Genomic DNA, 116,726 nt, shown 5'->3' on the forward strand with positions numbered 1-116,726 from the left:
AATTTTTCACCCAATTGTTGAACCAGAATATCAAGATATATTTATTATTTCGCATATGATGGTGAAAAATAAAAAAGTTAAAGTTAAAAGTAAAGGTAAAGGTAAGGTAAAAAAACACCACCATGTTATATGTATAATAAATATTTTTGAGTATAGCCCTTCTAGATTATTTTATCCCTTGAGGTAGCCCTCACACACACAAAAAGGTTGGAGACCCCTGGTATATAGTAACTAAATGTTTTATAATTACAAGTTTGTGTAATTAGGGTTTCTGTAGCCAGTGACATTTCATTATTTGTATTTTATTTTCAATGCAGATATAATGGCATTGTACATTTTTTTGTTTCTTATTTGAAGACTGAGGCTTCATTAATAAACAAAACCCCAATTGTCTATCATTGTTTTTGAGATATTACTTGCTGTGAATACCTTGTCTGATATAGGTTACAGTATTGTGGCATAGTATCAGGACATCCTAGTGGCTAGGGGCGAATGGCTGGATGATGGGGCCTATTTGGGAGAAAGTCCAGGGCTGTTTTTTAGCCCCAGTCCGTCCTCTGGTCACGTGTGTATACCCTCTCGCAACTTCTGTTTCATGCTGCCTTTAATATACTGTGTGCAGATTAAAATAGCTTCGCGCAAAAAAACTGGTTTGCTTCGCGCCTCATGTAGGTATTAGAGTACACTTAGAGATATGCTGTGTTTATGTGCCCTCCATCACTGCAAATACTCCTCCATTAGTGTGTGTGTGTGATCAGAGAGAATCAGAGAGCCTTATCACAGGACAGAAAAGACTGGAAAACCAGTAAATAGAAGATAATAGCTGATGGAGTATGAAGGTGGATGGTGACCCTGTAAAATGTGTTGAAAGGAACGTGTGTGTGTGAAAGAAAGTAATTAAACTGTTCTTGTGTTGCAGTGTGTGTGAAACACTTGTCCGCCTGTCTGTTGTTCTTAGTGAGACTATAATTAAACGTGTGTGTGTGTTTGTGTGCTCTGTTGCAGGGAGATTGAGACTATTCAAGCTATTCAGCCATGAAGTACACACACACACACACACACACTCTCACTCTCTCTCTCTCTCTCTCTACTCTCTCTCTCATCTCTCTCCTCTCTCTCTCTCTCTCTCCTCTCTCTCTCTCTCTCTCTCTCTCTCTCTCTCTCTTCTCTCTTCTCTCTTCTCTCTCTCTCTCTCTCTCTTCTTTCTCTTCTCTTCTCTTTCTCTTTCTCTTTCTCTTTCTCTCTTCTCTTTCTCTCCTCTCTCTTCTCTCTCCTCTCTCTTCTCTCTCTCTCTCTCTCTCTCTCTCTCTCTCTCTCTCTCTCTCTCTCGACTCTCTCTCTCTCTCTCTCTCTCTCTCTCTCTCTCTCTCTCTCTCTCTCGCACACGCACCACCGCACACGCACACGCACACACACACAGAGAAAGAGAGCCAGGGAAATGGGCTAAATGAATAGAACTCGGCACACACACAAACTAGACATTTTTTTACTAGAAAATGTAAGTGTCACAAACTCACTGCCTTAAACTCTAAGGTGTTGCTATGTGGTTCCTAAGGTGTTCTGAGTGGTTACTAGGATGTTTTGTGGGATTGTTAGGGGGTTGCTAGGGTGTTTTGGGTGTTTTTTAGAATGTTATGAGTGGCTTCAAGTGCATTGATTAGGTCATTTCTGCAGTTGCCATGGGGGTTGTTAGGGTCCCTCTGGGTGGTTTCTATGATGTTTTAAATGTTTTTAGCACATTGCTAGGGTGTTCTGGGTGGTTACTAGGATGTTGCTATAGGGTGGTTGTTATGGCATAGCTGTAGGGTTTATAGGATTTGTAGTTAATAAAGTATTGCTATGCAGTTGATGGTGTTTCTAAAGTGTTAGTGGTTGCTAGGGTTTTCTGGTGGTAGTTAGGATTTCACTTCTTTCATTACAGGATGAATCAGCCTTTTTGAATGAATCTCTTGAATGAATGATTCAATGACAAATTATTTTTTTTAAGCGCTAAGTTACTTTCAAAAGGTGATTTGCTCTATTTTGATCGCTACCGTAGACATCAGTGTTTATATCCGAACTATAAACTTTTATACCAATACTTCTGTGATAATGTAAATTATTGTAACACGGAAATAATGATTCTGTGTGGTTGAAAAGACTGTTTGTGAATCTATTTCATACCTATACATTAAACTGCTCTCTCTGGATCAGCGCCAGCGCAAACACAGATAGACTCATTTAATTTAATAGACTCAGGCGAATCGTTGTCGTTAGGAACGAGATCGCGTGGGAGTTTGAATCGAGATCGCAATTTTTTTAACGATTGATCATGTAGCTCTAGTTGCTATTGTTTTCTAAGTGGTTACTATTTTCTACGGTGTTCTGGGTTGATAGCGCGTTTGGAGCATTTTTTATCATTCATGTCCACAAAATTACAATTAACCTACATCCTCCATCACAGCAGTGCTAAATTGCCTTCACTAAATTATTATCTGTCACTCTCTTTCTCTGTCTTGTGTATCTGTTGTTGCTGAGACATCATTGTCATGAATATAATCTAAGCTGAAGCCATTTGTGTGCTTGGGAATTGAGAGCCCAGTGCAGTAGTACAGGTTTATCACTGTCACTGTTTTCTCTCCTAATCGAGCGTGTGTATGTGTGTGTTCTCTTGCAGGCGGAGATCGTGAAGCGACTCAGTGCTATCTGTGCTCAAATCATCCCTTTCCTCTCTCAGGAGGTACGCTGACAGTGATTGACAACTCATCAGGGTTCTGGGGTCTTCTCCCAGAGGCACACACACACACACACACACACACACTTTCTCTCCCCGTCAGACTGATTCACCCTCAGTACAGCAGACAGCTTCTAGATTTTAACGACCCCGTCTCACATCTCCAACCAAAAAAGGATTGCTGATATCCTGTTTTTTTTTAACGAAGCAGCAAACTCCTGCCGTGTCCGGTTACCGAGAGTCATCTGTGATGGTTTGATGAGCTCAGTTTGCAAATTCAGCTTGAGTCCAGCATCTCTGTTTGCTTTATTAGCAGCTCTACTTCTAGTGATACCAGCAGGTAGTCCCGTTCCAAACCCATGCTATTGGTTGAACCGAAAGTCAATGACTCGCTTCACATTAATGAGCCAAAACATCCAATTCTAGTCATTCGTGCTAAAAAATCGAAGAGTTCTTGGGGACCGGCGTACAGTCACATGTTGCTTGTTTCTTTCAGTTCGTATGAAGGGTAGAAGGAGAAGCTCTTGAGATTCGGCTGTTGCTTTTCTAGCTGTACTTTGTTGCGAATGGCTAAGGCTGGAATGGTTTGTTTTGTGTCCCATCATACTCAAAGCTCCAGTTCCGTTGTCGTGGAGCCATAGGTCCGTTATTATCTTCAAAGCTTTGGAGCTGGAGTCCTCTCAAGTCCACGGTGGGTTGTATGAATGCACACTATGAAATTAAAGCGACTCTCCTTTAGAGTTCAAAACTGTACTGGGAAATGAGAGAGGATTGATTTCTCACAAAACTTATCAAAGATTTAGATTCATTAAGATGATTTGCCTATTAAATGACTAAATCCTTCAGGACGATTTCAGTGACATCACCTGCACACAGCTGATATCTCAACCAATCAGATGCTTCATTTATTGTAGTTCACGTAAGACTTCTGTAAATAACATATCTGTTTACTGATCATTATTCATATAGTCTGTTTGTGAATATGACCTTTAATATAATGTATACTGATACAGCTCCCTTTCATGTGAGGATACCTGTGTTCAGAATATAACGCCTGGAATGGATCTTCATTTCAAATGAGTGGATTTATTTGGGCAGATGAGCAATAAAAGATCAGGCGGCCCTGTATTGATCAGGAGGTCACCTTTAGCATTAGCTTGAGTTAGTGTCTGCTGACGGGGAAGGACAGAGTGATATGTCTGTCAATACTTGACTGTGTGTGTGTGTGTGTGTGTGTGTGACTGGCAAAGGGATGTAGAGAGAGAGAGAGTGTGTGAGGATAAATAGTTTAGCTGTGAGATGTTTACTTAAATTCACTTTTTTTGAGTGTGTTTGAGTTTGTGTGTCTACAAATGTGTATTTTGTGTCTCTTTCTTAACATTTATCTGTGTGTGTGTGTGTGTGTGTGTGTGTGTGTGTGTGTCAGCATCAACAGCAGGTCGTTCAGGCGGTGGAACGTGCCAAACAGGTCACCATGGCAGAACTCAACGCCATCATAGGGGTGAGTGACCTCTGACCTTTCTGACTTCTCATACAGATAGATAGATAGATAGATAGATAGATACTGTAGATAGATAGATAGATAGACAGAATATTTGATATATTATATATCTGTCCATCCATCCATCTCAGTTTATCTCCATGACTTGTGATGTATCTTTTTGTGTATGTGTGCCTGACTGTTGTCTTTCTCTCCTTCTCTCTGTTTGTGTGTCTGTCTCTCAGCAGCAGCAGCTCCAGCACCTGTCTCACCACACCCCAGGTATCCCTCTCACTCCTCACCCTTCAGGCCTGTCTCTGAGCGGCACATCCGGGCTGCTGGCCCTCACCGGGGCCCTGGGAGTCTCCGCTCACCTGGCCAACAAGGACGACCGCAACCACCTGGACCCCGAGCACCTGCGAGGTGAGTGTCTGTCTGACCTGTCTTACTCTTTAATCTCACAGGTGCATGGGGTTATTAAATTAATTTAAATTAAAGAAGTAATTGTATAAATAAAAATATTTACATTTAATTTACAATATATAATAATTATATTTAATTTAAAATAAATATATTCAATAAAAATGATTGTTTAAAATAAATGTATTTAAGGATAGTTCACCCAAAAATTAAATGAGTCCATGATTTACTCACCCTCAAGTTATCCTAGGTGTATATGACTTTCTTCTTTCAGACGAATACAATCAGAGTTATATTAATAAACACCCTGACGCGTCCGAGGTTTATAATGGCAGTGAATGGCTGTTAAGTCCATAAAAGTGCATCTATCCATGATAAAAGTGCTCCACACGGCTCCGGGGGGTTCATAAAGGCCTTCTGAAGCGAAGCGATGTGTTTGTATAAGAAAAATATCCATATATAAAACTTTATAAAGTAAAATAACTAGCTTCCGGCGTAATAAACTGCTTTAGGCATAATAAATTGCGTATGGCCGTTTGGCCAGAAGCTAGAATTTTATTTTTTAACGTTTTAAATATGAATATTTTTCTTACACAAACGCATCGCTTCAGAAGGCTTTATTAACCCCCCGGAGCCGTGTGGAACACTTTTATCATGGATGAATGCACTTTTTTGGGCTTCAAAACAGAAACGGCAATTCACTGCCATTATAAAGCTTGGAAGAGCCAGGAAATGTTTTAATATAACTCCGATTGTATTCGTCTGAAAGAAAAATGTCATATACACCTAGGACGACTTAAGGGTGAGTAAATCATGGGCTAATTTTCACTTTTGGGTGAACTATCCCTTTAAATTGGAACGCATAAATGAATATGAATAAATATAAATTAATTTATTATTAATATAAATGCATTCGGCAGTTTCTCTCTTTTTCACTTTTAAAAAAAGAAAAAGTTTTTTTTGAGCTGACTAAACCAAATTAAAACCTAATTTGTGAGCATTAGGTATGGATCTTTATCTGTGTATTTTATCATTTTCATGTTGCTTATGGATATTAAGCTAGCTTTATCGCAATTCTTCATCAACAGTGCACAAAATGCATGCAGTGTTCACAAATATTAACAATTTATGTGACCAATACCAATTAACTTCCGCTATGATTTATTTGTTGACACACCCCCAACTAGTTTGTTGATAAACTTTCATGACGGCACCGTCCGTGTGCACTTATGATTCTTCCGACATTAAAGGGATCATTACACCCTGATGGAGCAAAAATTGGCCCAAGAAAAACAAAGCGGAAGACTAGCGAGAAGGAGGGTGTGTTGAGCTGCTACAGTAGATTGGATATACTTCTGAGAAGCCTTGAAGCTCTGATAGACTGAAGGCCAGAAGGGCGACTTGTTCAGGGAGCTCAATACAATGGATGTATTTTTATTGCACCCTGACTGGATTTTTCAGCATGACCTTGGCTTGCTATGGAATTGTTGTTATTATTATCTAGACTGACGTCAATCCCCAACCCCTCCTTCTCTTTCTGTCTCTCTCTCTCCTCCGCTCCCAGAGGGTGCGCCCAGCAGGGTGAGTATCAAACTTGTGTGTTTGTTTGTGTATATGTGTCTCCACCCCACCAACTTTGATAAATGATTCCAAAAACAGAGTCGTTTAAAGAGAAGTACGGATTATGAAATCCGACCAGCACACTCTAAACTAAGACGCTTTAGTTCCTGCTCTCTGCCATTAGCACTAAGGAAAAGCGTTCATTTTGTACTTTTAATATAACAAACCATAATTCTCTGTCATTTGGTTGCATCACAGTTAGCCTTAAAGAAACAGTCCACCCCAAAATGAAACTTGCTTGCTGGTTCTTACCATCATACCGTTCCAAACTCTTGTGATGTCTGTGAGCTGCGGAGATTAACATTTTCAGTGAAAAATTATTTAAAAGCTAAGAAAATTTGGAAGACTTGGAATATAGTGAAAATTTAATTTTTTTTGTTCCAAGTACAAAAATCAAAGCATTTAATATTGGGATGTACTGTCCCTTTAAAAGTTTTGTTTTTCCTTGAAAAGGGATAGGGGATTATCACGCTTCCGGGTTTCATGGGCGGGATTTGTCAACTTTGTGCATGTCCACTTCCGACGCAATTCAACAATGGCTGAAACGAAGGCTAGATGTCACTGCTCTGTTCCACTTTGTAAATCTAACCAACAACGCTAACCCTACTTAAGTTCTCATGGATTCCCGACTGAATTGAGTATAAGGAAGAAGTGGATTAAAGCGGTTCGCCGGGATTAAGGTCCAAACTTTAAAATAAAACAAGGTAGCACGTTTGTTTGTAGCCGGCACTTTAGTGAATCAGACTAATTTACCAGAGATGCCGAAAAATAAACTTAGTATAGTCCGTCATCAGTTCGCCAGAGTGATCGGTGATTCAACGGAAGTGGCAGTGCACAAAGATCACTGAATGCGGAAGTACTACGTATCAGCGTGATAATCCCCTATTGTTCCCCCCAAAAATGACTGCAAGGTCATCATTTACTCACCCTCATGTCATACCAAATCAATATGACTTGTATGAGCTGCAGAGGGCAAACTTTTCAGTGAATAATAAGTCTGGCATCTGGTGACTTTTAATATAGCGTGGGAGTCATTTAAACTACTTTTATGGTATTTTATGGAAAATAGATGTTTAAGGTACTTTCAAATAGTTTTTTTGTGTGTGTTCCAAGAAAAAAACCCAGCAAATTTGTTCAGAACGACATGAAGGCGAGTAAATAATGATAGAATTAAAAAATTTTGGGTGCACTGTCCCTTTAAGAGTTTGATTTGAAAAAAAAAATGTTGAGAACTCAGAGGAGAATGATTCACAACAGTCAAATTCTTTGAGATGATTTCTTGTTGCTGACTATAAAGGAAGAAAATGAGGGAGTCAAGGAAAGGTCTAAGCGAGGGGGAGTGAAAAGAGAGAGAGATTTAGGAGAAAACGGGTTTGTTTGAGAGAACTGGGCTTCTTTGTGCACTTTTTCTCATCTCAGTCCAATGCACTTCCTGTTTGGCTCATAAAACTGCACCGTTGCAGAAAACGCAGTTGTTTGAAGTCACTGATCTGAGACCGGTTTTGCTTTACTCCTCATAATGATAAAAGTTGAGAGACGGGACAGTTGACACTGGATGGTGACTAAATGTTTTGGGATAATTCAACTGTCATCATTTAATCACATCTTCTCCATACAATGACCTTTCTTAGTGGCCAAATACCAAAATTTACCTTTAAAATCCCTTCCACTGTAGTTCTCAAGTCAAATATGACGCAGGTTTGACGACATGACGTTTGCTTAAGAGACACTCGAGAAACAGTGACATTTGTTGTTATTGACTTCCAACTCAAAGCGATCATCATCATCAAATGGCATCAGAACAAAGAACTATTATGTGAACTTTGCACAAGTTTAGCATTTAGTTGGGAATGAGACCGTGTGTGTGTTTATGCTGTGTTTTCTGTGTCTATAGAGTAAATCAGTGTCGTCGACTGACAGTCAGGCGGCAGAGGATCGGCAGGGTCCGTCAGGGGTGTATCCCTCACAGGCCAGCAGCGATGCCAAACGCAGACGGTGTGATGACAAAGATGTCCTCCCGTCTCACTACGTATGTCACATGATGATGACATCATTCTTGTCTTTCCCCCAATTAACTAAATGAGTGTGTTACACTGACAGTCCTAGTTTATCTATCTATCTATCTATCTATCTATCTATCTATCTATCTATCTATCTATCTATCTATCTATCTATCTATCTATCTATCTATCTATCTATCTATCTATCTATCTGTCTGTCTGTCTGTCTGTCTGTCTATCTGTCTATCTGTCTATCTGTCTATCTGTCTGTCTGTCTGTCTGTCTGTCTGTCTGTCTGTCTGTCTGTCTGTCTGTCTGTCTATCTGTCTATCTGTCTATCTGTCTATCTGTCTATCTGTCTGTCTGTCTGTCTGTCTGTCTGTCTGTCTGTCTGTCTGTATATATATATATATAGAGAGAGAGATTTTATTTAAATATATTTTACTGATTTCCAGTGAAATCAAATTTTATTCTTAAATGAAATTCAACTTCATAATTGTTTCAGTCCCTGACTGTAAAAGTATGTTCTGGATAGTTATGAGCACAACATCTATTGTCAAATTTCTAATATAGAACATGATTGAATTTTGTGAATTTTTATTGACATTTTATTTCATTGCAGCTTCTATTGTGTTTACTGGACGCTTGTGCTACTGGACAATGTTTTGGGTTCAGTACAGGCTTGCTTGATATGGTTTTATGGAAAATAATGTTTAAAATTGTATAAATTAAATTGTTATATAAAAATATAGAATTATTTCATTAATTATAAATAATTTATATGTAATATGTATATTATATAATATGAATATTATAATTAATAAATATAATTTTTAAAATAATTAAAATATAATTTTACAACTATATTTTAATATGAAAAATACACAATTATATTATGTTACATTATAATAAAAACGTATGCCTAATGTATAGGTTAAATCTTTTTTATTCTATAATTTTTTTATATAGGTCATTATGCTCAATGCATTTACCAAATGCATACATGTAGGATGTGACCATCCGGGCGGGTGTAATTAGGGGGATGATGTCACTATAGGGTGATGGTAATGGGAACATCAGGCCATGATCACATCAAAGCCCTGTTGCCATGGTAACTAAGTGCGTTGACAATCCCTGGTTCCCAGAGATGGGCGAAAGAGAAGAGTGAGATGAGTGTGAGCTGTGTGAGAGCGATGGACAAGGTGGTGGGAGAGTCTCCCCTGCTGTGATTGGTGAAATTAGACACAAAGGGAGGGGCACGGAAGGAGCAGAAAAAGGACACTGCAATATTGTACATGTACCTGATAAATATCCCATAGGGGTATATATTTTTGGCCTGTGTGTGTGTGTCATCTAACACCATCCTTCTCCTGCCTGTTTTCTTTTAGGACAGTGACGGAGACAAGAGCGAGGACAATCTTGTGGTAGATGTCTCAAATGAGGTCAGTTCACACGCACTGCTAAATTAACATCAGTGAAAATCTGTACTTACAGTAGTTCTGTCAATCGATTTAACATCTTAATTAAATTAATTAGATGATATGCTGATTAATTAATAAAAAAAAATTGGAAAAAGGATTTCTTGTCAATTTAGAGCGCAACGATGTTTTCTAGTTCACATGATTTTGTATTTTTTATCACAAAGAAATTTTTATTTTGTTTTAAATTAAAAAAAATGTTTTTATTGATTTTATTTTTGTTTTGTTCTGGTTTGCTTTGTTGTTGTTGTTGGTTTTTTTTTTTTTTTTGCGTTTTAATTTGATTTGGTCTGATTTTTGTTTGGTTTTGTTAAACAAAAATCTAACCAAAGCAAACCACAACAAAACAACAAAGCAAACCCAAAAAAAATCATTAAAATGAAATAAAACAAAATAAAACTTTCACGGTGATAAAATACAAAAAAAAAAAAAAATTAAACTAAGGCTGTCAATTTAACACATTAATTTGTTTTGTTTTAATTTGTGTTTTCTTATTCCACATCAAAACTGACCCGATTTACTTTCTTAAATCATGCTCCTGGTCTTATTTTGCACAATTCATCGGTTCATTCATTCAGTATATTGTTGCCCAAAAAAAAGTTAGACTTCATAAAAATAATAACTTTCTCTGCCTGTGAATATCAAACCAAGCCATTACTGGAGACTATAATATCATAAAGACTTGGGCCAGACCACAACAGCAACCACCCAAAAACACCCTATAGCATTGTAGTCTTTCACTGACTTTAATCTTAATGATGTGTATTTGTGTTTAATTGTAGAGCAGCACCAACAAATGCAATTCATCCTGAAAAACTCGTTCTTTATTATTATTTCTATGCAATTATCATCCATTTCAAGGTAAAACATTACAGCTCTGTTTCTCAATTACTGGATAAATATTGGACATCACTCATTTTTATTAAACTGCATTCATTCAGTAATTGCTGATAATATCGCACAGGCGAATCAGGATTGTTTTCAGCTGCAGAGCGGCTGGAGTCAGCGCTATGCTTTTATAATCATTATGTGACCCCGCTGCATAATTAACGCGTTTAAAAAACATGATCCGAATTCCTGCAATATTCCACATCAAGGATTAAACTAGGACCTCTCAGCACTGTTTTGTCATTTACAGTTGAGTAAACACATTTGAGTGAACGGTTGAGACCTTGATTTGTTGAACTCCAGGTTAACAAAGTTTAATGAAGGCAAGCATCCATGTTATTTTGAACAACCCTATTAACTCATGCCTCAACATCTAGAACGTAAAAAGAAAAATCACATATCCAAACTAAAGCATAATGCACTCAGGCTCTTGACTCTCCTTAACTCCTTCACTGTTTCCAGGAGGCTTCCTCTCCCATAGGCAGTGGCCCTCTGTCTCCTCATGGGAATGGATTGGACCGTGCCCCAAACCTGAGGAAAGAGCTCCCAGGATCCCCAAGTCCCCCACCGGCCTCCCCACCACACAGCCCACCCCCTGGCAAAAACAAGGACACCTCACAAGTACGAACGCTTTTCTTAGATACCTAATATGCCAGAGTTCTACTCATACTAAATATTATGTGAACTGTTTTACTTTGTACTCCTACTTTCTAATTATTGTAAAAACTAGATTTGCAGATTTGGCCTAAAGCTATAGGGTATAGCTAGTTTGGGACAAGAAAATATGTTGGTTTGTAGTTACTGATAAATATATTTTCTAGAATTTTTTACTTATTTATTTATAGCGGTTTTTAATATAATACATTCCATATCAGTGTTACTATGGGGTCATTATGACAAATAATAGCATCTGTCTCTTTGTTCTATTGGCAGACAGAAAAATCTCAGTCGCCCTCCTCTAAATCAGGCAATTCCTCTCCCTCTCACCATGACCCTCTCACCCCGGGTCCACCGGGGCCCAGCACTTCCTGTTTACGCCTGGTCAACAAAGCTGCGTCCTCGGCAGACCCTCTGGGTAAGACGTTGTCTGTTTGCGTTTATCGCAAACACAATTCAATGAAAATAATTTGTTTAATTGTGTGTTCTGTAGCTCTACGGAGTCCCTTGACTATGACGCCTGGTTCTTACCCGGCTCACTTTGGGGTGGTGTCCCACGCCGGGCTTAACGGAGAGCTGGCCAGCCCAGGGGGGTTCGGAGGCTCGCTCACCCTCTCGCCCCAAATCAGTGCTGCAGCCAGTGCCTACACACGCAGCCCTATGGTAACTGTGTTTCTAAAGCTCTTACAGTTGACTAAAGTCTACCGAAAAGCACTTTAACCCTGAATACTCTACTTTACAGGTAGCGTATGAATCACGTTCACATCTTAGGCCCTCAGGGCTGTCCTCCTCGCTGCCTGGCTCCACCGGTGGCAAGCCGTGAGTTTCTCCTCTTTCTTTTACCTCCCTCTGTTTTGAGATGGAGTTGCACAGCGATGACCAGTGTATTAGTCCAAAATAGTGCTGCTTTTGTTTGCTGTGCTTGTATTAAAATCCCCTCTGGAGCCCCCCACTGTCAGCTACAGCGAGAAAAACACTTGAATTCAGGCAAACATCCTTCAGGCAGCAAATTATTGCTGCACCCACTGAATGACACACATACAAACATGCAAACTTCTCATAATTATGTTGTCAAACTTAAGTACTTACGGATTGAATCAGCTCCTATTCTTATTTAAATTTTTTGTTCCTTGAAGTCCACTTATAATGTTAGTTGCACTTTATTGGACCAAAAACAGCCGTAATTTAGTTTTTATGACCATTTTCCACCATCTGACTGACCTCTCAACTTGAACATAGCATTTTTTGTCCATACAGTGGAGGTCAATGGGGTCCAAAGTTTGGATCTTATTGACTTTTGTTGTATGGACAAAATCATCTTTCAAAATATCCTTTTTTGTTTTCTGCAGAAAAAGAGAAGTCAAACTTTAATTTTTTAGAGTTAACTACCACTTTAATGTCCACTTATGTCCCCAGTGCTTACTCGTTCCACGTAAGCGCAGATGGTCAAATGCAGCCGGTACCCTTCCCTCCTGACGCCCTCCTCGGCCCTGGCATCCCGCGGCACGCCCGTCAGATCCACACCCTCAGTCATGGAGAGGTGGTGTGCGCTGTCACCATCAGCACCTCCACGCGTCACGTCTACACCGGCGGGAAAGGCTGCGTCAAAGTCTGGGACATCAGCCAACCTGGCAGCAAGAGCCCGATGGCCCAACTGGACTGTTTGGTGAGATCTGCGTCATGTGAAACTCTCCTTCTAGTTGGTATTTGCCATCCAAGTTGGACAAAATAATGTCTACCCTTTCGTCCAATCAGAATCGAGACAACTACATCCGATCGTGTAAGATTCTCCCAGATGGGCGGACCTTGATAGTTGGAGGTGAAGCCAGCACCCTGTCCATCTGGGACTTGGCCACGCCGACTCCACGGATCAAGGCCGAATTGACGTCCTCGGCTCCGGCCTGCTACGCTCTGGCCATCAGTCCTGACAACAAGGTCTGCTTCTCCTGCTGCAGTGATGGAAACATCGTGGTCTGGGACCTGCACAACCAGACGCTCGTCAGGTATCTAAAGACTCCTGCTGGTGAGATAGACGACCTTCTTCTTCCTGAGGTCATGTGATGTTCTTGTGTCGCCCTCCGCAGGCAGTTCCAAGGCCACACAGACGGAGCCAGCTGTATAGATATTTCCAACGACGGGACCAAACTGTGGACGGGGGGTCTGGACAACACAGTGCGCTGCTGGGACCTGAGAGAGGGCCGGCAGCTGCAGCAGCATGACTTCACCTCACAGGTACTGCAGCTCAGTGGGAACATAGGAATTGGAGTTTTGGGTATATATTTTTCAAAGAACATGAAACCTCTGTCTCAGAACACACTAGCAACCACACAGCAACACCCTAGCAACCAGCTAGCAATGTTCTAGCAACCATTCAAAACACCTTAGCAACCACATAGAAAGAACCTAGCAATCCCCTAATGCCAAAGCAACCGTTTAGCAATGTCAACTTACAATGTCCCAGTAACCACCCTGCCTGAACACCCTAGTAACCCCATAGCAATACCCTAAAATCCCCTGACAATCACCTCAGAACATCCTATAAAACCACATAACAACACCCCAGCAATGCCCTGGCAACCACTTAAAACATCCTGAAAACCACATAGCAATGCCATTGCAACCAGTTAGCAATGTCAACTTACAATGTCAGGGGATTTTTAGGGTTTTTGCTGTGGTTGCTAGTGTGTTCAATGTGGTTACTGGGACAGTCACCTCAGAACATCCTTTAAAACCACATAGCAATGCCCTGGCAAACACTTAGAACATCCTGAAAACCACATAGCAACGCCATAGCAACCAGTTATCAATGTCAACTTACAATATCCCAGTAACCACCCTGAACAATCTAGTAACCACATAGCAAAAACCCTAAAAATCCCCTGACAATCACCCAGAACATCCTATAAAACCACATAGCAACACCCTAGCAATCACTTAGAACAGCCTATAAAACCACATAGCAACACCCTAGTAACCAGCTAACAATGTCAACTAACATTGTCCAAGTAACCACCTTAAACACCCTAGAAACCACATAGCAACACCGTAGCAACCAACCACCAGTGCCCTAGCAACCACCCAGAGTGATGAATGGCTTGCTGTTGCATCATACATAATTAGTCAGAACCAATTTATTAGTAGAGTAAATTCTTTTATATTTATATTCCAGTTTTAGAACTTTATATTCCAGTTTTTAGAACTACTTGCTGTCTATTTTCATTTAGTTTTTATTGAAGTGTTTTTATGTGCACACGTAGATCTTTTCTCTGGGTTACTGTCCTACGGGCGAGTGGCTCGCAGTGGGGATGGAGAGCAGTAATGTGGAAGTGCTGCACGTCTCCAAACCAGACAAATACCAGCTGCACCTTCACGAAAGCTGCGTTCTCTCACTCAAGTTCGCCTACTGCGGTACGAGAGTCACTATAAACTTGTGGTTTCTAAACTGCTCTTGCAATCATACGATCCTTTATTATTTATGCCCCATATAAAATAAATGCTATTTCATAATCTAAGATGGAGAGGACATGATTTGTTTCTCTTTCAGGGAAGTGGTTTGTAAGCACAGGAAAGGACAATCTGCTCAATGCATGGAGGACGCCATATGGAGCCAGTATTTTCCAGGTTCGTTCCAAACCCATATGACTTTCTTTCTTCCTTGGAACGCAAATGGAGATGTTTTGAATGTCCTAAACCTTTAAATGCTGCTATACGGAATAAGAGTGCAGCTGTGCGCAGACAGAGAGCTTGTATTTAAAGCAAGACGGTTCTCGGTTTAGATTCAAAAATGATTTTACTCCTCTCTCTCTCTCGCTCTCTCTCTCTTTTATAGTCAAAGGAGTCCTCGTCTGTCCTGAGCTGTGACGTGTCCCCAGACGACAAGTATATTGTAACTGGTTCTGGGGATAAGAAAGCCACGGTGTATGAGGTGGTGTACTGAAAGCAGACAAAGACTGAAGGATGGATGAACAAAGAGCGCCAAGCATGACACAATCATGGCCGCGTGACAGGCAACCATGGCTCTTCTATACGCGGCCCTTTCACTCCATCCAGTAACCATAACTTACGAGATAAAGGCTTTGCTTGCAATGGCATACTAACATACTACTCATACTATTTACGCAGTATGTATCCTGTGCACAGTACGAATATTTAAAAAAATTCCTTCAAAAGTTGTGCGATTTCGAAGGAACGACTTCCTTCCTTCAAAATTTCCCGTCAAAACACTATGTGAGATACTGTATCCCATGGCAATGTGCTCAACTTGACCTTCCAGTTTAAAGTCGGCATGAAATGGAAACTCACCCTATTTTCTAAATAATCTTATTGTGAACGATTCATCCATGCATGTTTCATTTGTTTTATATTTTTTGACCTTTTTTTTTAAAATGCAACAATGTAGCATACTACTATTTATCTTTCCAATTTTCTGTTATCATTGCAATAAACAGTATATACTGAAGTATGTAGTACGCTAGTATTCCATTACGAACGTAGCACGTGAGAGTGGAGCCGTTAATTAGAACAGTCTCCAAGCTAAAAGAGGAAGCCCTACAGACAGCTGGTACTTAGGGAGCCGCTTCTTACAGCAACACCAAAACCAGACAATCATTTCATTAGTTGCAAACTCCCTCCATAAAGAGTGTGCAACATCATCCCCCCCCCCACCCACCCAATGAGAAAATGCTCACGTTGGAGCATTTCTGGATGAACACGAAATGGGCGTACAAACAATTCTCCACTCGCCTATCCAACCCAATTAGACATTCATGTGGCAAATCCCAGTCGAATTCTCCAACCTGCATTTAATTTCCATCTTCCACAAGTCAGTGTCTAATGAGGAGCAAGGGTAAATCATGCAGGATTCGTGTGGCAAATATTCACAACCACGACCGTTATTTGTTTTAATTCCTGTGGATTATCATACAGATGTTGCGCTCATTTGTGGTTTAATGCTTATTTTCATGTCATTTAATTATCTTTTAGGAAACCTTTTCATGATTGCTCTTCTTTAGTGAGATGAAGCAATGCATCAGGACCTATAATGCAAATACCTAAAACTAATATGTGATATATATATACCATCAAAAAATGTCATTAAAGATAAATCAATAAATTATAAAAATGTGACTAAAATATATAATTAATCAACAGCATGGAAGAGAATCCAATAGTATCTTTTTGAAGATACAATTATTTAAATTTGAGGGCTGCAAATATTGATATAGCCGTTTAATTGCAGTCAATAAATAGGGATATCATGTAATGAATTGAAATGTATTTTTTAATCAAATGACATCCCTAAATGTAACCTCTTCTCAAGTTAGATAGAGAAAAATATTTGAAAATCTGAGCAGTCCTAAAACAGAGCCCTGATGCACACCATTAATAAGAAGAGCTGTGGTTGCCAACCTGACCAGGAATGTTCAAGGAGAAACTAGAGAACTCATCTACTACATGAACCAAACATCCTGCTGGGAACAGATTTTTTTTTAAATTACAGTTTTTTGTTCATTCTTCTTTTGATCTACAAAGCTTTTCTCAGCACTTAGAAAACAGTCGGATGAGTCAAACCGTTTTTTTCTTGTGAACTGAAGGGATTGTATCATTAAGTTATTTCTCTTTTTTATGGCAATAGTAAGCAGTGATACTACAGTGTTTTGATCAGTCTGTTTATTATCCAGAAAGTGCGGTGTGTCTATTTTTCAAAGGTAGACCGTCTCTACTGCACGATCTGTCTTTGACATAATGCTATAGAAATATCTGTATCTATCTACCCTTATATAATGCATTATGTTTGTATACTGAACAATGTTCACCATCAAGATTTCATTAAAGACACTCTCTCGAAAGCCAAGGAACTTTTTTCGAAGGCATTGCTGTGATATCCCTGTAGCACTTCCCATGTGATGTAAAAGACATGTATACATTGACAAATTAAACTTGTGGTCATCTTTTGAAGTTGTTGCATTCTTGAGTGGTTCAATATCAAATAATAATTTTTAAAAAACTAAAGAAATTATCCAGACCAACTCATGTATATGCCAATTTTATTTACTTATTTACAATAACAAATTGTATTGTATTAAAATTCATTCATCTAATTTATTTTAAAACATGAACACTAACTTGGTTACAATTAATGACTTGAATACATTCACATATGCAATTCTATTTACAATTTTTACAATAAAAAATTTAAAAGTATGAGTTTTGGGGTCTGCATATTTCTTAAGCTTGTATTTCCTTTTTTTTTAATTAGCCTTCAAAATGGGTAAACAAGCTTGGATACCAGAAAGCATTTTAACATTTAAATGTAATTATTGGATTTACTCACTATCTACAACATTCTCTTTATTCATTAGAAATTAGATTTTAAACTACAAATAAATGCAAGTGTCTTTTGGCTTTTAAAGAGCTTTATTTACAGTTCATACATACCAAGTTTGCGACCAAACAGTCAAAATAATTTTCAACATGCTCCAACATACAGTATTCACGTGATAGGACATTAACTGAGTGTCTTTATAGCCATTTCCCTGAAGTCAATGAAACACTAAAATCCTTGTTGTCCTACATCATAGAGTCCATCGTCTTTTACATCATCCATACAATCATAACACAGTGCCGAGATCAGGTCAGCTTTAAGAAAACGATCAATGAAGAAGTCTTAGGCCAGTCCCATCGTAATTCATTCATCCACTGCGGCTCCATAATTGTCCATTTCCGTGAAAATTCCGAAGGCTAAAAAAATAAGATTTCTTTTACTACTATATTCACTACAGAGGTTTCATCTTGTTTTAAAAAAAAGAAAGAGAAGAAAAGAGGAGGTCTTTGGAGAAATTCCATGTTTTTGAAGCTAGACTACCAGCTTTCCTCACAGCATTAAAAAAACAACAAGGTCAGTTCTGAGGATCCACCATCAGATCCTGGAGCTGAAAAGTACAGCCGTCCTGCTGTCTCAGAGTCCATATTCATGTCCATGTCACACCTTTTGTCTCCCAACTCGGAGACAAAATGACGATGAATCTGGTCTCCTCAATCCAATCAGTTTTCGTTTTATGAGCGACATTCTGAACACATTCAGTTTAGTAAATGACTTCATACACAGTAGCCTTCTTATCTCCTGAGCCAGTGACAATGAATTGGTCATCAGGCGAGATGTCACAGCTGAGGACGGATGACGATTCCTTAGACTGGGGACAAAAACGATTAGTTAGAGAGTTCGTTCAGGTGTTAGATAGCATTTCTAATCAGTGTTTGTCTTCTGTATCCTGATAAATAGGACACAGAACGTCTATCCAACAATAAACTGACATCATCCTAATGTGTCAGAAATTAATAAGTCCCAATGATACTGAAAAAAATATAATTTAATTACATTATAGTTGTAACACAATATAACCGATAATTCCCAACAATCCTGGGGAAGCTCATTTGAGTAGCTTGTAGTTTGGAAAGCAAAAATGGAAAGAAATTCAAGCTACTCTTTAAAAAGTAGTTAGCTAAACTACAAACTTGAATAGATTCCAATTAAGCAAAAAATAGTGAGTAACGGTATGAATATTACTACTCAAAACATTTAAAGGTGCTCTATGTAACTTTTCTACTAAAATGAATCCTTTTTTATTGCCTGTGTGTGAAGAGGTTGTAATCACACATTAAAATGATCCACTTGTCGAGTTTTGCTATTACCTCTGAAGGCCAGTATTCCTATTTCTATGTGAAGTCTCCGGGTCGGATTTACCGCGAAATCCAACGGATGTGACGTGCATGCGCGCTCCCGAGCCTCTCTCCTACAGTCTATTGTAGACGGTCAGGGAGTTAAGTCCGGTTAAAGGCGCACGTTTTTCGGCTTATATCTCAGTCAATCTTTGATCAATATTCCCAAGACTCTAATCGTTCGTAGTGCTGGACGGGGCCTTTCGAACAAGCCCACCCCCGAGGTCCAACTCGCCCGGCTCCCCGAGTTATAGCCGTTCGAAATCGGGGGTCCCAGCGAACGGCGATCCGGTAGGGGGCATCCCCGAGGCCCGCCACTTCGGGCAAGGGTTCCCCTGGGACCTCCTCCCCCGAATTTGAGCTCTCTGGGTCTTTGCGTTCCAGAGATACGAGCGATTTTCTTCTGAGATCGTGACGTCAGCGGCGTCCGCAATTTTGCAGCGCGCCCGATGGTTTTCTGCTAATATCTCCGCGAAAACACCACCAAAAACTATGGAACTTATATGGTTCTTTTCAGCTCGACTAGATGGTCCCAACGAGCTCGGTGCTCGCCGAATCCGTCTAGTATTCGCCGAGATATTTGCGTAATAGACGGTATTGTCTATGAGTTCGAGCACGAGCGCTCTTGTAAAATTTGGTTGCAATCTGAAACATCACCACTAGAGGCCGCTAAAAGTTACATAGAGCACCTTTAAAATGCTAAAAGTAGTAGTTTGTTAGTGGAAAAGCTGCACCATTTTGAAACTTGCTTACAATGTAGTTAGTAGCATCACCACTTTTAGTTATTTACTCCCCAACACGGCAGTATTTATAATCAACAGACACCATTTTCAAACCAAACAGCACAATACCTGGAATATGCTTGATCCATATGGAGTTCGCCATGCATTCAGTAGATTATCTTTGCCTGTGCTAACAAACCATTTACCTGCAAAAGTGGAAAAGTATGGTGTTATGCATAATCTTTACGTTTTTCCATAATGCTCAACCTCAAATGATCATTTTCTGAATTTCTTAAGTAAAAAACAAGACGTTTTTAAGAGAACGAAAAATCCGCCAAACATACCACAGTAGGCGAACTTGAGTGAGAGAACGCAGCTTTCGTGAAGGTGCAGCTGGTATTTGTCTGGTTTGGAGACGTGCAGCACTTCCACATTACTGCTCTCCATCCCCACTGCGAGCCACTCGCCCGTAGGACAGTAACCCAGAGAAAAGATCTGCGTGCACAAATAAACACATTGTTTAATGCTAAAAACGATCACAATTTTGAACAACAACGGAACCTCCCGATCCGGCCTGGATATATTTCAAAACGGTACTTCGTTTAAAAACTCTCTGTCCACACTAGCGTTTTTGAGCATTTTCCAAAAGTTGCTCATCCACAGTAAGCAAAAAAACACAATGTGAAAGAGCAATGTGTCTGAATTCACAGCATTCATAAAACAGTTGGCAAAACGTTCCAAGCATGATCTACTTCCGACAAGATTCTCAAGTGCGCATCCAATGGACACTTTACTATCAATGTCCATACGTAAAAATACTTCACACATTCATACTATGTACAATGAACTCTTTTAACAGTCAAAAGACGACTTTGAACGCAGCCCATTTGGTCTGTTTTGCCAAAGGACAGCATTTATTCTTTTTAGGAATGTAATATGAAGATTGTACAAAGATTTATCTTTAGCAACACTATGAAAGTGAATAGCAGCCACAACTTTGGTACAACCAAAGATATCCGGTATATAATGCATCACATGATGACTAAACGTGCATCATCGTTTTTAAACACCTCTGTTTTCATAATCCACACTACAACGTAAAAATGGCATTCAAATGTATAGGTTTGTACTGGACAAAGACCCAGTCTAAGTGTGAACGAAAGGACAAAATGTACAGAAAAAGAAGCGTTTTCAAATTTTTCCTGAATAATGTTAAGAGTTGCATGAAAACTCTTCAAATGCTCAGTACCTGTGAGGTGAAGTCATGCTGCTGCAGCTGCCGGCCCTCTCTCAGGTCCCAGCAGCGCACTGTGTTGTCCAGACCCCCCGTCCACAGTTTGGTCCCGTCGTTGGAAATATCTATACAGCTGGCTCCGTCTGTGTGGCCTTGGAACTGCCTGCGGAGGGCGACACAAGAACATCACATGACCTCAGGAAGAAGAAGGTCGTCTATCTCACCAGCAGGAGTCTTTAGATACCTGACGAGCGTCTGGTTGTGCAGGTCCCAGACCACGATGTTTCCATCACTGCAGCAGGAGAAGCAGACCTTGTTGTCAGGACTGATGGCCAGAGCGTAGCAGGCCGGAGCCGAGGACGTCAATTCGGCCTTGATCCGTGGAGTCGGCGTGGCCAAGTCCCAGATGGACAGTGTGCTGGCTTCACCTCCAACTATCAAGGTCCGCCCATCTGGGAGGAGCTTGCATGAGCGGATGTAGTTGTCTCGATTCTGATTGGACGAAAGGGTAAACATTATTTAGTCCAACTTGGATGGCAAATACCAACTAGTAGGAGAGGTTCACATGACGCAGATCTCACCAAACAGTCCAGTTGGGCCATTGGGCTCTTGCTGCCAGGTTGGCTGATGTCCCAGACTTTGACGCAGCCTTTCCCGCCGGTGTAGACGTGACGCGTGGAGGTGCTGATGGTGACAGCGCACACCACCTCTCCATGACTGAGGGTGTGGATCTGACGGGCGTGCCGCGGGATGCCAGGGCCGAGGAGGGCGTCAGGAGGGAAGGGTACCGGCTGCATTTGACCATCTGCGCTCACGTGGAACGAGTAAGCACTGGGGGCGGGAAAGACAAACAACTTCATTCAAGACAGATTAGACTAAGAGCGTTCACACTGGAGAATTGGTGCATTTGACATCAGAAGTCAATATGGGAACTGGCATTGGAAACCTACGGTTTTCCAGAAGCTGCTGACTGCAGGCTACCAGGTAACCCTGGTACTCTCATATGAGGGTGAGGAGACTCGTAGCCCACCTTGGGAAGCAAGTAGGGCAATGAGATTAAATCGTAAAAGCCACAAGGAAAATCGAGGGGTTAACTGCTTTTTCCCCCTCACCACAGGTGAACGTCCATATCCAGCCGCGGCAGCAGCGACAGCAGCAGCAGAGCCATTCATCTGAGGGGACACGAGGTGGAGACCGGCACCGTATCCCGCGGCTCCCGCCAACTCCCCATTAACTCCCGGAGGAAGCCCAAATGCACCAGGGGGGTACGCGCCCTGCACAGCCAATGGGTTCCTCAGACCTAAAGCTAAGAATCCAAAAATGGGGGAAACTTGAGTTATGGAGGTTTGTTTCTCAGTGTTGAAGCATTTAATTAAGTAATAATTAATAAATACTTGATTTAATTAAGCAAGTAATAATTTAATAATTGTCAAAAAGCAACAAATAGATTTCAGAATGCAGAGTTGACACCAAATTTTCTTTAACAAATATCATGAGTTAGTTTATAAATGTACATTTACAGAGTTGCGCCATGCCATTTCTTAAGATAAAATTATGGAAAACTACTAAAGATTTTTTTTCTTTTAGAGAAATAATAATAAAAGATTGTCGAACTAAAGTTTTTTTCTTCAGAAATAATAAAAAAGGGTTTCAAGCTCTCATCAAATTGCATTCTTTTGAGGCTTTTTCTTCCTTATGATATAAAGACAGTAGGACTTTATGCCCTCAAAAATAATGAATTTTAATTCAGTAATTAAAACCATGTTCATCACAGAAGAGGTGCATTCAAGTAATTGTAAGTATGAATAGTATTTTAAATGCATTTTTCAATAAAAAGATCCTGACAAAAAAAAAAAGACCCTTTAATATCACTCTCAGGAATGCTAAAATTAAAGGAGCTCAGCACCAGGATACACAATTAAAACAAGACGTCCTCTCAGAAACAGGAAGACCACTACTGCCCTCTCCTGGCTGACAACCCTCAAAAAAGACATTCAAACCTGGTGGAGCTAAACACTCTACAAATACAGTCACTAAAGACTTGGACTACCGGGATAAAACAGAATCGTACCAAGAGGGTCAACGCCTGGCTTCCCAGGAACGGGACGAAACTGCGGAGGAACGCTGGGGCCTGGGGTGGACGACTCCTGGGACATGGGCGTGCCAGGCTTCATCCCTGGAGTGCTGGACTTCTCTCTCTATAAGGTTAGGGAACACATTTACACACATTAATTATTCAGGAAAGGTATACAGTCAATGAAAAAAAGATGCAGCAATAAGTCAAACTCGAGCGGGAACTGTCTGTTTTTGCATTTTTAGGAGCAAGGGATGAGATATGCAGGAGGAAGAAACGGTATTGTGCACTGCGAGACAACTTCGTTTGAGGGAGGGAAAGGAACTTGTTCGCTAAATGAGTTATGCATTTGTTTAACATCGAATAAACATGTTTGTTTTCGAGTAATTTATATGTACCGGTGGAGGCTCCTTGCTGCGTGAAGGAGAAGCAGCACTGCTGGAGGAAGCCAGCGAGGTCGGACTGGCCTGGGGCAGAGGCTCCTTGCGGGAAGGAGGGCGTTTATCTAATCCGTTCTCTCTGGAGGAGTACGACTGCACGCTTCTTGGAGAAGAAGGGTCCTGAGGGAACGAAATGCACATGACGATTTAATCAGGGGAAAATATGGCCAGCCTTGTTTTCATTCTTTAACACAAACCGACCTCGTCAACAACCAAATTGTCGTCGCTCTTCTCCGCGTCGCTGCCCTGAAAGACAAAACGCCTTAAGAGTTGAGCGTGAGCGCTTAAAAATCAAATAAAGATCATGTTTATGATTCATGAAAGCAGAGGACGATGTGAATTTAACACTTACGTAGTCTGTCATAAACTCCTTCTCGTCTGCTTTTCTCTTTTTTCCATTGCTGAGGTAGTCTGAAGGCCTGCCTTTGTCTCCATTTGAGAGTGAACTCTGGGAGAGGAAGAGAAAGATGAGGAAATGAGAGTGGAAAGAGAGAATGGCGGAGGAGACAGAGGATGTGCGTGTAAGTGTGTGTGTGAGCGAGAAGAAAGAGATAATGATGTAGGAGACGAGGGATAAATCAAATCAGCTCTATAACTGCTGGACCCACAGGCAATAGAGACGCCTAATGCATGACAGTCTGCACTGAGAGGAACTCAACTAGAATGAGACGGAGAGGGAGAAAGAAAATGGAAGGATACTACAGATACTCACTGGTCCAGGTTCACGGTCTGTGTGGATCATGGGAAGGGCAGGTAAACGTCCCCGATGCCAGTCAAAACAAACCAAAAAACAAACAATGTGACTATGACAGTTAGACAAAACTCACCCTCCAACAGACAAAACAAGGCTTTGAATTACCCCACAGCTAAAAACAACAAAAGCAGATTCCTTCAGTTCCCACACTTTCATGTTTCATTGATGAAATGCATCAGCTGACAGATTTTAAAGATGAACTGGTCAACGTTTCAGGGTAGATTAAGGGCATTGCTATGTGGTTGTTATAATAATCTTAAAAAAAAATTATTCCAATTTGAATTTTTTCCCACCAAATCCGTGCAGCCCTAACGAGTAATGTTTAGTTTAATTCGTGTTCAGATGATTTAGTACATACAGAGTGAGATCTTATGCCGGGTTCAGACTACACAATATTGCTGTCTGTTACGATATTCGCTGTGTCACGCCGTGGACAAGAAACACGTCAGACTACACACTGCTTTCCGACCAATCATCGCTTGCCATCTTTGACGACACATGTGATGTCATCAAAAAGGCGGAACTAGCAACTGTTTTCTGGAAACAAGAGCGTAAACAAACAATGGCTACCAAAGAGACGTGTTAGCTTAATGCTAATTCCAGTTCTCACCGGTTCACTGACGCGCCTTCGCTATCGTTCGCCAGCCCAGCATTTATCTTTTTTCACTTTTTGGTAGTAGTTCCTCAAGAAAACATCATAAAAGGCTAGAGTATTATTGACATACCTCAAAGAACCTTTCCTCTATTGCATAATTTCACCAAACAGCACCAATAAAATCATCTCCCTTTCGTTTCGGCATGTTTGAAAGCTGTGTTACGGATGAGCTTCTGTGCTCCTATTGGTCAACGTCATAGATGTGAATGAACCCGTCGAAGAGAAACAAGCTAGTCTTCCTGTCGGGACGCTGTGAAGCGTCGCAGGCGTGGCGTCGGTTGTCATCCACTATATCACACTATACAAGATGAAACGATCGATTCTTGCGTCCCGACGTCCATTGTCGTTTACGACTACCCACGACACCCTACGTCAAACAGATCGTGACAAAATCGGCCTAATATCGTGTAGTCTGAACCCAGCATTAAACAATAAGTTTAATTATATATTTTATAACTTTGTTTTAGTCCAACTGAAATTGAACTTTTAATCCATCCTTTTAAAACACTTTATTTGAAACCATGCCATTAGGGTTTTTGCAAAGTCAAACTAACAGTTGTAGCAATTGTAGCTCGACTTATACACTCGTTAATTGGACAACAATTGGCGCTTGCCCTGAAAGATCAATTCGTTTACGTAGTTGTGACGTCCCATCGATTACTCGACAAAGCTCCATTATAACTGCCTTTGAAAATGCATTTATTTTGTAATTTCCTGTTGTTAATAAACTTGTCAAGTGATATGTCAGGATGATTTTATTTGTTATACCTCTGTGGTGCTCGGCTGCGGCGGCTGCCGCCACTGCCTCTAAATGTGCTCGCTCGTCTTTAGAGGCCAGCTGGGCACTAAGGGCCCCGGACAGGGCCAGCAGCCCAGAGCCGCCTCCCAGAGCCAGTCCCGGGTGAGGCAGGCCGGAGGGGTGAGGGGCCATGGGCAGCCCCTGGGCAGCATGCTGGGAAAGGTGCTGGGCCTGCAGCTGTTGCTAGAGGGAACGAGAGGAAGAGGACGATGGAGCGATGAAGGAAGGGCGGGGGTCAGAGAGAGGGGGAAAATAGATGAAGGGAGTGTGGGAGATAAAAGAGAGCGACATAGAGGCCGAGATGGAAGTGGAGTGAAGAAACAGATAGCCAGAGGAAATGAAAAGAGCAAGAGGAGGAGGAGAGAGATGAGAGGAAAGGGAGAGAGAGAGAGAGAGAAAAAAAAAACAACACAGTTAAGACTTGGATCTGCACCACAGACGAAGAGGCCGTTACACAAAGGGAATGCATTCATGATCCCTTCCCAGTGTCCAGGGAGTGAGGGAGCCTATCGAAATGGTGTTGACCTGCTCTAACGGATGGGTCGGGGGAACAGCACTGCTGCAGCTTTCGCTAATGAGCACCCCAAAATAAAATTAAATAAAATTTTAATCGCTTGAGCTGAAGCTGATGACGGCCATGTGAGAAATCAAAACGGAAAAGTGAATAAAAATACGGGAAATGAGGTGAAAAATCGTAAATGGGGACTAAAACGCACACACATTCTTAAACTAGTCGACTAGTTGTTTAGCCAAATTCGAAAATATGGAGTTTTGCATATCCCTAGCCTAGTTATGAAAGTGCTACTTCGCACTTTTTCAAACATACAACTAAACCATAAAAAAGAAAAGCGCAATGACAACTCAAGAGGAAAGTGTTAAATAAAAAGGATGAAAAGATGGAAGTACACACTGTGGAAGGCAGAGGGGGGAGTCCACGTACCCCTATCGACGCATTCAACTCCCCCATAGTCACCTGTTTGGCGCGCTCCATGGCCTGGACCACCTGCTGCTGGTGCTGTGGACGGAGGTCGAAAAATGGCCGTCAATGATAAACAAACAAGCAACAAAACAAGGCAGATGGCCACCCTAGTGTGTCTTTGTGTACTGTGTGATTTTCATTTTCTGGTGTGTGCGCTTACATTTTGTATGAATACACACTTAAAACAGGAGGGGGAAGTTGTTTTTTTCTGTCAGGAAAAGCTTTGGGCAAACCGTAAGCGTTTTTGTGGAAGTGGGTTTAAAAGAACAACAATAGGCTTCCCAGAGGCATCAGAATGAGAGACTATGTGAAAACGTGAGGAAATATGAGAGGAAGAAAAAAAAAAAAAGTGTGATTGCATGTATGTGAGAAACAGAAAGAGCGATGTTGTGTGTGTGTGTGTGAGTGTGTGAGAGCACAAGTGAGTGATTATCAATCACAGAACGTCTGAATGCAATGTGGGATGTGTGAGTGTCATGATGTGTAGCTGTGGGACTAAGTGTGTGTTGGTCTCATCTCACCTCCTGCGACAGGAATGGAATGAGCTGGGCACAAATCACATTCAGCCGTTTGGCGATCTCCGTCTGCAGAGATATGGAGAGCGAGTAGGATTTAGAAGCAGAAAGAAAGCAAATAAAAACTGATTTCATTTTGCACAATTCCATTTTTTTTTTCATTTTAAAAGTTAAATTACCATTTCCTACCCTAGTTTGGCTATGTTATGATAATGAAGACACTACAACTATTACTGATAATAATAAATTGATATTTTATCCATCTAAATTATAACTACTACTATTATACTACTAATAATTAATAATAGTAGTTATACATAAGATACTACTACTACTAAAATAGTAGTAGTAGTCATAGTACTACAGTAGTAGTAGTAGTATTAGTAGTAGTCATAGTACTACAGAAGTAGTAGTAGTATAGTAGTAGTAGAGTAGTGGTGTTGTAGTAGTAGTACAGTAGTAGTAGTACAGTAGTAGTAGTAGTACAGTAGTAGTAGTAGTAGTACAGTAGTAGTATTAGTAGTAGTAGTACAGTAGTAGTATTAGTAGTAGTACAGTAGTAGTAGTAGTAGTACAGTAGTAGTACAGTAGTAGTACAGTAGTAGTAGTAGTAGTACAGTAGTAGTACAGTAGTAGTATTAGTAGTAGTACAGTAGTAGTAGTAGTAGTACAGTAGTAGTACAGTAGTAGTATTAGTATTAGTAGTAGTCATAGTACTACAGAAGTAGTAGTAGTCCAGTAGTAGTAGTAGTAGTACAGTACTAGTAGTAGTGGTGTAGTAGTAGTACAGTAGTAGTAGTAGTAGTAGTAGTAGTAGTACAGTAGTAATAGTAGTAGAATAGTAGTACTACTACTACAGTTGTTGTAGTAGTAGTAGTACAGTAGTAGTAGTAGAGTAGTAGTAGTAATACAGTTGTAGTAGTAGTACAGTAGTAGTAGTAGAGTAGTAATACAGTTGTAGTAGAAGTAGAGTAGTAGTAGTAGAGTAGTAGTAGTAATACAGTTGTAGTAGTAGTAGAGTAGTAGTAGTAATACAGTTGTAGTAGTAATACAGTAGTAGTAGTAGTACAGTTGTAGTAGTAGTAGTAGTAGTAGTAGTAGAGTAGTAGTAGTAGTAGTACAGTAGTGGTGGTGTAGTAGTAGTACAGTAGCAGTATTAGTAGTAGTCATAGTACTACAGAAGTAGTAGTAGTAGTACAGTACTAGTAGTAGTACAGTAGTAGTAGAGTAGTAGTAGTAGTAGTAGAGTAGTAGTAGTAGTACAGTAGTAATAGTAGTAGAGTAGTAGTAGTACTACTACAGTTGTTGTTGTTGTTGTAGTAGTAGTAGTAGTAGTAGTAGTAGTACAATAGTTTAGATGCAACAACAACTCTTATAAGGACATCCAAACATTGCTTATTTAGTGATGCCTAACACTCAACTTCCCACTCAGACAGAAATAGTCTGTTTGACAGAATTAAAGCGTGTCCAACCAATTTTTGTTATAAAGAGTGAGAAAATCTGAACATAACTTATATAATCACAAAGAATAAAACTCTGTCAGCTATAACCATATTTTAATGCTCAAAGCATCAAGTGGCCCATGAATCTCTGGGCATGAGTCTGAGGCGGAAACTACAGTAACAGACTGAAATGCCTAAGCAATAGCAAAAAAATACAATCCTGTCCAAAACGCATCTACCAAACCAAGATGTTGCAGGAGTGTAACCTGCTACCTCCGCTCACACAGCTAGTAAATATTTTAGCCCTCCACATCTGGTTCATGCTAATTGTTGCACAGTGAGGAGAGAGGATCCCTGAAATATTCATGCCCAGCATCTGCTGCTCCGGTCCAGCCCAGAGGAGTGACGCCTCCCCCTGTGAGCTCTCTTTCTGGAGGTCACTGGTCTTGCCCCATTGAGCTGCTGAGTCTTTTGAGGCAGTGCTGGGGGTTCTCATGCTCAGGCCACTTTAATCTTAAACCAACAGCCCAAACAAGACCTGAGGGCAACCCTCTCCACCACTGTTTGTTTTGCCAACAGGTATAAACTAATATTGCAATATCAACATTCACCCTCATGCTACAAAATACAACATTTCTCTTAAAGGGATAGTTCACTCACAAATTTCTGACTTTCATGTTCCAAACCTGTATGACTTTCAAAACACATAAGATGATATTTTGAAGATTACAATGCAATGACAATGAATTGGTGTCTGAAGCTTTCAATCTTTAAAAGGACAAAAAAACACCATAGAAAATATCATGAAAGTGATTCATACGACTGTCTTCTAAAGTCAAACAATAGCTTTGTATGATGAACAGACCAAAATTTGTCATTATTCACATGGAAACACTGCCCTGGCAAGGAAATAAAATGTTTAGCCTGATGTACTAAAATTACTAAAATAAAATAAAATAAAGCTAAACTGACATACAGGCACATACCAAAATTACTAAAATTTAAAATAAATTCAAATGGAAAATAAAACTAATTAAAAATATTAATAAATACTGTAATAGTACATGAATTTTTTTTTTAATAATACTGTAACAAAACATTTTTTCAAAACAGATACATTTAATAAATATATATATATATATATATACACACACACACATATATACATGAATTGAAACTATAAGAGTGTCTTAATGATACAAAAATGACACGGAAATTTCACGTTCCTTTTTGAATTCACAGTAATTGCCTGTTAAAGGGCGACCAGTGCGCTCTTCAAAATGCCTCTTCGTATTTCAATATATTTTACGGTGAGTGAATGCTGACAGTATATAAATTTGAGTCCCCTTTCCCTTTAAGTGAATTACTGGCTGTCCACCCCCCCAAAAGAAAGGAGGAACAGACCCCCGCCCCCATCTCCTCTATATCTATCCATCACAGCCCTCCCCAGGGAAACACAATGATTTCTTGTTAGGGAACGGCAACTACAAAATGACATCTTCAGAGGAGAGAGTGGGGGAGGCTGGGAAAAGGGGAGGGCGGGAAGGAGGGAGCGAAAGAGGAGAAATGAAAAAAAAAAAAAAAAGAGGCTAGAAGAAAGGCACAGTTAAGGAAATTACAGAGTGATGGGAGATGCAGAAAGATGAGGGAGGGGGAGTTACATTAGAGAAGGGAATTCGTGGAGCATGTCAAAAAAGAAGTGCAATTGAAACGGAGGAAGAGAACAGACGCTCCGAGAGCACTGACCTAATTTAAACTGACCTGACATCTGCACGAGAAAGAGAGAGAGAGACTGAGCGAGGAAGGTCGGGAAATGCAGATGCAGTACGCAATTTATGAGGAAGGAGAGCGAGAAGTCACAGCTAGCTACTTTTAGACAATCGCTTGTATGTGTGTGTGTGTGTGTGTGTGTGTGGGGGGGGGAGTGTGGCCGTAGACACGTTATTTGTTGATCTAATTAGTTTGTTTGCAGATTAATTTTAAAACAAGTGCCACAAGCCAGACCTAAGAGGATTTCAACTATATAAAACGGCTGTGGAAAAAAAGATCCCTGCATAATTGAATCTGAATTATGAACCCTACAAAAGATAAAAGGAATAATAAAACTCTTCAGCGCAATTCACAATGTGACATGAATAGGCATTTTTACACGGCAGCCCACGTTAAAACCCTAGAGTGTTTTCATGTATATGACTAGGGAAGGGTCACGATTGTCAACTAGTCATTCAACAACTGACTAGCCGTTTAGTGAGGTTGATCCATTTTTCTGGATCCAAGTTTGATCTTTTTTTTTTTTTTTTATATAAAGTTCTGAAATTGTGAGGGAATAGTGAGGATCCTTTAATTAGCTAAAACCCTCTTGGAAAGGTCTTATCCTGCAGAAAGCATGCCTTGGTCATTATTAAACCCTAATGAAAAAAAAATAAAAAAATTGCAATTCATGACCTTTCCATAAAAAAACCAACATTTAAGGCGTTTACATGACTTTTGCCTTAGGCATAATTGACAATTTGCTTAAAAGAAACCAGCAAACTCACCTGTTTGTGCATCTCTATGTTGAGGCCGTAGGACATTTCATAGTACTGAAAAAGAAGAGGATGTCATTAACTGACGCATACTAGAAAGAGTATTTAAGTTATTTGCTTGGAAAAGAAGCAAAAGAGGTTCATTGTCTACTGTCAACAACAAAGTGATGTATGAGGCACGGTCTCACATAAAAGTCACTTTCAAACCAAGCTTTTGGTCAAGGCAGCGAATTTGAGAGACCAACTTGAACCCATGGTGAAATCAGCATGGGGCAATCTTTCGCAAATGTCTGACTGCATGGATTCTTATTGACACAACTAGATGTGACTGCAGGTCTTACCACAAACGGCTTGTAGTACTAATCTAAGGCCAGTGTGTGCAGATGATTCATTGTAAAAATAGTCTGGAGAAGTTGGTCCTCATCCAGTCCCAAAGTTCATCTTGAGTCAGAACAGCACTCATGTAAATCTCATTCTCTGCCATTTTACCATTTATCTTATTATAACACCATCTCTACACTGAACGCGCTGCGCCGCAACATCTAGAAGCTGTCGACACTGGATGCGACAAAGCAACTGTTGTAAATCCATTTGTCCTTCCTATGAGAAGTATCGCAAGTGCTTGGAGACCGTCATAAATAGAACAAGGCATCAGATTACTGTTTTCATGCGGGTGAGATGCAAAATAAGTGAATACTAGTGCTGTCAAATCGCTTAATCGCAAATAATCGCATCTAACATGAAAGTTTGCGCATATATATACATGCTAGGCTCTGTTTACACCCATTATAAAGATGCATTTGGTCGATCAGATCACAAGTGTAAACGTCTAAAACGTTTTGAGTTTATCCACTTTCGACCACTTCCAGAGGTAGTTGAAAACACATTCGACCGATTGTATTCGTAGTGTTAACGCTCATGTGGTCGAATGAGTTCGAACAGCCACAAAAGACCATCTACTCTCCGCCTACTGACCTAATGCCTAAACATTACGGGAAGCGCTCTCGCCAGACGGATTTAAACTTTGTCCGACTGAAGACCCAAGTTTGGTTTGAAGATGAAAAACGCACAAAGCACAATGTTCTCTGACCATTCCTGATTTCTAACACACACTCATAGTGTTCGGCCTGGTCTTGAGGCTGTCGAAACAAAAACGAAAGCTCCGTATGTTTCTCTGTCGTCTCCGGGCGCGTTTATATGTAAATTCTTATTTCGTCCATTAGATTGGAAGATGTGAAAAAACACATACATTTACCCACCCATAGACCCTCCCCTCGAAGAAATCAGGACAGAAGTGGTTGAAAGTGGACAAAAGAGACGGATTAAAACACCAGGTGTAAATGGATGTGTCTCCCTCGTCTGCTTTGATCCGATCGACCAAAACGCATCTTAATACCAGGTGTAAACAGGGCCTCAAATACGATTAATCGATATGACAGAACTAGTGAATACAGACACATTTTGACCTCAGAATACTTCATATAAAGCATATAACCCACAGACTACTTTTGTTTGTTGTTTTATCGTTCAACTGATTCATCAAAAACTCTTTTCCATTGGACTTGTCTGTTCTGATGGAGAAAAAGGAATACTTTTACTAAATTCCTTTTAGCTAGCTGGATAAATACTGGTATGGCAGAGTCAACAAGTGTAATTTTATTAGATAGAGAGAATCAAGTAAAAAGGAAAGGAGAGGCAGATAGAGAAGGGTAAAAACAACAGAGACGGAGGGATAGAAAGACCCTGGCAATAAAAGAAGCCGGCCTGACAGCTGCCTGTTGTATCACCAGCTCTGCCAAGAGCCCACGGTGTTGCTAGGCGACTCCCACACTAAAAAATTATGAGCCAAGAAAAAAAAAAAAAGGGGAGAGAAAGAAAACGGACAGAGAAAAGGGGTTAAGCCGTCTGCCAAGAGCAAATGGCATGCCAGGCGCACATAGCTGCCATATCTGTGGGCACTGAGGCACATGGCAGCGGCTCTGAAAACTCATTCTCTGTGATAGATGAGCCGCGTTTGAAGGACTTCTGATTGAGGGCTGAAGGAAGATGGTGTCTGGTGTTTGGATGTGTGTGTCGCATCTGATGCCCGATGCAAAACTAAGTTGGTGTGTGTGTGTGTTTGTCTTACCATGACATAATGTCTCTGTATTTCAGTCTTCTCTGTGGCCAGCTTTTCACACTCCAACTTCAGACTGCAGGAGAGAGAGAGAGAGGAGAGAGAGAGAGAGAGAGAGAGAGAGGAGAGAGAGAGAGAGAGAGAGAGAGAGAGAGAGAGAGAGAGAGAGAGAGAGAGAGAGAGAGAGAGAGAGAGAGAGAGAGAGAGAGAGAGAGAGAGAGAGGAGAGAGAGAGAGAGAGAGAGAGAGGAGAGAGAGAGAGAGAGAGAGAGGAGAGAGAGGAGAGAGGAGAGAGAGAGAGAGAGAGAGAGAGAGAGAGAGAGAGAGAGAGAGAGAGAGGGCATTTTGATTTACTTGTAGTGTTTATGAATTGTCTAATAAATGTATCAATGTCTCTTTTGAATCACTCCCCTCCACTTATAACAAATGCAGTTCATGCTGCCTTTGACAAACTGCGAAAACATGACGCAAGGACAGACATAAATATATAAAGATATACAGAAAAACACACAAGACAAATGAATAAATGATGACAAAGACATAAGACAATTAGTAGTAAGAGTAAGAGACAGACTGAGAAATAAGAAAGACACAAAGACAAACTGATGGATATGCAAAAAAACAGACACAAATATATAGAAAGACACAAGATAGATATAAAGACAGACAGAAACAGACATACAGATATATAAATAGAAAAAAAGGCAGACAGAAAGACAGACAGGAGTAGACTGACAGACAGACAAAAAAAAGACACAAACCAACAAGAAGTATACAGAAAGACATTTACAAGACAGACAAACATACAGAAAGACAAAAGAATAGATTCAGATTGTTTTATTTAGTGCCATGTCAGCATCCAAGCCTATTTTCATGACAAAAAATCAATTACAAAAATACAAATATCATATAAATACAATAAAAAACCAAACAAACAAAAACAGCAAGTCATATTATACAAGATTTTTTTTTAATTAACATGTGATAAAAAAAATCCAAAACCTTTTAATCTTAATAAAAAAGCATTCTACTTGTATTAAAGTCCAGGACAATCTAATAAAATGTTTAACGGTTAGTGGAGTCTTACAAAACATGCATATTTGGGTCTTCACCTTTAAGCAAAAAAGCATGGGTCAAACTTGTAGGACCAACCAGATTAATAGAAATAAAAGACATGTAGAGATAGACGGACAGACAATGCCTAATGAATAAGACAGAAAGTGAAGACAGACAGACCCAGACTGATTCCACTAAGATCAAACAGCACACACACTTTCTCATCTCCTGGCTGTATTTCAGCTCTTCACACACACTGACTTGTTTGCAGGCGTCAGATTTATGCGAGCGCGCGGGAGGGCCTGGGAAAATTAGAATATGATTAATACCGCAACATTACTGCGCCGCAACAGGTAATAACGGCACATCCGCTCTCCTTCACTGACTGCGCACAACCGTCGATAATTGACTCATTTATCACCGCGAGTGAGGAAGAGCGCAGAGGATGATGGGCGTGGGGTGTGCGGGAAGTGAGAGAGTGATAGAGGGAGCTGTGGAGGATTAAATTCATACCCCTGCTAGAATTTATTACACTGGAATTGCCTCACTGCAAAAGTCACCCCCGTCACAGGATTTCCGAGAACTGACAAATCTATCGGTGCGCGTTTCGCTGAGACCGTCTCTGCCTTATTTATTTATTTCCCATCTCGCCTGAATGAGTTGGCCTCAATTATGCGATGCGGTGAAGACATCGCTCCCTTGTGCAAAATCGCAGGGGAAGTTGGAGAAAACAACATGACGGCTGCAAATATTGTCAGGTTCATTGGATAAAGATGCTAGATCTGTTTCCAGGCTTATATTTACATAGTTACGACGAGATTTAAAGGAGATCATTAAAAATTCGGCAACATCTCCCACGTGGAAAAAGGCAGCTGAGAGTTCAGCGCGCCGCGAGGCTGGAGTGGATTTATTGAGGTAAATCAAGGCTAATGTGGAATTAAACTTTAAAGGGTCAAATCCGTTAAATGCAGGCACGACACCTCAACTCGCAATAAACAACAGCAACTGGAAGGTTCTGCAAGTCCAAACAAAACAAAAAAACAAACAGTTAAACCATCCCTTAAAATGTCTCATGGTAACAGCTTGACCGCATTGTCATCAATGAAATATCTTAATGTCAAAGAATCAAAAAAGCTTGTTTAAAGAAGATCCCATGTTCAATTATTAGTGGTGTTCTTTTTATAACCCAAGCATCATGGTGTTTGAATGGTTAAATGTGTTGTTAGGTAATCAAAACGATATTAAAATTCTACACTAGGCCTACCTCAGAAAAACTGAAAACACTAAAAAGTAGGGGTGGGAATTACAGATTACCTCACGATATGATATACGATATGGCTCACGATATATGATATACGATATGGCTCACGATATATGATATACGATATGGCTCACGATATATGATATACGATATGGCTCACGATATATGATATACGATACATGGCTCACGATACCGATAATATCACGATACAGCAATTCTGCGATAATCAATATATTGCTAGACAATCCCGTAATGATACATCACGATATATGAACTACGAAAACTAAATAAAAGGTTAAGAGCGTGTTTTCCAGCCTTTGGACTTAAACGTGGCTGGGGCAACTATTATATTACTCACACTGCTGTCCGCCATCCCGTTAAAAAACTATTTTTCTTAGGCTAGTTAACTTATGTCCACATTTCCCTCATTCGTGTGTTGAGCGCCAAGTAGCGACGCTGGGAGCAGGGAAATCTATTTAGAGAGCCTTATTTTATCAATTAAGATATTGATATTTGGCGCCAGCGATTCTCATATCGCACGAAGATGGACAATGGTATATTGCCCTATTGATATTTTGTCCTACCCCTACTAAAAAGTTAAATAAATCAATTTAAACGCTACAAGTTAATTTAGGCATCAATGTATGTAATTGTACAGTAGTACAAAAAATGGATATTGATTTTGAGATTTGTTATTAAATGTGCTTACAGTCCCCATGAATTCAAAATCGACCATACTTACTTTGTTTACCTAAATTGATCGTTTTGTGGTGAACAATTCATCCATGCAAGTCAATCCACACAAAAATTTTTTTTTGGCTTCGTAATCTCTAATCAAAATCTGAAATTTCCCCTCCCCTCTGCGTTGGAGGACCTTCCCTGATGACGTAGGTTTGGCGGTTTGGGTGTCTGCTTAACATCCGTAATCACGCCCCTCCAACTGACAGTAGACAGGCTGAATGAAAACACCTACTTTTCTAAATCCAATCAGGTGCTAGTTGGGAAAAAAGCCACGCCCACTATTTTGCCTCATTTAGTATTCCGTTTCTCTCGGAAATACGTCAACACTGGAGAAAAGTCGTTTGCAACTTCCGGTTCACGGGGACTTTAAGATTCACTTTAAATGAGCATTAGGTGATGGCAAATATCATGTAATAGTAAAAATAGTGCATAAATGAATCATAAATCTTACATTAATTCCCCTATGCTGTTGCTGAGAATATGAGACTGTTCAATAAATGCAAGGAAAACACCAACTGCCCAAACATTGCTAAAGATTCCAACCCTTAATTACATAAAATCAAAACCATGCAACGAGAAAGGTTGATAAAAAAAAAAGAAAAGGTCTCTTTCTTTCCCTGACAACAGATAAGGTGATTGTCAGAACGGGCAACAAAACTGCAGGCTGCCTGCACCACGACAGTCGAGCCAGCAAAGCACCATTAGGTTACTTCAATATATACACACAAGCTAACTGCACTTTTAATCATATTGCACACCACAACAGAGTGAATTTATAATGACGACTTAAAGTAAAGCATCTGAACGAGAAGTTTGAGTGAAAAAGCAAATATTCAGTCTGACGGTGAGGAGTATCAGTCCAATTAGAGAAAGCGAGGACACTTCCTCACAGATCTCATCCTCATTTGCCATGCCTGTGCCTCATTAGTAAAAGCCCTTGTGTCTTCTGTATTCTCATAGTGCTTTTTCATCTCTCTGCTTAGAGTGCACGCACACATAGTGATTAGTTAGTGAAATAGTCCAGTTCAGAGCTAAATTAAACCCCATTACTGCCTGAGAGAGGATTGATGAAGGTTTTGACTTTGGCAAATTTGCATTTGCGGCACACACAAACTCATACACTCTTTGAAGCCTGAAATGTGCTTTACGATACAGCATGAAGAATAATACATTTTATGCTTTGTCGTGTTCAGAAATCGCAGATTCATAAAGCAACGTTGCATTCTCTGCATTACCACAGGGGGTGCTAATGGTTAGTTTTCTTCTTCAGGTCAACAACTGTCATGGCGGAGCAACAGTTAAGAGAATACTGCTGAACAAGTCGATTCATTTTTATCATGTAACAGTTATAATGGAATATATATAGCGAGGTTTAATGCATACTTATGTATAGTATGCTAACAGCCTTACACTAAGGTGGCAAAATGTAAAACAAGGCTGTGCCCATGTTATACCACATGGTGAAAACCAAAAAAATCTCCATCGATACAAGTATATGGCAAACATTCCTGATGAAATACTCTGTCAGACACACACCGACATTAAAGCGCAATTGCAAACCAAACCACCCACCACAAACACATGCACTTAAATACACACACGCTCGATGGGGGAATGCCGGGCCACACACATACAGATGTATTCAGCAAAGCAGGCCTAAACCACAAACCCCAGACTTCATCATAAAGATGCCTAGAATCTCCTAAAAAGTCCAGGCACTCTGTCTAGGCACAAAGAAGATATCATGGGTATCAGCTCAAAGCTGTTTCTGTGCGGGTGGCTGTCTGTGGGTTGGTTGTCTTCATGTCTGAGCCATTGCAAACCCAGAGGACACATTAGCAAGGTAGTGTTCGTAAAAGGGCTGGGCAAAGCAAAAACTACTGTAATGAGAACCTCCGGTCTAAAGCCCTCCTGTCTGCTGATTAGAGGCCTTCTACACAAAAAAACACCCAAACCAAGCACACAATCACGAACATGCAGAGACATACGCAAAACATGTGCAGTGCAACCAACACAGCATGATAACACCGTATGGAGCAGCTCTCTTTGTTATGCAGTTCCTGCCCAGTTCACATTTCCTGCCGGACCTTGCGCTGTAACCTGACCTCGGCCTAAGTGTGTTTCTCACATAGACCAGCGCCCAGCCGCCCACACACAAACACACCTCTCCCCAACTCATCTTGCCAAATCTCTTTAGCTCTGACTCTTTCCTGTCCTTTAATCCAACACCAATCAGCCTCCAGACACAAATTACGAGAACTAAAATTAAAATCTAAGCCACGCCACGTATAGCCAAGAGCTGTCTCTGCCTGTCTGGCGCGTCCCGTGTGTGCCTGCCACGTTCTACCTGGAGCGGGACCAGCTCAGTGGCAGGAGAATGCTTATGGGAAATGCCACATCTGAAACACCATGGGAAGGCCACTGCTAATCTTGTTGCCTGAACTAAAGGAGGTCTGTGATTTCAGACTTCACATTGTAATGCTTCATGAAGTGCCATTCAGGGGCTAATTACAGCGCAAGTAAGAAAATTAGATCAAACTGTAAAAATCACCCGTTGACTTGAAGTCACACAATGTTTGACATTCAAATTATAATGCTGCCATCGTCGTGTTGGAATGATTGTATTTACGAGATAAGCATAAATTAACGATATTGGCTGTAAATACCAGTGGGGAAACTCTGGATTTTCTTACAGCCCAGACTTTGAGTTGGGGGCAAGTCAATTAATAGCAGAAGCTTAGTGGCATTGGTTATAATTGTGAATCTTGACTCTACGGTGTAGTTTTCACTAGAGATGCACCGATTACAATTTTCTAGGGCGATTCCGATTTCCGATTTTTCAGAGTTTGACCTGCCGATACCGATTTTAGCCGATTCCGATTTCATTTTTTCTAACCACTTTACAGCACACACAAATATTTATTTTCTCTCTTTTCTTTAGTAGAACATTTTACATAGAACATTTTTTAACAGTAATCGCTATAAAATAGGACTATATACATTACTCCTGGTGTGGGATATTCACACACATCTAAAGTGCAGTGTTATGGAAGAACCATTTCCTTCTTTTCACATCCAATATCCAACTAAAAAAAGAGTTCATTTCAAAAAGAAAATTCATTTTCTTTTAGACTCTGCGCCGAAACCCGCGCTTCACGCGCTGCTCTTGCTCCCGGTGTGAATGCACTCATTGATTAACATGCACGCCAGAAATAATACGCGCTGCTCAGGTTTGCGGTGTGAAACGGCCGTAATTCACAAGGTTTCCTACATGTGCGTTCCGTGTGCACGTGTGATGCTGATGTTGCGCGATGTTAAACATGCGGCGCCCGAGTGCATTTGACCGGCATAAAATCGGCATATGTCAGAGTCAGACTCAGTGTTTTTTTTTGGCAGCCCTTTTAGTTTTAGTCTTATGGACGAAAATGCTTTTTAGTTTTAGTCACATTTTAGTCACTTAAAAACTTAATGGTTTTAGTCAAGTTTTAGTCGACGAAAACAAAAAAGGTTTTAGTCAAGTTTTAGTCAATTTTAGTAAAAAAAAAAAAAAAGTCTTTAAAAAATAGAGAAAATAAAATGCGGCTGTGTCAAAATTGGTATCAAGTTCAAAAATAGAAAAGAAATAAAAGTGCCACTTTGCAATCGGTTGAAAAAAGAAAAGAATAGAAATCCATTTGGCAAGACAGGTCTATTTATCCCTGCATTAGTGGCTGCAATGAGCCTGTTTTGAATTGCACAATTTCTCAAAAGTCATGCTCAATGTTCAGCTGAGATCTGTACTTTGTTTTCAGTGAAACAGCTGAAAAGCCCATCTCACAGAGATATGATGTGGCAAAGGGAAGAAGAATGCACACAGCTCTCTGCCTTTAGCCTACTTAAAAACGTGATAGGCTATATATTTTTTTTAAATAGATAAAATAGACATAACATACTCTGTTTGATATGGGATTAAAATTATGGGTAGTGTATGGGCAGTGTATAAGATATAAACTAATGATAATTACTTTAATATTCCTTTGTTCTGATCAGAACATGAGCGGAGAGCGCATTTCTGAATATCCCTCCGCTCGCTCATTCAGCTCAGAGTCGCGCGCTCAACACAGAATGGCCTGCTGGTTCGAGAATATGTGGAATAAGGGCTGCCTCCGACTAAAGTTTTTATTCTAGTCGACTAGTAGTTGTTCATTTAAGCCATTAGTGGACAAATCGCCCCTTTATATTAATTTAATTACTTAAATAGGCTATACGGGATATTGAGCGTTCTAGCCGCACTCAAGCACACGACCGCACGCATAAAGCTTGCCACAAAGAACCGGCAAAAGTAATGATTATGAATGTGTAAAAAAATAGCAAGGAGACATTTAATTGTTTATTAATAAACTGGTGTTATCGGTGCCGCTGCAAAGATGAATTTGACGATGCGGACTCGCCATGAACGAATAAAGATAAAAAGGCATAAAACGGAAAATTTCCTCCCGTTTTGGAGGAGACCTGTCACGCCAGTGGGGCGCGCCCCACACTTTGAGAACCGCTGGATTATACTGAAACTGAAAGTAGAATATGTCCATAAATCATCTTGTCGTTTCCGACCACCAAGCCCGTTTATTGGCTTCGCCGCCATGGTCCTTCGAAGATGTGTGGTGAGTGTCTAGCCGCAGCCGCAGGTGTTGTTGTGTGGAATCTGGTGCGCACGCGGCATGGGGTACCCAAAACAATGATAGGAAGCGGCAGCATTGCTGATACTTTTTTAGCTCAAAACAGACAGATTTCATGCAAAATAGGCAGAAATGACATGACGAAATGACGAACGTCAGACTTATAGTCATTTTCGTTCCGTCTCGTCTTGTCAACGAAAACTCGAAAACGTCTCGTCATGTTTTAGTCACCTTAGAGCCATTTTTAGCTAGTCATCGTCGCGTTATTGTCAACGAAATCATTTCGTTATCGTCCTCGTTGACGAAAACAACATTGTGTCAGACTGACCGGCCGGTCGCCGATCACGTGAAAATCGGCCAATTCCGGTCACCAGCCGATCAATCGGTGCAGTGATAAAGCTTGTCAGAAAATTCTACTGTTTTAGCCGGATTATGAGATGCCAGCCTTGTACATCTAATTTCCCATCTGTGGCAGCATTAGAATGAGACAAAAGTATTAATTGCACACCTAACGCTAACGATGCACATATTTTACTCTTTATTTTGTCCACTGGCTAGAAAAGTTTGTTGCACTAGCTGGAGAAAATTAAATAAAAAGGAAAAGCAAATAATTCATCACATTGTCTATTTCATTTGGACCCAAATCACATTGAAAATTAAAACTGTAATATCGAATTAAAAACTCCCACACCATAACTTTCATAAATCATGGGACTCTAGTATTTGCATACAGTACTGATTGTCATGAAACACAAATGTAGTTCATTACTCCTTGAGCAAAGTATTCATCTTATGTTGAAATGCTCTAATTATAATAAACACCCAACAAAAGAAACCAAGAAATGTCTCCCGCTCTAATTTGATAACAAGTGTGCAGGTGTTTGGCCCTCTGCATCAGGCTTGAGCCAGATTCATTAGATATTCGAGCACCAGCTAACTGCGGAACTCAAGAACAGATGAACAACTCTTAAAATCTGATTGGGAGACCAATACAGAGCCACATGAGAGTGGTATTATCCATTAATTTAGAAAGGTGCACAAAATATCTGCTTAGCTGTTGGCTTCTGGGAAAGATTTTGAGCAAACACAGCCATAAATATCCAGGCTGATATATGTGTAAACCCAGCAGCCATCAGAAGGGCTGAACTCTGTTTGTACAGAGGATTTTTGAGCTTATTTGACTGAACACTGAAGGCAGGAACAGAAGAGACTAACAATAGGAATGTGGGGACTGGGTGGATTTGCAAAGTCTGGCATGAGGAATCAAAGCTGTAGCCGTGTGAAGGCTTGCCAGTAATAAGGAAGGGTGTGCAGAGGGGGCATGGACTACCGTACCGGAGAGGATGCCAGCCCCTACTAGAAATCACACACGGGTCATGCCTGTTCTGGCCACATTCCTGAGCCTCAGAGTGCACATAAAACAAACCCACAGAACCAAAGGAGTATGTATGTGTTATGAGAAAGCAGTGGGCCTTCCCCTTTTAGAAGCTACATCAAGGGATTTCTTTTGAATACTAACAAAAATCTAAGCCCTACGTGTTAGAAATTCCCACTAAAACTACACTCTGATGGTAGCTAATTTACATGTTGCCTGGCTGGTCCGCTCGAGTGATTAGCTGGTGACCAAAAGGGATGTCCAATCTTGCTCATGGACCTCCCTAGAATTTTCTAGTAATACAGAAGATCTTGATTAGCTAGTTCAGGTGCATTTAACAATGGATGGAACTATACTCTGCAAGAAAGCATCCCTCCAGGAGTAGGATTGGACACCCCTGGTATAGATGGATTTTTAGATGTATGGCCAGAAGTCAATCATCTTTGTCAAGCAGCCACCATGTTCCAAAAAGCACCCTGACCGCCCTAACCACTGACATTTTAACCTTTCTTCATAGCCTTCTTTCTACAATTACACTGCATCAGGAATTCTGCAAAGACATTCTCCCATGGGTTGACTAAATTACAGGCTTAGGAAAAATGTTTTTCGATTATATTGACATAGAACATCTTAGCTAGTGTATGTATTAGCAAGGGGGTTGTACCTGTGATACTGTGTCTGCAGGAACTGGAACTCCTCCTTTATGCGGTCCAGAGTCTCGGGGTAAGTTAGTTTCAGAGGTTGGGTCGACCCCGATGCTGCAGCGACTGCGGCTGCTGCTGCAGCAGCTGAAGCCGAGGACCCGGGGGGTGGTTGCAAAGGTGCCTATGGGGGGGAGGAAGTAGGGTTAGCATCTGAAACTTTTTTTTTAAAACAGGATGAAAAGCATTTTTAAAAAGAAATTACACTTAAAAGCTAATTTAAAAGCTCTGTTGTAACGCGTAGGAGTCAATAATTGTTTCAACACCTTTAATGAAACCAGGCTTAAAATAGTGATATTTTGTATTCTTTAAAAAAAATCAGACGATTCAGAGAACTGATGAGAATCATTCGGAACGAAAATATGATTTGAGGAGCTCATTGCATAGAGGTCTGTGAGCAAGATAGAGAGTGCAGTGCACAAGGCAGAAATGAAGGACACTGATGAAAGACAAGCTCTGCAGAATGAGAGATAAAGCAATGAAAGAATGAGAGTGGATGGGGGTTGGGGAAGTTCCATGACATAGGCTCCATTGTAAAAGGATAAAGCATTACAGACAGATGCGTGTCTATATCAGAGTGGTTGTGTGCTGGGATGTGGGACTGGGGTGGGGACCATGCTCACTGCTAGAATTAAGACATTTATTTAAAATTAAGCATGGATTAGAAGAGGGAGCAAGAAAGACTACCCCATCAGAAAGGGACCCCACCAAGCTAACTGAATTCCGCTGGCACCAGCAATTAGGAGCTTGGCCTCAGGCTAATGCAGACAGACAGGCAGACAAAAGCCTACGTGCGGTACAGTAAGGCCTGTCTATCCATCTATCTGTCTCCAAGCACCTCTGCTGACGAAGGTCCTCGTGCTCGTGACTGCGCATCACAGGGGTTCTTGCACTTCTCACGGGAATCTCTCCTTCTAATGAGCTAAAAGGAGGAAAAACTGCCAAAAGGGACATGATTGACCAAATGTGAAAGTGCATAAAGCCCCGTTACTTCAATTAACATGGAGCATGGTTTTGACTGTAGTCGCATTTACTGCCAAACACTTGAGCAGCTAACCGTTGGCAAAGTGTCATAGGGTGTTATGAGCATGTGTGACCTGCATTAACACAGAAAAGGCTTTGACCTAGCCAAGAATTACAGAGAAAATGAAAACATAGTACATGGACAGTTTAAGCTTAAAGCTTGTCTTGGAGGGATGGGGACAGATGTAGCTGCAAATATCAAGGGGGGTGGAGGGTGTCTGTGGGTAAAAGGGGTCACCCTGTGTCGGGGCAGCAGGCTCTGAGTACTAGGGGGGATGTTTGAGGAGGGGCTGGACCGAACTACACAGGGAGAATAGAGCTACTCGGCCTTCGGCTCATGGGAGACACGGCGCATTGTTAGAGTCTCTAACGAGCTCCTCTCTCCAGCCCTGCATTTCAATCTGCTGTCCAGATCCCCGGGCTCTCACAGCTCCAGCCTAGCAGGGAGCACACACACACTACAATTACTTCTCACAGGCCAAAGAAAAGAGTCTGGAGAACAAGAGGAAGGCCATTTGACAGGGGGAGGCGGGAAGAAGGGGGAATGACACTTGGCTCTATTCCCTTCTTCCCCTTTATCTCCTCTCTCTCTACCCCACCCAGCCTCTCACTCTGATATTCACCTCTTTTTATTGAATTTTGCGTACAGGTGCAAAGAGACTTCCGGAAGAAAGAAAAAAGGAACGACAAAGAAAGCGGGTCTTTGCTGAAAGGCTGAGACCAAAGAGCCAGTCGCATGGAGCTTCTTGGAAACTGAATGTTCATTAATTAGACATTCAGGTTTCCGAAACCAGATTGTCACTACCTCTCAGAGGCCATTATTGTGGTTCTTTCTATGTGTCCAGTCTCAATATGGGAGCCATTTGATTCAATGCTCTTATAACCTGCTTCTCAGGCTAAATCCTCTGTGCAACTTTCCTTGGTGGTTGTCACAATAAATGGCTCACTTGACCTTGACAGTTTCACAACAAGGTTTTAACCTGGCATGGTTTTGGCAGGACATAATCAGCATTGTGGGCCACTCTTGTCTTAGCGAAAGTCATGGTCACAGTTATCTGTATTATGGCAAAACTCTGAACACCCAAGTGTTCAAAAAACCTTGAGGCAGTAATGACTTGAATCAAGGCTAAATTAAATTTTCACTTTTTGGATTTTAAATAGTGAAGAATCTCTTCGTTCTCACATGACCCTTAGTCAGGAATAGCTCAGGATCAAGTTGGGAGTCTGTTGGAAATTATAGCTTGAGCTGCCTAGATACTATGAAAAGACAAGTATATATATATATATATATATATATATATATATATATATATATATATATATATATATATATATATATATATATATTAGGGCTGTCAGTTAAACGCGTTATTAACGGCGTTAACGCAAACCCATTTTAACGGCGTTAATTTTTTTATCGCGCGATTAATGGTCTTTTTGGCCTAGCAAACTTTGTAGTTTTTTTTTCACATGCTTTTGCAACAGGACAGCATGCGGGCCGCTGCGCGATGAAACCCATTCATTTCAATGGCTTGCGGCGCGCGAGGACGTTTTGAAAGCGCAAGCGGATCTAGCTAGACCGGAAACAAAACAACAGGCACGCCGCACACACTTGTTTGGGCTTGCGAGCCGGATGCGCGAGCGCGAATCTCTCTGCTCGCGCGCGGAATATAATGTTCCGAGCACGAATCTCTCTGCTCGAGTCGCGCGCGCTCTCAGATACACGCTGCTCTTGTAAGAATTTTCTCTGGGCTCACTCAGAGAATATGCCTGCACTTAAAACGTGTTCAGTGCAATCGCGAATATCTCCTCTTCCCCAGCTAACAATTTTAGGTTATAAGAATGTTTTCATAACGTTCCCATTAAGTTATAAAAACGTTATTTCTGAATGTTATAGGAACGTTCAAAACGTCCAGTTTTGAGTGGATGACGAGCGTGAGACGCCGAAATGGATGCCAATAAGATTCTGAATGGAAAGTTTACTTTTAAAAAGTTGCCAAATGGTTCCATTGACAAGACCAAAGTGATCTGTGTGTTTGTCGTTGTGAACTGAGCTATCATCATCGCAGCACGTCCAGTCTGAAATACCACTTGATGATGGCCAAGCACACACACACACACACAGCTGATGCGAATTCTCCGCCCCCTCGTCAATATCAGGAGCTCTTCAGTATTTATTTCACCCTTTTATTGATGGACAGTGTTATATTGTGTGAGAGATTATTTGCTCCAAGTGATAATGTTTTAGTGTGAAATTGAACAGTATATGCCAATATTGTTTTCAATAAAAAACATTTGCACAAAGCAAGCCGATCCACTTTTCCATGTTGATAAGAGCATTAAAATGAGAAAAAAAATAATGGGACAAAAAGAAATCAAGAGACATTTAGAATAGATAAAAATGTGCGATTAAATGCAGTTAACTATGACATTAATGCGATTAATCGCGATTAAATATTTTAATCGTTTGACAGCACTAATATATATATATATATATATATATATATATTATTATTATTAGTAGTAGTATTATTATTATTATTATATTATAGGCATGTCCAAGTCCATTTCTTTACCAGACTCAGTGGTAAACACTCACACGCAACAATGAGTCTTGGAAATTGTGAGTGTCCATATGATGTTTTCATTTCTTTTCCTCTAATTACATTGTGTGTTGATGTGTTGCATCAACCAATAATGATCTCCTAAATCCCCCTACCCACCCACTTACTAAGACACAAAATGCAGAAGACTAAAGAGACTACTAAACACTACAAACAATTATACACAGAGAGAGAACTGCTGCTTCTGTGTTCACTGAGCTGTCCAAACCACAGATTCTTTCTTTCTGTCAGAGGTCTGGCTGAGGGACCTACAAGACTCCCACATGGCCTACATCTGAGAATTGCTACACAGCCTGTGAAATGCTGTGGCCGGGCCATGATGACCGACATCGCAAAACCTGTCAACACAGTGGCCTAACCTTTGATAAAGCCATTTCTCTTTTCACACACAAATCACTTGGAAAGAACAGACCACGTGCTTGACGTTTCCATTCCCAGAGAATAGCTACAAAGCCCAATAAGGGATTCTCCAAAGCCTCAAACTCTTTCAGACCAGAGTGTAAATTATAACTGTGCTTTAAATACAGTTGTATATTCTCTTTAGGTGTCTTTTCATGGTAGCCTCCCCAAGTGAAGCCTCTGAGAAATAGCAACCCCACTAATTATATAATGTTTTTCCCTAAAAAGAAAAAAAAAAACATCCACCCTAGCAAATGGGGTGGAGATAGGCTAAAAATAATTGGAATGGACTTTCTGCATCTCGGAACCATTTGAAGAAGAACCTCTTTTTAGGTGTACGCACAAATCCAAGGAACCAGGCGGTGCTTTCTGCAGCAGCGTTTGAAGTTCAGGCTTTGTATATGAAATCTTTCGACTACAGTGTCAACAACCAGCAGGCATTTGCATTTAAAAAAACCTCCCCGGGAATCTGACCTAGGCGCGGCCTTGTTTCATTGATTCCGTACTCTACGGCAGCATAGAGCTTTAAGGAATGCCCCAGTAATCCCTTACTTAGACGGGGGGAGGGGACATGGGGTGTAGTATGGTGCCAAGCACCTGTTTCATTAACATCACATCTTTTCTCTACCCTCTCCGCAAGCTCGTTATTCAAATTTCCCCGCTGTCAGGATACATTAGCAGTGCCGCGACGTTGGCTTGTCAGCTGTGGTAATTGCTGTAGGTGCTTCCTTTATGAGGTAACCCGCAGCCTGTTTGTTCTTTTGCTTTCAAGGAATTCCACACTTTCTTCCAATGACTTTTGCAAACCTTGCCCAAAATGCTTCACTTAATGGCTGAGGTTGCCAAGGCCGGAATGGGCCATGCCCTGATTCCCTTGGATTCCTCTGGAAACAGAAGGCTGGAGGAAATGGGATCACCGTCAGGGAGGAATACTGAGAAATACCTCACATAGGAAGGATAGTGGTGCACCTCTGTTGGAGACATCTTGGCCAGAGCAGATCCGTCCAGAAGACAGAATCAAAGCCAATTAGCAGGTGCCCATAGCAATCTGTAGGAATTGCCCACTGTTTTAAACTGGGAAATAAAATTTTCCATTTGGTAGTTAAATTATATGCAATGTAATAATAAAAAGAAGTTGCTAATGGAGAAATTTGCAGTATTATCTGTAAACACAGTCTGTAGATTACTCAAACAGCAATATAAATACAGGTGCAAATAATTTCCTCTCCTTTCCCCGAATACAAAAGCCTTGTTTAATCCCTTAAAATAAATGACTCCCTATCAGCCTAAAGTTAAACTGTGTACAACAACTACTTACTCTTTCATTCAATGTTAAAAGCACTTTTAAAAACTGATGGACTGACTAATTAGCATGAAAATTGTTGTCTTGGTTAAGAGTGAAAAATGAGAGATTTTTTACTGAAACCATCCCTTCATCAAACAAAATGTTTTGTGTTAAAATGCTTGTTTTAAACAAGATGGTAATTTTTGTATGTATTAACCTTTTTCACACATTGAGGAATGTGTGGGGTTGGTTCTGTCTGTTTCAACCGCTTTATTAATTGCACGTGGTCTTTCATCAAGATATTTCTACTCATAATTGATTAAATGAAATGCCTGTGCCATAGTAACACTCTATTAAGATTTCATTCTTTATGTTGATACTTAGCCTACAGGTTTTGTCTAGAAGCTTAAAATTATTTGGACTGAAGAACATGTCTTTTCTTATTGAACGACAAAACAGCTACATCACATCCCAACCACCTTTTCATGTTTTAGCGGAAAGAGGCCATATTCAGAAGTAGCTGGGTGCCCTGGTAAAACAGGTTGGACCAATCTTTCATTCTAAAGAGAAATAAGAAAAGAACCGAGCGGCCTGGTCACTGCAGAGCAACAACTAAAGGGTTGGAAAACCTAAATACTTCACCTATGTACCATGCATCTACTTCAGATCACGAAATTGCACACCCCAGTGGAATCTAATTTCCATCCCTTAGGAAATGAATGTCAAAGCACTCTTAGGGAAGGTTGGGGGTGCTGGGGGAGGGGTGTATGGTGACTGTAGAGAAATCTCATGAAGGATTTTAACACATAGTTTGATTCAATCAGTCCAGTCCATTCAATAATAACTGCCTTTCATTAAATAGTGGTCGACCAGTATGAGCTTTTCAAGTCAATACTGCCAATATGACAACTAGACAGCATGGTGACCAAGAAAATAACACCCGATATACGTGATAAGGCTCGTACACATTTTAAGTTTCAGCAATTTCAATGTACACTGAAACCAAACAAACTTTTTCTGACACAAGGGCATCTATTAATCTGCCAAGCAGTGCAATCGGCCGATTAACATCATAATGGCCAGACACAGAACGATTTATAGGTCTAGTAGCTGATATATCAAGTCCCAAACTAGCTTTATGAGATGATACTTATGGTAAACAAAACAAACAAAAAATGTAAAATGAGCATACATGAGACCATAAAGCAAAAAATATAAGTCTAAAGGACCTTTATCAAAGAGTGGTCAACATTGGAGATTCATGCAGAACTGAAATAAGTTTAAATATTCATGAAACTTACATGTATGAAAGGTGAAAAGCAATGTACTGTGGCACTTGAAATTACAGTAGCTGAAACATCAGAAATACAGAGATCTGCCTATAAGCTATTAGGGGGTATAACAACAATAACATAACGGGAAGGTGGTATCATTTAAGCACATCTATTAATTTATCGAATTGGCTGCCTTGAATATCTCGGATAAAAACCAGACTATTTAAAGCACATTTCAGTGTGGTTTGATTTGATCTAATCATGCCTTGATGAGCAGCACTACTCGGCCAACTACAGTTTCACAATCCATGTGAACGTTAGCTACCTTAAATGACGAGACAAAGGGTACAAACACACTTTGTTTTAGCCTGCATGTGAAATGCACTAAAGCGCATTGCGCACCAAGCAGACGGTCATTTTAGTAAGTAGTAAGGCAACTTACCGGGGGTCGATTCTGTGGAAACATGGCGAATAACGGGGTCGTTGCGGTTTGAGGTTCTTCTGTTTCGGTGTTGTGTTAAACGTTGTTTCAGAAGAGTTTGCACCTTTTTGCGGGTCTCAGAAGAACATTTGGCCCTGTTTCGGCGGCGCCAGGCTCGGTCCGCGCATTCCTCGCTCAAGACTCCCTTTGTTCTGCTTTATCGCGCGATATAAGATGCGCCCAGTCCGGTATCGAGTCCCTCAATACGACGCAACTCGAAATATCAGAATGCACGCGCTCGGCCTTCAGAGCTCCCCCGCCCTTGATGTGTTTTACTGATGAAAATAATAAAGAAACCGAGTGGATGGCGAGCTATCGTGCTCCCAAGACACGACACTCTACGCAGCCGCAGCTTCTTTTGTCTCTCTCTCTCTCTCTCTCTCTCTCTCTCTCTCTCTCTCTCTCTCTCTCTCTCTCTCTCTCTCTCTCTCCTCTCTCTCTCTCTCTCTCTCTCTCTCTCTCTCTCCTCATCCGCTCCTTCCTTTCGACCCTCAGCTGTTTTTCAATGGGACATGCGAGTTGTTTTCTTCATGAGAAATGCATGCCCCCCCTGTGCCAAAAAAGAGAAGAGGAAGGGGTTTGGCTTGTGGTAACCACAAGCAAAGAGTTACATTCTCAAGTTACACTCATTTTAGGCTGCGGTGAGAGTAGGAAGCCTTAAAACGCATGGATTGATCTGTTCAGTGCTGTATTTGTTTATGTATGTGGGTCAGTGACAAATAAGGATGTCTGAGGTGATTTTTTGAAAAGTATTTATATCTTTTTCTACAAATATTCTGATTTAATGACTCCAAAAATGTTTTGATTTGATATTCATGATTTGGTATCACAACATTTTTTTCTTTCGTCAAATCAACTTTAATTTATAATAATTTATCATGGTTATTTATATGGTTCAGATAACATAATATTGTAAGTTTATGTTGATTAAACGAATCTCCATTGTATTAACTAATTTTTTTTTAATTTAAATGAACTTAAAATTTGAAGGCAACCAGGTTACAGGTTACAATATTTGTTTAGAATGCAGTAGTATAACCATCAAGAAGTAGTGAGTGCACACAAACTAAGAACGTTTTTGAAGGAAAAATATTTTGGATTTAATAATATGAGGACATTCTTGGGGTTACTCCATTTGAAATGAACAAACAGTCCACTTTTGAAAGTCTGTGAAAATGTGTTGTTGTTTTTTTTATGGCACATGACAACAAAATGGCTACCTTCATTTCAGTTACACCACTAACCTTGATTTGGCAGACAAAATAATTTTATTAAATTATTAATAATTGAATAAAAAGTATGTAACTGTTTGCTTCAATGATAATAAGGTTACCAACTTGTGCCAACATTTATTTCTTTTTGTTAATGAATTTAAACTTTAGAATAAGTCTTTAGTAAAGGCTATTGGTGATGATCCGTTGACCGTAAGACCACCTACACATTTATATAAATATTGAAATATAAAAATTTAATTAAATAAGAAATTCAACATAGGTGTATGCGAGTCATTTTCTATAGCCTATAATGATTTTCTACTTATTTTAGTGCAATTATGTAAAATACAAGCATCACGCCATTGACTTTATGTGCAAAATAGATGATCCAAGATGCCAAAGTAGTGTTATAGCTAATTTATCGATAAAGATGATTAAAATAAATAGGTCTAATAAAATCTCCTCTGCACAAAATGTTATATTTTGAGATGTGGTTTAAATATAGCACCCCGTCTCTGTCGGCTATTCACACGTTCTCTTCACATTGTCTAATTTTATGCACAGGACTTCGATTGAAAAATATGGGTGCAGCTAACTGTACAATGATTGAATGAAATCTCCACGTGGGGTTTGACCCAGCCACAATCAACACAGGCTGCGGTAGCCAATCAGCGAGAAGAGAGACCCACGTTGGGTACGCTGACCGCTCTCTGATTGGTGTGCGTCACAAATATAGAACCCCAAACGTCAGTCATGCGCTCAGAGCGACCGAGAAAACCATTTAACCCTTTCGGTGCGAGCGGTGGAGACATTTGATTTCAAATTCCTTTTGTGATGTAAAGTAGTTTTTTTTTTCCTCTTCTCCTTTTTATTACTTTAAATCGTTTTGCATTGTTTCAGGGCGACCACAATGAAATCCCACGGCTAGTGGTTTAAAACGAGGGCCTATTTCCCATGTAAATCTGTCATCTGTAAATTATCTGTTTATGAAATGTCTTGATTTGAAGATTCCTAAGATAGTCAGTCCGGTATTTTGATCTTTGATCTCGAAGACACATGAAACATCCCTTCGCTATAAAGATAACATGCTCCTGGGGACAATAAGAACCAGTGTGTGACCTAAATCAAATCTCTTGTGAGTGTGTGTTGCTCTGGGTCAGGGAATACAGCTTAATACGCTCACAAAGGTATTATAAACCCAAGGAATCATGGAATATCTTGGATAGTTGTTGTTGTTGTTGTTTTTTTACAAAACAATATGAACGACAGCTATTTTCATGCACCGCTGTGACATAACTCAAATACGGAAACTCTCTTTTGGTTTAAAGAAATGCAAAAACGCATGAGCTATTTATTAGTATTCCAGTGGCATGACCCGTAGCTGGGCTCATAATTAGAGAGGCAGATATTGAAAAAGCAATTTTCCCACTGTAGAAATCACTACCTGGCAGCAGTGCGGCTGAAAAACAGAAAGAAGGGATGCAGAGGAGGAGAGAAAATAGAGGGAAGGAGGAGTGTAGGGATCTGCTGAAAAGAGAGATACAGATTTAGAGGATGTATGGAGACTGGAAGTCGAAGGGGAAAGGCGGCGGGGGGGGGGGGGGGGTCATTATTGTCATTTTTTCCCATGAATTTTAATGCACAGAGCAGGTCTCATGGCCACTACGGTCCATATTGGAAACAGTCATAAGCAAGCCACATATTAGAGTCATGCTGCAGGATGTCTGATATATGATGTTTAGTGTGTGTGTGTGTGTGTGTGTGTGTGTGGGTGGGGGGGCCGGGGATGGGGGGATGGGGGGGGGGGGGCATTTTAAAGCTCAGATTTCACAAAAGTTTAACAAGCAACAGTCAATATCTCCATTTTTCAGATCAGACGAGAGACGCCTTTGAACCATGTTTCCATTGGGCCCAAGAAAACCGAACAAAAAGACATTTTTATCCCCTACAATGTTTGACAGAGACGTCCTTCACAAGTAACAAACTTGATCAATGATCTTCCCCCGTAATTCACTTTCACATGCAGCCCACACAAAATTGCAACAACACAGATATGAGAGCTTTTTTTGAAAGCTGAACAGAAAAAGACCAACTTGCTTCGGTACTGGGAAAATATGCTTTTAGCATTTAGAACTGCAGTGGGGAGAATATTTAAAGCGATAGTACACTGTAAAAAAAAAAAAGTTGCTGATTATTTTTTTAAGTACAATCAATTTGGATGGTTAAGTCATTTCAACTTAAATTACATTAAACTGACTTAAAAATTAGTCGAATCTGAACCCAAAAGTGAAATTACCCGATTTTTTAAGAGACATATTGACCTTGGCAGTCAAGAATGTCTTCAGGGGTCCTCTTTATGACATCATTTCCTGTTTTAAGAGGCTTTTGTTTCATTATGATATCAGGACAGTTGTGTCACCCTGACATTTTACTTTATTTATTTTAAATATTGCTATTTTGGGACTGGAATATTCCATTAGAGGGATAGTTCACAGAAAAACATTTTATTTCTGTCATCATTTACTCACCCTCATGTTTTTCAAACCTGTATGAGTTTCTTTCTTCTGTTGAACACAAAATAAGATATTTTAAAGAATGTTGTTAACCAAACAGTTGACGGAACACATTGACTTCCATTGCAGCTTTGGAACAACTTTTCATATTTGGGTGAACTGTCCCTTTCAACACAAACACAAGGCTTTTGGTTTCCCCTTTCCCTAACAACATACAGTTTCCATGGTGGATATATTGTTTCACGCACTGGATTGAAAAACATACCTGCACACATATATCAAACTGACAGCGCTGACTTCACTTTCTCCAATTACAGAACTATATTTAGCAGAAATGGTCACTTATTCAGTGGCGAAGCGATAATTTGTCTGCATTTGTGTTGGTACTTTGCTCTCGGTGCGACACTCGTAGTACTTGACAATTTGCCTAATGTGATTGCTGCAATATATGCACTTAAAATAATGTGGCCTTGCTAAGAAAGCTCTTAATATCAATGTAAACTTGATACACACTCATCCACTTTTGTATAAACTTGAGATTCAAAACACTAAAGAAAGAAAAGGAGAAGTATAAGAAACTGAGAAATGATTGGATGTATTGGTAATGAAGGTCTGCGGCCTCACGATTGGAGGCGTGTGAGTTTGTTGCCTGGCCAGTAGGTGACTGACAGCTAGACAAGGCTATGCTGTTGTTGTGATCCCCCTCTACACACACACATACACACAAACACACACCCCTCACAGACAAGCCCCATGTCAGCACGGAGACGGGAGGCTGATTTATTGGATTCTCCTCCCCTGGGAACCCCCTACCATCCTCCACCTTTTCCCCCCATCCATCCATCCATCCCTCCATCCCTCCTCCTCTTTCCTGCTTTTCCCAGGGGGCAGAGAAGGGGTAATGACCCACATCAGCATCCACACACACACACACACACACACACAGACCCTATCGTTCAAGCACATTTGCACCCTTCACAGGATATCAAACGTCAAAAAACAGGAATCAGAAATTCCACGGCACTCATTATTCAAAGTATAATTAAGATGATTCATTCAGACAAAAATGAGGCTTCAACCTGGAACCAAGACAATGTATTTGCATATACAGAGATATGTCTCTATTATCATAGATCTGTATCAATATGCTGTTGGCTTCCTGTCAGTTCTTTTTTATTAGAACAAATTTATATCTGATCAGATTGGCAATAGGCTTTTGCAAAATTAACTATTTTATTGTTGTATTTTCTGACCACCTTTTATAAGCCAACTACGTGATGACATAAATCTTCACCCAAAAATGAAAATTTTGTCATTATTTACTCACCCTCAAGTTGTTTCAAACCTGTATGAGTTTCTTTCTTCTGTTGAACACAAAATAATATATTTTAAAGAATGTTGGTAACCAGACAGTTGAAGGCAACCATTTAGCCTACTTACATAGTATTTTTTTCTTACTATGGCTACCGTCAACTGTTTGGTTACCAACATTCTTTAAAATATATTCTTTTGTGTTCAACAGAAGAAAGAAACTCATACAGGTTTGGAACAACATGAGGGTGAGGAAATGATGACAGAATTTACATTTTTGGGTTGAACTATATCCCTCTAATTATATACTTTGTCTTACAAGTAAATGTAAGTGATTAGCAATATGCTATGCTAACAAATAAAACAGTATATATTAGCCTAATATACTGTTTTATTTATTGGTTAATAATATACTGATTTTAAATAAGTCTAATTTGTGTGCTCATTCTCGTAATCATTGCAAATCCCCTAATTTGCTTCTAATAAAGACTGTAATCGCAGTAATAATAATGACAACATATAGCATGTGTGTTACGAGCTCCGGCTGCCCCCTTCAGTTCATTATCAGTATTGCAAGTGAGGGAGTCAGATTATCATTAAAATTCATAGAAGAGGCGTTATAATGCGGTGAACATGTTGACCGTGGGCGTCATTGCAATCCTCACATGTTGCGGTCTGTTGCTGAAATAGATTCTCACGGTTGGTGCATCTTTATCCTGAGCACTTGGTACGATAACGTTAGCTTAGCTTGCGGATCTCGTGGACGTTTGTTGTTTAGTAAATATAGAGTATAATTGGATAACTCCCATAGTAATGCAAAAGTATATGTTGTACTTACTCGCAGACATGTTGAATGAAAAAAATCGCAGTAAATTGTCACTCAAAGTTAGGAAGACACGATGAGACGTTTTCTCAAAAACATAGAGGGTCTACCTTTTTTTAAAAGTAACTACCGGTATGTGTTATAGATTAAAACATCTTAGTGACATTATCATGGTTTCGTTGGATTGTCAAATATCATGTTGTGCCTCACGTGTTCACGCGGTTCTATGGTGTAATGGTTAGCACTCTGGACTTTGAATCCAGCGATCCGAGTTCAAATCTCGGTAGAACCTGATATTTTTTCATCGAAGTATCGCAAATAGTAAATATGCATGCCGAAAACAACATGTAGAACTCGACGAAATTCCTATGTGAACGATAAAGACGATAGACTTACCTGTATGGTCAACTGCTTACTGTTTACTACACTGAAATATTATTATTATAAAATATTTTTTGTTTGTAATATTATTTTGTTTAACCAATTTCATTTTAAACAGTAAATGAAACACTATTATTCCATCATAAATATTTCAAATATGCTGCATTGTGAGTCTCAATATGTATCACGTGATTCAGCGAGTGGCGTCCACTGTCCAGATATCATTACAGTTAAACTGTATTTTTAATCGATTTTCAAGTAAAAACATCTTGACTGTTGGTATTCTGGCCATTTGAGGAATAACTCCTAAATAGTTCAATAAAATAAAACAAATAAATAAAACTCCTACCAACCAAAGTAGTTATAGCAGCATTCGGTCACGTGACAGTTAAGGTGTTATACTTGAAATGCCCAAGAGGAGTCAGTATAGCACATTTTACATGAACGTGGAAAAAGTGCACGTTTCGAGTTCATCAATGTTACTACTATTTTAATATGGAGATCGTAAATGAGGGAAATATATATAAGCTTAATAACATTTAACATGAATTAAAAACATGATTTACTTTATTTATTATTCATTTAACATTTAGGGCCGTACCCAGATGCAAACAAAGAGAGGTTTTGTCAGATTTAGCTAACTTCTGCTATAGCTAAGAAACCCCTACACAAATACACAATCTGCTCCCTTGATTTTCTTAGTCTCTCCACTTTCTAGATCTTAAAATACTCAATTTCTCTCCTGCTGTAGAACTCATATTTCCCCCCTTTACCCACTATCTGTTAAACTTGGCAGTTTAACAGACCCTGTATTTTCCAGGCCTGAGCCACTGCTGCCCATTCCAGATGTCTGTGGATTCAGGCTCAAAGGTCAGTCCTCCAGGCTCAAAGGACTGTACATGACTGTAATTTGTAGGTATAAAATTCCAAATTTATTAAGTATACAAGTCTACTTGTCTTGACCACCATAACATGCTTTTTTGTGTGTAAGTAAGAAGGACATTTTGCTTGGCTAGTGTTCAGGACAGGTTTTCATTGGATCAAGCGTTTGTGCATCAAAGTAACTTTAATTATGACCTTATAAAAAGCCATGGAAAAGTTTACTTTGAACTTTTAAACACAATTAAATATGGAAACTTATTTAGTTTCACTCAAGGACGCTTTTGGCTGGTGAAAGGACTTGTATTTTCTCCCTTTTAAGCGACTGTCGACAACTCGCAACGTGTACAACCGTCCAATGTATTTTACCTGTAATAATTCCTCGCGGAGCCGCAGAGAACAGCAGCAACAGTGAGCGAGTATAAATATATAACCCATCCAGCCGCTGGTGGGTATGGCCGGGAGCCAGGCATCACTGACCCCTGGGCTGAAAGAAGTGTAGCATTGTCTCTCTGGGCCTCCAGCTCGGTGCATTTCAAAATGAACACAAGCCCTTCTGGATTATTTACTTTTGCCAGGCTATATGCCACATATGAGTCAAAATGACTATTTCCATAAAGGAAGAAGGGTTTCTCTGGGCAATAATGACCTGTAGGAAATTTTTCTAACAACTAAGTACCTTTTTGTAGCAGTTGGGCTTGCATTTATAAGCAGTAAACGAGAAAACCAAAAATGATGTAAATGAACAAAGTTATGAGATATACAGTACCAGGCTATTGACATTTCAGAAACATTGCAAATTTAGAAAACTAGCCAAAACTCACCAATGATTCTTTAATGTGAAAACGTGCCCTTCTTTCCGCAAAAAAAAAGGTGATAACTTTTTGCCACACCTACCAATGGCCGGTGACTTAAGAAAATTTACCGGCCATAAATATGTTTTACCAGCCATGAAACAGAATAATCCTTATTAAAGTTCCAAAAGTTTTTCAGTCAAGACCAATGAGTCAGTGTCATGGTGCCCCCTACCATATAACAGTGAGAACACGGAAAGCCGGAGGATTCCGTCAATGGCGGGGAAAGAGTTAACATTAAAAACACAGGCAGCAGCAGGAATATTTGGCTGCTGTCACTTTAAGAGCTAATGCACGGATCCAATATAATGTTAAATATGTGTTTTATTTCTCAACTGTTTACGTTCAGTTAAGACAAGACTGACTATGTTTACAAGGATACTTGTCAAGACAGGTATTTTGACAATTTTCTTTGAATATGTCTGTTCAAGCACAAGAGGACCTGAAAGAGAGCTCAATTCAGTATTCGCGCACTGTCTGAGACGCGGATTTCTGGGTGTGTGCTTTGGATGTTTGCGCTCAGAAAACTTCCCACACTGCGCGCAAGTAACGAATTGAATTTCCTTTCGTGTCTTCTTGAACTTGAATATTTAAATTTGGCTAGGCTTAAACTTTAGTGATGATGCAGCACTGGCTCGTCAACGTTCCCGAGTATCGTTCACGTTCTCACAATTTTGCATCGTTAGAATTCATAAAAATGTTAGCGCCCAACTGGCGATTGATACAATTTCACATATTACTCACCAACACTGATTTTTACTCGCACTTGGCAGTTGACGAGTGTTAATTTTTAGGCCCAGTACGCAGCTCTCTGGAAAACTTGATTCTGATTGGTTAGTCGCGGCATTCAGCGGACATATATTTCCTAATGTTTGCATGGCAATACTGTATATCAGTCCGCTCATTGGTGGAGCTGAAGCTACGGCGCCACTTTCATCTCTCAATTCTCTTAAATGGGGAGGGGCTTATAATAAGGGACTCGCGCTCTCGTGTTTCACCCAAACGCAACTGTGACCATTACCTCTCAGTATTCAATTGTAGTGAAAATGACCTCGATAATATACATGTAAATTTATTAAACAATTTCAAATGGCATATTAATTGTAAAAATAAATAGGAGTTCCTTTTGAGGGAACACCAAATAACATTAGCAAACATTATGAACTTCACCAAATGAAACAGACTAATCCCGCTCAGAGCGGGGCTAGAAGGACTGGTGCCGTTGGTGCCGTGACCCGGTTGGGAGTGAGGTTTAGGGGGGGTGAGTGTAACGTAGGCCAGTAAGAGCTGTGCATTTAAACCTCACTCCCCTGATCTCAAGAAGCGCGCTAGCAGCTGCGGTCTTTAGCGTCCTTGTTAGCGTGCCCGCCTCACACGCAGGAGACTCCTGTTCGGAGCAGGTCGAGTAGGACTGGTTACACACAGCTATAATAGTTCTGAACACAGTGGTGTGACAACAGACCTACAATAATCCCCAAACAAATAAAGTTGCTAAATATGTTAGAACAGCCTATGCTTTCTTTGACATTTTCTAAACCCCAATCTTGCATAAGCAGAGGCATCAGGCCAGATGGAAACCCACAAAATAACAACTTACAGCTGAGGTAAAAGGAACGCAACATGATATAGTGTAGGAAGAGGGGTTTTGTCTTACCATTGCAGTTTAGGAACACAAGGGTAGGATGGAAGTTTTGTTACCATCCTGACTAGCGATTACAGTGCATACTAACATATGTTATAATACAAATAATGAACCGAGCGCATGTAACTACAGATCTGCCCACTCACACCTAATCACAGTGCAAAATTGTATATAGGTCTAATATTAGAATATATACTTTAAATAAGAGATAATTATATTATTTAGGCCTATAATATTATTTATATGTATTATAAGAATCATAGAATATAATTAACAGTGCATTTCTTTCTCAATGTCTTCACCCGGACATGGAATTGTAATTGGTGGTCTGATTGAACTCTTGAGACTTTATTTGGAAAGAAAACAAAGTTTGCTGAGCTCATTTGTAGTCATAGCTGTGGCCGCTGAATAGATGGTCATCAATACATGTCTGGCTACTGCAGTTCTGGACTGACAGGAACGTGCCCAGTAGAACATGGCTAAAGTAAACTACATTTGCAAACCGAATAAGATCAAAAGTGTTTGACAACCACTTCTGGCTGATATGTCCTTAGGGTATGTAAAACTAAAGTTTGCATGTGGATTGAATTCATGTTTGTTCATGCCTACATAAATACATATATTATCGACATAGTACTTCTGGTTTAAAATATGCTAACTGGATAGGCAAACATTAAATGTACCAAGTACACTAGAATACAAATCTAGTCAAAATGATATTTATCATTTAGAGTAGTGCTATACATAATATTAAAGTGTGATACTTAATAACAACAAGCAGATTATTATTACAAATATTTAATAGGAATTTAGACAAATGTAAACAACAATTTACAAAGTACAAAGTTCAATGAAGCTGAATGCGAAAACCTTAAATTAAGCAAGGCTTGCAGATGTTGTAGTGGTATCTCAATTTTAAATTTTAAACATAGGGGAACAAAAAAAAGATATCCTAACAATTTTGTGACATTATTCACTTTCTGCAATCCAGATTACTATTTATAATTATATACTAGATATAATTACTAAGGCACTTAAAATGGGAAAAATACAAATGATTTCCAACATTTTAAACCGCAGATTATGGGATTCTGTTTGGTTCGTCGAAGAGAAAGGCAAGCCATTATTTCAGTAAGATTTACAATTCAAACAAAGATGATACATGTCGTACGTAAAACCTGATCCAGTACGCAGATTTAAAAAACAGATTCAGTCCCTCAATATCTGGTATCTGCGGCAAATCGTTTTGATTAAAATAAGTTGATTAAATACGTCTAAAGAGTTCTCTCTCACTTGAAACAAAGGAACAGACCCTAAAGCTTTTTCAAGGAGGACCATCGTGAGCATGTGCAGTCTTGCTCCGCCCCCTCCCGTCAGTCCAGTGGTTTGTGGGAGATGTAGTGCGAGTGTTTGTTCTCATTTCTCTCACACAGGTCCGTAATAGCCGAAATGGTTATGGTGCTCCACCTCGAAAGCTGTGTTTCTGCTCCTCGATTTCTGCTTCTGTCTCTGAACTCGAGTATTGAGGTGAAGGACGGACCTTGAAGAAATTCGCCACGTATCGCACCTGTAAGAGACAAGGAATGTTAGAAGAGTTAATGACCTCACAATGCTACACTTTAAAGGGATACTCCACTTTTTTTGGAAATAGGCTCATTTTACAACTCCCCCAGAGTTAAACTGTTGAGTTTTACCGTTTTTGAATCCATTCAGCCGATCTCCAGTTCTGGCGGTACCACTTTTAGCATAGCATACATCATTGAAGTGGACAAGACCATTAGCATTTCAAAAAAAAAAAAAAATGAGCAAATTTTCGAGATTTTTCCTATTTAAAACTTTTTAAAACTATTTAAAACTCTTCTGTAGTTACATCGTGCACTAAGACCGACGGAAAATGTAAAGTTGCGATTTTCTAGGCTGATATGGCTAGGAACTATACTCTCATTCCTGCATAATAATCAAGAAACTTCACTGCCGTACCATGAGTGCAGCAGGCGTAATGATATGACGCAGCGCCTGAAAATAGGCTACCTTCCGTCAACACAACGGAACTATTTTCAGGCGCTGCGTCATATCATAAAATATCATATCGGAAAAATATCGAAACTCTTTGGTCATTTTTTTTTTAGAAATGCTAATGGTCTTGTCCACTTCAATGATGTATGCTAAGCTATGCTAAAAGTGGTACCGCCAGAACCGGAGATCGGCTTAATGGATTCAAAAACGGTAAAACTCAACAGTTTAACTCTGGGGGAGTTGTAAAATGAGCCTATTTCCAAAAAAAGTGGAGTATCCCTTTAAACTGAATCCAGTCTGAAACCAGTCATACTGGTTTGGAACAACATGAGGGTGGGGAAAGGATGACAGATGTAAAATTTTTGGGTAAAATTGCTCTAAAAAGAAAAAGTGTTAACTTACAATGAGAATTGCAATGAGCGCCCCCTGGAGGAGCCCCACCAGCACGTCGCTCCAGTGGTGCTTATAATCGGACACGCGGGTGTAACCTACATACACAGCAAAGGCCACCAGGAAGAACTGGATGGTTGGCCTCAGAAGACGGGCCCATTTCGCATTCAGTCTGGCCTGCACATAGAACTAGGGAAAGAAAAGAAAAAGAGGTGTCTTTTATTTGCTGAATGATAATGACTTAATTTGCTGACAAGAAATAACGAAAGCAAATGGCGATTTTGTTTTGCTCTCTGATAGTTTCGTTAAATTAGTTCAAGGTTTTGCAAACTCTGCAACGAAAAACTCCTATTATTGTAAATACCCGCACAAATTTGAACTTAATTTTTTTTAACTAAATTTTGAACTATTCCTCATTGTGTCCTATTTATGTCATATCTATACTATGCTTCAAAAACAGTTGCTCCTTACAATGCTACATTTGACAAATGGACCTGTTTGGCTGCAAAATTGTTGGCAAAATTTTCCGAATGTGACCGAATTTTATGAAGCACAGCTCACATACAAGTCTCTTTGAAACCAAGCAGATTTCTGTTGGCGAACACTGCGAATTTGGATCACGACGATCCATACTGATATGACTGAATTTGCTGAAAAACAGTAAAAGTGACCGCACATTTAACCCTCTGGTGATGCTCGTGTGACGGTCCAAAATTACCAACAATATATTTTTTTTCAATAAAATGAATGTTCTATAATTTAGTTTGATAATGTGTTTTATTTAATATTTTGTATTTTAAGAGGATTTTATGGTACTTAAGTTGGTACCTGAAATTTTTCAACTTAAACTGTCATAAATCTTAAATATTTTGCACAGACTTAAGTTTGGTCTTTTTTTAAAGAAGACACGTGGCAAATTATTGTTGAAGTAAAAAAAAGAAAAAGGTTATAGAAGTTTAAGTTTATTATTATGTAATATATAAAATATTTTAAATAAATTATATTTTTTATTTTATATGAAATATATATTTTCCAAAACACATTTTACTCTAAACCTGTGAGAAAATCAAAGCCATAAATCTAAACAAGTTTTGTTCCAAATTTGAGGTCGATCAAACAATGAGCTTTCAGTAAGATTCCACTAGATTACATTTCGTTTCCCATTCCTTTCCAATGCAGTGAGACAATTTAATTCAGGACCATTTAACCTTTTTGAATCATTTCCATGATTGTGTATGTGTGTGTGTGTTCACATAGCAAGTGCCAAAACCTTTACCAAGTTTCATACCATTCTGATGAAGTAAAAAAAAAAAAAAAAAAAAAAAAAAATTATTTCAGCCCAAAAAGACTGAACAGCACCAGAGGGTTAGATCTGTACTTTTACTGACTCTAGTGAAATAAAGCCAAAACAAATAGTCCCACTCCCAAACTGTTGGTTGATCCCAAGGGTTAAATGTTTAGCGGGTAAGCATTCGATTGCTACACCACTCACCGCTAGAAACAGCATGCAGTACATCCCGAAGGAGGAGTGACCTGAATAGAAGGACAACCTACGACACACAAATCACATATAGTTCACAGAAATTCACTGAAATCAAAGCGTTTAAAGGATTTATGTTGAGAGACATACCTGGCTTCAGTCACATGATGCGAGTCACCAGTGCAGTTGATCAAAGCCACGTATCCTTTGCAGACTTTGGGAGCACACACTGCTAAGAAATGTGGACGTGGTCGCCCAATGGTGTACTTGGCCAAGTCCGTCAGTGATTGGCTGACAGCTCCCCCAAACAGGAAGGCGCCCAGCACCTTATAGATGGCCGATACATATTGATTAAAGGTAGAGTTGGAGTGAATTTTCTTGCTGTACACCAGATACGCTTCACCCGATGATATCTAGAGGAACAGAAGAGGTAAAAAGTTAAGTAACGTGATGCATTTCTGTAGCTTTCAACAAGGATCAAAACGGTTACGCTACATTAGGTTTGTCATAAATGTGTCAAACACGTCCATGAGCACAAAATGCTGTGTTGTTGTGCATAATAAACCCCTCTTCTGTGCAGAGTCATGAACGGACACTTTGTTGAGGATCAGCATGTGACTCAAGGGATGATGATGAGATCATGGGCGGGATGATGGAGATGAATGAATGAGGGACTCACGATAATGATAGTGCAGGTGATGGTGACTAGAGCCAGCGTCACGTGTGTGATGGTGTCCGGTCTTACGGGGTAACCGATGCTCTCGTCCTGGCAGTAGATCGCCCGCTCGTATGGCCGGGACGCGATATTCATTATAACAAAGGGCAGAGAAGCTACAGGAATAAGAAGAAGAGAGAATAAAAAAATAAATACATAGAGAGATAAATATCTGCTTCATAAATGATGAGTTAACAAATGTGGAGAATATACAGGGTGAATCTCCTGAAACCTGGAAAGAACCTCTCTGGGTCATATTTCACCTCAAAGAAAATACAATTTCCATATATTCATTACAATTAAAGACTTTTTTTTTACAGCCATTTCTCATAACCAAATACATATCAACAATACCAACATTATATTATTTTTATTATAATGTATATATTTACATGTATAAATCATTGTATGTTTGTTACACTGCCTTTTTTTTTTTTTAGGAAAATCATATATTAAATAAAAAATAAATTGCATAACTATTTATAATTAAATCAAATATAAAATAAATGGAAAAAAAAAATCTGTTGACTTATGGGTGAGATGTCAAGTTTTTTGTTATTGTTAAAGTAACTAAATAGCCAAAATTATTTTTTTCCATTGTGGCATTATTTTCATAAGCACATTTCCCAAACCATTTCTCACTACATTAATATAAAAAAAAACTATATATTTACATCATAAAGTATCGATATTCGATACCATTTTCGATATCACAGGGAAAATTGCCATATATACCTCCATTCAGATAATTTATCATCTCATAATTTTTGGATAATTTTGTTGTAATAGCTAGCTTACACACAGCACAGGCATAAAATAAGAACAAATAAACAAACTGCAAATGATAGCACAAATAAATACAATATAATACAGAGACAAATTAAATAAACATGGATTTAAGTTTTCCAGGTGGGTCTAACAGTAGTATTCAGGTAAGAAATACTACAGAAATTTGAGTAATCAAATGTGAAGACTATCCAGTGTTATTTTATTGTAAAAATACAGATTAATACTGCAATTACAGTTAGAAAAGTTATTCAGTCAAGTGCAGCAAGTGATTTTCTTAGTTTTTTTTTGTTGTTCTTCGATTAACATGACAGACAGGTTTATTAGGCCGCTGTCACTTTAAGAGCTTATGCGAGGATCCAAAATACTGTTACACAACATGTGTTTTCTCCATAGATTGTACAAAAATATGGACGTAGTGTCACCCGTAGGTTTCTGAAGAGCATTTTTGAAGCCCAAAGTAGGCGGAGCCGGCCGTCGCCATCTTGGCAGCGCGTCAAAGAAGCGGGATTAGCTGAGGTGACGTGACGCTAACAGACAAAAGACAAATGGCTAGTAGTGACAAACGGCAATCCACCTGTCACTCAAGTGGCCACGCCCTTAATTATGCAGAACTTTAAGGCTTAATATCATTTAAACGAATGAGTTATAAAAATTCACCCCCTCACAGTTGGCATGAAGGGCAAAATTAGCTATATAGACTAAAACCACTTTTTGTACGAGCCTGTAAGCATTTTTTTTTTCTGCTGTAAAGTTGGAGATGTTAACATGAGGGTCTGTTGGATTCAAAAGAGAGATCGGAAGGTTGCCACTTGGTTTTCTCTCAACCATTTACGTTCCAAAACTGACTAAACTATATTTACTTTAACTGACTGTATAGACTTTTTTAGAAACACTCATCTGAATTCAGTCATGGAAGCAGCGTGTATTTATAGTACCTCTTTTTTCCAGAGTCACACGGAAACACATTTATCCCACAGCTATGAGGAAGTCACCTGACCACACCGTCTTAACCCAAAACATGTTGTGTGCCATATCATAAACATTCCTGTACACACCCACAGCCTAGACATCCTTTCCACAACGCCTTGGTCGGTGGACTGATGTGGCTGGAGATGCACATGTCTGAATGCTGCACAGCGTGATCCTTTAATGAATGGAAAATGTCCTTGGGACATTTGGAAATGTTACAAAATCACTCTCCAACCACGTGATCCTACGCCACAGCACTTAAAGGACACCGTAAGAGCAATTCTACTTCCTGAAATTCCATTTTCTGGACATATAATAACACAGTGTTCTAGTAAGTTTGCATATCTTTAACTGCCAGAAAATATTCTGCTGTTTGAATGGAATATACTTGTGTAGATTTGTTAAGCAGGCTAAGAATGTAAAGGACCTTGTTTCTTCCAGTCAACATCAGGGACGGAGTGTCAGGAAGATGCTACATCAGCAGGAAAACATGCAGTCTGTTGGTACAAGCCAAAAATATGATTCTGGACCTTATGGTTGACTCAGTTTATGTCTAAATAAATATGGATGAGCAGCATCCCACACAAATCTAGGATTGCCCAAGTGCCATTTATACCACTGCAGTATTACAATGTACAAGAGCATTTGTGAGACAGATGGTCAGGTCCATCACAAAATGTAACTCTGGGCTCACTGTGATATTTACACATGGTTTATTCTTCAATATTATTCTACAAGGGCCATTAAAAATATATATACAAACAAGCTCATAATCTGTACATATGGAGCTTTCAGCTTACTAACAGAATTTAGAATAATATATTCCAACTAGAAAAAAAAATCCCTCAAAGAAATGTTTACAAATGGTTTTTGTTGTTAAAACAACAAAGCATTATGCTGGATAAAACATGGTAGCAATGTCTAAAAATTCATATGAATGTTCTAGGTGACTGATGAATGAAAACATATGGAACACCAGGGAAACATACAAGAAAATGAGAAGTTTACCTGGTTTTAAACTCGTCTTTTGTCAGTTTATCGACAGAGAAAAAGGGTTTATTACTGAATTGAATTGTTGGGTCATATGAAAAAACAACCAATAATCACTTTAGCAAGTTAATCTTGAAGCTGAATGACAACTAAAAATTCAATAATTGAAATTTAATTGTAAAGTTTTAGCACTAGAGATGTTGAACTAAATCCATGAGAAAAGTTGAAATGCAATGGAGCAAAATACGTATCCAAAACAAGTCATTTTGAGTTTCAATGTATTCTTGAGACGTTCACGTCACGACAAGAAACAAAGAGTAATCGAGTCATAGAGAGTCACTTAACAACAAATGAGTGTCTTTGTATTCCAAAAACAAAGAACAACGGTTTTTGAAATGACACTGTATTTCCATACACTGGCTTGGACAGTGAGAACACACACACTCACTCGTTACAAAACACCATAATGACATCCTCAATGGTGCACTAATAAAAACATACTGCTCATGTAACCATGCTCCAAAAACAGTCATTAGTTTTTACCACTGTATATTGCTTCTTTTTTTTAAACATTCACAAATGTTTTCTCTTTTGTTTTGCAGCAAAACAAAAAAAAGTGGGTTTTTTTAAAAAATATTTACAAATATGTTTTGTTTTCTTTTGTTTCGCAGCTTGCAAAACAAAAAAAACAAAAAATGTTTTAGGAAAAATATTTACAAATATGTTTTGATCTCTTTTGTTTTGCACATTACAAAAACTTTTTGAAAAATATTTACAAATATGTTTTGATCTCTTTTGCTTTGCACATTACAAAAACTTTTTTTAAAAAATATTTACAAACAGGTTTTGTTTTGTTTTGTTTTGTTCAAACCTCCTGGGGGAAAAAAACTTTACCTTAAATAGTTCACTTTAACCAGTTAGCTCGAAAGGATGTGATCCACTTGCTGAAAACGGTACTGAATGTAAACCCCTAGTTTTGTGGCCATTAAGGAGATTTACCGTTTACGAACAATGAAAGAAAAAATAAACTATCCCTCAGGCCTCATTGATCATCATGTGAAGGGACTCGAGACCCCAAACAATGGCTACAGTTTTAACACTCACTTGAGATTCAGACACTTTGAGGATCTGGAGCTGAGCTTGGATTTCCTTTTCTGTTTGCCAGCTGTATAGGCTAATCTCCAAACAAATGAAAATAAATGCCCAATAAAACTTAAGTCACATTTTTCCTTCTTCCTCTCCAGGCTTTTCAACTCTTGAGAGAACAAAAAGACGGGTAAGACTGAAAGGCCTTTGATACAGATTTTTATGGTCAATGGAAAAATAAAGAATGAACCCTGAGTACATTTTTTTTTATTTCAAACTGTCATTGATTAATGCCAAACACAATTAAAACACCTAGAAACACTAAGAACGAAGTCTAAAATGTCAACTTTACAGTTAAAAAGGCTAAGCACTATATTCTGGTACTCGTCAGAGAAATTCATGAGCATTACTTCTGAAATATCTTCCAGATTGTGTTCCCAGGGAATTAAGTCAGTATAAGGTAAAAGGTCAAAGAACTTCAAACGGTTCGAGTTCAAAGCCTCAGTTGGCAGGTGCGAGCTTGGCGGTCGTTTAATTACGCAATGAAACGGGACTGCAGGGAGAGATGTGGCGCTTAGAAGTGAGAGGGCAAGAAGTCTTGAAGAAAGTCACGGTTGACACCCAACACATTGCAATATTGGGGCTGCACTGAAAATCGAACCTCGTCTCAACTGCCACCAGCCGTCACCCATCAACCATTCCCTGAAACAAATTAGTTCCATTTGAAGGTACAGGAAGTCAAATTTCCTGTAAAACATTAAGGGACCCCAGTTTGGTATGAGCTCTTTTTATGAGCCCATGGACTGTGTTTTTCCCCCCCTTCATGCTATGGAAGTAAAGGCAATGTACTCTAGTTTCTTAACTGAATAGTTCATTAATTAAAAGTCGGTCATTTACCCAACATCATGCACTTTTTACATGAAAAAAGTTGAAGAATGAAAGAAGACTATACAACTTCTGCTCTATATTCCGCGTCTTCCAAAGTCATAAGTCATAGCCTGGAATTTAAGTCATTATTCACTGAAAGTCTTGCTTAAAAACAGTGTTATTTTAGTATTATTCATATACTATTCTAATATTCAAATAATATTTAGAATTAGCTTTTATTTTTATATTTTCAGTTTAGTGTGCTTTAGCAATGTTGTATATGCCTTGGTAATTTTGCTTTATTTCTTTTTTTAAATGTATATTTAGTTTTATTTGATATGTATTTCAGTTTTAGTAATTTTAGTACTTCAAAAACCTATTTTGTTTCAGTTAGTTTTCCCACCAATACATTTCATCTTTAATGAACTTGATTTATAATAGTTTTAGTTTTAGTAAACAATAACAACATTGTTTGACAGTCTTGGTCACCATTATCTTTGATCGTATGTGGCGGCGCTCGGTTCCACAGAACAAAGAACGTGATATAGTTTTGGAATAACATGACGGCAAGCAAGGAGTAAACCATGAAGTCATTGTAATATTTTAACCAGGGTTGAAAAGTTTCCAGACCTTTTGGAAATTTTCTAAACTTTTGGAAAGTTTCTAGAAATTTACAGGAAATTTTCAGGCCCTTTGCAACCCTAATTTTAAGTTGAGTTGAGTTTAAGTTGCATTAGTTGAGTTGAGTTGCATTAGTTGAGTTGCTACAAAGCAATAAATCAAGAGGGGGAGGAGAGAGTAAAATGTTTCTGGGTTGGTGAGTGCTGAAGTGTTGAAGGACCGAGGATTCACATACTTTTGCCCATCCCACAGACAAAAATGAGCTTGCCACTCCTGTAGTCTCCACCTCATTCATTCATGGTTTCTCAGTTTGTTTGGAGCATCCTCCTTCACAAACACTATAAATATGAAGGGCTGAACTGAGTGTTGCTTTATTTGGTTCAATCTGATGTGCAGTTATGGTATGTAGGATGATAATTGTTGGCAATCTGAGTTAACCGAGTTTGAAACGGTTCCCCTCACACCGCTGGACTGAGGAACGCCAGAGCCATTATTGGACCAAACCAACAGTTTCATTCAGTATACAAAAGAGAAGGTTCACCCAAAAATGTAATTGCTATACTCACCCTTGTGTTATTCCAATTGGTGAAGTTAGAACAGGAAAGCAGAAGTTTATCAGAATGTCTGAGCTGCTCACTTTCCTACAATGAAAGTGAATGGGGACCAGGGACTGTACAGGTTCAAAGAGGACAAAGAATATGCATTACAGGAGTAGTTTAGATGACATGTGCACTATATTCCAAGTCTTCTGAAGGCATAATGATGCTTTGGTGTGAGGACTAAACAAATTGAAGTTGGTATGTAAGTCTTGGTCACCATTCACTTTCATTAAAGGGAAAAGAGCAGCTTGGACACTGCTATAAATAACTCCTTTTGTGTATCACAGAAAATCTTATACAGAACAAAAATCCACAGGGAATAAAGCATAGAGGGACAGTAAATGACACAATTTTCATTTTTGAGTGAACTTTCCCTTTAGGATCAGCTTACAGTAGCTCAGCTATTTTCAATCCAATTTTTTTTTCACCTCAAGGTTGTGGTACACTGTAAACGTCTTTTTGCTGTGAAACCTTAAAAAAACGATAAACTAAAAATGACTTTTACATTGTTAGTAATATTTCAAGACAAACACTTACTGGACAGAAGCAACTTAAGTTTACATTATTATCCATAGATATATATACATTAAAAAAAAAATTCACTTTAAAATCTGACTATCAAATATGATCAGGCTTTTGATGAAAGTTAATTTTTACTCTCAATTATCTCTCAAGCATAATTGTCTTGCATTACATTATATGTTTTGTTAAGCTTTGATCATAAAACTGAGCATTTAAATGTCATCTTACGAAGTCATATTATTGTGAGATTTAGAGTGACATCTGATATTTATGTGCATTTTATGTAAGTGGTCTGTTATACTGTTATAAAGATCTCACTGATTTTACAAACTATCAGAATGTAATCTTACTTTTTGGCCATATAAATATCAGTGACTGCACCAAATTGCATATTTTTGCAATTGTGTGGGTTTTTTACTTCTCAAATATGAGCTCCATATTCTCCTATATCATATATGAGCAATACATTCTGATATATTAAATACTCAAAAAAAAAAAAAAAAAGACGATTGTCTAATAAACTGCCTTCGGCCTTCTGACTATAGCTTCCCAAGTTACACACTATTTAATAGTAGGCTAGTTAACCATGTGAAGCCTGACAAATAAAGTAAAAGTTTCAAAGTAGCTTTCCCAACACAGGCAATGTTGGTCCAAGAAACTGAAATTCTGTGAACCTTTAGCTGATATGTTTACAGTAAATCTGAATTGCACTGCTTGCAGTTTCAAGGACATACGAGTTGGTGAATTTCCAGTCACAGGACTTGAAAATAAGAAAACCCTGGCGAAAAACCCAATTGTTTTTGGCTACACCACACAGCCTGTGGGGAGTAGCCTGTTTTCTTAGGGTCGGCTTTGACCTTCAGCCCTGACATTGGCTAACCACCTTTCATTATCAAACCCCATTATCAAACCCTATGTTTTTATTGACCGCTTGTATTCTAACTCCTTTTCAGGCATTTCAACAAATATATTAAGCTTTCAACATCTTACTTGATCCATTCTGGCTTCATTTCAACATTTGAAACCCAGCTCATAGCGGCTGAATCCACAAAGATCACGTTCGGTTTCTACTCTGAAGATGAAAATGAGATGTTCTAGACTTTCTTTGTGGGTTTTCTGGAGTACCATCATAAGTGTTACAAAAATACAAGCCTGTCGCCCCTTAAGTGAGAGTTTTGAGGGCGGTCTGTCTGCCGGCAGCACTCCCTGAGCGGTAGTTTGGCAAGGACGCCTGACTCATTTGGAAGCTATGTGCTGAGCGTACAACCTCGCAGGAGAGTCTGGAATCCTACTTCAAGAAGAAACACCCGCCCTCCTCCTCTTTTCTTTCACCATACACCAAAGTCTATCCGTCCCAGCCCTCTACCTCCCCACGCTAATGCTAGTGTGTGATTTACACTCTTGGAAACCATGGAAATGTATAATATTGCGTGGGAAACAGGTTAGCTGGTACGCTAATAGTGTTTTGCTTTAAAAATAGCTTCTGTGATTAATGTAACAGCATCATTATGTTAATGGTCTCATGATGTGACCAATTTCTGAACAATTTTGTTGATGCTGCAATTGCTATCTCATACAGACGGTTCTGAACAAGTTTATCCAAGACCTAAAATATAAAGAATGATGGTTACAACATCCTGCACTTGTTCTTGTCGTTCTCCCATATTTCGCCAGTAGTTTTAGGAAATGAATCCAAATCGTGTGGCAATATGTCTTTATAGGTTATTGCGCAATGATGCTAAAAAACCTTCACTATTCCTTGCTGGTGGAACCTCATACCCGAACAGCTGGCTTTTTCACTTTTGTTCAGTTTACTATTTAACTGTCACGCATAGTCTTTATCTCCATCGCTGTCCTAGCTTGCAGTTTGAAAATTTTTTGTATTGCAGCACTCATGTTTCATTACTACTTTACATGAATCACTCGCTGTAGCGTTCCTCATTCGTAAGTCACTTTGGATTAAAGGATCTGCATACAGGTCCTGTAAGCAATATAACAATTATCTTTGTGTTGAGAAAATTGTCAAAAATACCAATAAAATGCAATGTAAAAAGGTGCCTGTTAAAACAGTTTAACGGAGGCCGGCTAGTAAGAGTTGTTTTCGTAAACCTCACTCCCCTGGCCTCAAGAGGCGCACTAGAGACTGTGGCTGTGGTCTTTAGCGTCCTTGTTATAGCATCTGACTCCCATGCCAGAAATGCTGGTTTGAATCCCGCTCGGAGTGGTGCAAGTAGAAATGGAGAGGTTAAGTTAGCCGCTTTTCCCCTTTCAGGCCAATGTGAGCCTGTGCTAACGTGCCGGGCGGGGCCACTAGCCTCGGACCTCAAGCCCCGAAGTCAAAATCAATTTGCGTTTCCACTGTCGGCCCCGTAGCCCCGCAGCGCTACCCTAAAACCCTCCCTTAATACGCCTTCAGAGAACAACGTCACAAATCCCACATCACCAGCATGGTGAAGCTAGCTGACTGAAAACTAGCTAGATTGTAGAATTAACATGACGTTTGGTCTTTACTTAAAGACTTACGCATCGATATTTGACCAATAAATTACCCTATCATTTTTTCACAGTGACAGTAATTTATTATTGTGTGTCAGGACTGCACATCAACAGGGAAGAGATGGATGAAACATGAAACCAAATAAATACATGATTATAATCATATATGATTTGTTGAAGTTCTTCAAGCAGTCTTTGGTATTTTCCATAACCATGTGTATTTATTATGGCAATGTATAGCATAAGAAGCCTTTAGAATCGCATGTAAATAAAAAATAGATTAGAATCCCCATCGTATCACACAAAGAAGTTATTTCAGAAACTCTCTGGTGTCTGAAAGTGAGTTTTGAGCTTTAAGCATAGTTTTAAATGTCTTAAATGTTGGAGTTAGCTGGTAGTCTGATATGAAGCATGGGAAGCAATGTTGTATATGCCTTGGTAATTTTGCTTTATTTATTTTTTTAAACGTATATTTAGTTTTATTTGATATGTATTTCAGTTTTAGTAATTTTAGTACTTCAAAAACCTATTTTGTTTCAGTTAGTTTTCCCACCAAATATTTATATAGGAATACATTTCATCTTTAATGAACATGATTTCTAATAGTTTTAGTAAACAATAACAACATTGCTTGACAGTCTTGGTCACCATTATCTTTGATCGTATGTGGCGGCGCTCGGTTCCACAGAACAAAGAACGTGATATAGTTTTGGAATAACATGACGGCAAGCAAGGAGTAAACCATGAAGTCATTGTAATATTTTAACCAGGGTTGAAAAGTTTCCAGACTTTTTGGAAATTTTCAGAACTTTTTAGCAGCAGTGTTGTCCCTCTCCTGACTCCGCCTTTGTTTCTGAACACTCCTCAAGCCCCAGTTGACCCGCTTTGGACCAAGGTATTAGGCGGGCCAATAACCCACTGGCCGTTAGCCCAGAGGAAACCCTGAGGAGGCCCGATCAAGCCCTGGAAGTGACAGTGGAAACGCGACTGGCCCTGGCACACACTAGCATGATCGCTTTTGGGCCGACAGTGGAAACGCGGCTATTGGTGCCGTGACCCGGATGGGAGTGAGGTTTAGTGGGGTGAGTGTAACAGAGGCCAGCTAGGAGGAGCTGTGCATGTAAACCTCACTTCCCTGACCTCATGAGGCGCACTAGTGACTGACACTAGAGGCAGTGGTCTTTAGCATCTTGTTAGCGCACCCGCCTCCCATGCTGGAAATTCTGGTTCGAATTCTGCATGGAGCAATGCGAGTAGAACCGGGGAGGTTACATTGGTGCCGTGACCCGAATCGGAGTGAGGTTTAGAAGGGTGAGTGTAACAGAGGCCAGCCTCAAGAGGCGCCCACCTCCCATGCCGGAAACGCTGGTTTTGGAGCGATGCGAGTAGAACCGGAGGGATTACAATTTCACAATATAATATTAAGAACGTTAAGAAGTAAAGAGCTTTATTAAAAACATACCAAAACACACTAGAGGTACCTGGAATGAAGGCCTGGGAAGTCCTTCAGTACCGAGCCAAATGCTCAGCTTTTTATTGACAGATAAGCTTAGATAATTCTCACCAATTTCACTTTCACTGAAGTAAAATGCTGATCTTCTGGCTTTGACGTGCTGTATCAGTACAGAAGAACAGAGGCAGAATATTAAATGTCAACTCTTTTTTCTGTCAGTACTCAATGACTGATGATGTAAAATATCATAAAGAAGACCAGCATACAGGCAGCAGTAAAATACACACCTTTAGCTTGTGAGCGAAACCAAAAGCCAGACTGTGTTTGTGTGGAGGGAAAGTTTACTTTAAAGTGGTGGGCTGGATTGGATGTCAAATACAGGGCTGGGAAAAGGATATTAAGTCCCTGAAACACTTACCGAATTCACAGTCAACTGGATTCTGGGACTTTTCTGTTGTTAATACAGCAATCTGAGAGGCTGATATTTATTTGAAAATGACTGAATATTTCCACCTGTGCTGCAGTAAATCTTTCTGTACTTTCATTACCTCAAGGTCAAATGTCTCAAATGTATAGGACTTTGAACTATCTTTTATGTCCTTGTAGATTAATCAGAAACCAAATTATCCATACATAATGTAGTAATGGGTTTCTTAGCTGTGGCCTTACTCCCATACATTACATTAATTTCTAGCAGAAAGCAGTACATTTGAATATATTTTCAAAAAGTTGGAAATTCTTTAATAAGGTTTGTAATAATGACGGAATGTTCATATTTGGTAAACTATCCTGTTGTACGAAAAATATTGTTGGTCTTTTTATGTAAACTCTTAATGGTTTGAATGAATGAATGATTCAATGACTCACTCATTTACACTTCACTTGTTTCATTACTGAATGAATCAGATTTCTTGAAAGAATCTCTTGACTGAATGATTCAATGACAAATAAATTTAGCAGGCGCTTGTCACCAACTACTAGTGTAAGAATGTACTCAATACAATATTTATTAGAAGCGTCAAGTTACTTTCAAAAGGTGATTTATCCTTTTTTTCCGAACTGTAAACTTTTATCCCAGTACTTCTGTGATAATCTGAATAATTGGAACACAGAAATAATGAAACCGTTAAAAAGACTCTTTGTGAAGCTGTTTCATACTTAATAACTGCTCTCTCTGGGTCAGCGGCAGCGCAAACAGATTTGAATCGCTGTGATCATACTTGTCAAAGGTTTAATATACAGTTCAATCATTGTCCCTTCACAGGGGGTTTGATTGACATGCGATCTGACCAATCATCATCCGCCGAATCCGCCATTTTGTCCGACAGTTAATCATGCAGATCTAGCCTACTATTTTGCTTTTTGCTTATTTCAGTTTTAGTAATTTTAGTACTTCAACTTGGCAGGAAAACATTAAAAAATTTAATATATTCTTTATCAATTTTTTTTTTTTGATTTCAAAATCATATGTAACGCATATCTTACGCTAAGAATGTGGCACATCCATTTTAACGTAGCCTAGATTTGAATAAGAATTTCCCTTTTCTCGCTTTGGTCATTGACCCTCCTATAGCCTAAATGCAAGAAAAGAAACATCTGAAATTGTCCTAACCATTTGATGCCCTTTATAGACTAGACGGACAATATTGTCCATCCCTGTCTACAACACGGATCATTTCAAAACGAGAGACACTTGCACCTGATGGTAAAGGTGTAAAGGTGAAGGATCATGCCTAGGGCACATTCTAGCCCTCGTGAAATCCAAAGCTGAAGGTTGGAGAACACAGACTTCAAAGGGCAGGTGCAGAAACTTCATCTCCTCATAGTAGGGTTTCCTCATGCGGTTAAGAAAAACAGGCTCAAACACAATGTTTCCAAAGGAAGTAATGGTCATGACGGTTCACACTCACTTTAGCACTGATGCAAGTCGAATCTTTCAGTACATGTGACTGTGTTAGGATGTTTATGGTCATTGAGTTTGTCTCACAGTTGGTCTGCAAGCAAACCCCTAAATAAAGCCAAAAATTCAAGACGAGGAACATTTCTGTGGCACTACAGGCTGCCAAACACTGTGGGAAATACTGACAGGCTTGGATCACATTTCCATAAACAAATACTCAACTTCCTGAACGTGTAAAATCAAGGAAAAAGAAGCAAGGATGAATGCAACTCAGCCTTCAACACAGAGAACACACCCCCCAATACATATTTAAATATGAAAATCTTCTAAAGATAGGCCCCTCAACATGGCCATTGTCAACTAAAGCACCTGTTTTTGTTTCCGCAATAAGATATTATAAATGAAATATCTACAAAAGTCAAAAACACTTCCAGATCAGTTGTAAATATATATTGCATTATATTGGAGTTAAGTGCAAAGCCAAGCTAAGTCAATTTTGCAAGGTTGTATGTAAACTTGTGAGAAAAACAAACCTGATTAAAAAAAAAAAAAAAACTGACACACAACAAATGCATATTTTAATTTTAAATGTCTAATAATAATCAATGTTCAGTAATCATTTTAAGTGATCTAATAACATTAGTATAAATGTATAAATAAATAAAAATAAAATAATAAATAAATCGGTCAATCAGATTAGTCTCTCTTGCACATACACAGGTTAAACATAAACCTGTTTTTACATACTTGCATATTTTACGTATTGTTGTCACAAAGCACTAACTGAAAACAAGCTTTTTGGTTCCTTATAAAATACATATTTTTTCCTCAAATCATTTTGTTGATTAAAAAACGTACGTCAGTGTATGTTATTTGTCAACAACCCAGTTACATAGCCTAAGATATATTGTTTAAAAAGACAAATCCCAATAAAGAAATGAATAACGTTGTGAAAGCCCTCAAACAACAACTTGTAGCCCAAGTTTTGTTAATGAACTTCAGAATATAACACTTAACGTTGAAACATTGAACTCGCTTACCTACAACTACACACAGCACGTCAACCAGGACGAAGAGTCGCTTTTTCCTCAAGTCCGTCATTGTTTCTTTAGCTCGGATGCACGTTAAAACTAGCACTTTAAAAGTCACTTCATTTATGAGAAAGTGTCAAAGATAATCCACTTGGAAGAAGAAAAACAAACTGAACGCGACCAGTATTGCGAGTTCTTCCGGCTCTGCTGTTCTACCTGGGTTGCTCGTGCTTCACTTCAGCTCATAGGTGACGGTGAAACACTCGCGTCCTTTACGACTTTATATATCAAGAACCTCAAAGGCTGAAGGCAGCGCCGCGTAGGTGCACATATTGCTTTTGTTAAAGAAAAGACTTGTGTCCAGCCCTCGAGCAGATTTTAGAGGACGCATCCACTCCTTTTCCAAAAATAAAGCCACTGTGTTCCCACTCGCGCTTGCTCTCGCTCACCGTGTCACTGTCCACACCTTGAGCTGACAGTGGGAGGCGCATGCGCAGTCGCGCTGCCTGAATAAATCTCTGCACTTTGAGCTGAAGCGCAAAGCAGCATGACACACACATAGGCTATTTTTATTGCACATCATTCCATAATATTAAATTGGTAAATTAATTATACTACATGTATGTCACATTCATCATTACATCTGTTGCTGGACATGTTGTGATTTACAAGTAGGCCTAGGCCCATATCTGAGAATAGATAGATAGATAGATAGATAGATAGATAGATAGATAGATAGATAGATAGATAGATAGATAGATAGATAGATAGATAGATAGATAGATAGATATTTTAGTTTACTGTCTGAACACACCTCTGCCAATATGATATATGACACAAAATAATGTATTTTTAAAGGGAACACCTAACATATTTTTAGCACGTTAACATCGCCACACCCCAAAGGCTATACCTAACAATTGTTGGCTACTAGAACGTTATGGAAATACATTATTTGGTTCACCTAGGGTGTAGTAAACATTTTACTAGTTTAATTCCCGAATGCTTCATGGTGACGTTCAAATGCTTTCATAATGTAGCCTAGATATAGTTTAAACAACTATAGCTGATGAAATACTACTGAGTGGTTTATTGTACTGAGATGTGACGTCACTCACATCCGGATATAATGGCAGATTAATATTCTAATTAGTCATACAAAGTTTTTAAAGGTCAAGTCTAGAAGGTGTAAACCGAAGCTTGAGCCTTAGTTCAGTCTTCTTTATCCGCTTGCTTGACATTTCATTTGTATGTTAGCCTAATCTGCCCTCTAGTGGACACTGACAGACCATACAGTAAAACTACAGCAGCAGTTCGAGAATTATGTTGACAATACTAAATAGCTTTATTAATCAGTCGTATATACAAGACAGTCAGCCAGACAGACAGAGTATAGACATAGTTTGTTTTCTACTTTTTTATTATTATTTACAAAATATAATAACATGGACAATAAATCAATATAACAGGAGCAGTAATACATAAATTGCTTTAAAAAAGTAAAATAAGTCAAGGCAGTGCCTCCCTTTCGTATCTTCTAAACCTTGTGTAAATTACAGACAAAACAGAAAGCCAATTAGAAAACATGTTGAAGCTGAGCATATAAGGGGATGCGGATGATAATACATGATGCTTTTTAATCCTAAATAACAGAAGTCCAGTCACAAATGAGGTACTACACTAGATTTGACGGTGCCAGTTTGTCTGGGAAGTGAAGGATTCTGGGTAGTATGGTTGGCTGACAGGTTGTGGCTTCACGCAAAGACAACTGGCTGCAAAACCTGAGAAACTTAATAGAGTGAATCCGCCACTTACATCAGGATTTGTTGGCGAAGCATTTGGAGCGTATATTCATAACCCATTTAAAAACCCTCTTCAACACTTAGTACTGAAGTACCGACGGACCAGACCGAGAGGGAAACGATCGAAGCCCCTGAGGAACTTGTGTTTTTTTATTATTATTGCACAAAGAGAACCTACAACGGGAAAGCCAACAAATGAACGGACGAAGCAACTGCATTAGTAGTTCATTTTTGATGATATCTTCTTTACAAGTAAAACATTTTATGCTTTTGCAAAAAGAAATAGATTTAAAAAGTAAAGTTCTGAGAGCTTATAAGAACTACATGCAATGAAAGAAAACATTTACTGCGCAAGCGCTTACAAAATGAGACCATCAAATATTTCAAAGGGACTGTAAATTCTCACATATTTCCAAAGAGGCTTACAATTAGGTAGTTAAAAAACACTTTCATTGCATGTAGTAGTCTGACAGAGACAACCAGCTCCCTAAAACACCTGGTTACTAGTTTAGTAGTTGAAGACAGCATGGTTTAAATGAGGAATTCTTGAACACACTTCCTTGATTAAATGGATCATTCAGGCAAAAATGAAAATTCTGTCAAAGTTTATTCACCCTCATGTCGATTCCAGACTTGTATGACTTACTTTCTCTGGCAGAACACAATATAAACATAAAATAAAAAAGTGTGGAAAAGGGGATCTGAACATTAGATAAAAGTAGTGCACTTTTAGTAGCTATTGGATTACTTTTATGCTACCTGTTTTTGTTTTATTGGAGCTTATAGGTTTTGGACCCCATTTACTTTCACTGCATGGACAAAACCTCTGTTCAAACAGATTTGGAATGACATGAGGGTGAGTGACGATGACAGAATTTTCATTTTTGGTTGAATTATCACTTTATGTCAGGCTTTTCTGGAGTAGCCTGAAGAGCAACTGCAAATTCCAGGTGAATGACAGTCGTCACATTTGCTTAGATCTGGAATGTTTCCCTTCGCTGAACGGGTGAGTTGCTGTGTTGGATGGGTGCGGAGCAGATGGAGGAGGGCGGGCACAAGAGGCTACCGAGTACCCCAAAATCTGGGACGGGTGGGACAGGCGAGGAAGGCAAAGAAGAGTCAATTTGAAGCCTCCGTGAGGCAACGTACTCTGAGCAGGTAGGTATAGGATCTTCAGGAAAAGACCCCAGTTGTAGCTGGTAAAGACCTGCTCCCAGGAGTCCTGAGTCTAGCTGGGATGAAGGGATGGAGTGGCTAAGGGGGAGCGAGGAGAAGTAAAGCTGGGTGGACGGGGAGGCTATGTCTGGCGTCTGGAGCGCTTGTGGGAGAGGCGAAGATTGTCTGAACAACTGCTCCACCTGTGGGCTAGAACAAGTACCTGCACATAGTTCCAGCTCCCCAATGTTTCGCTCAGAACCTGGAAAAATAAGACAAGATTAAGGAAAAAGTGGTCGAGCATTTGTGGGAAAACAGAAAAGAAAAAAACGAGTAGATGTAAGATGAGTTTCTGTTTTACAATTTAAAACGCATGCACAAAGACAATGTTTCCAAAGGAGTTCCACTCTGTTTATTCTTGTAGTGATTGGATCATTCCTGTTATGCAGTACCACATTTAATAAATATGCTTTGGTCACGTTCAGACACTTAACTTAATTATAGCTTCATCATTTTCACAATGGTATGAAAGTATAACAGGGTGGAAATAAAGAAATGAACAGGATGGAACTGAATAGGGCGTAAGTTAGGGACTTGACAGTTTATAACAATCTTTTGAAATTCTGATATCATACCAGTGTTGTTATTGTTAACTATTAAAGCCGTTTCCATTAATTGAAAATAATAAAAAATTAAAACAAACCCCCCCCCCCCCCCCATTTTGATTGAAAAATCTTGCAATACTTTCTTCAGGAATATTCCGTGTTTATGTTAGTACAGCAGCCGAGAACATGGCAAACATAACTAATATGATTACCATTTAAAAAAGATGATTTCCCTTTTTTTATATAATAAAAAAGTGAGTTTAATATTTTATTTACTATAAGACATATATGATGGACATGAAAATGTACTACATAACAGGAATGATCCATTTCCCGGGACTTCTCCACTTCAGTTTTTACCTGTGTATCTGTCAGTTTTAGGCTGTCTGTGAGCAGCAAGCTCAGGGCTTTAATAGGAAGCGCGGTGTGCGTTTCCGTCGTGGACGACCCTGAAACTGAGCTGCGCAATTCAGGCTCTCCTCTGGATTGTACGACCAAATGAAAAGTGACAGAACATAAAAGAACACAAACACAATAGGAAAAATGCTGGCAGATGGAAAACAACAATGAAACAAATCATAGACCAAAACCAAGAAAAATGCATTTATGCTGGACATAAACAAATGAACATAAATGAAGAAGCTTGTAAAAAATGAACAAACTTGGCCGCAATGGAAGATTCCATGAAAACATATGCATGTGGAAAAGTAAGTATTTTATCCAAGAACTAGTAAGCGTACCTTGTTTATCCAGCTCCATGACTGCAGGTGGCGATGGAGGCTGGAGTTGAATGGAAGACCTACTTGGCAAACCTTGATTGGCACCTTCCACATCGCCAGTATCTCCATCCGGCTCAGCATCCTCGCTAAGAGACACGTAAACCATTTAAATATCATCAGATCATTATTCTAAAAATGTGAAAACTTCAAACAAAACACACTCACGTGTTCCCAGATGGTAGATTGCACCTTTTCCGACCCAGCTTGGTGGCTTGCTGTGTGAAATACTCATGCCGCTCTGATTTCTTCCATATGTAGTAGTACTCTACACACTCACCCACCGAGCGCGTGCGGACCTGGGTGAGGGTAAATAAGAGGAGCCGACACATGAAGACACTATTATTTCTCTAAAAGTAGAAACATCCGCAGCAATTCCTACTGGGAAACAATGTATGTTATGAGACTAATTTGGTACTCACCTTGTTGCCCTGTATGAGGTGGAAGTTCTTCCCATAGGCACGGTAGCCATGCTCAAAGTTACGACACTCCTCCTCACTCCAGGCACAAAGCTCTTCTGGGAACATTTTTTTTTATATATTTGAGATTAACCAGCTATACATATCAGGATGCATTGATTGTCAGTTCCTGCTAAAGAAGGTTTGAGAAAGAAAGGCATAAAAAAGACAAAACAGAAGTCTTACCATTGAAAACCTTGACATTAAAGCGATATCTTCTTAGTGCCTCTTCTGGATTAAAGTTGCATTTTACTAGTTCATAAAGAGCCTACAAAAGAAATGTAATGAAAGAATAAGTGCAACCACTGAAAGATCAAAACATGACCCACTAAAGACAATAAAAACGTACAGCGAGGTACAAAAGAATGAGACCACTAGTGAAAATGCATCCATGTAATTTCAGAATGTCTTTTTATGTGGCATGTTGCCGTTTTCCTTTAATGACAGTAGCACCAGAGTTGTATGAACTCTATAAAACCTGATGATCATATTTTCCAACATGTTTTGTAAAAGGGTAAAAAAAAAAAAGGGGGGGCGGGGGGGGGGGGAGGTGGCGGAAGAAGCTTATATAATTAGAAATAATGCAGAATAATCTTACAAATTACTTTTATTATTTATTTATTTTGAATGTCACTACATAGTTTAAGAAAGTACTGGGTAAGAAAACTTTTTTTTGACACTGAAACTTTTAACTATGGGGTCCCACTGGGCTCTATTCTTGGACCATTATAATTTCATTATATACAGGTCCTTCTCAAAAAATTAGCATATTGTGATAAAGTTAATTATTTTCCATAATGTAATGATAAAAATGTAACTTTCATATATTTTAGATTAATTGCACACCAACTGAAATATTTCAGGTCTTTTATTGTTTTAATACTGATGATTTTGGCATACAGCTCATGAAAACCCAAAATTCCTGTCTCAAAAAATTAGCATATTTCATCCGACCAATAAAAGAAGTGTTTTTAATACAAACAAAAAAAGTCAACCTTCAAATAATTATGTTCAGTTATGCACTCAATACTTGGTCGGGAATCCTTTTGCAGAAATGACTGCTTCAATGCGGCGTGGCATGGAGGCAATCAGCCTGTGGCACTGCTGAGGTGTTATGGAGGCCCAGGATGCTTCGATAGCGGCCTTAAGCTCATCCAGAGTGTTGGGTCTTGCGTCTCTCAACTTTCTGTTCACAATATCCCACAGATTCTCTATGGGGTTCAGGTCAGGAGAGTTGGCAGGCCAATTGAGCACAGTAATACCATGGTCAGTAAACCATTTACCAGTGGTTTTGGCACTGTGAGCAGGTGCCAGGTCGTGCTGAAAAATGAAATCTTCATCTCCATAAAGCTTTTCAGCAGATGGAAGCATGAAGTGCTCCAAAATCTCCTGAGAGCTAGCTGCATTGACCCTGCCCTTGATAAAACACAGTGCACCAACACCAGCAGCTGACATGGCACCCCAGACCATCACTGACTGTGGGTACTTGACACTGGACTTCAGGCATTTTGGCATTTCCTTCTCCCCAGTCTTCCTCCAGACTCTGGCACCTTGATTTCCGAATGACATCCAAAACTGAGCAACAGTCCAGTGCTGCTTCTCTGTAGCCCAGGTCAGGCGCTTCTGCCGCTGTTTCTGGTTCAATAGTGGCTTGACCTGGGGAATGCGGCACCTGTAGCCCATTTCCTGCACACGCCTGTGCATGGTGGCTCTGGATGTTTCTACTCCAGACTCAGTCCACTGCTTCCGCAGGTCCCCCAAGGTCTGGAATCGGTCCTTCTCCACAATCTTCCTCAGGGTCCGGTCACCTCTTCTCGTTGTGCAGCGTTTTTTGCCACACTTTTTCCTTCCCACAGACTTCCCACTGAGGTGCCTTGATACAGCACTCTGGGAACAGCCTATTTGTTCAGAAATTTCTTTCTGTCTTACCCTCTTGCTTGAGGGTGTCAATGATGGCCTTCTGGACAGCAGTCAGGTCGGCAGTCTCACCCATGATTGCGGTTTTGAGTAATGAAACAGGCTGGGAGTTTTTAAAAGCCTCAGGAATCTTTTGCAGTCGTTTAGAGTTAATTAGTTGATTCAGATGATTAGGTTAATAGCTCGTTTAGAGACCCTTTTCATGATATGGTAATTTTTTGAGACAGGAATTTTGGGTTTTCATGAGCTGTATGCCAAAATCATCAGTATTAAAACAAAAGACCTGAAATATTTCAGTTGGTGTTCAATGAATCTAAAATATATGAAAGTTTAATTTTTATCATTACATTATGGAAAATAATGAACTTTATCACAATATGCTAATTTTTTTTTGAAGGACCTGTATATGTATGTATACACTGTAAATATATATATTTGGACAATGAAACTGAAACACCTGGTTTAAGACCACAATCATTTATTAGTATGGTGTAGGCCCTCCTTTTGGAGTCAATATAGCAACAGCATCTGTTCGTCCTGGGAATGACAGGTAGAAGTCCTTCACAGTGGCCATAGGGATTTTGAGCCACTCCTCTTCCAGAACAGTGGCCAGGTCACTATGTGATGCTGGTGGAAGAAAACGTTTCCTGACTCGCTCCTCTATTATCGCTCAATAATATTTAGATCTGGTGACTGTACAGGTCATGGGAGATGTTCAACTTCACTTTCATGTTCATCAAACCATACTGTCACAAGTCTTGCTGTGTCTTGCTTGCTGTCACAATTATCATGCTGATACATGGCACCTCCTTCAGGGTACAATGTTTGAACCATTAGGTGCACATGGTCCTCAAGAGTGGTTTGGTAGCACTTGGCAGTGACACGCCGATTGAGCACAGTAGGGGGATGCCATGATATTGAAGCCCAATCACTGATCCACCCCATGCTTCACTCTGGGCAACAACAGTCCGGGTGTTAAGCCTCTTTGGGGCTTCTCCTCACCGTAACTCCCACGCCGCAAGAGGGAAAGACAGTGAAGGGGGACTCAGAGAACAATAAATGTTTCACATTGTCCACAGTCCACAGATTTGCACTGTTGGAACCAATGAAACTGACATTTGGCATTGGCACGAGTGCCCAAAGCTTTGGCTATAGCAGCCCGACCATGAATATTGACACTGTGGAGCTCCCTATGAACAGTTTTGGTGGAAACAGGAGAGTCGAGATGCGAATTTATTTCTGCATTGAGTTGGGCAGCTGTGGTTTTATGTTTTTTGGATACAATCAAGGTTAGTACCCGGACATCCCTTTTAGACAGCTTCCTCTTGTGTCTACAGTTACTTCTGTTGGATGTGGTTCATCCGATATGGTGGTTTGCCGACATTATCCTGGATAACATAGTTCTCGATACACCACAAAGACTTGCTATTCTGGTCAGAGATGAGCCAGCGAGACGTGCACCAACAATTTGTCCTCTTTTGAACTCTGATATGTCCATTATGTTGTGTGGATTGCAATGTTTCATGTGCAACTGTGCTATTGCTCTGCTAATTCAACCTGATGGAATGTAAAATCAGTAAAGACTGGTCACCAGGCCACGCATTTATGTGTGTGTGTGTGTGTGTGTGTGTGTGTGTGTGTGTGTGTGTGTGTGTGATTTAATTACAAGATGTAACTTGTCAAACACATCATATATTATTATTTGTCATAAAAATAATTAAGCAAAATTCAATAAATCAATCTAGCAAGCAGTGTTGTTATTGTTATCTAAAGCTTAAAATATTGAAAACTATTTTTATAAAATATAAACTAAATTAAATGGAAAATAACTGAAATATACTGTATGTTGAAGTACAAACATTACTAAATCTGAAATTACTAACATTACTGAAACACATTAAGAAATACCGTCACAATATTAAAATTCAAAATAATAATAAATGCTATAATAGTATATAAATAATACTAAAATAACACTGCTAGCATGCTTCACCCTCCAATTCAGCCACTTCCAAATTGCATGAAAAATGAAGAGTTATATCTGAGTGATTCAACCCAACCTGCTCATTGTCTTTGACTATATCTCCTGTGGTCAGACTGTTTGAAGGTCCATTGTCACTCCCTTTTCTCTGGACTTCAAGCAAAAACTTCTCTACCGCCAGACTGGACAACACATCTGGAGTCCACAACAACTGGTCTTCATTTTCATAGGCTGGGGATAACAGTAACAAAACAGGTGTGGGTCCAAGAGGACTAGACAGGTCGGTTATGCAAAATAGACCACTGAAACCACAACCCTGGAGCCAGTGTAAAGGACACCAGCCAAGAGAATACACTCACCTCTTTCATAAAAAGTGTGTGTACAGAGAGAAGGAATTATAGCCTGATACTGGGGGCCCACCATGATGTCCTGATAACCAAAACATGGCATAAAGGCATTACTACAATGTTTTTTCCACTAAGCTGAAAATTTTAAATCGTTATAACATATTATAAATTATATTTTATAGATACAACTGTTCAAACATTTGTGGTCAGTAAGATTTTTTAATGTTTTTGATAGAAGGCTCTTATTCTCACCATTGGTGCATTTATTTGATCAAAAATACATTAAAAATAGTAATATTGTGAAATATTAATACAAAATTAAATAATTAATATAAAATAACAGTTTTCTATTTTAAAATATTTTAAAATGTAAATTACTCATGTGATGCAAAGCTGACATAATCCTTTAGAAATCATTCTAATATGCTTATTTGGTACTTTACAAAAGTACTTCACTTTGATCAAATTATTATCAAAGAGTATTCATTTCTTTAAAAAAAAAAACCCATAATGTTCATGTTTTCCAACGTGAAATTTGTAAGTATTGTGTCAGAAAACTTTATTCATTTGGCACAGAATGGCCTACTGATACTTTTAACTATGGTGTCCCACTAGGCTCTATTCTTGGACCATTAAAATTTCATTAAATATAATTGTTAACCAAAGCTAAAACTATAAAAATAATTTTTGGTCACTGAAATAAAGCTAAATTTAAATTAAATATAAACATAGTAAACTATAACATGAATCCTTTTTTACCTTTCGGCCATCACTGGAGGGGATAGAGGTGCTTTCTGAGTCGTCTTCGGAGCAGCTGACTGAAGTGTCTTTGTCATCACCTGGCAGGATTAAGAACAGGTTCAGAGTAAGCTCAAACATTTTTGACAAAAGAAAAACATGATTAAGTTTCAAATGTATGTGCAGTGTAGAAAAATCAGATTGAACAAAATAAAAATAAGGCAGCTAGAATGACATTGCTTACAAGAATATTCACTTAGGAGTTGACACTAGTACAGTAAAATAAGAGGCATTGTAATGTAATGTGCTACCTCTTAGGTGGTGTAAGAGGTCAGATGCATGGGACGTGATGGAGAGTGTGAAGTCATCAGCAGAGGAATGGTTGTCCACATCCTCTCCTCCTGAGAGCAGATCTTTATCTGTCTGAACCTACAAAATTAAAGACTTTATAGCAATTATAAGCAATAATTTGTTACTTTCCAATTTTCCAAATGAATCCACTAAGATTCCAAGAATCTACTAAGGAGGACAAGCCGAAAATAAGAACATTATACACAGAGTAAACCAGTGATAGTGACCTTGTCCAGTGTTATTTCAGGCAGACTGGCTGCAAGCTCATTCGGCTCCTGTTGTTGTTCCAGGACAGGATCAGGCATGTTGTACCCATAAAGTGCCAGCAGTTGCTCGAGTGGCATCTCACCACCCTGTGGAAAGGTAAATGAAACAATCCTTTTTTTTTGTAATAAGAAGCAAATTTAATCTATCAATGCATAGCAAGAAGTTGTTCCACTCACTGAATGGGTCTTGGTTGCCATCTTTACCGCCTGCCTCCGCAGGGCCGCCAGGGTCCAGTCCTGCTCCTCTAGGAACGTGGATGCCCGGGAAGGGGCCTCCAGTGGCCCCGCATAGCCCTGGTGGAAAATGTCTACACGACTGTGCCGTTGTTCCTTGGAGCCCATTCGCACAGCTAAAGCACAATGAAAGCAGAGAATTCTCAAAATACATATTTCGTATCAATAATTCAATTATAAGTCAATTACATTGCTAAATGTTGGTTAAATTAAAAAGTAATTGGAAAAATGGATTATAAAAATGTTTTGAGAATAGGTGTTGCATTATTTGTAGGCGGATGCCACTTGGTTTTATATTTTGATTCTCAAGCATTGACATTCAGGCATTTTTAAAAGTTACTTATGTGTCCAAAAAACTTTTGAAGCCACTGTATATACAAAGATATTGTGGAAAAAATTAAATAGGCCAGCCACTGTCAAAAATAATTGTTGGTTTTACTTTAAAAAAGTAACCAACCTGGTTGCCTTCAAATTTTGAGTTCATTGAAATTAAGAATTTGAGTTGATACACAGATTGGTTTAATCAACAGAAACTCAAAATAGTATGTTATCTGAACCACATTAATTGTCTAAGTTGATTTGACAAAAAAACTAAATTTTACCACAAAAAAAAACATATTTTTCACCAAAATGACATTGTTTAAATCATTGTTTCAAACGTAGGTTTGGGAGGAGCCTAAAGATTCAGTCCTGTCCTTCATAATTATGAGCATAAGCAGCAGGCACTGCACCAATTTTTCCAGCATCCCTCCTCCTCCATTTATCTCATAATTCCTCTGCACATTACTGTTATAGGGGGAGTTTAGCTCGGAGCTCGAGCCTCGTTTGAGGACAGCAAGCCAAGTTTGTTTACCATTAACTATTAAGACTGAAGGGGCAGGAGAACTCGTGAATTACTCTTCAAAGACTTTTAGACTATTTCAAGAAATATTTAATAGAAGAATATTCCAATACTAATCGTAGATTTTTTAGAACATAAGCCCTTACAAAAATGTACCATGGTAAACATAGTTTACACCAAAATAGCAGATATTGTTTCTACGGTAGAAATGTGATAAGAAATTGATCAAAATTGCAAAAATAAAGGTTCCAAAAGTGGATTGTCACAGTGATGCCATAGTGTGAAGAACATTTTAATAATCCAAAGAACCTTTTTCCACTATGTACGAAGGAAATGTTCTGTGGATGTTAAAGGTTCTTCGTGGAATTATCAGTGCCAATGAAGAACCTTTGTTTTTAAGACACATGGTTTAGTAACATCTCTTTCCCTCAAATAACAAGCCTCCCTTAGAAAAATGACTTTATACCTCAAATTTTAACTTAATTCTTAATGCTTACCTCATAGACACTTCTAGACTTAGTCTAAAACTCAAAGGAAAGATTTTTAAAGCACCTCAGACATGTTTAAAGTGTCTTTTCCTCATTTTTTCATAACGGTTAAACGCATCTGTATGTGACCTCTTTGAGCTTTGCTGAAGTTAGCAGCGGTTAGTCACTCAGGCGCTTTCCTGTAAGTCAGTGCTGAACATTTGCACCGTGACTCCGAACCGGTGCGAGAAGGAAACAGTTTTAGGGAAGTCGATGAGGCAGTGACAGAATATCTAAAGTTTTGAAAGTTTAGACCTGGCATCCGTCCTGCTCCGCGCGCACCTGGGACACACTTCAGCACCAGCGCTCGCGCAGCTCTCCCGTTGTTTAGTACGGCGCTCGATCTGGCGAATTAAACGCTCGTGAACGCGTACAGACAGAGAGATAGATAGAGTGGCGAAACGGTGAGGAGTGCTCCCATTTTAACTTCCTCCTTATTAGTGACCGTCTATCTTTGCCGTTTTCTGGGTCGGTCGGTCAGACGGCCGGGGTCTTAAGCTGTCTTTTAATGCGCGGCTGGCGGTTAAAGTGTATCGGAGCGGTTTAAACGTTTAATCCTTGTGTTGTTCTTCCCCCAAGCCCCGCAGCTCACTTACCTCCGCCATTCCGATTCTGCGCAAGCGGTGGAATGCCCGGATGTTGTGTAGAACTCCTATTGAACTTACATTCTGACTAACAGCACTGATGATAGTTACTAAACCATGTCAAACTAATCATAGAGGTTCTCTTAAGCGGTGTATATATTTGTGTTGAATAGAAATGGATCCCACCGGTAACATTTGTGAGCAAAATATACTTTAGAGTTCGAAGGGTCTAAAATGATGTATTTTCAAAGTTATCAAATATGATTTAAATTGCAACTGTCTTGAATTCACGTGAGCCTTTTTACATGGCTAATGTACAGTCACATAACCAGATGTTTAATTTCAGTTTGTGCCATGATAGGAGGTTCGTGAAAAAGGTTACAAAACTACTACCATATTTGGTACATGGTATTTAAAGTGTTTATTGTTAATATTTTTCCAACTGTTTTGTCTCATATTAATCATGATCACAATCCATGTAAACATACAATACAGTGGTAGGCTACCGTTTAAAATTTGGGGGTCTGTAAGATGTTTTTGAAAAAGTCTGCATTTATTTATCAACAATACCTTACAGTATAGCTAAATAGGCCTATATTGTGAAATTTCATTAGGCTATAATTTAAAATAACTGGTTCTTTTCAGCATCATTAGGCCTACTTCAGTCTTCAGGCACATGATCCTTCAGAAATCATTCTAATATGCTGATTTGGTGCTATAGAAATATTTCTTATGTTGAAACAGGAGCGCTGCTTAACATTTTTGTGGAACATTTGACTACATTTGTGCTACATTTGTCCTTGATTTTAAGTATAGCTCCAGTTTGAATAAGTAGGCTAACTGATTGTTCTCTTACGAGAGGTTCTCTCGTATTGCGTAAGCTAGCTTACGCTGCGGGAAAGATTCATCTTTGCTGAGAGTTTGAAGCCAAAAAATTATTTCATAATTTGTATCCATTGACAACGCAGTTCCTCTGCGGCAGACCTAGAGCAGGCTAGCTAGCAGCTCATTGGTTCGCTCAGAGAGAACTGCTTAAGCCTATGGGAGAGCGGGGCTGAACCCGCTGCCAATGAGAAGCGCCCGCGCGCTCATTGCATCATGGCCCGCCAGAATGGGCGTGGCTATGGTGTATATAACAGTCTCTCCCAGGCTTATATGTTGATTCATTTCATCTTCAGCAAGCTACACGCTTCTGCTGTCCTGAGAAAAGCCGTCGCCGTCGAGAAGGCATCACTCTAGCGAGCTCCCGGACCCTGAAGAAGCCGGCCGTCTTCGCCACCTTCAGCCGCCCTGCAAGCTAGCGCCATCCGACGACTGTATCCTTCTTTTCTCTATATCTAAAAGAGCCGAGCGTCTTTTTAAAGATGTCTCGTTTTTCCTGCGGCTCTTGCCGCGCTCCTCTCGAGGACGGAGACCGCCATGTCATTTGCGCTCTCTGCCTGGGACTCGAGCACGCAGAACTCGCCCTCGCGGATGGAGGATGCGACTTCTGTGAGAGCCTGCCGTTGTCGTCCCTGCGGGCACGACTTCTGGCGGCAAAATCCGCTCCCGCGCCGCCTCTCTCTTCGCCGCGTAAAAAGAAACGCCGCTCCCAGAGGCCGCCGGAGCCCCCTGCGGAACCATGCGGGCCGCCGCCGCCGCTTCCCGCTTCCCGCTCTCCCTCCCCGCCCCAGCCGGACATACAGTTGCCGCCGAGTGGCCGCTCTGTCGCTTCCGATGACGCCGCGGAGGAGAAGGATTCCTGTTCACTGCTCGCGTCAGACAGTGAGGAATGGTCATCTCTCGGATCCACGAGAGAGTCGGCGGGGATCCGCGCCGGGATAGAGGAGGAACTAATGCGCCTCCTCTCACAGGCCGTCGAACGCCTCGGTCTCGAGTGGTCTCCTCCACCCGAGCAGGCCCCGAACCGGATGGACGGCAGCTTTTTTCATGACGAAGTCCTGGAGCTGACGAAGTCCTGGAATGCCCCGCTCTCGGCTAGAAACCGCTCCGATATATCCGCCTCGCTGCGCTCGGTGGACGGAGCCTCCGAAAAAGGTTATTCAGCCATGCCGCCCGTTGAGGACTTGGTCGCCGCACACCTCTGCCCGCCCTCTGCTAGATGGCGCTCTTCCCCCACGCTTCCTTCGAAAGCTTGCAGAGCGACCTCGAGCTTTCATGCTCGCGCCTACGCCGCCGCCGGTCAGGCCGCCGCAGCGCTGCATTCTATGTCTGTCCTCCAAGTGTTACAGAGCGATATTCTCCGTGAGTGGGCCGAGAGCGGTAGAAACCCCTCCCCCGCTGTCACGGATCTGAGAAGTGCTACGGACCTCGCCCTTCGCGCCACTAAAGCCGCCGCACAAGCTCTGGGGAGATGCATGGCCAGCCTTTGTGTATCCGAGAGACACTTATGGCTCACGCTCGCCGACATGGGAGATTCTGAGCGCGCCGCGTTTCTTAACGCGCCCCTCTCCCCGACGGGCCTTTTTGGATCTGCTGTCACGGGAGTCGTCGATCGCTTTTCCGAGGTCCAGAAAGCCACTCAGGCCATGAATTTGTTTCTGCCCCGCCGCGCTAGCTCTTCCGCAGGCCGCTCTCGCGAGCCTCCTGCCAGAGCTCCACCACAGCGCCCTCCTCCGCAGACTCAAACAGCCCAGCGCAGACAGGGCGGCCGCCCTCGCTCTCGCTCTGACAGCCGCCGCAGACCGCCGCCCCCACGGGGCCCGCGACCCAAGATCACGCTGAAGCCTGATCATCAGAAGTCTGCCTAGCAAAGTTAAGAAAACGACGGCGCTCTCCCGCTGCGGCCGGACCGCCGTCAAAGCTTCGCCCTCTGCCAGTCCCCGTTGTTTCGCCGACTGCTGTAGTGTTGACCGCCACAAACAAGCCGGTGTCCCAGCCCGCTTGCGAGCGACAAAAAGCCGTTTTCACGGCTACCCAGACAAATCTCAAAAAGAGAAAATATGCCAGTTGTGTAGAAAATGTGCCCACAATCATGTGTTCACCCATACACACAAGCATAACATATCCCGTGTCTCTCTCAGAGCCCCATCACATGAAACGGGCACAGCCCGCTCTAATATCAGAGAACATAAACACGCTCACGAGCTCATGCGCGTGTCCCCTCTCTGCTCGCTCTGTTTCACGGCCCATAGACTCCTCTCTGAGTGCAAATCCCGTTGCCACACACATTCAAAGCGCGCCCACACACTGTGTCCAGCCCGCTATGTGCAGCAATCAGGGCGATATTGCCATTCGGCCACTAGCCGCATGCTCCAAAGCGTGGGAAGCCATTCCAGGCATTTCCCCGTGGGTGCTAAGCATTATAAAGAACGGCTATCTGCTACAGTTTCGCCGCCGCCCGCCTCGTGCGCGCGCTCGGCTCGAATCTACTGTCAGCCCGCTGGCCGCCGGCACGCTCCGCTCAGAAATTGCGACACTGTTGCAAAAGGGCGCCATAGAGAGAGTCCCACCATCTATGACCGAGTCGGGGTTTTACGGCCGTTATTTTCTGGTTCCCAAGAAAGACTGGTTCGTCTCTCTAGACCTGAAAGACGCCTATTTTCAGATCCAGATAAATCCCCGTCACACGCCATTCTTACGTTTCGCCTTCGAGGGTCATGTTTATCAATACGCCGTTCTCCCGTTCGGCTTATCCCTGGCGCCCCGTACATTCACGAAGTGCATGGATACGGCGCTCGCCCCCCTGCGGAGCCAGGGGCTGCGCATATTGAATTATCTGGACGACTGGCTGATTTTGGCCCAATCACAGACGGAGCTTCTGTCGCACGGCGCAGTTCTCCTCGACCATCTGAAAACGCTGGGCCTCTCTGTCAACTGGACAAAGAGCTCCCTTCAACCCAGTCAATCGATTTCCTTTCTAGGAATAGATTTGAACTCGGTCACGATGACGGCTCGCCTGTCCACACAGCGCGCGCGCAGTGTTCAGCGACTGGCCGCCTCGTTTCAGATGGGCACCCGCACACCTCTGAAAACTTTTCAGAGGATGCTGGGTTACATGGCCTCAGCCTCCGCTGTGCTTCAGCTGGGCCTTCTGCACATGCGCCCGCTTCAGCTTTGGTTAAACAGCCGTGTACCCCACCGCGCGTGGAACACGGGCCGCCAGCTGATCAGAGTTACGCAGACATGTCTCACGGCGCTGCAGCCATGGACAGTAGCAGAATGGTTTCGGCAGGGCGTCACGATGGGGACCTTTTCCCGCCGAAAAGTCATCTCGACAGATGCATCCAACACGGGTTGGGGTGCAGTCTGCAAGGGCTCACCGGCCTTCGGCCATTGGTCGACACAGTAAAGCCCCTTACACATAAACTGTCTGGAAATGCTTGCGGTCGAGAACGCGCTCTCGCGCTTCCTCCCGCTCATTCGGGGACACCACGTCCTGATCCGTTCGGACAACATGGCTGTGGTCTCCTATCTCAACCGTCAGGGCGGTGTCAGATCCAGGAATCTCTTCCTACTGACACACCGCATTTTAGTTTGGTCTCAGAGCCGCCTGCTCTCGCTCAGAGCGACGCATGTGCCGGGCCATCTGAACGACGGTCCAGACATACTGTCCAGGAACCTCATCTCCTCAGGAGAATGGTCCCTGAACACACAAACGGTCCAAATACTGTGGCGGCTATTCGGCAGAGCAGAAGTGGACCTCTTCGCGTCAGAAGAGAACGCTCACTGCCCAATATTTTTTTCAAGGAGCGAGGACGCGCTAGCCCAGGAATGGCCTCGCCGCCCGCTCTATGCATTCCCTCCGATCGCTCTGCTACCACAGGTAATTCAGAGGATCAGGGACACACGCCACTCGGTGCTCCTCATAGCCCCGCGTTGGGAGAGTCAGAATTGGGTTCCGGAGCTCACTCAGCTGTCACAGACAGCCCCCTGGCCCATCCCAGTCAGAGCAGATCTCCTCTCTCAAGCTCGCGGCACGATCTGGCACCCCCATCCACGGCGCTGGGCGCTACATGCATGGGTGATCAACGACTATTCGTCGATTTGCCAGAGGGAGTAAGAAACACTATCATACAGGCTAGAGCACCTTCCACGAGAAGGCTCTATGCGTCTAAATGGTCTGTGTTCTCAAAATGGTGCACCGACAAACATCTGGACCCACGGTCATGCGAGGTGCCGTCTTTGCTTGTTTTCCTTCAAGAGATGCTGGACAAGGGCAGGTCCCCCTCCACTCTCAAGGTTTACGTAGCAGCCGTCGCGGCGTTCTCTGAACCCCGACGCGCTCAGTCCCTGGGCAAAGACGAGTTAGTCATCCGCTTCCTCAGGGGAGCTAAGAGGATGAACCCTCCGCGCCCCCCTTCGGTTCCTATCTGGGATCTTTCTATAGTTCTCGAAGCTATGAAAGCACCCCCGTTCGAACCGCTCGAGTCTGTGGACCTAAAATACCTCTCGCTCAAAACCGTTTTTCTGACGGCTCTGTCCTCAGTAAAACGCGTGGGGGATCTTCACGCGCTCTCATCCAGCGCCGCGTGTCTTGAGTTTGGACCGAATTATTCTGTTGTCATTCTCAAACCTAGGCATGGCTATGTCCCGAAGGCGATTGGTACCCCGTTCAGGGCTCAGATTATTTCCCTATCGGCTCTGCCTTCATCCGATAGTGAGCGCGACGCCAATCTCCTCTGCCCGGTGCGGGCTCTGAGATTGTACACTACGCGCGCTGCCGCGTTCAGACGCGCTGAGCAGCTTTTCGTGTCGTTTGGGGGGCGCACCAAAGGTCTGGCCGCCTCTAAACAGACACTGTCTAGATGGATAGTAGACGCTATCGCCTCTGCTTACGCATCTAAATGCCTGCCCTGCCCTCTGGGCATCAGGGCGCACTCCACTAGAGGCATGGCCTCATCGTGGGCATGGTCCTGTGGAATTTCCATTCATGACATTTGTGTGGCCGCGGGATGGGCCTCCCCGTCCACTTTTGTCAGATTTTACAACTTGGAAGTTCCCGCCTTGCAGGCAAAATTACTAGCTGTCTAACGACCAGCTCCCTAAGAAGCTGCATTACTGGGAGTCCCTCACACAACCGGTTCGCCCCTTGTGCTCTCCTTAGATGCTTATGTATATACTTCATGTGCCCGCTCTGCCGGCCTCATATTACATTCACTCCACGTTAAAAATCCCCCGGTATCACCCTGGGATTCATGAGTGGATTCATAGCGCGCACGGCGTTGACCAGGTGTTCCCGCAGCGTAAGCTAGCTTACGCAATACGAGAGAACCTCTCGTAAGAGAACGAATCGGTTACCTAACGTAACCTCGGTTCTCTCTAGAAGAGGGAACGAGTACTGCGTTCCCGGCCGTGCTTGCGCTACTACCGTTTCGCTTCACGCTGAAATAAATCAACATATAAGCCTGGGAGAGACTGTTATATACACCATAGCCACGCCCATTCTGGCGGGCCATGATGCAATGAGCGCGCGGGCGCTTCTCATTGGCAGCGGGTTCAGCCCCGCTCTCCCATAGGCTTAAGCAGTTCTCTCTGAGCGAACCAATGAGCTGCTAGCTAGCCTGCTCTAGGTCTGCCGCAGAGGAACTGCGTTGTCAATGGATACAAATTATAAAATAATTTTTTGGCTTCAAACTCTCAGCAAAGATGAATCTTTCCCTCAGCTTAAGCTAGCTTACGCAATACTCGTTCCCTCTTCTAGAGAGAACCGAGGTTACGTTAGGTAACCGATTCGATTTACATTGTAAAAAAAAAAAAAAAAAAAATCCCCATAGATTTAAAAATATTATGATTAAATATATGAATATTAAATTATGTTACTTTGTTGTTTGCAACTTTCTTTTATAGGTCTTAAATTTCCTTTCTTTTTTTTCAGTAGTTTTCCACCGTTTACAATTTTGACCAAGAATAAAACCCTATTGTTTTGAACTTATTTATTATTATAATTCAATATTATTATAGTTTAGAAAAGGTAAAAGTAAAAAATGGGATTAAATAAGTTGTATATGATTTGGGTAGGTTTTATTTGCTGTTATTAAACAACTTTCTACTTAAAAATAAAATGTTTTATCCTAAATTAACTATAATGCACGGGAGCAGGACCAAATGTAAACTCTAAGAAATGAGCATTTAAAAACCCACCGACTCAATGCTACAGCCTAGGTAATGCATGTGGTAAAGAGTCCATATGATATTTATGTAAAGTTACAAATTGGACTTTTAAATCCTAATGCATGCAGTTTTGGATGACGTGGATTTATTTAATCCAAAGGCAAATCCAAAGACCCCTTTATCTTGATTTGTATGGTTTGTGGTTGCCCTGCATGCTTAATAAACAAACTCCAGCTGGTCCAAAACACAGCAGCTAGAGTTCATACTAGAACCAGCAAGTGTTAGGCTGCAAAAATTGGGCAACCGGAACCGGGAACACTTCCCGTAACACCAGATGTACTTGTTACATCGAAAGAAGAATGGCATCCATGCTTATATTAGTCTCTCTGTTTATCCAGAGGTTACCGTAGTCAGCCGTATCCGGTCCGTATCCAGATCAGATGGTGAACCTGCACCCTAAGACGACCACAACGGCCCTGAATGTCAGCGGAGACCCCCGTCTACTAGACAATCCCCTGTGAAGACCTTGTCGACACGACAGCCATCAACACAGATCCTCAGCAGAGACCACAAGAACCAGACAAGTCCTGCACAGACCCTATGACCAGTTTCGGCTCCATACCGGCGTGATGAATCCGATCTTCAAGCAAAAGGAACTGAATGAAATATTTGAATGCTACCGATCCACAATCTGATTTCTGACTTGTGATGCAGCCTAAATCATAATCACACTATGTTCATACTTTGGCCAGAGGACATCTGAGTTTTTTTTCTCCATTATGTCACCTGATGGAGTTTGGGTTCCTTGCCACTGTCGCCTCTGGCTTGCTTAGTTGGGGACACCTAATATTCAACTCTATTATTGATCTGACTGGACTCACGCTGTTGTATGAGATCTGAACTGAGCTGGACGATGACATCACTGTTTTCTACAGAACTGCTTTATAGATGAAATAAACTCATTTAATAATTGATGATGTTTACTATGGAACTGAATCAACACAGAACTGACTTCATCTGAACAATGACATTATTTTCTTTTAGAGCTGCTGTACAGCCGAAATGAATGTTCGCATCATTAAATCATTTTCCAATTGTCACTGTAAAGCTGCTTTGAACAATATGTATAAAGGGCTATATAAATAAAGGTGACTTGACTTGTATTTAAAGGGTTAGTTCACCCAAAAATGAAAATTCTGTCAGTAATTACTCACCCTCATGTTGTTCCAACCCCGTAAGACTTTCGTTCATCTTCGGAACACAAATTAAGATATTTTTGATTAAATCTGAGAGCTGGATCACTCCTCCATATAAGGGATCGAAACTGACCGGCCCAAAAGTCATGAAAGACATTGTTAAAATAGTCCGAGTGACTACAGTGGCTCAATCTTAAGTTTATCAAGCGACGAGAATACTTTTTGTGCGCAAAAACAAACAAAAATAACGACTTTATTCAACTATTCATTTCCTTCTCTGTGGGCCGTGAGATTTCACGTAGTGATATTGCGCAAAGCTTCTAGGTTGCACGTCACACGTAGGCTCACTATTGGCCGACGCTGGTCATGTGTGTGATGCGTGACGTACAACACAGAAGCTTTGCGTAGTTTCACTACGTGAAATATCACGGCCGAACAGAGAAGAAAATGATTAGTTGAATAAAGTCGTTATTTTTGTTTGTTTTTTTGCGCACAAAAAGTATTCTCGTCGCTTGATAAACTTAAGATTGAGCCACTGTAGTCACTCGGACTATTTTAACGATGTCTTTCATAACTTTTGGGCCGGTCAGTTTCGATCCCTTAAGAAGCCTATCGAGCTCTCAGATTTAATCAAAAATATCTTAATTCGTGTTCCGAAAGTGAACGAAAGTCTTACGGGGTTGGAACAACATGAGGGTGAGTAATTACTGACAGAATTTTAATTTTTGGGTGAACTAACCCTTTAAGGCCTGAATTGCACACTTGCACATGCTCACAGATTGTGTTGTTTTGACATTGGATGGCATGTAGACTCCATGTGATCTGTGCTACCTGGAGATTCAATGGAGAGGATCAAGGGGGAGTGGCGAGTGTGTTGCTTGCAGATAAACTCATGTATAACAGCGTGTGTGTATCAGCAGGTCTTCCTTTTGCCTTTATGTTCTATAAGCAATGCTTCCTCGGCCAAAGCCCAATCCTAGTGACTAACAGAAACCACACGACTGGTTTCAGATCAGAAATCAACAGTAAAGTCTGCAAACACCTGTGCAGTTTCTCAGAGGATGTGGTCTGACTGAAAAGAGCTGACGGGTTCTTTGCTGTGGAACAATTCAACATTCATAAAAAAATGTTTTAAATAATTGAAGTGATAAATTATAGATCAGATACATTGTATTTAAAATAGATTATGAGATTTGATTCTTTTGAGGAATACTCAATTATATTAAATTAAATAAGCAGGCCTACTTTTTCTCTGCTGATTTTCTGGCTATTGACAGATGAGAAAATATGACTGTAAAACCAAATGCAAGAGATGCAGATTGAGTTAATCTCATAAAGTTCAGTTCTGTTGACTCTTCCATGTCATTTGATTCAGAAAGCTTTTGTTAGAGATAATAGAGCTTGTTTAATATCCTGCTCATTGACACAGAGACATAAAACACTGATTCCATTCACGCTTGCATTTACATACACTTGCAATCAGAAATACTCAAAGAAAGTAAAGTAAGAATTCCTTAAGTCGTTATCAGTAGATATATATTATATCCCAAATATTCCATGAGAGAGGTGTCAGCTGGGTTCATTTAAACTCAAAATGATGTCACATTATTTTATCAAAATTGCTTGTATGCATCAATAAATATTTTTAGCTAATTACTGTCTGAGACTTATTATGTACATTTTAATTCTATACACATTATCATAATACCTTTAAGGTTCTGGGTTGAATATTTCAGATTAAAAGTGAATATACGGTCTCATTGATATAAAGACCAAACACACACAAAAAATTGCAATGAAAACACAAATGCAAATCTAAATACACACTTTGTGGGGAATCAGTCATATATCACATATGTTTGTGCACATATGCATTAAAACGAGAAACAAACATTTACACAACAACCTTGGATCAATCAATGGCGTGTCAGGGGCGGGGCTATCTGTTTTCTTGACCAATGATGGGTGAGTGGAGTGTTCTGGGAAACCTGTCTGAAAACCAAATTATCAATAAATGTAGAACAAACACAACAGCCTTGGTGTTTAAAATAACTTGAAATTAACATTTTGATTCAGAGATTCTTTGCACCCTAGAAATCTTAAAGTCCCCCTGTGGTGAAAATCAAGTTTCTCATGTCAAAATCATGTCTATGTGTTGTTTTTAATATGGTTTAAGACAAACCATGTGTAAATTCATAAGTCAACACCATTGCTGAGTATGTTCTCAATAAAACTGCAGTGAACACCAAAGACAGTCTCAAATACACGGTTTGAAATCGCTGGTGTTTCTTACATCACAAATTTTGTAACCAAGGTCAATGTATGATCGGCAAAGAGTGGATCTCTGAACTGGTGTGAGTGAGTGGAGGCGGGGATAATTTGCATATTCATAGAACCGCGTATACTAAATGAGGTAAGGGAGTAGAGTTACATTCAAGCTATTTTAAGGCATGAAGAATTTTTTGAGAAAGATCAGTTTTAATGGAAAAAATTATTGACTACAGGGGGACTTTAATATTACTGAAAAACAGGGGGTAGTGTCTGTAGGCAACCCTCTTCCCATTGTTAAAGGTGCAGTAAGCGATTTCTGAGAAGTGCTGTTGAAAGTGGATCACACATAGAGCAAAAACACACAGCCAATCAGCAGTAAGGGGCGTATACACTTAATAGGGGGTGGAGCTATCAAGATAGGGGTTTGATCCTTTTGGGTAGGGGCGTGTTTGTTTTGGTGGTTTCAAATATCAAAAGCATTTTTCAGAAATCACTTGCAACTTTAACTTTGATTTAGTCAGCATAAAGTAGCCTACTAATAAACAATATATGAACATGTTCATGCGGATACACAAGGCTTCAACAATTCACATGAGTCCTTCTCCAGTCATCACTTCTCTTTAACTGTAGGCCTATGTCATATCGTTCTCTTTTCTGTTAAAATGAAAGCTCATTTTGAGAATAATCCTTCATTATACCTCTAATGTCCTGGACAATCAGAAATTATTTTCTCATGTTTCAGTCATCTGAAACTGATTTATCAAATCACTGTACTAATTACTCACTTGTAATTTCATCAGTTATCTTACTCTATTAATGTGTTCCTTTCTATGAAATCCCCCAGCTTAAGAGCCAAAACAATAGCAGAATATCAAACACATGATTAGGCAAAAATATTAACTCGGCCAATTAACTAATGTCTGGAACCATAGACTAAAACAACATGTCTATGTTTAATTCAGAACTCAGGCTTTTCTCCTCAAATTTGTGAACTTTGATTAATTTCGAATCCAAACGTCTGAATCCAGAGAATCAGATTTGGAATCAAACTTAAAACTGAAAATGTTATGAAAACGAAGAATTGAAATTCGAATCATATTGTTAAAAATGGTTCAACCTCACATGTAATCTTTATATTTTGATTAATATATTTTACCAGAGGATTTAGGATGTTGGAAAGCATGTTCTTCTGGTGTATATCTTCTGAATAAAAAACATGATTTAATTTCCACTGAAACATTTAAAATAGAAATGCTGATAGTTTAAATGAATGAGTTACTCAGGCCTTTATAAACATAAATACTATTTCCTGCCATTTGCCACATTTCCTATCGCAATGAAAGCATTACAGACATTGAAATGCAGATAAGCTGAAAACAGCTCATTTTTGAATGTTTGCACAGTTTGTCACTGATAGTATAATAATATTTTTTCTTTTTGTGCAGTATTCGAGATATTTAATTTTATCATTTGTTTTGATTATTTGTAAAGCAGACACCATCAAAAGCATCTGTGGTTTGGCAGTGGTAGCCTACCAACAAACCACCAGAAGGGGGCAACATCACCTCAAGACTTTCTTAAAAGTGTTCTTTCTAGAGGTAGACAATAAATGAATCGAACTTTTGACAGTAATATCTAAAATTATACACTGACACAAGATGAAGTCTTCAGTCATATCAGTCTTCTAGAAATAGCAGTTATTCATGAAGGTTGTCCCGCATCGTGATGACAGCATGTTGGAATATGCAGCCAAGTGTTATTCACTTTAGCCTGTCTCACGCACTGGTTCAGGCGGACACAGGCTGACAGTGGTCAGGTCAGCTGTTTTGCGGTTTTAAGGGAAATAATAAACGAGTTTGTCATTGTAAAAAGGGGGAAGACTATTTGTGGTCCATGTTTTTGTGGTCCTGTTTGTGGATGTCACAATTTCAAGTCTGGGATAACATCTTATGCCCTTGCGTTGTGCCTGAGCATTACGGATTTATCATGTGACTTAGCCAGAGGAATTTTACAAGTAATGTCATTTATTGCTTTTACGTTTACATATAAAAAAAAAGATCAATAAGTTATGACAACATATCTTTTTACATTGCTTTAACTCATCAAAATAAGTTAAGCTATTATAAACTTTTTTTTATAATATAATACAAGATTCAACTAATATTTTAAGTCATTTAATCATGTAATTTAAGTTGAACTGACTTAAACATCCAAGTTGATTGTACTTAAAAATGTAAGGCAATACTTCTACTAATTCTAATACTACTAATTCTACTATTTTCACTCACACACACACACACACACACACACACACACGCACACACACGCACACGCACACACTACTATATATATCGAAAAAGATCATTAATTTTTCTTGCTTATGGTAAAACATACGGACAAAAACATTGTTTCTAATATCACTCTCTTTCTCTCTCACAGTAAACAGGATGTTTATGCCAGTTTAAGGGACGTAGACAAACCCAGAGCTGATGGTCAGATAGCCCAGTGAGTTCCCAGAGTAAACCTCATTCTTCAATCTAGATTAACTGGGATTAAAACCTCCATTCTGTTTAGTTTAGACTGCCGCAGGGCTGAAGCTTTTCCTGTAGTGGCAAGCGACGTGTTTTAGGATCGGATCCCAATTGCCTGTGCTTATTTCACTGAGCCTGGGTTTCTTTTCATAACAGCAACACACCGTCTGAGTTCTCACAAAAATAGGATTATCCGAAAGTAAACATGCAAAGTTATGTTCGCAGATATACGGGCATAATAACAACTCAAAACATGCTATTTACTTTTATAATTAGACTTAACTTGCAAATGATTAAACGGACAAGTGAGCATAATATCCCTGCTAGGGAAAAAAAACAGCCTAAACTGGTTTACTGGTTTTAGCTGGTCTTGGTCATACCCGGTTTAGTGGGCTGGTCTTAGCTGGTCCAGCCCAAAACCAGCTGAACACCAGCTTGTCCAGGCTGGAAGACCAGCTTAACACAGCTCAGACCAGCATAGGCTGGTTTTAGCTGTTTTTTTCCCATCAGGAATCTTGGAGGCGGCCCAATTAGAAACCACCTTACGACGCAACATGCTAATAACCACCTTTGTAGCACTGAGTTTTGTGAAAAGATTATATATCTCGTTTTGCGACAATTTGATACAAAAATGTGACAGTGATAATAAAAAACGCCTCCTAAATTGTAAATTAGTATGGCATTTATTGCAGTTTTTTAAATAGTTTTCTCTCAGGTCATTGTAGACTAGCTGGGGGCAGTTCTAGTAAAGCCAGAAGTGGTAATTCGGAGGAGAGTTTCCTGTAAGCAGCAATTAAAGTTTACAATTTTACCCAGGGCAGCCTCTCTGTTTACCTTTACAAATATCCCTCTCTTTCCTCACGTTCTGCTGTTTTTATGTTCAGTATAGTTAACTTAAATAGTTTTGCCTTCGGTGTATCACAGAGTTCAAAAAAGTGAGATTAAGAGACAAAAAAATAACCAAGGATGTCAACAGGATTAGCTAGCTGTATGTAGCGCTAATTTAACCTCTTGATGTGACACAAGAGTTTCAGTGTTGCAGGACTTTAAGTGTTATTTTTCCAAACATACACAGCAAGTTGAGTGTAATTTGGGCCGTGAGTGGTGTCATTAAACCGGCCAGACACACAGTGCATTCACGCTCTGACTCAGGTACACACAAGTGCCTTAGATACCCAACACAGTTCCTCTCTTGTGTAGGAATTCAACTCAAACGGTTAGCACTAACACGCTATACAACATTGTTGATTTACTCGAAGTGTTGTGGAATCATTCAACGGCTATTTCCAAAGGTCTTATATGAAAAAGCAACATCTCGAAAAGCATTGGCTGACAGATACTGAGTGTTAAGCTAAACATTCAGTGCCTAGCGCTTTCCAATGTAAATATAGCCTTGGACACCAACTAGGATTTGAACATATTTCTTTTTCATTTGCATAAACATGTATTATAGCGAAATATACTTCATTCGCTACCCTAAACAAAACTTAAAATGTCATTTGAGGTGAAATTGTAAGCCATCAAATACTATTAATGTTTTGTCACTCTTTCCGAATGAAGAAAAAAAGGTTTAGCCTTTAACGCTAGTCGTGATTGTCAGCCTCCTCAGAGGGTTCTGTTTTAATCTTTTGGTTCCAGTCCATAGAAAACAATTCTTCAGAGCTGATGTGGAATGGATGCCGTGAGAATCAACAACCCTTTAGCGAAGCCGTGGTTTGATATGAGGCACTTTATTACTGATAAAACTTCTTCCCAAGAGGCACCTCAACATGAACCATTTATGGGCGTGTTGACCCACAGCTAAAAATACTTTGGAAAACTGCTGTTGAACGCCACAGACCCTTTCTACAATTTAATAGAGACTGAAGGGGATATGACTAAACGCCTGTTCACAACAAGAACAATAACGATGACAATAAACATAATCTTAGAGTCCACACCAAGTCGGGTGGATTCTGATTGGCTGTCAATGTTTCATTGCTCATTACCTGGAAAAAATCGGTTTGAAAGTGATTCTAACAATAATGTTCCTCCGTGTTGTTATCGTTGTATTTGTGGTATGTACTTTGCTGTTCTTTATAGTTATACTGTAGGTCTCGCTATAGTAATCATCCTTGGAATAAATAGACCTTAAAGGGGTCCTATTATGCTTTTTCACTTTTTCAACTTTAGTTGGTGTGTAATGTTGCTGTCTGAGAATAAAAAGATCTGTGAGGTTACAAAGCTCAAAGTCCACTTCAAAGGGAGAAATTTTATATTTAACAGAATCCACTTTCCAAGATCTACAATGAAAGGCTCATTTGGACTACAATGCAAATTTTCCGGGCTTTGTAAAGTCATAATGTTACTCATTTTCAATAATCTCAGCCCACAGAATGCGTAAAAAAGGGGACGAGGCCTGGTTGAGCTGCATTAGAGAAGACAGTGTTCTGTCCACCCCGTTTCCAAAACTAATTTGTGGCTGACGAGAGTGGTTTAAATTGATTTTAAACACTGTTCCTGAACATTGTAACCACAACACTGATCTGTGTGCTGCACATTTTACGGAGAACAGCTTCCAGAACCTAAGAGAGTAATGCAGGCTACACTCAAAAGCTTCTCCTGAAAACTTGTAAGTAGTCTTATTATTTGTAGTTGCGTTTTCTATTAACAGTTCCAGTTATAAGTTGTACAGTATGTTGTTGCTACGATGTAAACAAAGGGCAAAGCTTTGCCTCCGCTCGCCTGCTAACTAAAGTTATTACAGTATTGATGTTGTCAGGATACAGGCTCGGAGACAGAGGTAAGTGAATAAACACAAAGCTTTATTTAAGTGCATCAATTTCAATGGTGAGTTCTTTCAAAGTTCAGAGGTGAATACGATGAGGATTACTATGCAGGAAGGGTTCGAGGTGAGCAGATCCTCTTCAGTTTTTCCAATGTCAAACTAACACAGTTCAGTGATACTTGTCTTTTCTCTTTCAGATACATCCACCAGCAAGCGTGACTCAGGAGGAACACAAGGAACCAGGAAACTTGGATTCAGAAGCAGATACTGGGAACATCAGAACATGGACACAGAGGTTAGTATATTTCAGGTGAGTATACGTTGCTTGACTGGTACAGGATGAGTAAGAGACTTGAGACAATGGTAAGCGTCTGTTCCTGTTGGAGGCTTGACCATGACTGAGGCTGTGGTGAGTGTTTATATGCAGAGGTTGATGGGGCTGTTGATTGTGAACAGGTGCAGGTGATTGGTAATCCGGGGAGAGTGATTGCAGGTGCGCCAAAGAGGATTTTGGGGAATGTAGTGCAAAGATAGACGGTGAACCGTGACAGATGTAGTGTTTACTGTAGCTTTTGTAAGGCTGTTCAGTGTTCACCGCTCCTAAAATGAACCATGGTTTTGTGATCGATTACTGTTTGTATTACCAGTTCACCGGCCACGGTGGTGAAGACCAGCGGTGAAGAGGGCTTTGAGCTGGGCTCTATGCTGGACGGGACCAGCTGTGAAGGCTCTGCTGGGCTGGACGGAACCAGCGGCGAAGAGGGCTTGGTGCTGGACGGAACCAGCGGCGAAGGAAACTCTGGGCTGGACAGGACTGGCGCAGGATCAACGGGCTCTGGCGCAGGATCAACGGGCTCTGGCGCAGGATCAACGGGCTCTGGCGCAGGACTGGACGGGGCCAGCACATCATGGGACTCAGGACTGGACGGGGCCAGCACATCATGGGACTCAGGACTGGACGGGGCCAGCACATCATGGGACTCAGGACTGGACGGGGCCAGCACATCATGGGACTCAGGACTGGACGGGGCCAGCACATCATGGGACTCAGGACTGGACGGGGCCAGCACATCATGGGACTCAGGACTGGACGGGGCCAGCACATCATGGGACTCAGGACTGGACGGGGCCAGCACATCATGGGACTCAGGACTGGACGGGGCCAGCACATCATGGGACTCAGGGGACAGGGCCAGCACATCATGGGACTCGGAACTGGACGGGGCCAGCACATCATGGGACTCGGAACTGGACGGGGCCAGCACATCATGGGACTCGGGACTGGACGGGGCCAGCACATCATGGGACTCGGAACTGGACGGGGCCAGCACATCATGGGACTCGGAACTGGATGGGGCCAGCACATCATGGGACTCGGAACTGGACGGGGCCAGCACATCATGGGACTCGGAACTGGACGGGGCCAGCATATCATGGGACTCGGAACTGGACGGGGCCAGCACATCATGGGACTCGGAACTGGACGGGGCCAGCACATCATGGGACTCGGAACTGGACGGGGCCAGCACATCATGGGACTCGGAACTGGACGGGGCCAGCACATCATGAGACTCGGAACTGGACCGGACCAGAGGCGAAGGAAACTATGGGCTGGAGGTGGAAGTAAGACCTGGGACTGAAGACCGGAGAGGGAAAACTGATTTTAACGCCGATCGCACGGATTGGAGCGCCGGATCCGCCATTTTTGCCCCCAGGTCCCTACTGTTAGAAACCAGCTTGCGGGCTCGGGGCCACACGAGAGTCTCAGGCTGAACAGCAGGGAAGCGAGGAACCCCTGGGACTGGCTCTGTGCTGGAACGAAACTCTGGCTGGATGGTTGTTGCGACGTAACGTGCAGGTTTGGGAAGACTGATGTGGAATGCAGGCTCGGTGGGGTTGGCGTGGATTTCAGGCTGAATGTCTCCCACGGTAAAAGTTGAGCCGCTCAACCAAAGGGCATGGTCTATGTATTGAGCCAGGGAAAAATGAATCTTCCCACCTGGCAAACAAGACCGGATAGGTTCATTTAAACCTATCCTAAATAAGTCCTTAAGAGCCACATCATTGAAGTCCAACAGATGAGAGTGTTCACAAAACTCTACCACATAGTCCTCTATGGTGAGGTCTCCTTGACGCAGGTTCAGGAGAAACAGAACTGCTGGATCCATACCGTCGAATATATGTTTCCTTGGGTCAAGCCTTCTGTCAGGATACAGGCTCGGAGACAGAGGTAAGTGAATAAAGCGTCTGTTCCTGTTGGAGGCTTGACCATGACTGAGGCTGTGGTGAGTGTTTATATGCAGAGGTTGATGGGGCTGTTGATTGTGAACAGGTGCAGGTGATTGGTAATCCGGGGAGAGTGATTGCAGGTGCGCCAAAGAGGATTCTGGGGAATGTAGTGCAAAGATAGACGGTGAACCGTGACAGATGTAGTGTTTACTGTAGCTTTTGTAAGGCTGTTCAGTGTTCACCGCTCCTAAAATGAACCATGGTTTTGTGATCGATTACTGTTTGTATTACCAGTTTTTGATTAAATGGTGAATAACATCTTATTTAAAATGTATAACAAAAAATAAGATAAAAAACATACCACTCTGAAACGTCCTGTGAAATTTCGTGCTTGCAAAGTCCGGACATGAAATCCATTCTGGACGATCCTCTTGTTTATTTTTTAACATTTTTAAGTCTGAATCAGGCTTGAGTTGGTTTGAAATGGTCGCCATCCTTAATATTTACACCTGAGCAGATGAAACTCACAGTTATGGTAAGGGGCGTGATATTTCCCGAAGAAGTGGTCCCAATCACAACACACTGGGCCAGCTAACCAATCACAGCACATTTCGTATTTAGAAGGAGGGGCTTCATAGAAACAGGAACTAATGACGAGTTCGAGCCAGACTGGGCAGAGAGGTGCTGTAATAAGCATGAACGTATATTCTAATACACCCCGAAAACAAAATCAAGACTTCTTATAAGGGCATAATAGGACCCCATTAAATCACTCAAATCTTGAAATGTGGCTATGTTTATAAGTTGTGAATCTTAAAAATTAAAAGTTGTGAATTTATATTGAAACTAGTTTATTTTCTATTTAGAGCAACATTCTTACTCAAATTTCTGACAGTTCGACCCAGGCAAGGCACAACAAAGTGACAAAACACTGAACATTTTCATCCTAACCAGCCGCGACACTTGCTTTCTATCTCTGTTGCTGAATTGGTAGCCCCGCCCCCTGCGGAATCTCACTGGCTCCTCATTACTGTATGATAAACATCACGTTCTGATTGGCCACGACTATGCCACATCATTGAAACAGTTTCACATTTGAGACCTTTGAAATTTGTTAAAGCAGCACTAAGTAGGAATTCCGTTTTTGTCAAACAGCGACCCCTAGAGTCGTTGTGGAGTACTTGTACTGTCGTGAATAGCACTCACGCAGAGATGGCTCGCACTCACGGCCGGATCCCCTCCCCCTGTACACCGGTACCTGTTCAGTAGGACGGACGCTGTAACGAGTGGAAATAAGGTATGGCCCCTTTAAGAGCTGCACGCGCCCAACACCACATGTATACGGCGCCGGGTTATTTCTGTTTGATGCTCATTTTATCTGAATTTTATCAGATCTGTTTTTTGCCGTAAAGCAATTCGTTACCTCGCGAGACCTGATATCACACGATACTTCCTAACACTGAGGCCGGCGCCCCGCCGGCCCAAAGTTGCAAGGGTGGTTTTGCGGCTCACAGGCACCAGGGGGGTGCGAGACGACCACCATTCAACACGAAATCAGTAATATAAACATTACAATGACTCCAAAGCTGTTCGGTTAAGGTAAAAAAGTTACTTAGTTCACTTTTAAGATGGACATGGTGTTTTTAATATACAATTTTAACTTTAACGCATGCAAGATAAAATTTTGACACTGAAAGGCTTTTCACGGAAACAATTTTTAAAATCACTTTTAAGTCTAAGATAGAAAGCAACATTCCAGAGCAAGGCCAAGAACACGTTTTTCCATTCTACTGCGTTGCTTTTCCATTCTTTTCATAAATGTGCTAGACGGATGGAGTTTGACCACTGTGCTTGCGTCTCGCATCGACCTTGTGTTTTTTCCTTTCACTGCCCTGCGTCTCCAACCGCAAAAACGTGTTCAGTGTGAATGGCCCCAACACAGCTAAAGTTATTGCAAATGGATACAGAGTGAACTGCTAACATACAATGTGACATACAACAATAAAACCCAGAAATATGTTAAAAATACCCTGGATTAACTATTTTAATACCTGGCAAACAAAGACATAGGCCTACGCCAAATCTGACTTAGCTAACGGCTAACTAGACTCTTCATTCAAACTGTTTTTTACTTCAAAAAGAGACTGCTTTTCATCCAGTCTGTCAGTTGGGAGGGGGCAGAGGAAAGGATGAGCTCATTAGAGACTAGAGAGATAATTCCACATCAATTCAATTCTTTCTTGGTGTCTTTCCTTCCCCACGCCCAGCTTCATGCTAAGTTTATTTTCACACCACATTCTCGTAAGGAAGCCTCCCAGCCAGAACCACATGACCTTCCAGCATCTTCAACCTCCACACCTTCACCTCACCGCAGGTCACTCCAAGCACCCACTCAAGCGCGCCGTAGCGTCAGCCATACGCTATGTCCGCCTGCAGACCCCCCACAAAAAGAGCCCAGTTTTAAAAACACGCTCAGTCTCAGAGGTGTTTAAACACAGGTGCCGATGCAGGGCGGTGAGGAGAAAATGTGCCAGACAGATGCGCTTTAAAGATCTCAGGAGTGGTCCAAAATTAGTTTTTTTCTTCTTTTTTTTCCAAGTCTGTTGTCCTGGTTGTGTGTAGGCTGATTCAACGTCATCGCGACATACTTTGTTATCTTAATGCAGCTTGAAATGCAATAGATCATAACCTACGAGGAATTTCATGGTTAGTAAAATGCAATTGTTTATAACAGTGATCGACAAACCCTGAGAACATTTTAAGTACATCCACAGCCCTATCAATAAAACTTAATGTCAGTAACACTTCTGCAAAAGCAGAAGTTTGTGGTTACCAAAGCTATAGTATGTGATCTCAACATGGTGGCTCCCTTTACTTTTTTCTTAACATATTTCAAAAAGTACGACTAATTTTGGACTAAAACATTTAAGTGCATTATTAGCAGAACTATTAGTGATGATATCATAACCTGGCTATCTGTGGCATTTCAAGAATAAATATACATTAGTTTAAGGGAAATATCAAGGATGGAAAATTATGGTATCACTACAAAAATATCTTAATGAAGCTAAAGCGCACTGAACTGCAGGAACAGGGTGAAAAAGAAGCCTTATTTGGGTAATAAGGATTTACTCTCAGGCGGCGTTCTCTAGTGACGACGGGGTTTTAAAGTTATTGAGGGTAATACGGCGTGAAATGTTGTTTTTAGCACTTTAGTTGGTGAGGCACACTCGTGGAGCCATGGAGCTTTGGGAAGGTTGGTTCAATAGTTAGACAGTCTTGTTCTTCATTGGATACGGTGAGAAGGTCAACAGGGCACGTGCTACCTCTGCAGATCTCTATCTCCGCTCTTTATGGCGTCACTCCTCTATTCATCCTCTCTTCTGTCTGTATAGTGGAATAGTGGCACTGAATTCTTCTGCTGGACAGAAATAATAATTAGGATGTGTTGCAAATAATCATACAATACATTTCAAAAGGTGTAGCGTTTTGGAAGATACTTCTCAATTTCTCACTCTGTTGAGATTGAACTCATGTAAACCAAACCTTTACGTCTTTTGTGGCTTTCATATAATTAACTAACTAGACTTTTTAAACAAAATATTCAATATAATATGTCCTGTATAGCAATGCCATAGTCATGGGTTTGATTCCCAGAGAACACATACTGATAAAATGTTATTTTTTAGTTTTATAAATGCTTTTTATTTCATATTTTTTCTTAATGCTTAATGTTTCACATTTATAAAATGTGAAAATTGTTCATATTTTTTTTCCTCATACATATTTGACAATGTTATTGCAACTTTCAATAACAAAATTAGGGTGAGTAAATCAAGACAGAATTTATTTTCCATTTTGGGTGAACTATCCCTTTAATGTTTTTTTTAAATGAATACATGGAATATTAAATTATTTTTTTAATCAAATAATACTCTAAATAAGAAACTTAAACTGCCAGTGGGTCATTCATTTGTTTAAATGGCTGATTCATTTTGGAATGAAGTCAATGGCTCTTTTTATGAATTGGCCATTGAATCATTGGTTCACTCGATTGATTCACTCATAAAGTGAATTCATTGAGAAACACTGCTGTCTTACTTAGAGACGCACAATCATTTAATCGCTTTATTATATGTCATTTTCGTTTCGACAATATTGCATCTAAAATACAACAAAAATATCAACTTCTTATGTATTGAAACGTTGTATAAAATCAGTATCACATTTGCACTAGTGCTATATTCGGAAATAAAAACAGCAATTGTGTGATATTTCTCAACTATATCACATATGATATAAATATGAGACAAAAACATTTTGCCCCATATCTTGAATTTTCGGGGCATATAACTGCATTCTAATTTGCTCCATCACAGAAGGAGTTGAAATGTCAGGTGACCTATAGCTAGTTCTGGGACAGGTGCATTAAATGTGTTAATAATTTTAACATATTTGTGTTTGTTTGTGTGTATATTTACCAACTTTTATGTAGACGCGATTAATTGACAGTTTCAAATAAAAAAAGTAAGTGTTTCGTGCTGCCTTAAAATATTAAGTTAAGTCAACTCAAATATCCAAGTTGTCACTTATTAAAACTTATTACACACAATATTAAATAACTATAAAATTAAAATATTACTAGTCTTTAACTTTATTATAGATTTATATTATTTATTATATATGTATACTACATATGTAATTTTCAAAGTGTCTTCATCAGAATTTCCCATAGTCACATATTAATGCATCCAGGGTCCATATGTAATCTCCAGTTGTCGGATATCCAGCAGATGCACATCAAGAAGGATGGAGTTGAATAATAACATATCTTGGAATGTCTCCTTCACTTAAAATAGTTTTGACAACTTACAGACGGCTGAAAATGAGGATGTGAAGTGTTAAGAAGAGTGAGGACTGGATGATGACTGGACCTAAGATGTTTTTCAGGCTGTTTGGAGACATACTGGTCCAGATGTTTGATAGTGTAAGACAAGGTCAAAATAAGACACTTTCAGAATCACTCCAGCCTTCTGTGACACCCTTGAGGGAGTCTAATTTTGACCTTGTCTCACACTTTCACTAAACATAGAATATCTTTTGTTTGGACATAAGGAGCCAAAATCCATATTTTTTTAATTCCAGAGAAGACAAATGCTTTGGTCCAATCCGTGGGGACAGAGATGGATTGATTTAATAGATGACCTCTTTTTACACTCGACATCTAACATGAAATGGACACATCTAGAAGGCACATCCCCACCCTCAAACGTTTGGATTAGAAAAGCATTCCCAGCCTTGCTGTTGTCTTGAAAGTGGATTCAAAGTGCTAGAGTTGTTTACATGACGGCCATCCAAGTTTTTCACAAGTTATTTTCAACAGCAAAGGGCAGAAGTTTATTTAGTGCAAGCCAAAATAAATCTACATGGTTAAAAAGTTCCTCTTAAAATGACATCCCACATATGACCCCCTTTAGACCTTTATGTTCATATAGCGTCATTATGTCTATATATGATCATTATCATTATGATGGTTAGAAAAGTAAGTTAAAAATGTAGACAATTAAAAAGGTTTATGTTGTTCATGAGAACATATATGTCAATGTAATAACTATACTAACCCTGAACCTACCCCTAAACCTAACCTAAACCCATGTTACTGTATATTACCACTTTCTTAGGTAAGTACACTGTGCAGGTAAGTGCACGATTTTAAAATGTAGAGAAAAAATCAGTTTAAATAGGACTGTAGGAGGTACAACAAATGTCAAAAGTATTCTTAGAGCAACATCTGGACAGTAAAGCCCCAAACGCCAGTAGATAAGACAATGGGAAAAGCCAAGATAAGATACTCTTCAAACTCGTATCAGCAGATATGTGTCTGAGAGGACTCTGATTGGTTTACAAACAGGAATTTTAGTAGACGTTATTGGATCCCTGAAGGATCATGAGAACGTGGATGTGAGAACAGGCTATTATGTTCAGCTGTGGTGTGGATGTGCCACTAATGGAAAAGGAAGCTTTTATTGATGGGAACTAGTAAAATGTGGTAAGTTACTGTATAAGCAAAAGCCAGATGTTTGGTGTCTGAGCGCAGGCGTATGGGTATGGGCTCGGGGCAGTTAGGATGGAGGCATGGGCCGGGGCAGAAAGGTGAAGGCCCGAGAGATTTTCCATTTTCCTACACTCATAAACACATACCCCTTGAGTTCCCACTGAACTTTACATTCCAAACCAGCCAACTCACTATTAAGTTCAGTGTCAGGAAGCCTTGACTCACAGCAGTACCCATATTAACTGGTATGTAACGCATTACTTTTAAATTTACAACAAAAATATATATTTCTTTGTGCATTTCTTTTTTTTGAATAATAGGCTAAATGATCCAACTCAAGCGAGTGTACAAGTTTCATTTTGGAGATCGAAAAATATGCATATAGTTTTTCATAAAACCATTAAAGTTGGGTAGGTGTAATGATCCACTGGAGGCAAGTTGTAGATAGAACCCAAGTGCAGTTTAATATTAACAAACATAACAAGATAAAACATAAAACAAAAGCATGACGTGGCATGAAACAAAAACCATGGACATAGACTTACTCAAACAATGGTCACAGGAAACAATACTTGACAAAGACGCATGGCAAACATGAGGGCTTAAATACACAGACTAATGACAGGACAAGGGACACCTGTGAACAATGAACAGACGATTAACCAATGACAAGACACATGGCAGGATCACATGACAAACAGGGAATCACATGACAGACATGGAACATGTCATGAACAAACCAAAACGTGACAGAGACTAGACCAAATCGTGACAGACCCCACGACCCCATCAAGGGGCCTACTGCCCCCCCAAAAAAAATTCTTGGGGGCAGCTATGGGGTTATGGGCAGGAACAGACACCGGCTGGGCGGCGGCTATCTTTTCCGGGGACACCGGCTCGGCCATCTTGTCCGGGGTCTCTGGCTCTGCGGGCATAACATGAACAGTCTCTGGCTCTGCGGGCATAACATGAACAGTCTCTGGCTCTGCGGGCATAACATGAACAGTCTCTGGCTCTGCGGGCATAACATGAACAGTCTCTGGCTCTGCGGGCATAACATGAACAGTCTCTGGCTCTGCGGGCATAACATGAACAGTCTCTGGCTCTGCGGGCATAACATGAACAGTCTCTGGCTCGGCGGGCATAACGTGAAGTGCAGGCTCGGCGGGACTGACGTGAAGAAGCTCAGGCTGGACGTGAAGATCAGGCTGGACGTGAAGACGCTCAGACTCGGCAGCCATGACGGGAAGTGGCTCAGGCATGGCAGGTACTGTAGTGATTAACCAATGACAAGACACATGGCAGGATCACATGACAAACAGGGAATCACATGACAGACATGGAACATGACATGAACAAACCAAAACGTAGGGGTGTGACGGTTATTATATAACCGTGAGACCGACGGTTATAGTTGAACACCGTCATTAGAACTCTATAACCGCCAAAACCGTTCTATTAAAATATTTTTTACAAACATTTTTTATCATAGAGAATGTTTAAATACTAATATCAGCTTACGAGGGAAACGGAGGCGGAGTTAGTGGTGCGTCGGAGGCTGAGTGCTGGAGATGATTCGGGAGAGGTCTGTCCCCCTTTACCGATCAGAGCGCGCGCTGACACGGTTAAGCCTTGTTTATACTCGACACGTCCGCACGGCAAAAAATGACGCGCTGGGTGCGCAAGACCGGCAAGACTTCATTTCGCTTGGCTGTGTGCACGGCTTTTTTTTGTAACAGCGCGCGCGGCGCCGCGTCCGAGGATGACCGACTTCAAGCCGAATCTGCCCGAGCATGTATGTCTCACCGCACCGGCACGCAGTTTGCGCGTCTAAATTACAAAGTTCATTTGTTAAGGTTTTGTTTACTGTGTGTGATTCATTTAATGGAAAGCACATTAACTTCTAGTTGTCTTGCTGTTCATTTTAAGAGCGAGTTGTCCTATAACAGACGAACAGTTATTCAACCGAACGTCCTATAACCCCCCACCCCCGGACGCGATATTTTTTTTCACAGGATGGTAGGGGAAGACTCATGAATATTCATTAGGGAACTCATCCCTGATTGGTCTGATGACCTACCCCCTAACCCCGCCCCTAAACCTACCCGTCACTGGGGGTCTGATGACGTACCTCTAACCCCGCCCCTAAACCTACCCGTCACTGGGGTTAAGACCAATCAGGGATGAGTTCCCTAATGAATATTCATGAGTCTTCCCCTACCATCCTGTGAAAAAAAATATCGCCCCCCGGACGATGACGGTTATGTTACGAACCGTCACATTTGACTCACGTCATAACCGCCATCACCAATCCTGAAACCGGCACACCCCTACCAAAACGTGACAGAGACGAGACCAAATCGTGACAGTAGGCCTATTATGCGACCCATTTAAAAT

The 116,726-nt window shown here is 40.4% G+C and overlaps 4 protein-coding genes and 1 non-coding gene across 16 annotated transcripts; 2 read left to right on the forward strand and 3 right to left on the reverse strand.

Moving 5' to 3' along the window:
- The first annotated feature begins 2,636 nt into the window (after positions 1–2,636).
- Positions 2,637–15,393, forward strand: tle2b (TLE family member 2, transcriptional corepressor b). The gene is made up of 16 exons (XM_056256338.1): positions 2,637–2,719; positions 4,140–4,214; positions 4,439–4,616; positions 6,178–6,194; positions 8,128–8,262; positions 9,622–9,675; positions 11,062–11,220; positions 11,533–11,674; positions 11,750–11,919; positions 11,999–12,075; positions 12,673–12,922; positions 13,012–13,259; positions 13,341–13,488; positions 14,514–14,664; positions 14,801–14,877; positions 15,086–15,393. The coding sequence occupies exons 2-16, from the start codon at positions 4,188–4,190 to the stop codon at positions 15,191–15,193; spliced, it is 1,941 nt and encodes a 646-aa protein (XP_056112313.1). The 5' UTR covers positions 2,637–2,719; positions 4,140–4,187; the 3' UTR covers positions 15,194–15,393.
- A 2,261-nt stretch (positions 15,394–17,654) lies between these two features.
- tle2a (TLE family member 2, transcriptional corepressor a) lies at positions 17,655–50,505 on the reverse strand. Of its 8 annotated transcripts, none has more exons than XM_056256345.1 (20): positions 50,066–50,505; positions 42,982–43,142; positions 33,243–33,306; positions 31,127–31,171; positions 27,154–27,216; positions 26,627–26,668; positions 25,623–25,830; positions 24,158–24,219; positions 23,798–23,893; positions 23,647–23,691; positions 23,404–23,565; positions 23,003–23,129; positions 22,044–22,237; positions 21,882–21,961; positions 21,513–21,762; positions 21,176–21,423; positions 20,947–21,094; positions 20,042–20,192; positions 19,827–19,903; positions 17,655–18,449 (listed from the first exon to the last, which is right to left on the reverse strand). In XM_056256345.1, the coding sequence occupies exons 1-20, from the start codon at positions 50,087–50,089 to the stop codon at positions 18,342–18,344; spliced, it is 2,355 nt and encodes a 784-aa protein (XP_056112320.1). In that variant the 5' UTR covers positions 50,090–50,505; the 3' UTR covers positions 17,655–18,341. The 8 variants fall into 8 exon arrangements, with proteins under 8 accessions (XP_056112320.1, XP_056112319.1, XP_056112317.1 ...); XM_056256344.1 differs by having other exon boundaries at positions 25,623–25,836; XM_056256342.1 differs by having other exon boundaries at positions 26,594–26,668.
- Positions 50,506–56,185: 5,680 nt separating this feature from the next.
- trnaq-uug (transfer RNA glutamine (anticodon UUG)) lies at positions 56,186–56,257 on the forward strand. The gene has a single exon. It is a non-coding gene; the product is annotated as a tRNA-Gln (tRNA).
- A 4,171-nt stretch (positions 56,258–60,428) lies between these two features.
- Positions 60,429–78,127, reverse strand: plpp2b (phospholipid phosphatase 2b). The gene is made up of 6 exons (XM_056256348.1): positions 77,655–78,127; positions 64,287–64,438; positions 63,758–64,020; positions 63,620–63,677; positions 62,140–62,316; positions 60,429–61,288 (listed from the first exon to the last, which is right to left on the reverse strand). Exons 1-6 carry the CDS (start codon positions 77,713–77,715, stop codon positions 61,175–61,177), a joined length of 825 nt encoding a protein of 274 aa, XP_056112323.1. The 5' UTR covers positions 77,716–78,127; the 3' UTR covers positions 60,429–61,174.
- Positions 78,128–80,144: 2,017 nt separating this feature from the next.
- On the reverse strand, positions 80,145–90,302 carry mier2 (mesoderm induction early response 1, family member 2). 5 transcript variants are annotated; one of them, XM_056256353.1, is made up of 13 exons: positions 89,899–90,190; positions 88,219–88,391; positions 88,003–88,128; positions 87,736–87,853; positions 87,446–87,525; positions 86,699–86,768; positions 86,419–86,570; positions 82,628–82,709; positions 82,406–82,500; positions 82,152–82,282; positions 81,948–82,072; positions 81,568–81,688; positions 80,726–80,864 (listed from the first exon to the last, which is right to left on the reverse strand). In XM_056256353.1, exons 1-12 carry the CDS (start codon positions 89,903–89,905, stop codon positions 81,609–81,611), a joined length of 1,239 nt encoding a protein of 412 aa, XP_056112328.1. In that variant the 5' UTR covers positions 89,906–90,190; the 3' UTR covers positions 80,726–80,864; positions 81,568–81,608. The 5 variants fall into 5 exon arrangements, with proteins under 5 accessions (XP_056112327.1, XP_056112326.1, XP_056112325.1 ...); XM_056256352.1 differs by lacking the exons at positions 81,568–81,688; positions 89,899–90,190 and adding an exon at positions 90,240–90,302 and having other exon boundaries at positions 80,145–80,864; XM_056256351.1 differs by lacking the exon at positions 81,568–81,688 and having other exon boundaries at positions 80,145–80,864; positions 87,736–87,847; positions 89,899–90,202.
- Between the last annotated feature and the right edge of the window lie 26,424 nt (positions 90,303–116,726).

Source organism: Rhinichthys klamathensis, unplaced genomic scaffold (genome assembly GCF_029890125.1).
Source record: "Rhinichthys klamathensis goyatoka isolate OS25496 unplaced genomic scaffold, OSU_Roscu_1.1 h1tg000127l_1, whole genome shotgun sequence".
In the NCBI taxonomy this organism is placed as follows: Eukaryota; Metazoa; Chordata; class Actinopteri; order Cypriniformes; family Leuciscidae; genus Rhinichthys; species Rhinichthys klamathensis.

Excerpts from the sequence above, each read along its gene's own strand:
- tle2b (XM_056256338.1), top strand. The coding sequence starts at position 4,188 with ATGGCAGAACTCAACGCCATCATAGGG. Across the intron at positions 13,260-13,340 it reads CACAACCAGACGCTCGTCAG|GCAGTTCCAAGGCCACACAG; the intron begins GTATCTAAAGAC and ends CGCCCTCCGCAG. Across the intron at positions 14,665-14,800 it reads ACTCAAGTTCGCCTACTGCG|GGAAGTGGTTTGTAAGCACA; the intron begins GTACGAGAGTCA and ends TTTCTCTTTCAG.
- mier2 (XM_056256349.1), bottom strand. Across the intron at positions 86,769-87,445 it reads CCTCCAGTGATGGCCGAAAG|GACATCATGGTGGGCCCCCA; the intron begins GTAAAAAAGGAT and ends TTTGGTTATCAG. Across the intron at positions 80,865-81,947 it reads CATGGAGCTGGATAAACAAG|GTTCTGAGCGAAACATTGGG; the intron begins GTACGCTTACTA and ends TTATTTTTCCAG.
- tle2a (XM_056256339.1), bottom strand. The coding sequence starts at position 50,089 with ATGTTTCCACAGAATCGACCCCCG. Across the intron at positions 21,962-22,043 it reads GATATGGACGTTCACCTGTG|GTGGGCTACGAGTCTCCTCA; the intron begins GTGAGGGGGAAA and ends TTGCTTCCCAAG. Across the intron at positions 20,193-20,946 it reads AGCATGACTTCACCTCACAG|ATCTTTTCTCTGGGTTACTG; the intron begins GTACTGAGCATT and ends TTGTGCACGCAG.
- plpp2b (XM_056256348.1), bottom strand. The coding sequence starts at position 77,715 with ATGACGGACTTGAGGAAAAAGCGACTCTTCGTCCTGGTTGACGTGCTG. Across the intron at positions 64,439-77,654 it reads CGTGCTGTGTGTAGTTGTAG|CTTCTCTGCCCTTTGTTATA; the intron begins GTAAGCGAGTTC and ends TTATTCCTGTAG. Across the intron at positions 63,678-63,757 it reads CATCATGTGACTGAAGCCAG|GTTGTCCTTCTATTCAGGTC; the intron begins GTATGTCTCTCA and ends TGTGTGTCGTAG.